Source organism: Vicugna pacos, chromosome 26 (assembly GCF_048564905.1).
Source record: "Vicugna pacos chromosome 26, VicPac4, whole genome shotgun sequence".
Classification (NCBI taxonomy): domain Eukaryota; kingdom Metazoa; phylum Chordata; class Mammalia; order Artiodactyla; family Camelidae; genus Vicugna; species Vicugna pacos.
The window spans coordinates 16731002-16864154 of NC_133012.1; the positions used below are offsets into that span (position 1 = coordinate 16731002).

General features: G+C 54.7%; 5 protein-coding genes across 5 annotated transcripts; 4 read left to right on the forward strand and 1 right to left on the reverse strand.

Moving 5' to 3' along the window:
* Positions 1 to 12433: 12433 nt before the first annotated feature.
* Positions 12434 to 118795, reverse strand: LOC140689400 (uncharacterized). Its single transcript, XM_072950118.1, has 15 exons — positions 118780 to 118795; positions 118331 to 118562; positions 103682 to 103728; positions 84948 to 85074; positions 68559 to 68678; positions 67999 to 68125; positions 47694 to 47890; positions 47344 to 47463; positions 46784 to 46910; positions 35131 to 35327; positions 34781 to 34900; positions 34221 to 34347; positions 13802 to 13998; positions 13452 to 13571; positions 12434 to 13018 (listed from the first exon to the last, which is right to left on the reverse strand). The coding sequence occupies exons 1-15, from the start codon at positions 118793 to 118795 to the stop codon at positions 12658 to 12660; spliced, it is 2235 nt and encodes a 744-aa protein (XP_072806219.1). The 3' UTR covers positions 12434 to 12657.
* On the forward strand, positions 17703 to 21152 carry LOC140689563 (uncharacterized). Its single transcript, XM_072950605.1, has 3 exons — positions 17703 to 18110; positions 18527 to 18812; positions 19118 to 21152. The coding sequence occupies exons 1-3, from the start codon at positions 17976 to 17978 to the stop codon at positions 20908 to 20910; spliced, it is 2214 nt and encodes a 737-aa protein (XP_072806706.1). The 5' UTR covers positions 17703 to 17975; the 3' UTR covers positions 20911 to 21152.
* LOC140689561 (uncharacterized) lies at positions 39032 to 42481 on the forward strand. Its single transcript, XM_072950602.1, has 3 exons — positions 39032 to 39439; positions 39856 to 40141; positions 40447 to 42481. Exons 1-3 carry the CDS (start codon positions 39305 to 39307, stop codon positions 42237 to 42239), a joined length of 2214 nt encoding a protein of 737 aa, XP_072806703.1. The 5' UTR covers positions 39032 to 39304; the 3' UTR covers positions 42240 to 42481.
* On the forward strand, positions 51547 to 54996 carry LOC140689562 (uncharacterized). Its single transcript, XM_072950604.1, has 3 exons — positions 51547 to 51954; positions 52371 to 52656; positions 52962 to 54996. The coding sequence occupies exons 1-3, from the start codon at positions 51820 to 51822 to the stop codon at positions 54752 to 54754; spliced, it is 2214 nt and encodes a 737-aa protein (XP_072806705.1). The 5' UTR covers positions 51547 to 51819; the 3' UTR covers positions 54755 to 54996.
* On the forward strand, positions 72746 to 76177 carry LOC140689564 (uncharacterized). The gene is made up of 3 exons (XM_072950606.1): positions 72746 to 73153; positions 73570 to 73855; positions 74161 to 76177. Exons 1-3 carry the CDS (start codon positions 73019 to 73021, stop codon positions 75933 to 75935), a joined length of 2196 nt encoding a protein of 731 aa, XP_072806707.1. The 5' UTR covers positions 72746 to 73018; the 3' UTR covers positions 75936 to 76177.
* Positions 118796 to 133153: the final 14358 nt, after the last annotated feature.

The window sequence follows — 133153 nt, forward strand, 5'->3', positions numbered from 1 at the left end:
CAATTTGGAAGGCGGGGCTCCTTCTCCCTGCTGAGTGATGTGGCAACTGAGAATTTCACACCCCCCACGCCCTAGCAGAAACTTCTCCTCTCACAGAGCCCACCCTCCCATGGGTCCCACTTTCCCCTGAACCCAGAGGCAGAGCCCCTCTGCCAGACAAGGGATGGGTAGGAGGGGTGGCTGCAACCTTACGGGAGTGGGCGTGCACCGTGCTTGACCCCTGAGCTCCCAGCTGTGCAGCAGAGGCCCAGGGAGGACTTGCCAGGGAGGGCCGCAGGGCAGGGGCAGGGCTGAGTTCTGCATGAATCCTGACTATGCGGGGGCCGAGGGACCTGGTTTTGAGCCACGTCCTGGGTCTGGGCACGATGCCTTGTGATCCCACAAGGGAGACCTCTCTGCTCTCATTGTTCAGATGGGAAGACTTGAGCCTGCCCACCTGAAGCGACGCCCTGCTTCCCCAATTGGGGAGGAGGCTGAGTTGGACTGGGCCCCACAATCTTCAAGGAAGATTGCTCTCCCCAAGGTTGGCTCTCTGGGTATAAACCTGGGCAAGGGAGTCCTGACTACCCCCTGCGCCTGCTCTGTGCTGGTAACCTCAGTACACAGAAGCCTTGAGTCTCAGTCCACCCAGGAACCAAACGTTCACCCGCCTACAGCAGAGACAACTGAGGCTCAAAGAGGAAGGTCTGCCCTGGAGATGGTGTGGAGGCCCAAGTCTCAGAAGACAGGTGAAGCCAGGGTCTCAAGGATACTGCACAAACAGGACTTCACTCTGAACTGGGAATGTTGTGGAAAGACCCTGGGGGCCAGGGTGGAGGAGATGGGAAGCAGACCAGAGCCCGGGGGAAGGCAGGGAGCCCCAGGAATGCCTCCATGCCCTCGGCACAGGGCAGGGGAGCAGCTCTGAAGATATGACAGCCGAGGCTGCCCAGGGGGCCTTCATCACTACCACTTTGCTCGGATGACCTCAACAGCCCCATGACCACACCCATTTGACAGATGCAGACAGACACCAAGTTAGCCACCAGGCTGACAAGGAGAGGAGCTGGGATCAAATCCAGGATCAGATTCCAAGTGCTCCGCTCGCTGGCCCCAGACTAAGCCTGCCTGCCAAAACCGACCCCAGGGCCTCCCGCCTGGCACTCTATATATACCTCAGTGGGCTCCCCTGCTGAGCCATCCCATCCCATCCCATCACACTGAGACAAAAGCACAGAGGCCTGGGGTCCAGGAGACAGGACTGGTAGCAGGGCCAGGGTGGGCACGTTCTGCCCACCCCCCTTTGCTGCCCCAGCCCAGGTGTCAAGTGGAAGCCTGACTGACGTGGAAACTGGCAGTGGGTGGGAGAGACAGGATGCCCCTTAGTTTCCCTGGCAACTGCTGCAGAACTGAGTCTTTCAGGATAAATTCAAGTTAGGCCTCAGCTGCTGAAACACCCATTATTTCAAGGCTGGTTACCTTGGTGACCCAGGTGGTGAGGACGTGGTGGGAGGAGGGGGTGGAGAGGCCAGGCAGGGGGCCACCGGCTCAGAGGACAGGCTGACCCTCAGACCTAGACATGACCCTGGTCACACACTGAGCCTTGAATTTCATCACAGACTGACCTCGGGTCCTGACACAGGGTGCCTGGCCCTTATCACAGACGAGCCCTGTTCCTGGTCCCAGACCGCCACCTGAGCTTGGCCGCGCAACCACCACGGAGGGACACTCAGCGAGTGGTGACTGCTACTTCTGTTATCATTGCTGTGCCGTTAACGTGCGTCCCACTCACAGCTGACACCTAACGAATGTCATTCAGACTAGCGTAACCGCAATGGGGGACTGTTCGCAAGGACTCCTGGGGCCCACAGTGCTCGGCAGAGGCTCGCAGGACCCCCTCTGCTGGGTGGCCACAGGGCTCCTGGGCTGGGTGGGCTGTGAGGGGGCAGCAGAGGAGTGGGCAAGGCTGGGGGGAGGGCTGCCCCTCCAGGCCCAGAAGGAAGCAGCCATTCTCCCCCGGCTCAACGCCCCCTCTGTCTGGAAGCCTCACTTTCATCTCATTACCTGATAAACTGAGCAAATGAACGGCAGCCAGGCAGCCTTGGCCACCCAGGAGACAGGGCACACGGTCAGGGGGCTCCCAGCCTCCTTCCCACCCTGGCGCCCCAGCCTGCAGGCTATGGCCTCTCTGGCCCACGGGGCCTCAGTCGGCCGGGATGAGGGCCCTGGGAGAGGCCCGCATCCTGCTAGGCCTTCCTGCTTCCTGGGCAGAGCTCTCCCCAGCCCAGCAGGTGAGGCAGCAGAGGCAGTGGGTCCGCCCCTGTCCATTCCTGCCCTGTCCTCGCCCACCAGGCCGGTTCCCCAGGCATCCAGGCCGTACTCCACGACCTGTGAAGTTAGGGCGTGTCCTGGGGCATGGAGTTCCTCCTCAGCCCAGTACATGGATGTGCAAATGAGGACCACAGGGGACAGGACAGCTCTCTGAATTCCCCCACCCAGTCCCCAGTCCCCTCCACCCTAGCCCCCATGGGTCCTGACTTGGGCCATCTGTCCAGAGGCAGGCAAACGCAGAGAAGACTACCATGAGAGGGAGAGGGATACAGAGCTAAGAGGCCAGGAGAGCAGGAGAGCAGCTGCAGAGGTGCAGCCAGGCAGGGACAGAGGTGGAGGACAGGGGACAGTTGCTCAGGCCCAACAAACACTTCCCACTTGAGCCTGCACATTCCTGGGCCTGCACACTGCTGGGCCTGCACAAACCTGGGCCTGCACGAACCTGGGACTCTTGACAGCCGTGCCTGCCCTCTCCTAGGCATTCACACTCCTGGAACTGCACACTCATTGGCCTGCACCCACCTGGAGCTGCACAATCATGAGCCTGCACATACTTGGGCCTGCACCCTGCTGGGCCTGCACATTTCTGGGCCTGCCTTCTCCTGGGCCCGCACAATCCCTCATCTGCACACTCCTGGGCCTGGACATTCCTGGGCCTGCAGAGTACTGGGCCTGTATACCCCTGGGCCTGCACACTCCTGTCTCTGCACACTCCGGGTTCTGCACACTCCTCGGTCTGTATACTCCTGGGCCTGTACACACCTGGGCCTGCACACTCCTCTGTCTGCACACTCCTGGGCCAGCACACCCATGGAACTGCACACTCTGGTGTCTTCACACTCCTGGGCCTGCACGCTCCTGGGCCTTTCCTCACCTGGGCCTGCCCCCAGTTCGGCCCGCCCTCTCCTGGACCTGCACACTCTTGGGCCTGCACACTCCTGGGCCTGCACACTCCTGTCTCTGCACACTCCGGGGTCTGCACACTCCTCGGTCTGTATACTCCTGGGCCTGTACACTCATGGGCCTGCCGTGGCCTTGGCCTGCACGCTCCTGGTCCTGCACACACCTCTGTCTGCACACTCCTGGGCCTGCATACCCCTGCATCTTCACACTCCTGGGCCTGCACAACCCAGAGCCTGCACAGATCTGGGCCTCTACACACCTGGGCCAGTACACACGTGTGCTTGCTCCCCCCCGTGTCTGCAAACTCCTGGGACTGCACATTCCTGGGTCTGCACACACCTTGGCCTGCACACTCATGGGCCTGTTCCGTCTTGTGTCTGCATACCTCTGGGCCTGCACACTCCAGGGCCTGCACACACCTGGGCCTGCACGAACCTGGGCCTCTTGACTCCTGGGCCTGCCCTTTCCTAGGCCTGCCCACTCCTGTGCCTACACATTCCTGGGCCTGCACACTCCTGGACCTGTACACTCCTGGGCGTGCCCTGGCATGGGCCTGCACACAAATGGGCCTGCACTCTCCAGGGACTGCACCCTCCTGGGCCTGCACACTCCTCTGTCTGCACACTCCTGGGCCTGCCCCAAATTGCCCTGCCCTCTCCTGTGACGGCCCTCACAAGTCCTGCACACTCCTAGGCCTGCACACTCGTGTACCTCCTCCCTCCTGTGCCTGCACACTCCTGGCCATGTACACTCATGGGCCTGCCCTCTGCATGGCGTGCACGGTCCTAGGACTCCCCATTCCTGCGCCTGGACACCCTTGGGCCTGCCCTCTCCTGGGCCTGCACACTCTGGGGCCTGCCCTCACCTGGTTCTGCACACTACTGGGACTGTACACCCCTGGACCTGTACACTGCTGTGCCTTCCCTGGTCTGGGCCTTCCCTGGCCTGGGCCTGAAAACTACTGGGCCTGAAAACTGCTGGAACTGCACACTCATTGGCCTGCAAACTCCAGGACCTGCACAATCTTGGGCTTGAACACACCTGGGCCTGTATACTCCTGGGCCTGCACACTCCTGTCTCTGCACACTGTGGTGTTTGCACACGCCTGGGCCTGCACGAACGTGGGCCTGTACACTCCTGGGCCTGCACACACCTGAGTCTGCACACTCCGGGGTCTGCACACTCCTCGGTCTGTATACTCCTGGGTTGTACACTCCTGGGCCTGACCTGGCCTGGGCCTGCACGCTCCTGGGCCTGCACACTCCTCTGTCTGCACACTTCTGGGCATGCACAACCCTAGACCCTATACTCCTGGGCCTGCGCATCCCAGAGCCTGAACACACCTGGGCCTCTATACTCCTGGGCCACTACTCTCATGTGCCTGCTCCGCCCCGTGTCTACACACTCCTGGCACTGCACAGTCCTGGACCTGCACACTCCTGGGCCTGCCCTGGCCTGGGCCTGAACACTAATGGGCCTACACACACCTAGGAATGCACCCTCCTGGGCCTGCACACTCCTCTGTCTGCACACTCGTGGGCCTTCCCTGGTCTGGGCCTTCCCTGGCCTGGGCCTGCAAACTACTGGGCCTGCAAACTCCTGGAACTGCACACTCATTGGCCTGCACACTCCAGGACCTGCACAATCTTGGGCTTGAACACACCTAGGCCTGTATACTCCTGGACCTGCACACTCCTGTCTTGCACACTCTGGTGTTTGCACACGCCTGGGCCTGCACGAACTTTGGCCTGTACACACCTGGGCCTGCACACTCCTGTATCTGCTCACTTCTGAGACTGCATACACCTGGGCCTGCAAACTCCTGGGCCTGTACACTCCTGGGCCTGAACACTCCTGGACCTGTACACTCCTGGGCATGCCCTGGCCTGGGCCTGCACACTAATGGTGCTACACCCACCTAGGAATGCACACTCATGGGCCTGCACACTCCTGGGCCTGCCGACTCCTGAGCCTGCATTCTCCTGGTCCTTTCCTCGCCTGGGCCACCACCTATTAGGCCCGCCCTCTCTTTGACGTGCACACGCCTGGGCCTGCTCACTCCTCTGTCTGCACACCCCTGCGCCTTGACACCCCTGGACCTGCACACTCCGGGGCCTGCGCATCCCATGGCCTGCACACACCTGGGCCTCTACACTCCTGGGCCAGTACAGTCATGTGCCTGTTCCGCCCCGTGTCTGCACACTCTTGGGACCGCACAGTCCTGGCTATGCACACTCCTTGGCCTGCAGACTCCTAGGCCTGTTCGACTTCTGTCTGCACACCTCTGGGCCTGCACACTACAGGGCCTGCACATACCTGGGCCTGCACGAACCTGGGCCTCTTCACTGCTGGTCCTGCCCTCTCCTAGGCCTGCACACTCCTGGAACTGTACACTCATGGGCCTGCACACTCCTGGACCTGAACAATCTTGAGCCTGCACAATCCTGGGCCTGTACGCTCCTGGGCCTGCACACTCCTGTGCCTGCCCTCTCTTGGCCCTGCACTCTCCTTGGCCTGCACACTCCTGGCCTGTTCCCTCCTGTGCCGGCACACTCCTGGGACTGCACACTCCTGGGCCTGCCCTGGCCTGGGCCTGCACCCTCCTCTGTCTGCACACTCCTGGGACTGCACAGCCCTGAGCCTGTACACTCCTGGACCTGCACACTTCTGTCTCTGCACACTCTGGTGTCTGCACACTCCTGGACATGCACACTCCTGGGCCTGTACACTCCTAGGCCTGCCTTATCCTGGCCCTGGACACTCTTCTGTCTGCACACTCCTGGGGCTGCACACTCTTGGGCCTGCACACTCCTGGACCTGTACAATCCTGGGCCTTCCCTGGTCTGGGTCTTCCCTGGCCTGGTCCTGCACACTAATGGGCCTGAACACTCCTGGTCCTGTACACACCTCGGCCTGCACCCTACTGGTCCTGCACACTCCTCTGTTTGCACACACATGGAACTGCACACCCCTTGGCCTGCACACTCCCAGACCTGCACAATCTTGAGCCTGCACAATCCTGGGCCTGTACACTCCTGGGCCTACACACCCCCAGGCCTGCACACTGCTGGGCCTGCACACTCCTGAGCCTCCCTTCTCCTGGGCCTGCACAATCCCTCATCTGCACACTCCTAGGCCTGCACACCCTTGGGCCTGCACACTCCTGGGCCTGCACACTCCTGTCTCTGCACACTCCGGGGACTGCACAGTCCTCGGTCTGTATACTCCTGGGCCTGTACACTCCTGGGCCTGCCGTGGCCTGGGCCTGCACACTCCTCAGCCTGCACACTCCTCTGTCTGCACACTCCTGGGCCTGCACACACCTGGGCAGGCACACTCCAGGGCCCTCTGACACCTGTGCCTGCACACTCTTGGGCCTGTCTTCTCCTGGGCCCGCATGAACCTGGGCCTCTTCACTGCTGGTCCTGCCCTCTCCTAAGCCTGCACACTCCTGGAACTGCACACTCATGGGCCTGCAGACTCCTGGACCTGCACAATCTTGAGCCTGCACCATCCTGGGCCTGTACGCTCCTGGGCCTGCACACTCCTGTGCCTGCCCTCTCTTGGCCCTGCACTCTCCTGTGCCTGCACACTCCTGGGCCTGCTCCCACCTATGCCTGCACCCTCCTAGGCCTGTTCCCACGTGTGCCGGCACACTCCTGGGACTGCACACTCCTGGGCCTGCACACTCCTGTGCCTGCCCTCTCTTGGCCCTGCACTCTCCTTGGCCTGCACACTCCTGGCCTGTTCCCTCCTGTGCCTGCACACTCCTGGGCCTGCTCCCACCTATGCCTGCACACTCCTAGGCCTGTTCCCACGTGTGCCGGCACACTCCTGGGACTGCACACTCCTGGGCCTGCCCTGGCCTGGGCCTGCACCCTCCTCTGTCTGCACACTCCTGGGACTGCACAGCCCTGAGCCTGTACACTCCTGGACCTGCACACTTCTGTCTCTGCACACTCTGGTGTCTGCACACTCCTGGGCCTGTACACTCCTAGGCCTGCCCTATCCTGGCCCTGGACACTCTTCTGTCTGCACACTCCTGGGGCTGCACACTCCTGGGCCTGCACACCCCTGGGCATGCCCTCTCCTGGGCCTGCAAACTCCTGGGCCTGCACACTCCTCTGTCTGCACACTCCGGGGCCTTCCCTCTCCTGGGCCTGCCCCCAGTTCGGCCGGCACTCTCCTGGAGCTGCACACTCCTGGGCCTGACCTATCGTACGCCTGCACAGTCCTGGATCTGCACACTTCTGGACCTGCTCCCTCCTGTGCCATCACCCTTCTGGAACTGCACATTGGGCGCCTGCACACTCCTGTGCCTGACACACCTGGGCCTGCACGCTCCTCGGCCTGCACACTCCTCTTGTCTGCACACTCCTCTTGTCTGCACACTCCTGGGCCTGTTCCGTCTTGTGTCTTCACACCTCTCGGCCTGCGCACTCCAGGGCCTGAACACACCTGGGCCTGCACGAACCTGGGCCTGTTCACTCCTGGGCCTGCCCTCTCCTTGGCCGGCACGAACCTGGGCCTAAACACCCCTGGGCCTGCCCTGGCCTGGGCCTGCACACTAATGGGGCTGCACACACCTAGGAATGCACCTACCTGGGCCTACACACTCTTCTGTCTGTACACTCCTGGGCCTGCACACTCCTGGGCATGCACACTCCTCTGTCTGCACACTCCTCGGCCTACACACTCCTAGGCCTGCACACTCCTGGGCCTGCTGACCCCTGTGTCTGCACACTCTTGGGCCTGCACACACCTGGACCTGTACCATCCTGGGCCTTCCCTGGACTGGGTCTTCCCTGGCCTGGGCCTGCACACTACTGGGCCCGCACACTTCTGCAACTGCACACTCATCGGCCTGCAAAGGCACGACCTGCACAATATTGGGCCTGAACACACATAGGCCTTTATCCTCCTGGATCTGCACACTCCTGGGCCTGCACACTGCTGGACCTGCACAGCACTGGGCCTAAACACACCTGGGCCTGCACACTCCTTCTCTGCACACTCCTATCTCTGCACACTCTGGTGTCTACACACTCCAGGGCCTGCACGAACCTAGGCCTGCTCCCTCCTGTGCCTGCATACTCCTGGGCCTGCTCCCACCTGTGCCTGCACACTCCTAGCCCTGTTCCCACCTGTGCTGGCACATTCCTGGGACTGCACACTTCTGTGCCTGCACACTTTTGGGCCTGCACACCCCTGGGCCTGCACACTCCTGGACCTGTACACTCCTGGGCCTTCCCTGGTCTGGGCATTCCCTGGCCTGGGCCTGCAAACTCCTGGGCCTATACACTCCTGGGCCTGCACACTCCTGTACCTGTACACACCTGGGCCTGCCCTGGCCTGGGACTGCACACTAATGGGGCTGCACACACCTAGGAATGCACCCCCCTGGGCCTGCACACTCCTCTGTCTGCACACTCCTGGGCCTGCATAACCCTGGATCTGCACACTCCTGGGCCTGCGCATCCCAGAGCATGCACAGATCTGGGCCTCTACACACCTGGGCCAGTACACACGTGTGCTTGCTCCACCCCGTGTCTGCAAACTCCTGGGACTGCACATTCCTGGGTCTGCAACACCTTGGCTTGCACACTCATGGGCCTGTTCCGTCTTGTGTCTGCATACCTGTGGGCCTGCACACCCCAGGGCCTGCACACACCTGGGCCTGCACGAACGTGGGCCTCTTGAATCCTGGGCCTGCCCTTTCCTAGGCCTGCCCACACCTGTGCCTACACATTCCTGGGCCTGCACACTCCTGGACCTGTACACTCCTGGGCGTACCCTGGCATGCGCCTGCACACTAATGGGCCTGCACTCTCCAGGGACTGCACCCTCCTGGGCCTGCACACTCCTCTGTCTGCACACTCCTGGGCCTGCCCCAAATTGCCCTGCCCTCTCCTGTGACGGCCCTCACAAGTCCTGCACACTCCTAGGCCTGCACACTCGTGTACCTCCTCCCTCCTGTGCCTGCACACTCCTGGCCATGTACACTCATGGGCCTGCCCTCTGCATGGCGTGCACGGTCCTAGGACTCCCCATTCCTGCGCCTAGACACCCTAGGGCCTGCCCTCTCCTGGGCCTGCACACTCTGGGGCCTGCCCTCACCTGGTTCTGCACACTACTGGGACTGTACACCCCTGGACCTGTACACTGCTGTGCCTTCCCTGGTCTGAGTCTTCCCTGGCCTGGGCCTGAAAACTACTGGGCCTGAAAACTGCTGGAACTGCACACTCATTGGCCTGTAAACTCCAGGACCTGCACAACCTTGGGCTTGAACACACCTGGGCCTGTATACTCCTGGGCCTGCACACTCCTGTCTCTGCCCACTGTGGTGTTAGCACACGCCTGGGCCTGCAAGAACGTGGGCCTGTACACTCCTGGGCCTGCACACACCTGACTTTGCACACTCCGGGGTCTGCACACTCCTCGGTCTGTATACTCCTGGGTTGTACACTCCTGGGCCTGACCTGGCCTGGGCCTGCACGCTCCTGGGCCTGCACACTCCTCTGTCTGCACACTTCTGGGCATGCACAACCCTAGACCCTACACTCCTGGGCCTGCGCATCCCAGAGCCTGAACACACCTGGGCCTCTATACTCCTGGGCCACTACTCTCATGTGCCTGCTCCGCCCCGTGTCTACACACTCCTGGCACTGCACAGTCCTGGACCTGCACACTCCTGGGCCTGCCCTGGCCTGGGCCTGAACACTAATGGGCCTACACACACCTAGGAATGCACCCTCCTGGGCCTGCACACTCCTCTGTCTGCACACTCGTGGGCCTTCCCTGGTCTGGGCCTTCCCTGACCTGGGCCTGCAAACTACTGGGCCTGCAAACTCCTGGAACTGCACACTCATTGGCCTGCACACTCCAGGACCTGCACAATCTTGGGCTTGAACACACCTAGGCCTGTATACTCCTGGACCTGCACACTCCTGTCTCTGCACACTCTGGAGTTTGCACACGCCTGGGCCTGCACGAACCTGGGCCTGTACACACCTGGGCCTGCACACTCCTTTATCTGCTCACTCCTGAGACTGCATACACCTGGGCCTGCACATTCCTGTATCTGCTCACTCCTGAGACTGCATACTCCTGGGCCTGCAAACTCCTGGGCATGTACAATCCTGGGCCTGCACACTCCTGGACCTGTACACTCCTGGGCCTGCCCTGGCCTGGGCCTGCACACTAATGGGGCTGCACACACCTAGGGATGCACCCTCCTGGGCCTACACACTCCTCTGTGTGCACACTCCTGAGCCTGCACACCCCTGGGCCTGCACACTCCTCTGTCTGCACATTCCTCGGCCTACACACTCCTAGGCCTGCACACTCCAGGGCCTGCTGACTCCTGTGTCTGCACACTCTTGGGCCTGCACACTCCTGGACCTGTACAATCCTGGGCCTTCCCTGGTCTGGGTCTTCCCTGGCCTGGGCCTGCACACTACTGGGCCCGCACACTTCTGCAACTTCACACTCATCGGCCTGCACAGTCCACGACCTGCACAATATTGGGCCTGAACACAACTAGGCCTGTATCCTCCTGGATCTGCACACTCCTGGGCCTGCACACTCCTCTGTCTGCACACTCCTGGGCCTTCACACACCTGGACCCGCACACTCCTGGGCCTGCGCATCCCAGAGCCTGCACACACCTGGGCCTCTACACTCCTGGGCCAGTACAGTCGTGTGCCTGTTCCGCCCCGTGTCTGCACACTCTTGGGACCGCACAGTCCTGGCTATGCACACTCCTTGGCCTGCAGACTCCTAGGCCTGTTCGACTTCTGTCTGCACACCTCTGGGCCTGCACACTACAGGGCCTGCACATACCTGGGCCTGCACGAACCTGGGCCTCTTCACTGCAGGTCCTGCCCTCTCCTAGGCCTGCACACTCCTGGAACTGCACACTCATGGGCCTGCCGTCTCCTGGGCCTGCACACCCCTGTCTCTGCACACTCCGGGGACTGCACACTCCTCGCTCTGTATACTCCTGGGCCTTTACACTCCTGGGCCTGCCGTGGCCTGGGCCTGCACGCTCCTGGGCCTGCACTCTCCTCTGTCTGCACACTCCTGGGCCTTCACACCCCTGGACCTGCACACTCCTGGGCCTGCGCATCCCAGAGCCTGCACACACTTTAGCCTCTACACTCCTGGGCCAGTACATTCGTGTGACTGCTCCGCCCCGTGTCTGCACACTCCTGGGACTGCACAGTCCTGGCTATGCACACTTCTTGGCCTGCAGACTCCTGGGGTTGTTCGACTTGTGTCTGCACACCTCTGGGCCTGCACACTCCAGGACCTGCAAATCCTGGGCCTGCACACAACTGGGCCTGCACACTACTGGGACTCCACACTCTCTGTCTGCACTCTCCTGGGCCTGCACACACCTGGGCCAGCACACTCCAGGGCCTGCTGACTCCTGTGTCTGCACACTCTTGGGCCTGCCTTCTCCTGGGCCCGCACAATCCCTCGTCTGCACACTCCTGGGCCGCACGCTCCTGGGCTTTTCCTCGCCTGGGCCTGCCCCCAGTTCGGCCCGCCCTCTCCTGGACCTGCACACTCTTGGGCCTGCACACTCCTCGGCCTGCCCTCTCCTGGGCCTGCACTCTCCTTGGCCTGCACACTCCTGGGCTTGCACACTCCTGGACCTGCACACTACTGGGCCTGCTGAATCCTGTGTCTGCCCACTCCTGCGTCTGCACACTCGTGTGCCTCCTCCCTCCTGTGCCTGAACACTCCTAGGCATGCACACACCTGGGCCTGCCCTCTCTTGGCCCTGCACTCTCCTTGGCCTGCACACTCCTGGCCTGTTCCCTCCTGCGCCTGAACACCCTTAGGCCTCCCCTACCTGGTTCTGCACACTCCTGGGTTGCACACTCCTGGGCCTGCTCCCACCTATGCCTGCACACTCCTAGGCCTGTTGCCACGTGTGCCGGCACACTCCTGGGACTGCACACTCCTGGGCCTGCCATGGCCTGGGCCTGCACCCTCCACTCTCTGCACACTCCTGGGACTGCTCAGGCCTGAGCCTGTACACTCCTGGGCCTGCACACTTCTGTCTCTGCACACTCTGGTGTCTGCACACTCCTGGACATGCACACTCCTGGGCCTGTACACTCCTAGGCCTGCCCTGGCCTGGGCCTGCACCCTACTGAGCCTGCACACTCCTCTGTATGCACACTCCTGGGCCTGCACACTACTGGGCCTGCACACTCCTGGGCCTCCTCCCACCTATGCCTGCACACTCCTAGGCCTGTTCCCACCTGTGCCAGCAATCTCCTGGGCCTACACACTCCTGCACCTGCACAGTCCTGTGTCTGCACAACCCTGGGCAAGCACACTCTGGGCCTGCACACCCCTGGCCATGCCCTATCCCGGGCCAGCCCCCACTTCGCCCGACCCTCTCATGGACCTGCACACTCCAGGGTCTGCTCACATCTGTCCCTGCACACTCCTGGGCCGGCCCTCTCCAGTGTCTCCACACTCCTGGGCCCGCACACTCCTGGGCCTGCATACTCCTGGACCTGCCCTGTCCCTGGCACCAGCCTCCTTCACCCCAACGGTGCCACTCACACGGCTGTGGCGTCTAGCCAGGAGCCCCCAACCGAAACCCCTCCCGAGGGACCCCCTTGCCGGTCCCCAGGGAAGCAGCGGGGCTCCTCTTACCTGCGAGGCGGAGACGTAGTCCAGCTGCAGCCTGACGTCCAGCTGCCGGGCGTGCAGGGCCAGCGTGCATGAGGACAGCAGGATGGCCGTGATCGGCTGGAAGCTGCCCCCGGAGCCACTACCGCCCCTTGGGGAAGAGGAGGAGGAAAATCCACGTCAGTGCCAAGAACACAGGACCCGTCCACAGAGGGCCCCTCAGGTGTGACAACCCCAGAGGCGCCCGCAGCCGACCTGGGCTGAGAGCCACTTCTCTCGCGGAAGCTCAAGGACCTATGCTGAGCCTCCCTCTCCCTCCCTAAAGAGGGAAAACCCAGAGGTTTTCTAACTTTGCACTCACTGTCCATGTATCAGCCATGTCTAGTTTACCTCCCCAGCACGGCAGACCCCCTCCCTGCCTTCCCCACCCCCTGCAGGCGGCTCTCGGGGGCTGGGGGGGGCGCCCTTCCTCCCTGAGGCCAGCCCTGCTGGGGCAGCAGGTGTAATAGAAAAGACCAGATCTGACTGCCTATTAGATCTGTTCTTTTTCCTTTAACCCTCTGCTGTTTTCCAGGCTGTCTTACCAGCTCTGCACCTTTTGGAAATCAATGTTGCCTTCAGCCTGAAATTGACAGAAGAGCCTGTTCTCAAGGCTCTCAGCCTTCAGGATAAAACCTCTTTTGCTCTCCCATACACACAAGCAGCTGCAGAACAGAAAGTAACATTTGTTTTGTTAGAGGTTTTACAGGGGCCCCATGAGCTGACCCACAACTGCAAAAACAAAGAATTCCTGCACCAAGGACTTTGCACCAACCACCCACAACCCCTCTCCTTTTTAGCGTAAAAGGAGCCTGAATTCTCACTCGGAGAAGGTGGCTCTCCAGGACATTAGCCTGCCATCTTCTCGGTCAGCTGGCTTTCCAAATCAACTCACTATTCTTTACCCCGACACCGCGTCTCCCGATTTCTTGGCCTGTCGTGCGACTTGCGGAATGAGTGTGGACTTGGAAACACAGGGAAGGAAAGCCAAGTCAGGACTCTCACCCTCTGCCTCTGCTCAGAATACCACCAACGGGTTGCTGGGACAGTGGACGGAAAACTGAGGCTGCAACACGACCATGAGCACTGGGCCTGGGTGGGAGAGATGGCGGGTGCTGTCCGAAGCGCACCCGGCCTCCTTCCGAGTCACATCACACCCACGTCCCCAGACCCAGGGAGGCCTGGAGCCCCACACAGCAGAGCGCCTCCAAACCTGCAGATGCCCAGTGACCGGTCCACTGTGCACCCTCTGGCGCCCTCCTCCCCGCTCCTCCTCCTTCTGCCCCGCTGGCTCAGCCCTGGTCCCACCACATCCTCACCCAGGGCCAGCACTGCTGCAGGAACACCCTCGGCAGGCCGCCCAGCCTCACGCCCTCAGGTCCGCACACCTGGTTGGTGCAGCTCTGCCCCTTTCCAGCCCTCACCACCGACTCTCCAACCGCCTGCTCTCCCGCCCTCCGCCCCCAGTCCTACAGAGCGCCTCCTCTGGTCACGGCATCCTGCCCTCCAGGGTCGACAGGGCCTGCACAATCCTGGGCCTGCACACAACTGGGCCTGCACACTCCTGGACCTGCGCACTCCTGGACCTACGCACACCTGGGCCTGCAGGAACCTGGGCCTGTACACTCCCGGGCCCGTTCCGTATTGTATCTGCACACTTCTGGGCCTGCACGCTCCTGGACCTGCGCACACCTGGGCCTGCACGAACTTTGGCCTGTACACTCCTGTATCTGCTCACTCTTGTGACTGCATACTCCTGGGCCTGTACAACCCTGGGCCTTCTCTCTCCTGGGCCTGCCCCAGTTCGGCCGGCACTCTCCTGGAGCTGCACACTCCTGGGCCTGACCTATCGTACGCCTGCACAGTCCTGGATCTGCACACTTCTGGACCTGCTCCCTCCTGTGCCATCACCCTTCTGGGACTGCACACTTGTGCGCCTGCACACCCCTGTGCCTGACACACCTGGGCCTGCACGCTCCTCGGCCTGCACACTCCTCTTGTCTGCACACTCCTGGGCCTCACCTATCCTACGCCTGCACAGTCCTGGATCTGCACACTTCTGGGCCTGCTCCCTCCTGTGCCATCACACTTCTGGGACTGCACACTTGTGCGCCTGCACACTCCTGTGCCTGACACACCTGGGCCTGTACGCTCCTGGGCCTGTACACTCCTGGGCCAGCCCTGGCCTGGGCCTGAATACTAATGGGCCTGCACACTCCTGGGACTGTACCCTCCTGGGCCAGCACACTCCTCTGTCTGCACACTCCTGGGCCTGCACAACCCAGAGCCTGCACACACCTGGGCTGAACACTCCTGTGCCAGTACACTCGTGTGCCTGCTCCCTCCCGTGTCTGCACATTCCTGGGCCTGTACAGTCCTGGGTCTGCACACTCTTTGGCCTGCACACTCCTTGGCCTGTTCCGTATTGTGTCTGCACACTACTGGGTCGGCACACCCTAGAGCCTGCACACTCCTGGGCATGCCCTCTCCTGGGCCTGCACTCTCTTCGGCCTGAACACTCCTAAGCTTGCACACTCCTGGACTTGTACACTCCTGGGCCTGCCCTGGCCTGGGCCTGCACACTAATAGGCCTGACACTCCTGGGAATGCACACTCCTGGGCCTGCACACTCCTCTGTCTGCACACTCCTGGGCCTGCCCCATTTGGCCCTGCCCTCTCCTGTGACGGCCCTCACCTGTCCTGCACACACCTGGGCCTGAACACTACAGGCCCTGCACACATCTGGCCCTCTACCCTCCAGGGCCTGCCTTCTACTGGGACCGAACAATCCCTCGTCTGCACACTCCTGGGGCCTGCACGCTCCTGGGCCTTTCCGTGCCTGGGCCTGCCCCCAATTCGGCTGGCCCTCTCCTGGACCTGCACACTCTTGGGCCTGCACACTCCTGGGACTGCACACTCCTGGGACTGCACTCTCCTTGGCCTGCACACTCTTGGGCCTTCTTCCTCCCGTGCCTGCACACTCATAGGCCTGTTCCAACCTGTGCCGGCACACCTCTGGGTCTGCACACTACTGTGATGCATACTCCTGGGCCTGCACACTCCTGGACTTGTACACTCCTGGGCCTGCCCACTAATGGGCCTGCACACTCCTGGAAATGTACCATCCTGGGCCTGCACACTCCTCTGTCTGCACACTCCTAGGCCTGCACACTCCTGGGCCTGCACATCCCAGAGCCTGCACACACCTGGGCCTCTACACTCCTGGGCCAGTACACTCGAGTACCTGCTCTACCCCGTGTTTGCACACCCCTGAGACTGCACAGTCCCAGGTCTGCACACTCTTTGGCCTGCACACTCCTAGGCCTGTTCCGTCTTGTGTCTGCAGACCTCTGGGGCTGCACACTCCAGGGCCTACACACACCTGGGCCTGCACGAATCTGGGCCTGTTCACCCCTGGGCCTGCACACTCCTGTCTCTGCACACTCCTGGCCTTGGATACTCCTGGGACAGTACACTCCTGGGACTGACCTGCCCTGGGCCTGCACTCTCCTGGCCCTGGACAAGCTTCTGTCTGCACACACCTGGGGCTGCACACTCCTGGGCCTGCACACTCCTGGGCCTGCCCTCTCCTGGGCCTACACTCTCCTTGGCCTGCACACTCCTGGGCCTGCTCCCTCCTGTGCCGGCACACTCCTGGGCCTACTCCCACTTGTGCCTGCACACTCCTAGGCCTGTTCCCACCTGTGCCGGCACACTCCTGGGACTACACACTCCTATGTCTGCACACCCCTGGGCCTGCACACTCCTGGACCTGTACACTCTTGGGCCTGCACAATAATGGGCCTGCACACTCCTGGAAATGCACCCTCCTGGGCCTGCACACTCCTCTGTCTGCACACTACTAGGCCTGCACACTCCAGGGCCTGCTGACTTCTGTGTCTGCACACTCTTGGGCCTGCCTTCTCCTGGGCCCGCACAATCCCTCGTCTGCACACTCCTGGGCCTGTACGTTCCTGGGCCTTTCCTCGCCTGGGCCGCCCCCAATTAGACCCGCCCTCTCCTTGACCTGCACACTCCTGGGCCTGCACACTCCTGGGCATGCCCTCTCTTCGGCCTGTACACTCCTGGACCTGCACACTCCTGGACTTGTACACACCTGGGCCTGCCCTGGCCTGGGCCTGCACACTAATGGGCCTGAACACTCCTGTGCCTGCACACTCCTGGGCCTTTCCTTGCCTGCACCTGCCCCCAATTTGGCAGAACCCGGTCCCAGTATCCATCCAACCTGCAGGGGACTGTGTGGGAATCACACAAGGATGTGTGACCAGAAGGCAAAAAAAAAGCAGGGAGCCACTGTGGGGCAGCGCACCCTAGAGGCCTAGATGGGGCACTGGGCCTGAATCTGACATGACAGAACGACCTAGGAGGTCGCATGCCAGAATGGACGATATCAGAGTTGTGTTTAATTTCAACCCGCCGACAGGGAGCTGGGAAGCAGGCGGCAAGGAGGGTGACTTTCCCCAGATCCCAGGGCAGACCCCGGCCTGTGTGGGGTGTGCCCTGCTCCCCACAAGCCCTCTGTGGGGCCCTTCCTTTGCTGAGTCTGTGCATGAGCTCCCTGTGATGCCAGCCCGCAGAGGTGACAGGTGCAGTAGGTGTTTGTGGTTCTAGAGACATGATGGCTTTCCTAGGAAGCAGGGTCCTGAATGATCCCCACTGGGCCAATGGGGGATTGGGGAGACCCTGAGAAGCAGGTGGCTTGTCCAGGGTGACAGCACTGCTGGCGGGGGAGCCGGGTCTGAACCCAGCTGTGTCGTCAGAGCTGTGACCCTGGCTGCATCCAGGCCTCCCCAGGGCAATAGGAGGGGCCGAGTTGGTGTCACTGGGTGGACATGGCATGGGGTGGGAAGTGAGCCATCAGCAGCCCAGAGAGGCCCTTGGGGAGCTTTGTGTAAGGAGGAAGCTTGGGGAAGGGGACCCCAGGAAGTGACCTCACTTCCCTGGCAACAGAGCCCAACAGAACTTGGGACCCAGGTCACCAGGCACCCGCTGTGTAGAGAAGGACACTTCTCAACTGACTTGGCTGGTGAACTCAGCTCAGCTCAGACATGTTTTGTTGCATCCCAAGATCCCGAGGTCGCGGCCCCCGGAAAGCCCGCAGCAACGGCCTTTGCCAACAGTGCCGACAGTGGGTCGGGTCTCACCCCAGGCGCCTCTGGCCTTTTGGCCAGAGGGACCGAAAGGTAACACAGGGAGGCCCAGGGCAGGCCCGCCCAGGCCGGGTCACCACTCAGACCCCACCCGGGTGGCCCCACGGCCCCTTCCTGACTGGTGGCGGTGGGGCAGTCATGTTGGGGGGGGGTCCTGCCTCAAGCAAGAGCAGGCTGAGGAAGGGTCAGAGGCCTGGGGGGCCGATCACGTCCCCAGCCTGGGTCCAAGTGGGCTGGCTGGGATGTGGAGAACCGGGGCAGGGCCCTGCTGCCCGAGGTGGCGCCCATGCCCTAGGGTGTGTCTCTTGCCTCCCGGGTGACTGAGATGACCAAGGTCCCAGTCGGATCTGGCAGCAGAGGGTCGAGTGGGGCAGAAGCAGGAGTGGTCCTGGCCGGGCAGGGCTCTGAGACCTCCGGACCGGGCCGGCTGCCGGTCACTGTCATTGCAGAGCCAGACACCGCAGGATCCGGGGAACCAGGACACTCATGCCACCTCTCCAAGTGAGGGGCTGGTGTGCCACACTGTGGAAGGCCAGCACAGGCTCCAGAAGAGTCTGGGTATGAAGGGCTCCCCACCACCACGGCCTCCTGCCCAGACATCGCCCAGGTCTCTCCCCAGGATCTTGCCCAGGGCTGAGGGGCAGCTCAGCACCCCCGGCTCTGACCTGGAGCACCGTGCCCACCTCCTGGGGATTCAGGTAGAGGACCAGGAGCCCCCCGAAGCAGAGCCCAAAGGTGAGAAGGGCGGGGCCGGTGTGGGTGTGTAGGTGAGGGAGGGCGGAGGGCTGGGCCACACAGGGAGGCATCCCCAAAGTCTGTAGTTGGGACCAGAGCAAAGACTGGCCTCAGACCACCTGTCTGGAAGAATTCAGTCACAGAACAAGTGCCTGTGGGCACTTGCTCAGTGGGAGCTGCCTGCAAAGCTCTGGGAAGATTTCTGTCCTTGAAAAGGCACGTGGAAAGGGAGGCATGTGGGTACCTTTTTCCAGGTTGTGCCTGAGCAGAACCACTAGACTTAAAGCTCTCTCCACGTCCAACAGTTACAGGTCCAGAGCAGGCAGAGGCAGGGGAAGACGCCAGAAAACAAAAACAGGACCACCAGGGTCCAGCACGAGACCGCGAACACCCTCCAGCTGCTCCTGCTGAACATGAAGATCCTGCTGCTCCAGCTGCATATGAAGAGCCTGCCGCTCCTGCTGATCTTGCCACTCCCGAAGAGCCTGCAGCTCCTACTGATCTTGCCGCTCCTGAACAGCCTGCAGCTCCTGAAGAGCCCGCCGCTCCTGAAGCGCCTGCCATTCCTGCTGATCTAGCTGCTCCTGAAGAGCCTGCTGCTCCTGCTCATCTAGCCGCTCCTGAACAGCCTGCAGCTCCTGAAAAGCCTGCAGCTCCTGAAGAGCCTGCCGCTCCTGCTGATCTTGCCACTCCTGAAGAGCCTGCTGCTCCTGCTGCTCTAGCCGCTCCTGAAGAGCCCGCCACTCCTGAAGAACCTGCCGCTCCTGCTGATCTAGCCGCTCCTGAAGAGCCCGCCATTCCTGCTGATCAAGCCGCTCCTGAAGAGCCTGCCGCTTCTGCTGATCTAGCCGCTCCTGAAGAGCCTGCCGCTCCTGAAGAGCCCGCCGATCCTGAAGAGCCTGCTGTTCCTGCTGATCTAGCCGCTCCTGAAGCGCCTGCCATTCCTGCTGATCTAGCCACTCCTGAAGAGCCCGCTGCTCCTGCTAATCTAGCCGCTCCTGAACAGCCTGCAGCTCCTGAAGAGCCTGCCGCTCCTGCTGATCTTGCCACTCCTGAAGAGCCTGCCGCTCCTGCTGCTCTAGCCGCTCCTGAAGAGCCCGCCACTCCTGAAGAACCTGCCGCTCCTGCTGATCTAGCCGCTCCTGAAGAGCCTGCCGCTCCTGCTGATCTTGCCACTCCTGAAGACCCTGCAGCTCCTGCTGATCTTGCCACTCCTGAAGAGCCTGCAGCTCCTGCTGATCTTGCCGCTCCTGAAGAGCCCGCTACTCCTGAAGAGCCCGCCGCTCCTGCTGATCTTGCCACTCCTGAAGAGCCTGCAGCTCCTACTGATCTTGCCGCTCCTGAACAGCCTGCAGCTACTGAAGAGCCCGACGCTCCTGAAGAACCTGCCGCTCCTGCAGATCTAGCCGCTCCTGAAGAGCCCGCCATTCCTGCTGATCTAGCCGCTCCTGAAGCGCCTGCCGCTCCTGCTGATCTAGCCACTCCAGAAGAGCCCGCTGCTCCTGATCATCTAGCCGCTCCAGAACAGCCTGCAGCTCTTGAAAAGCCTGCCGCTCCTGAAGAGCCTGCCGCTCCTGCTGCTCTAGCCGCTCCTGAAGAGCCCGCTGCTCCTGCTGATCTAGCCGCTCCTGAAGAGCCCGCCGCTCCTGAAGAGCCCGCCGGTCCTGCTGATCTAGCCGCTCCTGAAGAGCCTGAAGCTCCTGAAGAGCCTGCCGCTCCTGCTGATCTTGCCACCCCTGAAGAGCCTGCAGCTCCTGCTGATCTTGCCGCTCCTGAAGAGCCCGCCGCTCCTGAAGAACCTGCCGTTCCTGCTGATCTAGCCGCTCCTGAAGAGCCTGCCGCTCCTGCTGATCTTGCTGCTCCTGAAAAGCCTGCAGATCCTGCACCTGCACCTGCGCCGCTGGGCAGTGGAGAACCATTTCGGGCATCATCACCCCTTAGGGCTGAGCCCCCTCTGCCCCCTCCTACACCTTCTCCAAAATCCCAACATGTATCCCCTCCCCTACCCGAAGTTGACTTCCCTACCCCTGAATTTGCTTTTGTTTTCTTCTTCTTTAGTTTAGTTTATTTGTTTTACATCATTTATGGCATTCTATAATTTTCCATTTCCCACTTCCTTTAATAAAATACAGATTTTTTCCCTTTTAAACTGCATTTCAGGAACATTAAGTGCATTCCCATGCTGTCCGACCATCACTACCATGTAGTTTTATGCTATTTATGCCCGTGAAGTACATCCCACCACGGCCTCAAACCCCTCATCTGAGGACGGACTGATGCCTGAAATGGTGGGAGATGACAGGTGTGGGCACGTTGCTGGGATCAGAGTTGATCCCAGGGAACCCACTGTATTGATGGGCAGCAGGTTCAGTGTCCAGGTGCTCTGTTCCGGGGAGGGCGGCTAGAGATGTGCAGAGTCCCCTCCCAGCGGTCCCCGTGCCTGTGTTGGGAACTGACCATCAAGGGGGGCCTGGTGAATGAACCGGACGCTAGAAAGGGACACCCCTAACTCCCCCAATTTGGAAGGCGGGGCTCCTTCTCCCTGCTGAGTGATGTGGCAACTGAGAATATCACACCCCCCACGCCCTAGCAGAAACTTCTCCTCTCACAGAGCCCACCCTCCCATGGGTCCCACTTTCCCCTGAACCCAGAGGCAGAGCCCCTCTGCCAGACAAGGGATGGGTAGGAGGGGTGGCTGCAACCTTACGGGAGTGGGCGTGCACCGTGCTTGACCCCTGAGCTCCCAGCTGTGCAGCAGAGGCCCAGGGAGGACTTGCCAGGGAGGGCCGCAGGGCAGGGGCAGGGCTGAGTTCTGCATGAATCCTGACTATGCGGGGGCCGAGGGACCTGGTTTTGAGCCACGTCCTGGGTCTGGGCACGATGCCTTGTGATCCCACAAGGGAGACCTCTCTGCTCTCATTGTTCAGATGGGAAGACTTGAGCCTGCCCACCTGAAGCGACGCCCTGCTTCCCCAATTGGGGAGGAGGCTGAGTTGGACTGGGCCCCACAATCTTCAAGGAAGATTGCTCTCCCCAAGGTTGGCTCTCTGGGTATAAACCTGGGCAAGGGAGTCCTGACTACCCCCTGCGCCTGCTCTGTGCTGGTAACCTCAGTACACAGAAGCCTTGAGTCTCAGTCCACCCAGGAACCAAACGTTCACCCGCCTACAGCAGAGACAACTGAGGCTCAAAGAGGAAGGTCTGCCCTGGAGATGGTGTGGAGGCCCAAGTCTCAGAAGACAGGTGAAGCCAGGGTCTCAAGGATACTGCACAAACAGGACTTCACTCTGAACTGGGAATGTTGTGGAAAGACCCTGGGGGCCAGGGTGGAGGAGATGGGAAGCAGACCAGAGCCCGGGGGAAGGCAGGGAGCCCCAGGAATGCCTCCATGCCCTCGGCACAGGGCAGGGGAGCAGCTCTGAAGATATGACAGCCGAGGCTGCCCAGGGGGCCTTCATCACTACCACTTTGCTCGGATGACCTCAACAGCCCCATGACCACACCCATTTGACAGATGCAGACAGAGACACCAAGTTAGCCACCAGGCTGACAAGGAGAGGAGCTGGGATCAAATCCAGGATCAGATTCCAAGTGCTCCGCTCGCTGGCCCCAGACTAAGCCTGCCTGCCAAAACCGACCCCAGGGCCTCCCGCCTGGCACTCTATATATACCTCAGTGGGCTCCCCTGCTGAGCCATCCCATCCCATCCCATCACACTGAGACAAAAGCACAGAGGCCTGGGGTCCAGGAGACAGGACTGGTAGCAGGGCCAGGGTGGGCACGTTCTGCCCACCCCCCTTTGCTGCCCCAGCCCAGGTGTCAAGTGGAAGCCTGACTGACGTGGAAACTGGCAGTGGGTGGGAGAGACAGGATGCCCCTTAGTTTCCCTGGCAACTGCTGCAGAACTGAGTCTTTCAGGATAAATTCAAGTTAGGCCTCAGCTGCTGAAACACCCATTATTTCAAGGCTGGTTACCTTGGTGACCCAGGTGGTGAGGACGTGGTGGGAGGAGGGGGTGGAGAGGCCAGGCAGGGGGCCACCGGCTCAGAGGACAGGCTGACCCTCAGACCTAGACATGACCCTGGTCACACACTGAGCCTTGAATTTCATCACAGACTGACCTCGGGTCCTGACACAGGGTGCCTGGCCCTTATCACAGACGAGCCCTGTTCCTGGTCCCAGACCGCCACCTGAGCTTGGCCGCGCAACCACCACGGAGGGACACTCAGCGAGTGGTGACTGCTACTTCTGTTATCATTGCTGTGCCGTTAACGTGCGTCCCACTCACAGCTGACACCTAACGAATGTCATTCAGACTAGCGTAACCGCAATGGGGGACTGTTCGCAAGGACTCCTGGGGCCCACAGTGCTCGGCAGAGGCTCGCAGGACCCCCTCTGCTGGGTGGCCACAGGGCTCCTGGGCTGGGTGGGCTGTGAGGGGGCAGCAGAGGAGTGGGCAAGGCTGGGGGGTGGGCTGCCCCTCCAGGCCCAGAAGGAAGCAGCCATTCTCCCCCGGCTCAACGCCCCCTCTGTCTGGAAGCCTCACTTTCATCTCATTACCTGATAAACTGAGCAAATGAACGGCAGCCAGGCAGCCTTGGCCACCCAGGAGACAGGGCACACGGTCAGGGGGCTCCCAGCCTCCTTCCCACCCTGGCGCCCCAGCCTGCAGGCTATGGCCTCTCTGGCCCACGGGGCCTCAGTCGGCCGGGATGAGGGCCCTGGGAGAGGCCCGCATCCTGCTAGGCCTTCCTGCTTCCTGGGCAGAGCTCTCCCCAGCCCAGCAGGTGAGGCAGCAGAGGCAGTGGGTCCGCCCCTGTCCATTCCTGCCCTGTCCTCGCCCACCAGGCCGGTTCCCCAGGCATCCAGGCCGTACTCCACGACCTGTGAAGTTAGGGCGTGTCCTGGGGCATGGAGTTCCTCCTCAGCCCAGTACATGGATGTGCAAATGAGGACCACAGGGGACAGGACAGCTCTCTGAATTCCCCCACCCAGTCCCCAGTCCCCTCCACCCTAGCCCCCATGGGTCCTGACTTGGGCCATCTGTCCAGAGGCAGGCAAACGCAGAGAAGACTACCATGAGAGGGAGAGGGATACAGAGCTAAGAGGCCAGGAGAGCAGGAGAGCAGCTGCAGAGGTGCAGCCAGGCAGGGACAGAGGTGGAGGACAGGGGACAGTTGCTCAGGCCCAACAAACACTTCCCACTTGAGCCTGCACATTCCTGGGCCTGCACACTGCTGGGCCTGCACAAACCTGGGCCTGCACGAACCTGGGACTCTTGACAGCCGTGCCTGCCCTCTCCTAGGCATTCACACTCCTGGAACTGCACACTCATTGGCCTGCACCCACCTGGAGCTGCACAATCATGAGCCTGCACATACTTGGGCCTGCACCCTGCTGGGCCTGCACATTTCTGGGCCTGCCTTCTCCTGGGCCCGCACAATCCCTCATCTGCACACTCCTGGGCCTGGACATTCCTGGGCCTGCAGAGTACTGGGCCTGTATACCCCTGGGCCTGCACACTCCTGTCTCTGCACACTCCGGGTTCTGCACACTCCTCGGTCTGTATACTCCTGGGCCTGTACACACCTGGGCCTGCACACTCCTCTGTCTGCACACTCCTGGGCCAGCACACCCATGGAACTGCACACTCTGGTGTCTTCACACTCCTGGGCCTGCACGCTCCTGGGCCTTTCCTCACCTGGGCCTGCCCCCAGTTCGGCCCGCCCTCTCCTGGACCTGCACACTCTTGGGCCTGCACACTCCTGGGCCTGCACACTCCTGTCTCTGCACACTCCGGGGTCTGCACACTCCTCGGTCTGTATACTCCTGGGCCTGTACACTCATGGGCCTGCCGTGGCCTTGGCCTGCACGCTCCTGGTCCTGCACACACCTCTGTCTGCACACTCCTGGGCCTGCATACCCCTGCATCTTCACACTCCTGGGCCTGCACAACCCAGAGCCTGCACAGATCTGGGCCTCTACACACCTGGGCCAGTACACACGTGTGCTTGCTCCCCCCCGTGTCTGCAAACTCCTGGGACTGCACATTCCTGGGTCTGCACACACCTTGGCCTGCACACTCATGGGCCTGTTCCGTCTTGTGTCTGCATACCTCTGGGCCTGCACACTCCAGGGCCTGCACACACCTGGGCCTGCACGAACCTGGGCCTCTTGACTCCTGGGCCTGCCCTTTCCTAGGCCTGCCCACTCCTGTGCCTACACATTCCTGGGCCTGCACACTCCTGGACCTGTACACTCCTGGGCGTGCCCTGGCATGGGCCTGCACACAAATGGGCCTGCACTCTCCAGGGACTGCACCCTCCTGGGCCTGCACACTCCTCTGTCTGCACACTCCTGGGCCTGCCCCAAATTGCCCTGCCCTCTCCTGTGACGGCCCTCACAAGTCCTGCACACTCCTAGGCCTGCACACTCGTGTACCTCCTCCCTCCTGTGCCTGCACACTCCTGGCCATGTACACTCATGGGCCTGCCCTCTGCATGGCGTGCACGGTCCTAGGACTCCCCATTCCTGCGCCTGGACACCCTTGGGCCTGCCCTCTCCTGGGCCTGCACACTCTGGGGCCTGCCCTCACCTGGTTCTGCACACTACTGGGACTGTACACCCCTGGACCTGTACACTGCTGTGCCTTCCCTGGTCTGGGCCTTCCCTGGCCTGGGCCTGAAAACTACTGGGCCTGAAAACTGCTGGAACTGCACACTCATTGGCCTGCAAACTCCAGGACCTGCACAACCTTGGGCTTGAACACACCTGGGCCTGTATACTCCTGGGCCTGCACACTCCTGTCTCTGCACACTGTGGTGTTTGCACACGCCTGGGCCTGCACGAACGTGGGCCTGTACACTCCTGGGCCTGCACACACCTGAGTCTGCACACTCCGGGGTCTGCACACTCCTCGGTCTGTATACTCCTGGGTTGTACACTCCTGGGCCTGACCTGGCCTGGGCCTGCACGCTCCTGGGCCTGCACACTCCTCTGTCTGCACACTTCTGGGCATGCACAACCCTAGACCCTATACTCCTGGGCCTGCGCATCCCAGAGCCTGAACACACCTGGGCCTCTATACTCCTGGGCCACTACTCTCATGTGCCTGCTCCGCCCCGTGTCTACACACTCCTGGCACTGCACAGTCCTGGACCTGCACACTCCTGGGCCTGCCCTGGCCTGGGCCTGCACACTAATGGGCCTACACACACCTAGGAATGCACCCTCCTGGGCCTGCACACTCCTCTGTCTGCACACTCGTGGGCCTTCCCTGGTCTGGGCCTTCCCTGGCCTGGGCCTGCAAACTACTGGGCCTGCAAACTCCTGGAACTGCACACTCATTGGCCTGCACACTCCAGGACCTGCACAATCTTGGGCTTGAACACACCTAGGCCTGTATACTCCTGGACCTGCACACTCCTGTCTTGCACACTCTGGTGTTTGCACACGCCTGGGCCTGCACGAACTTTGGCCTGTACACACCTGGGCCTGCACACTCCTGTATCTGCTCACTTCTGAGACTGCATACACCTGGGCCTGCAAACTCCTGGGCCTGTACACTCCTGGGCCTGAACACTCCTGGACCTGTACACTCCTGGGCATGCCCTGGCCTGGGCCTGCACACTAATGGTGCTACACCCACCTAGGAATGCACACTCATGGGCCTGCACACTCCTGGGCCTGCCGACTCCTGAGCCTGCATTCTCCTGGTCCTTTCCTCGCCTGGGCCACCACCTATTAGGCCCGCCCTCTCTTTGACGTGCACACGCTTGGGCCTGCTCACTCCTCTGTCTGCACACCCCTGCGCCTTGACACCCCTGGACCTGCACACTCCGGGGCCTGCGCATCCCATGGCCTGCACACACCTGGGCCTCTACACTCCTGGGCCAGTACAGTCATGTGCCTGTTCCGCCCCGTGTCTGCACACTCTTGGGACCGCACAGTCCTGGCTATGCACACTCCTTGGCCTGCAGACTCCTAGGCCTGTTCGACTTCTGTCTGCACACCTCTGGGCCTGCACACTACAGGGCCTGCACATACCTGGGCCTGCACGAACCTGGGCCTCTTCACTGCTGGTCCTGCCCTCTCCTAGGCCTGCACACTCCTGGAACTGTACACTCATGGGCCTGCACACTCCTGGACCTGAACAATCTTGAGCCTGCACAATCCTGGGCCTGTACGCTCCTGGGCCTGCACACTCCTGTGCCTGCCCTCTCTTGGCCCTGCACTCTCCTTGGCCTGCACACTCCTGGCCTGTTCCCTCCTGTGCCGGCACACTCCTGGGACTGCACACTCCTGGGCCTGCCCTGGCCTGGGCCTGCACCCTCCTCTGTCTGCACACTCCTGGGACTGCACAGCCCTGAGCCTGTACACTCCTGGACCTGCACACTTCTGTCTCTGCACACTCTGGTGTCTGCACACTCCTGGACATGCACACTCCTGGGCCTGTACACTCCTAGGCCTGCCTTATCCTGGCCCTGGACACTCTTCTGTCTGCACACTCCTGGGGCTGCACACTCTTGGGCCTGCACACTCCTGGACCTGTACAATCCTGGGCCTTCCCTGGTCTGGGTCTTCCCTGGCCTGGTCCTGCACACTAATGGGCCTGAACACTCCTGGTCCTGTACACACCTCGGCCTGCACCCTACTGGTCCTGCACACTCCTCTGTTTGCACACACATGGAACTGCACACCCCTTGGCCTGCACACTCCCAGACCTGCACAATCTTGAGCCTGCACAATCCTGGGCCTGTACACTCCTGGGCCTACACACCCCCAGGCCTGCACACTGCTGGGCCTGCACACTCCTGAGCCTCCCTTCTCCTGGGCCTGCACAATCCCTCATCTGCACACTCCTAGGCCTGCACACCCTTGGGCCTGCACACTCCTGGGCCTGCACACTCCTGTCTCTGCACACTCCGGGGACTGCACAGTCCTCGGTCTGTATACTCCTGGGCCTGTACACTCCTGGGCCTGCCGTGGCCTGGGCCTGCACACTCCTCAGCCTGCACACTCCTCTGTCTGCACACTCCTGGGCCTGCACACACCTGGGCAGGCACACTCCAGGGCCCTCTGACACCTGTGCCTGCACACTCTTGGGCCTGTCTTCTCCTGGGCCCGCATGAACCTGGGCCTCTTCACTGCTGGTCCTGCCCTCTCCTAAGCCTGCACACTCCTGGAACTGCACACTCATGGGCCTGCAGACTCCTGGACCTGCACAATCTTGAGCCTGCACCATCCTGGGCCTGTACGCTCCTGGGCCTGCACACTCCTGTGCCTGCCCTCTCTTGGCCCTGCACTCTCCTGTGCCTGCACACTCCTGGGCCTGCTCCCACCTATGCCTGCACCCTCCTAGGCCTGTTCCCACGTGTGCCGGCACACTCCTGGGACTGCACACTCCTGGGCCTGCACACTCCTGTGCCTGCCCTCTCTTGGCCCTGCACTCTCCTTGGCCTGCACACTCCTGGCCTGTTCCCTCCTGTGCCTGCACACTCCTGGGCCTGCTCCCACCTATGCCTGCACACTCCTAGGCCTGTTCCCACGTGTGCCGGCACACTCCTGGGACTGCACACTCCTGGGCCTGCCCTGGCCTGGGCCTGCACCCTCCTCTGTCTGCACACTCCTGGGACTGCACAGCCCTGAGCCTGTACACTCCTGGACCTGCACACTTCTGTCTCTGCACACTCTGGTGTCTGCACACTCCTGGGCCTGTACACTCCTAGGCCTGCCCTATCCTGGCCCTGGACACTCTTCTGTCTGCACACTCCTGGGGCTGCACACTCCTGGGCCTGCACACCCCTGGGCATGCCCTCTCCTGGGCCTGCAAACTCCTGGGCCTGCACACTCCTCTGTCTGCACACTCCGGGGCCTTCCCTCTCCTGGGCCTGCCCCCAGTTCGGCCGGCACTCTCCTGGAGCTGCACACTCCTGGGCCTGACCTATCGTACGCCTGCACAGTCCTGGATCTGCACACTTCTGGACCTGCTCCCTCCTGTGCCATCACCCTTCTGGAACTGCACATTGGGCGCCTGCACACTCCTGTGCCTGACACACCTGGGCCTGCACGCTCCTCGGCCTGCACACTCCTCTTGTCTGCACACTCCTCTTGTCTGCACACTCCTGGGCCTGTTCCGTCTTGTGTCTTCACACCTCTCGGCCTGCGCACTCCAGGGCCTGAACACACCTGGGCCTGCACGAACCTGGGCCTGTTCACTCCTGGGCCTGCCCTCTCCTTGGCCGGCACGAACCTGGGCCTAAACACCCCTGGGCCTGCCCTGGCCTGGGCCTGCACACTAATGGGGCTGCACACACCTAGGAATGCACCCACCTGGGCCTACACACTCTTCTGTCTGTACACTCCTGGGCCTGCACACTCCTGGGCATGCACACTCCTCTGTCTGCACACTCCTCGGCCTACACACTCCTAGGCCTGCACACTCCTGGGCCTGCTGACCCCTGTGTCTGCACACTCTTGGGCCTGCACACACCTGGACCTGTACCATCCTGGGCCTTCCCTGGACTGGGTCTTCCCTGGACTGGGCCTGCACACTACTGGGCCCGCACACTTCTGCAACTGCACACTCATCGGCCTGCAAAGGCACGACCTGCACAATATTGGGCCTGAACACACATAGGCCTTTATCCTCCTGGATCTGCACACTCCTGGGCCTGCACACTGCTGGACCTGCACAGCACTGGGCCTAAACACACCTGGGCCTGCACACTCCTTCTCTGCACACTCCTATCTCTGCACACTCTGGTGTCTACACACTCCAGGGCCTGCACGAACCTAGGCCTGCTCCCTCCTGTGCCTGCATACTCCTGGGCCTGCTCCCACCTGTGCCTGCACACTCCTAGCCCTGTTCCCACCTGTGCTGGCACATTCCTGGGACTGCACACTTCTGTGCCTGCACACTTTTGGGCCTGCACACCCCTGGGCCTGCACACTCCTGGACCTGTACACTCCTGGGCCTTCCCTGGTCTGGGCATTCCCTGCCCTGGGCCTGCAAACTCCTGGGCCTATACACTCCTGGGCCTGCACACTCCTGTACCTGTACACAATTGGGCCTGCCCTGGCCTGGGACTGCACACTAATGGGGCTGCACACACCTAGGAATGCACCCCCCTGGGCCTGCACACTCCTCTGTCTGCACACTCCTGGGCCTGCATAACCCTGGATCTGCACACTCCTGGGCCTGCGCATCCCAGAGCATGCACAGATCTGGGCCTCTACACACCTGGGCCAGTACACACGTGTGCTTGCTCCCCCCCGTGTCTGCAAACTCCTGGGACTGCACATTCCTGGGTCTGCAACACCTTGGCTTGCACACTCATGGGCCTGTTCCGTCTTGTGTCTGCATACCTGTGGGCCTGCACACCCCAGGGCCTGCACACACCTGGGCCTGCACGAACGTGGGCCTCTTGAATCCTGGGCCTGCCCTTTCCTAGGCCTGCCCACACCTGTGCCTACACATTCCTGGGCCTGCACACTCCTGGACCTGTACACTCCTGGGCGTACCCTGGCATGCGCCTGCACACTAATGGGCCTGCACTCTCCAGGGACTGCACCCTCCTGGGCCTGCACACTCCTCTGTCTGCACACTCCTGGGCCTGCCCCAAATTGCCCTGCCCTCTCCTGTGACGGCCCTCACAAGTCCTGCACACTCCTAGGCCTGCACACTCGTGTACCTCCTCCCTCCTGTGCCTGCACACTCCTGGCCATGTACACTCATGGGCCTGCCCTCTGCATGGCGTGCACGGTCCTAGGACTCCCCATTCCTGCGCCTAGACACCCTAGGGCCTGCCCTCTCCTGGGCCTGCACACTCTGGGGCCTGCCCTCACCTGGTTCTGCACACTACTGGGACTGTACACCCCTGGACCTGTACACTGCTGTGCCTTCCCTGGTCTGAGTCTTCCCTGGCCTGGGCCTGAAAACTACTGGGCCTGAAAACTGCTGGAACTGCACACTCATTGGCCTGTAAACTCCAGGACCTGCACAACCTTGGGCTTGAACACACCTGGGCCTGTATACTCCTGGGCCTGCACACTCCTGTCTCTGCCCACTGTGGTGTTAGCACACGCCTGGGCCTGCAAGAACGTGGGCCTGTACACTCCTGGGCCTGCACACACCTGAGTCTGCACACTCCGGGGTCTGCACACTCCTCGGTCTGTATACTCCTGGGTTGTACACTCCTGGGCCTGACCTGGCCTGGGCCTGCACGCTCCTGGGCCTGCACACTCCTCTGTCTGCACACTTCTGGGCATGCACAACCCTAGACCCTACACTCCTGGGCCTGCGCATCCCAGAGCCTGAACACACCTGGGCCTCTATACTCCTGGGCCACTACTCTCATGTGCCTGCTCCGCCCCGTGTCTACACACTCCTGGCACTGCACAGTCCTGGACCTGCACACTCCTGGGCCTGCCCTGGCCTGGGCCTGAACACTAATGGGCCTACACACACCTAGGAATGCACCCTCCTGGGCCTGCACACTCCTCTGTCTGCACACTCGTGGGCCTTCCCTGGTCTGGGCCTTCCCTGGCCTGGGCCTGCAAACTATTGGGCCTGCAAACTCCTGGAACTGCACACTCATTGGCCTGCACACTCCAGGACCTGCACAATCTTGGGCTTGAACACACCTAGGCCTGTATACTCCTGGACCTGCACACTCCTGTCTCTGCACACTCTGGAGTTTGCACACGCCTGGGCCTGCACGAACCTGGGCCTGTACACACCTGGGCCTGCACACTCCTTTATCTGCTCACTCCTGAGACTGCATACACCTGGGCCTGCACATTCCTGTATCTGCTCACTCCTGAGACTGCATACTCCTGGGCCTGCAAACTCCTGGGCATGTACAATCCTGGGCCTGCACACTCCTGGACCTGTACACTCCTGGGCCTGCCCTGGCCTGGGCCTGCACACTAATGGGGCTGCACACACCTAGGGATGCACCCTCCTGGGCCTACACACTCCTCTGTGTGCACACTCCTGAGCCTGCACACCCCTGGGCCTGCACACTCCTCTGTCTGCACATTCCTTGGCCTACACACTACTAGGCCTGCACACTCCAGGGCCTGCTGACTCCTGTGTCTGCACACTCTTGGGCCTGCACACTCCTGGACCTGTACAATCCTGGGCCTTCCCTGGTCTGGGTCTTCCCTGGCCTGGGCCTGCACACTACTGGGCCCGCACACTTCTGCAACTTCACACTCATCGGCCTGCACAGTCCACGACCTGCACAATATTGGGCCTGAACACAACTAGGCCTGTATCCTCCTGGATCTGCACACTCCTGGGCCTGCACACTCCTCTGTCTGCACACTCCTGGGCCTTCACACACCTGGGCCCGCACACTCCTGGGCCTGCGCATCCCAGAGCCTGCACACACCTGGGCCTCTACACTCCTGGGCCAGTACAGTCGTGTGCCTGTTCCGCCCCGTGTCTGCACACTCTTGGGACCGCACAGTCCTGGCTATGCACACTCCTTGGCCTGCAGACTCCTAGGCCTGTTCGACTTCTGTCTGCACACCTCTGGGCCTGCACACTACAGGGCCTGCACATACCTGGGCCTGCACGAACCTGGGCCTCTTCACTGCAGGTCCTGCCCTCTCCTAGGCCTGCACACTCCTGGAACTGCACACTCATGGGCCTGCCGTCTCCTGGGCCTGCACACCCCTGTCTCTGCACACTCCGGGGACTGCACACTCCTCGCTCTGTATACTCCTGGGCCTTTACACTCCTGGGCCTGCCGTGGCCTGGGCCTGCACGCTCCTGGGCCTGCACTCTCCTCTGTCTGCACACTCCTGGGCCTTCACACCCCTGGACCTGCACACTCCTGGGCCTGCGCATCCCAGAGCCTGCACACACTTTAGCCTCTACACTCCTGGGCCAGTACATTCGTGTGACTGCTCCGCCCCGTGTCTGCACACTCCTGGGACTGCACAGTCCTGGCTATGCACACTTCTTGGCCTGCAGACTCCTGGGGTTGTTCGACTTGTGTCTGCACACCTCTGGGCCTGCACACTCCAGGACCTGCAAATCCTGGGCCTGCACACAACTGGGCCTGCACACTACTGGGACTCCACACTCTCTGTCTGCACTCTCCTGGGCCTGCACACACCTGGGCCAGCACACTCCAGGGCCTGCTGACTCCTGTGTCTGCACACTCTTGGGCCTGCCTTCTCCTGGGCCCGCACAATCCCTCGTCTGCACACTCCTGGGCCGCACGCTCCTGGGCTTTTCCTCGCCTGGGCCTGCCCCCAGTTCGGCCCGCCCTCTCCTGGACCTGCACACTCTTGGGCCTGCACACTCCTCGGCCTGCCCTCTCCTGGGCCTGCACTCTCCTTGGCCTGCACACTCCTGGGCTTGCACACTCCTGGACCTGCACACTACTGGGCCTGCTGAATCCTGTGTCTGCCCACTCCTGCGTCTGCACACTCGTGTGCCTCCTCCCTCCTGTGCCTGAACACTCCTAGGCATGCACACACCTGGGCCTGCCCTCTCTTGGCCCTGCACTCTCCTTGGCCTGCACACTCCTGGCCTGTTCCCTCCTGCGCCTGAACACCCTTAGGCCTCCCCTACCTGGTTCTGCACACTCCTGGGTTGCACACTCCTGGGCCTGCTCCCACCTATGCCTGCACACTCCTAGGCCTGTTGCCACGTGTGCCGGCACACTCCTGGGACTGCACACTCCTGGGCCTGCCATGGCCTGGGCCTGCACCCTCCACTCTCTGCACACTCCTGGGACTGCTCAGGCCTGAGCCTGTACACTCCTGGGCCTGCACACTTCTGTCTCTGCACACTCTGGTGTCTGCACACTCCTGGACATGCACACTCCTGGGCCTGTACTCTCCTAGGCCTGCCCTGGCCTGGGCCTGCACCCTACTGAGCCTGCACACTCCTCTGTATGCACACTCCTGGGCCTGCACACTACTGGGCCTGCACACTCCTGGGCCTCCTCCCACCTATGCCTGCACACTCCTAGGCCTGTTCCCACCTGTGCCAGCAATCTCCTGGGCCTACACACTCCTGCACCTGCACAGTCCTGTGTCTGCACAACCCTGGGCAAGCACACTCTGGGCCTGCACACCCCTGGCCATGCCCTATCCCGGGCCAGCCCCCACTTCGCCCGACCCTCTCATGGACCTGCACACTCCAGGGTCTGCTCACATCTGTCCCTGCACACTCCTGGGCCGGCCCTCTCCAGTGTCTCCACACTCCTGGGCCCGCACACTCCTGGGCCTGCATACTCCTGGACCTGCCCTGTCCCTGGCACCAGCCTCCTTCACCCCAACGGTGCCACTCACACGGCTGTGGCGTCTAGCCAGGAGCCCCCAACCGAAACCCCTCCCGAGGGACCCCCTTGCCGGTCCCCAGGGAAGCAGCGGGGCTCCTCTTACCTGCGAGGCGGAGACGTAGTCCAGCTGCAGCCTGACGTCCAGCTGCCGGGCGTGCAGGGCCAGCGTGCATGAGGACAGCAGGATGGCCGTGATCGGCTGGAAGCTGCCCCCGGAGCCACTACCGCCCCTTGGGGAAGAGGAGGAGGAAAATCCACGTCAGTGCCAAGAACACAGGACCCGTCCACAGAGGGCCCCTCAGGTGTGACAACCCCAGAGGCGCCCGCAGCCGACCTGGGCTGAGAGCCACTTCTCTCGCGGAAGCTCAAGGACCTATGCTGAGCCTCCCTCTCCCTCCCTAAAGAGGGAAAACCCAGAGGTTTTCTAACTTTGCACTCACTGTCCATGTATCAGCCATGTCTAGTTTACCTCCCCAGCACGGCAGACCCCCTCCCTGCCTTCCCCACCCCCTGCAGGCGGCTCTCGGGGGCTGGGGGGGGCGCCCTTCCTCCCTGAGGCCAGCCCTGCTGGGGCAGCAGGTGTAATAGAAAAGACCAGATCTGACTGCCTATTAGATCTGTTCTTTTTCCTTTAACCCTCTGCTGTTTTCCAGGCTGTCTTACCAGCTCTGCACCTTTTGGAAATCAATGTTGCCTTCAGCCTGAAATTGACAGAAGAGCCTGTTCTCAAGGCTCTCAGCCTTCAGGATAAAACCTCTTTTGCTCTCCCATACACACAAGCAGCTGCAGAACAGAAAGTAACATTTGTTTTGTTAGAGGTTTTACAGGGGCCCCATGAGCTGACCCACAACTGCAAAAACAAAGAATTCCTGCACCAAGGACTTTGCACCAACCACCCACAACCCCTCTCCTTTTTAGCGTAAAAGGAGCCTGAATTCTCACTCGGAGAAGGTGGCTCTCCAGGACATTAGCCTGCCATCTTCTCGGTCAGCTGGCTTTCCAAATCAACTCACTATTCTTTACCCCGACACCGCGTCTCCCGATTTCTTGGCCTGTCGTGCGACTTGCGGAATGAGTGTGGACTTGGAAACACAGGGAAGGAAAGCCAAGTCAGGACTCTCACCCTCTGCCTCTGCTCAGAATACCACCAACGGGTTGCTGGGACAGTGGACGGAAAACTGAGGCTGCAACACGACCATGAGCACTGGGCCTGGGTGGGAGAGATGGCGGGTGCTGTCCGAAGCGCACCCGGCCTCCTTCCGAGTCACATCACACCCACGTCCCCAGACCCAGGGAGGCCTGGAGCCCCACACAGCAGAGCGCCTCCAAACCTGCAGATGCCCAGTGACCGGTCCACTGTGCACCCTCTGGCGCCCTCCTCCCCGCTCCTCCTCCTTCTGCCCCGCTGGCTCAGCCCTGGTCCCACCACATCCTCACCCAGGGCCAGCACTGCTGCAGGAACACCCTCGGCAGGCCGCCCAGCCTCACGCCCTCAGGTCCGCACACCTGGTTGGTGCAGCTCTGCCCCTTTCCAGCCCTCACCACCGACTCTCCAACCGCCTGCTCTCCCGCCCTCCGCCCCCAGTCCTACAGAGCGCCTCCTCTGGTCACGGCATCCTGCCCTCCAGGGTCGACAGGGCCTGCACAATCCTGGGCCTGCACACAACTGGGCCTGCACACTCCTGGACCTGCGCACTCCTGGACCTACGCACACCTGGGCCTGCAGGAACCTGGGCCTGTACACTCCCGGGCCCGTTCCGTATTGTATCTGCACACTTCTGGGCCTGCACGCTCCTGGACCTGCGCACACCTGGGCCTGCACGAACTTTGGCCTGTACACTCCTGTATCTGCTCACTCTTGTGACTGCATACTCCTGGGCCTGTACAACCCTGGGCCTTCTCTCTCCTGGGCCTGCCCCAGTTCGGCCGGCACTCTCCTGGAGCTGCACACTCCTGGGCCTGACCTATCGTACGCCTGCACAGTCCTGGATCTGCACACTTCTGGACCTGCTCCCTCCTGTGCCATCACCCTTCTGGGACTGCACACTTGTGCGCCTGCACACCCCTGTGCCTGACACACCTGGGCCTGCACGCTCCTCGGCCTGCACACTCCTCTTGTCTGCACACTCCTGGGCCTCACCTATCCTACGCCTGCACAGTCCTGGATCTGCACACTTCTGGGCCTGCTCCCTCCTGTGCCATCACACTTCTGGGACTGCACACTTGTGCGCCTGCACACTCCTGTGCCTGACACACCTGGGCCTGTACGCTCCTGGGCCTGTACACTCCTGGGCCAGCCCTGGCCTAGGCCTGAATACTAATGGGCCTGCACACTCCTGGGACTGTACCCTCCTGGGCCAGCACACTCCTCTGTCTGCACACTCCTGGGCCTGCACAACCCAGAGCCTGCACACACCTGGGCTGAACACTCCTGTGCCAGTACACTCGTGTGCCTGCTCCCTCCCGTGTCTGCACATTCCTGGGCCTGTACAGTCCTGGGTCTGCACACTCTTTGGCCTGCACACTCCTTGGCCTGTTCCGTATTGTGTCTGCACACTACTGGGTCGGCACACCCTAGAGCCTGCACACTCCTGGGCATGCCCTCTCCTGGGCCTGCACTCTCTTCGGCCTGAACACTCCTAAGCTTGCACACTCCTGGACTTGTACACTCCTGGGCCTGCCCTGGCCTGGGCCTGCACACTAATAGGCCTGACACTCCTGGGAATGCACACTCCTGGGCCTGCACACTCCTCTGTCTGCACACTCCTGGGCCTGCCCCATTTGGCCCTGCCCTCTCCTGTGACGGCCCTCACCTGTCCTGCACACACCTGGGCCTGAACACTACAGGCCCTGCACACATCTGGCCCTCTACCCTCCAGGGCCTGCCTTCTACTGGGACCGAACAATCCCTCGTCTGCACACTCCTGGGGCCTGCACGCTCCTGGGCCTTTCCGTGCCTGGGCCTGCCCCCAATTCGGCTGGCCCTCTCCTGGACCTGCACACTCTTGGGCCTGCACACTCCTGGGACTGCACACTCCTGGGACTGCACTCTCCTTGGACTGCACACTCTTGGGCCTTCTTCCTCCCGTGCCTGCACACTCATAGGCCTGTTCCAACCTGTGCCGGCACACCTCTGGGTCTGCACACTACTGTGATGCATACTCCTGGGCCTGCACACTCCTGGACTTGTACACTCCTGGGCCTGCCCACTAATGGGCCTGCACACTCCTGGAAATGTACCATCCTGGGCCTGCACACTCCTCTGTCTGCACACTCCTAGGCCTGCACACTCCTGGGCCTGCACATCCCAGAGCCTGCACACACCTGGGCCTCTACACTCCTGGGCCAGTACACTCGAGTACCTGCTCTACCCCGTGTTTGCACACCCCTGAGACTGCACAGTCCCAGGTCTGCACACTCTTTGGCCTGCACACTCCTAGGCCTGTTCCGTCTTGTGTCTGCAGACCTCTGGGGCTGCACACTCCAGGGCCTACACACACCTGGGCCTGCACGAATCTGGGCCTGTTCACTCCTGGGCCTGCACACTCCTGTCTCTGCACACTCCTGGCCTTGGATACTCCTGGGACAGTACACTCCTGGGACTGACCTGCCCTGGGCCTGCACTCTCCTGGCCCTGGACAAGCTTCTGTCTGCACACACCTGGGGCTGCACACTCCTGGGCCTGCACACTCCTGGGCCTGCCCACTCCTGGGCATACACTCTCCTTGGCCTGCACACTCCTGGGCCTGCTCCCTCCTGTGCCGGCACACTCCTGGGCCTACTCCCACTTGTGCCTGCACACTCCTAGGCCTGTTCCCACCTGTGCCGGCACACTCCTGGGACTACACACTCCTATGTCTGCACACCCCTGGGCCTGCACACTCCTGGACCTGTACACTCTTGGGCCTGCACAATAATGGGCCTGCACACTCCTGGAAATGCACCCTCCTGGGCCTGCACACTCCTCTGTCTGCACACTACTAGGCCTGCACACTCCAGGGCCTGCTGACTTCTGTGTCTGCACACTCTTGGGCCTGCCTTCTCCTGGGCCCGCACAATCCCTCGTCTGCACACTCCTGGGCCTGTACGTTCCTGGGCCTTTCCTCGCCTGGGCCGCCCCCAATTAGACCCGCCCTCTCCTTGACCTGCACACTCTTGGGCCTGCACACTCCTGGGCATGCCCTCTCTTCGGCCTGTACACTCCTGGACCTGCACACTCCTGGACTTGTACACACCTGGGCCTGCCCTGGCCTGGGCCTGCACACTAATGGGCCTGAACACTCCTGTGCCTGCACACTCCTGGGCCTTTCCTTGCCTGCACCTGCCCCCAATTTGGCAGAACCCGGTCCCAGTATCCATCCAACCTGCAGGGGACTGTGTGGGAATCACACAAGGATGTGTGACCAGAAGGCAAAAAAAAAGCAGGGAGCCACTGTGGGGCAGCGCACCCTAGAGGCCTAGATGGGGCACTGGGCCTGAATCTGACATGACAGAACGACCTAGGAGGTCGCATGCCAGAATGGACGATATCAGAGTTGTGTTTAATTTCAACCCGCCGACAGGGAGCTGGGAAGCAGGCGGCAAGGAGGGTGACTTTCCCCAGATCCCAGGGCAGACCCCGGCCTGTGTGGGGTGTGCCCTGCTCCCCACAAGCCCTCTGTGGGGCCCTTCCTTTGCTGAGTCTGTGCATGAGCTCCCTGTGATGCCAGCCCGCAGAGGTGACAGGTGCAGTAGGTGTTTGTGGTTCTAGAGACATGATGGCTTTCCTAGGAAGCAGGGTCCTGAATGATCCCCACTGGGCCAATGGGGGATTGGGGAGACCCTGAGAAGCAGGTGGCTTGTCCAGGGTGACAGCACTGCTGGCGGGGGAGCCGGGTCTGAACCCAGCTGTGTCGTCAGAGCTGTGACCCTGGCTGCATCCAGGCCTCCCCAGGGCAATAGGAGGGGCCGAGTTGGTGTCACTGGGTGGACATGGCATGGGGTGGGAAGTGAGCCATCAGCAGCCCAGAGAGGCCCTTGGGGAGCTTTGTGTAAGGAGGAAGCTTGGGGAAGGGGACCCCAGGAAGTGACCTCACTTCCCTGGCAACAGAGCCCAACAGAACTTGGGACCCAGGTCACCAGGCACCCGCTGTGTAGAGAAGGACACTTCTCAACTGACTTGGCTGGTGAACTCAGCTCAGCTCAGACATGTTTTGTTGCATCCCAAGATCCCGAGGTCGCGGCCCCCGGAAAGCCCGCAGCAACGGCCTTTGCCAACAGTGCCGACAGTGGGTCGGGTCTCACCCCAGGCGCCTCTGGCCTTTTGGCCAGAGGGACCGAAAGGTAACACAGGGAGGCCCAGGGCAGGCCCGCCCAGGCCGGGTCACCACTCAGACCCCACCCGGGTGGCCCCACGGCCCCTTCCTGACTGGTGGCGGTGGGGCAGTCATGTTGGGGGGGGGTCCTGCCTCAAGCAAGAGCAGGCTGAGGAAGGGTCAGAGGCCTGGGGGGCCGATCACGTCCCCAGCCTGGGTCCAAGTGGGCTGGCTGGGATGTGGAGAACCGGGGCAGGGCCCTGCTGCCCGAGGTGGCGCCCATGCCCTAGGGTGTGTCTCTTGCCTCCCGGGTGACTGAGATGACCAAGGTCCCAGTCGGATCTGGCAGCAGAGGGTCGAGTGGGGCAGAAGCAGGAGTGGTCCTGGCCGGGCAGGGCTCTGAGACCTCCGGACCGGGCCGGCTGCCGGTCACTGTCATTGCAGAGCCAGACACCGCAGGATCCGGGGAACCAGGACACTCATGCCACCTCTCCAAGTGAGGGGCTGGTGTGCCACACTGTGGAAGGCCAGCACAGGCTCCAGAAGAGTCTGGGTATGAAGGGCTCCCCACCACCACGGCCTCCTGCCCAGACATCGCCCAGGTCTCTCCCCAGGATCTTGCCCAGGGCTGAGGGGCAGCTCAGCACCCCCGGCTCTGACCTGGAGCACCGTGCCCACCTCCTGGGGATTCAGGTAGAGGACCAGGAGCCCCCCGAAGCAGAGCCCAAAGGTGAGAAGGGCGGGGCCGGTGTGGGTGTGTAGGTGAGGGAGGGCGGAGGGCTGGGCCACACAGGGAGGCATCCCCAAAGTCTGTAGTTGGGACCAGAGCAAAGACTGGCCTCAGACCACCTGTCTGGAAGAATTCAGTCACAGAACAAGTGCCTGTGGGCACTTGCTCAGTGGGAGCTGCCTGCAAAGCTCTGGGAAGATTTCTGTCCTTGAAAAGGCACGTGGAAAGGGAGGCATGTGGGTACCTTTTTCCAGGTTGTGCCTGAGCAGAACCACTAGACTTAAAGCTCTCTCCACGTCCAACAGTTACAGGTCCAGAGCAGGCAGAGGCAGGGGAAGACGCCAGAAAACAAAAACAGGACCACCAGGGTCCAGCACGAGACCGCGAACACCCTCCAGCTGCTCCTGCTGAACATGAAGATCCTGCTGCTCCAGCTGCATATGAAGAGCCTGCCGCTCCTGCTGATCTTGCCACTCCCGAAGAGCCTGCAGCTCCTACTGATCTTGCCGCTCCTGAACAGCCTGCAGCTCCTGAAGAGCCCGCCGCTCCTGAAGCGCCTGCCATTCCTGCTGATCTAGCTGCTCCTGAAGAGCCTGCTGCTCCTGCTCATCTAGCCGCTCCTGAACAGCCTGCAGCTCCTGAAAAGCCTGCAGCTCCTGAAGAGCCTGCCGCTCCTGCTGATCTTGCCACTCCTGAAGAGCCTGCTGCTCCTGCTGCTCTAGCCGCTCCTGAAGAGCCCGCCACTCCTGAAGAACCTGCCGCTCCTGCTGATCTAGCCGCTCCTGAAGAGCCCGCCATTCCTGCTGATCAAGCCGCTCCTGAAGAGCCTGCCGCTTCTGCTGATCTAGCCGCTCCTGAAGAGCCTGCCGCTCCTGAAGAGCCCGCCGATCCTGAAGAGCCTGCTGTTCCTGCTGATCTAGCCGCTCCTGAAGCGCCTGCCATTCCTGCTGATCTAGCCACTCCTGAAGAGCCCGCTGCTCCTGCTAATCTAGCCGCTCCTGAACAGCCTGCAGCTCCTGAAGAGCCTGCCGCTCCTGCTGATCTTGCCACTCCTGAAGAGCCTGCCGCTCCTGCTGCTCTAGCCGCTCCTGAAGAGCCCGCCACTCCTGAAGAACCTGCCGCTCCTGCTGATCTAGCCGCTCCTGAAGAGCCTGCCGCTCCTGCTGATCTTGCCACTCCTGAAGACCCTGCAGCTCCTGCTGATCTTGCCACTCCTGAAGAGCCTGCAGCTCCTGCTGATCTTGCCGCTCCTGAAGAGCCCGCTACTCCTGAAGAGCCCGCCGCTCCTGCTGATCTTGCCACTCCTGAAGAGCCTGCAGCTCCTACTGATCTTGCCGCTCCTGAACAGCCTGCAGCTACTGAAGAGCCCGACGCTCCTGAAGAACCTGCCGCTCCTGCAGATCTAGCCGCTCCTGAAGAGCCCGCCATTCCTGCTGATCTAGCCGCTCCTGAAGCGCCTGCCGCTCCTGCTGATCTAGCCACTCCAGAAGAGCCCGCTGCTCCTGATCATCTAGCCGCTCCAGAACAGCCTGCAGCTCTTGAAAAGCCTGCCGCTCCTGAAGAGCCTGCCGCTCCTGCTGCTCTAGCCGCTCCTGAAGAGCCCGCTGCTCCTGCTGATCTAGCCGCTCCTGAAGAGCCCGCCGCTCCTGAAGAGCCCGCCGGTCCTGCTGATCTAGCCGCTCCTGAAGAGCCTGAAGCTCCTGAAGAGCCTGCCGCTCCTGCTGATCTTGCCACCCCTGAAGAGCCTGCAGCTCCTGCTGATCTTGCCGCTCCTGAAGAGCCCGCCGCTCCTGAAGAACCTGCCGTTCCTGCTGATCTAGCCGCTCCTGAAGAGCCTGCCGCTCCTGCTGATCTTGCTGCTCCTGAAAAGCCTGCAGATCCTGCACCTGCACCTGCGCCGCTGGGCAGTGGAGAACCATTTCGGGCATCATCACCCCTTAGGGCTGAGCCCCCTCTGCCCCCTCCTACACCTTCTCCAAAATCCCAACATGTATCCCCTCCCCTACCCGAAGTTGACTTCCCTACCCCTGAATTTGCTTTTGTTTTCTTCTTCTTTAGTTTAGTTTATTTGTTTTACATCATTTATGGCATTCTATAATTTTCCATTTCCCACTTCCTTTAATAAAATACAGATTTTTTCCCTTTTAAACTGCATTTCAGGAACATTAAGTGCATTCCCATGCTGTCCGACCATCACTACCATGTAGTTTTATGCTATTTATGCCCGTGAAGTACATCCCACCACGGCCTCAAACCCCTCATCTGAGGACGGACTGATGCCTGAAATGGTGGGAGATGACAGGTGTGGGCACGTTGCTGGGATCAGAGTTGATCCCAGGGAACCCACTGTATTGATGGGCAGCAGGTTCAGTGTCCAGGTGCTCTGTTCCGGGGAGGGCGGCTAGAGATGTGCAGAGTCCCCTCCCAGCGGTCCCCGTGCCTGTGTTGGGAACTGACCATCAAGGGGGGCCTGGTGAATGAACCGGACGCTAGAAAGGGACACCCCTAACTCCCCCAATTTGGAAGGCGGGGCTCCTTCTCCCTGCTGAGTGATGTGGCAACTGAGAATATCACACCCCCCACGCCCTAGCAGAAACTTCTCCTCTCACAGAGCCCACCCTCCCATGGGTCCCACTTTCCCCTGAACCCAGAGGCAGAGCCCCTCTGCCAGACAAGGGATGGGTAGGAGGGGTGGCTGCAACCTTACGGGAGTGGGCGTGCACCGTGCTTGACCCCTGAGCTCCCAGCTGTGCAGCAGAGGCCCAGGGAGGACTTGCCAGGGAGGGCCGCAGGGCAGGGGCAGGGCTGAGTTCTGCATGAATCCTGACTATGCGGGGGCCGAGGGACCTGGTTTTGAGCCACGTCCTGGGTCTGGGCACGATGCCTTGTGATCCCACAAGGGAGACCTCTCTGCTCTCATTGTTCAGATGGGAAGACTTGAGCCTGCCCACCTGAAGCGACGCCCTGCTTCCCCAATTGGGGAGGAGGCTGAGTTGGACTGGGCCCCACAATCTTCAAGGAAGATTGCTCTCCCCAAGGTTGGCTCTCTGGGTATAAACCTGGGCAAGGGAGTCCTGACTACCCCCTGCGCCTGCTCTGTGCTGGTAACCTCAGTACACAGAAGCCTTGAGTCTCAGTCCACCCAGGAACCAAACGTTCACCCGCCTACAGCAGAGACAACTGAGGCTCAAAGAGGAAGGTCTGCCCTGGAGATGGTGTGGAGGCCCAAGTCTCAGAAGACAGGTGAAGCCAGGGTCTCAAGGATACTGCACAAACAGGACTTCACTCTGAACTGGGAATGTTGTGGAAAGACCCTGGGGGCCAGGGTGGAGGAGATGGGAAGCAGACCAGAGCCCGGGGGAAGGCAGGGAGCCCCAGGAATGCCTCCATGCCCTCGGCACAGGGCAGGGGAGCAGCTCTGAAGATATGACAGCCGAGGCTGCCCAGGGGGCCTTCATCACTACCACTTTGCTCGGATGACCTCAACAGCCCCATGACCACACCCATTTGACAGATGCAGACAGACACCAAGTTAGCCACCAGGCTGACAAGGAGAGGAGCTGGGATCAAATCCAGGATCAGATTCCAAGTGCTCCGCTCGCTGGCCCCAGACTAAGCCTGCCTGCCAAAACCGACCCCAGGGCCTCCCGCCTGGCACTCTATATATACCTCAGTGGGCTCCCCTGCTGAGCCATCCCATCCCATCCCATCACACTGAGACAAAAGCACAGAGGCCTGGGGTCCAGGAGACAGGACTGGTAGCAGGGCCAGGGTGGGCACGTTCTGCCCACCCCCCTTTGCTGCCCCAGCCCAGGTGTCAAGTGGAAGCCTGACTGACGTGGAAACTGGCAGTGGGTGGGAGAGACAGGATGCCCCTTAGTTTCCCTGGCAACTGCTGCAGAACTGAGTCTTTCAGGATAAATTCAAGTTAGGCCTCAGCTGCTGAAACACCCATTATTTCAAGGCTGGTTACCTTGGTGACCCAGGTGGTGAGGACGTGGTGGGAGGAGGGGGTGGAGAGGCCAGGCAGGGGGCCACCGGCTCAGAGGACAGGCTGACCCTCAGACCTAGACATGACCCTGGTCACACACTGAGCCTTGAATTTCATCACAGACTGACCTCGGGTCCTGACACAGGGTGCCTGGCCCTTATCACAGACGAGCCCTGTTCCTGGTCCCAGACCGCCACCTGAGCTTGGCCGCGCAACCACCACGGAGGGACACTCAGCGAGTGGTGACTGCTACTTCTGTTATCATTGCTGTGCCGTTAACGTGCGTCCCACTCACAGCTGACACCTAACGAATGTCATTCAGACTAGCGTAACCGCAATGGGGGACTGTTCGCAAGGACTCCTGGGGCCCACAGTGCTCGGCAGAGGCTCGCAGGACCCCCTCTGCTGGGTGGCCACAGGGCTCCTGGGCTGGGTGGGCTGTGAGGGGGCAGCAGAGGAGTGGGCAAGGCTGGGGGGTGGGCTGCCCCTCCAGGCCCAGAAGGAAGCAGCCATTCTCCCCCGGCTCAACGCCCCCTCTGTCTGGAAGCCTCACTTTCATCTCATTACCTGATAAACTGAGCAAATGAACGGCAGCCAGGCAGCCTTGGCCACCCAGGAGACAGGGCACACGGTCAGGGGGCTCCCAGCCTCCTTCCCACCCTGGCGCCCCAGCCTGCAGGCTATGGCCTCTCTGGCCCACGGGGCCTCAGTCGGCCGGGATGAGGGCCCTGGGAGAGGCCCGCATCCTGCTAGGCCTTCCTGCTTCCTGGGCAGAGCTCTCCCCAGCCCAGCAGGTGAGGCAGCAGAGGCAGTGGGTCCGCCCCTGTCCATTCCTGCCCTGTCCTCGCCCACCAGGCCGGTTCCCCAGGCATCCAGGCCGTACTCCACGACCTGTGAAGTTAGGGCGTGTCCTGGGGCATGGAGTTCCTCCTCAGCCCAGTACATGGATGTGCAAATGAGGACCACAGGGGACAGGACAGCTCTCTGAATTCCCCCACCCAGTCCCCAGTCCCCTCCACCCTAGCCCCCATGGGTCCTGACTTGGGCCATCTGTCCAGAGGCAGGCAAACGCAGAGAAGACTACCATGAGAGGGAGAGGGATACAGAGCTAAGAGGCCAGGAGAGCAGGAGAGCAGCTGCAGAGGTGCAGCCAGGCAGGGACAGAGGTGGAGGACAGGGGACAGTTGCTCAGGCCCAACAAACACTTCCCACTTGAGCCTGCACATTCCTGGGCCTGCACACTGCTGGGCCTGCACAAACCTGGGCCTGCACGAACCTGGGACTCTTGACAGCCGTGCCTGCCCTCTCCTAGGCATTCACACTCCTGGAACTGCACACTCATTGGCCTGCACCCACCTGGAGCTGCACAATCATGAGCCTGCACATACTTGGGCCTGCACCCTGCTGGGCCTGCACATTTCTGGGCCTGCCTTCTCCTGGGCCCGCACAATCCCTCATCTGCACACTCCTGGGCCGCACGCTCCTGGGCTTTTCCTCGCCTGGGCCTGCCCCCAGTTCGGCCCGCCCTCTCCTGGACCTGCACACTCTTGGGCCTGCACACTCCTCGGCCTGCCCTCTCCTGGGCCTGCACTCTCCTTGGCCTGCACACTCCTGGGCTTGCACACTCCTGGACCTGCACACTACTGGGCCTGCTGAATCCTGTGTCTGCCCACTCCTGCGTCTGCACACTCGTGTGCCTCCTCCCTCCTGTGCCTGAACACTCCTAGGCATGCACACACCTGGGCCTGCCCTCTCTTGGCCCTGCACTCTCCTTGGCCTGCACACTCCTGGCCTGTTCCCTCCTGCGCCTGAACACCCTTAGGCCTCCCCTACCTGGTTCTGCACACTCCTGGGTTGCACACTCCTGGGCCTGCTCCCACCTATGCCTGCACACTCCTAGGCCTGTTGCCACGTGTGCCGGCACACTCCTGGGACTGCACACTCCTGGGCCTGCCATGGCCTGGGCCTGCACCCTCCACTCTCTGCACACTCCTGGGACTGCTCAGGCCTGAGCCTGTACACTCCTGGGCCTGCACACTTCTGTCTCTGCACACTCTGGTGTCTGCACACTCCTGGACATGCACACTCCTGGGCCTGTACACTCCTAGGCCTGCCCTGGCCTGGGCCTGCACCCTACTGAGCCTGCACACTCCTCTGTATGCACACTCCTGGGCCTGCACACTACTGGGCCTGCACACTCCTGGGCCTCCTCCCACCTATGCCTGCACACTCCTAGGCCTGTTCCCACCTGTGCCAGCAATCTCCTGGGCCTACACACTCCTGCACCTGCACAGTCCTGTGTCTGCACAACCCTGGGCAAGCACACTCTGGGCCTGCACACCCCTGGCCATGCCCTATCCCGGGCCAGCCCCCACTTCGCCCGACCCTCTCATGGACCTGCACACTCCAGGGTCTGCTCACATCTGTCCCTGCACACTCCTGGGCCGGCCCTCTCCAGTGTCTCCACACTCCTGGGCCCGCACACTCCTGGGCCTGCATACTCCTGGACCTGCCCTGTCCCTGGCACCAGCCTCCTTCACCCCAACGGTGCCACTCACACGGCTGTGGCGTCTAGCCAGGAGCCCCCAACCGAAACCCCTCCCGAGGGACCCCCTTGCCGGTCCCCAGGGAAGCAGCGGGGCTCCTCTTACCTGCGAGGCGGAGACGTAGTCCAGCTGCAGCCTGACGTCCAGCTGCCGGGCGTGCAGGGCCAGCGTGCATGAGGACAGCAGGATGGCCGTGATCGGCTGGAAGCTGCCCCCGGAGCCACTACCGCCCCTTGGGGAAGAGGAGGAGGAAAATCCACGTCAGTGCCAAGAACACAGGACCCGTCCACAGAGGGCCCCTCAGGTGTGACAACCCCAGAGGCGCCCGCAGCCGACCTGGGCTGAGAGCCACTTCTCTCGCGGAAGCTCAAGGACCTATGCTGAGCCTCCCTCTCCCTCCCTAAAGAGGGAAAACCCAGAGGTTTTCTAACTTTGCACTCACTGTCCATGTATCAGCCATGTCTAGTTTACCTCCCCAGCACGGCAGACCCCCTCCCTGCCTTCCCCACCCCCTGCAGGCGGCTCTCGGGGGCTGGGGGGGGCGCCCTTCCTCCCTGAGGCCAGCCCTGCTGGGGCAGCAGGTGTAATAGAAAAGACCAGATCTGACTGCCTATTAGATCTGTTCTTTTTCCTTTAACCCTCTGCTGTTTTCCAGGCTGTCTTACCAGCTCTGCACCTTTTGGAAATCAATGTTGCCTTCAGCCTGAAATTGACAGAAGAGCCTGTTCTCAAGGCTCTCAGCCTTCAGGATAAAACCTCTTTTGCTCTCCCATACACACAAGCAGCTGCAGAACAGAAAGTAACATTTGTTTTGTTAGAGGTTTTACAGGGGCCCCATGAGCTGACCCACAACTGCAAAAACAAAGAATTCCTGCACCAAGGACTTTGCACCAACCACCCACAACCCCTCTCCTTTTTAGCGTAAAAGGAGCCTGAATTCTCACTCGGAGAAGGTGGCTCTCCAGGACATTAGCCTGCCATCTTCTCGGTCAGCTGGCTTTCCAAATCAACTCACTATTCTTTACCCCGACACCGCGTCTCCCGATTTCTTGGCCTGTCGTGCGACTTGCGGAATGAGTGTGGACTTGGAAACACAGGGAAGGAAAGCCAAGTCAGGACTCTCACCCTCCGCCTCTGCTCAGAATACCACCAACGGGTTGCTGGGACAGTGGACGGAAAACTGAGGCTGCAACACGACCATGAGCACTGGGCCTGGGTGGGAGAGATGGCGGGTGCTGTCCGAAGCGCACCCGGCCTCCTTCCGAGTCACATCACACCCACGTCCCCAGACCCAGGGAGGCCTGGAGCCCCACACAGCAGAGCGCCTCCAAACCTGCAGATGCCCAGTGACCGGTCCACTGTGCACCCTCTGGCGCCCTCCTCCCCGCTCCTCCTCCTTCTGCCCCGCTGGCTCAGCCCTGGTCCCACCACATCCTCACCCAGGGCCAGCACTGCTGCAGGAACACCCTCGGCAGGCCGCCCAGCCTCACGCCCTCAGGTCCGCACACCTGGTTGGTGCAGCTCTGCCCCTTTCCAGCCCTCACCACCGACTCTCCAACCGCCTGCTCTCCCGCCCTCCGCCCCCAGTCCTACAGAGCGCCTCCTCTGGTCACGGCATCCTGCCCTCCAGGGTCGACAGGGCCTGCACAATCCTGGGCCTGCACACAACTGGGCCTGCACACTCCTGGACCTGCGCACTCCTGGACCTACGCACACCTGGGCCTGCAGGAACCTGGGCCTGTACACTCCCGGGCCCGTTCCGTATTGTATCTGCACACTTCTGGGCCTGCACGCTCCTGGACCTGCGCACACCTGGGCCTGCACGAACTTTGGCCTGTACACTCCTGTATCTGCTCACTCTTGTGACTGCATACTCCTGGGCCTGTACAACCCTGGGCCTTCTCTCTCCTGGGCCTGCCCCAGTTCGGCCGGCACTCTCCTGGAGCTGCACACTCCTGGGCCTGACCTATCGTACGCCTGCACAGTCCTGGATCTGCACACTTCTGGACCTGCTCCCTCCTGTGCCATCACCCTTCTGGGACTGCACACTTGTGCGCCTGCACACCCCTGTGCCTGACACACCTGGGCCTGCACGCTTCTCGGCCTGCACACTCCTCTTGTCTGCACACTCCTGGGCCTCACCTATCCTACGCCTGCACAGTCCTGGATCTGCACACTTCTGGGCCTGCTCCCTCCTGTGCCATCACACTTCTGGGACTGCACACTTGTGCGCCTGCACACTCCTGTGCCTGACACACCTGGGCCTGTACGCTCCTGGGCCTGTACACTCCTGGGCCAGCCCTGGCCTGGGCCTGAATACTAATGGGCCTGCACACTCCTGGGACTGTACCCTCCTGGGCCAGCACACTCCTCTGTCTGCACACTCCTGGGCCTGCACAACCCAGAGCCTGCGCACACCTGGGCTGAACACTCCTGTGCCAGTACACTCGTGTGCCTGCTCCCTCCCGTGTCTGCACATTCCTGGGCCTGTACAGTCCTGGGTCTGCACACTCTTTGGCCTGCACACTCCTTGGCCTGTTCCGTATTGTGTCTGCACACTACTGGGTCGGCACACCCTAGAGCCTGCACACTCCTGGACTTGTACACTCCTGGGCCTGCCCTGGCCTGGGCCTGCACACTAATAGGCCTGACACTCCTGGGAATGCACACTCCTGGGCCTGCACACTCCTCTGTCTGCACACTCCTGGGCCTGCCCCATTTGGCCCTGCCCTCTCCTGTGACGGCCCTCACCTGTCCTGCACACACCTGGGCCTGAACACTACAGGCCCTGCACACATCTGGCCCTCTACCCTCCAGGGCCTGCCTTCTACTGGGACCGAACAATCCCTCGTCTGCACACTCCTGGGGCCTGCACGCTCCTGGGCCTTTCCGTGCCTGGGCCTGCCCCCAATTCGGCTGGCCCTCTCCTGGACCTGCACACTCTTGGGCCTGCACACTCCTGGGACTGCACACTCCTGGGACTGCACTCTCCTTGGCCTGCACACTCTTGGGCCTTCTTCCTCCCGTGCCTGCACACTCATAGGCCTGTTCCAACCTGTGCCGGCACACCTCTGGGTCTGCACACTACTGTGATGCATACTCCTGGGCCTGCACACTCCTGGACTTGTACACTCCTGGGCCTGCCCACTAATGGGCCTGCACACTCCTGGAAATGTACCATCCTGGGCCTGCACACTCCTCTGTCTGCACACTCCTAGGCCTGCACACTCCTGGGCCTGCACATCCCAGAGCCTGCACACACCTGGGCCTCTACACTCCTGGGCCAGTACACTCGAGTACCTGCTCTACCCCGTGTTTGCACACCCCTGAGACTGCACAGTCCCAGGTCTGCACACTCTTTGGCCTGCACACTCCTAGGCCTGTTCCGTCTTGTGTCTGCAGACCTCTGGGGCTGCACACTCCAGGGCCTACACACACCTGGGCCTGCACGAATCTGGGCCTGTTCACTCCTGGGCCTGCACACTCCTGTCTCTGCACACTCCTGGCCTTGGATACTCCTGGGACAGTACACTCCTGGGACTGACCTGCCCTGGGCCTGCACTCTCCTGGCCCTGGACAAGCTTCTGTCTGCACACACCTGGGGCTGCACACTCCTGGGCCTGCACACTCCTGGGCCTGCCCTCTCCTGGGCCTACACTCTCCTTGGCCTGCACACTCCTGGGCCTGCTCCCTCCTGTGCCGGCACACTCCTGGGCCTACTCCCACTTGTGCCTGCACACTCCTAGGCCTGTTCCCACCTGTGCCGGCACACTCCTGGGACTACACACTCCTATGTCTGCACACCCCTGGGCCTGCACACTCCTGGACCTGTACACTCTTGGGCCTGCACAATAATGGGCCTGCACACTCCTGGAAATGCACCCTCCTGGGCCTGCACACTCCTCTGTCTGCACACTACTAGGCCTGCACACTCCAGGGCCTGCTGACTTCTGTGTCTGCACACTCTTGGGCCTGCCTTCTCCTGGGCCCGCACAATCCCTCGTCTGCACACTCCTGGGCCTGTACGTTCCTGGGCCTTTCCTCGCCTGGGCCGCCCCCAATTAGACCCGCCCTCTCCTTGACCTGCACACTCCTGGGCCTGCACACTCCTGGGCCTGCACACTCCTGGGCATGCCCTCTCTTCGGCCTGTACACTCCTGGACCTGCACACTCCTGGACTTGTACACACCTGGGCCTGCCCTGGCCTGGGCCTGCACACTAATGGGCCTGAACACTCCTGTGCCTGCACACTCCTGGGCCTTTCCTTGCCTGCACCTGCCCCCAATTTGGCAGAACCCGGTCCCAGTATCCATCCAACCTGCAGGGGACTGTGTGGGAATCACACAAGGATGTGTGACCAGAAGGCAAAAAAAAAGCAGGGAGCCACTGTGGGGCAGCGCACCCTAGAGGCCTAGATGGGGCACTGGGCCTGAATCTGACATGACAGAACGACCTAGGAGGTCGCATGCCAGAATGGACGATATCAGAGTTGTGTTTAATTTCAACCCGCCGACAGGGAGCTGGGAAGCAGGCGGCAAGGAGGGTGACTTTCCCCAGATCCCAGGGCAGACCCCGGCCTGTGTGGGGTGTGCCCTGCTCCCCACAAGCCCTCTGTGGGGCCCTTCCTTTGCTGAGTCTGTGCATGAGCTCCCTGTGATGCCAGCCCGCAGAGGTGACAGGTGCAGTAGGTGTTTGTGGTTCTAGAGACATGATGGCTTTCCTAGGAAGCAGGGTCCTGAATGATCCCCACTGGGCCAATGGGGGATTGGGGAGACCCTGAGAAGCAGGTGGCTTGTCCAGGGTGACAGCACTGCTGGCGGGGGAGCCGGGTCTGAACCCAGCTGTGTCGTCAGAGCTGTGACCCTGGCTGCATCCAGGCCTCCCCAGGGCAATAGGAGGGGCCGAGTTGGTGTCACTGGGTGGACATGGCATGGGGTGGGAAGTGAGCCATCAGCAGCCCAGAGAGGCCCTTGGGGAGCTTTGTGTAAGGAGGAAGCTTGGGGAAGGGGACCCCAGGAAGTGACCTCACTTCCCTGGCAACAGAGCCCAACAGAACTTGGGACCCAGGTCACCAGGCACCCGCTGTGTAGAGAAGGACACTTCTCAACTGACTTGGCTGGTGAACTCAGCTCAGCTCAGACATGTTTTGTTGCATCCCAAGATCCCGAGGTCGCGGCCCCCGGAAAGCCCGCAGCAACGGCCTTTGCCAACAGTGCCGACAGTGGGTCGGGTCTCACCCCAGGCGCCTCTGGCCTTTTGGCCAGAGGGACCGAAAGGTAACACAGGGAGGCCCAGGGCAGGCCCGCCCAGGCCGGGTCACCATTCAGACCCCACCCGGGTGGCCCCACGGCCCCTTCCTGACTGGTGGCGGTGGGGCAGTCATGTTGGGGGGGGGTCCTGCCTCAAGCAAGAGCAGGCTGAGGAAGGGTCAGAGGCCTGGGGGGCCGATCACGTCCCCAGCCTGGGTCCAAGTGGGCTGGCTGGGATGTGGAGAACCGGGGCAGGGCCCTGCTGCCCGAGGTGGCGCCCATGCCCTAGGGTGTGTCTCTTGCCTCCCGGGTGACTGAGATGACCAAGGTCCCAGTCGGATCTGGCAGCAGAGGGTCGAGTGGGGCAGAAGCAGGAGTGGTCCTGGCCGGGCAGGGCTCTGAGACCTCCGGACCGGGCCGGCTGCCGGTCACTGTCATTGCAGAGCCAGACACCGCAGGATCCGGGGAACCAGGACACTCATGCCACCTCTCCAAGTGAGGGGCTGGTGTGCCACACTGTGGAAGGCCAGCACAGGCTCCAGAAGAGTCTGGGTATGAAGGGCTCCCCACCACCACGGCCTCCTGCCCAGACATCGCCCAGGTCTCTCCCCAGGATCTTGCCCAGGGCTGAGGGGCAGCTCAGCACCCCCGGCTCTGACCTGGAGCACCGTGCCCACCTCCTGGGGATTCAGGTAGAGGACCAGGAGCCCCCCGAAGCAGAGCCCAAAGGTGAGAAGGGCGGGGCCGGTGTGGGTGTGTAGGTGAGGGAGGGCGGAGGGCTGGGCCACACAGGGAGGCATCCCCAAAGTCTGTAGTTGGGACCAGAGCAAAGACTGGCCTCAGACCACCTGTCTGGAAGAATTCAGTCACAGAACAAGTGCCTGTGGGCACTTGCTCAGTGGGAGCTGCCTGCAAAGCTCTGGGAAGATTTCTGTCCTTGAAAAGGCACGTGGAAAGGGAGGCATGTGGGTACCTTTTTCCAGGTTGTGCCTGAGCAGAACCACTAGACTTAAAGCTCTCTCCACGTCCAACAGTTACAGGTCCAGAGCAGGCAGAGGCAGGGGAAGACGCCAGAAAACAAAAACAGGACCACCAGGGTCCAGCACGAGACCGCGAACACCCTCCAGCTGCTCCTGCTGAACATGAAGATCCTGCTGCTCCAGCTGCATATGAAGAGCCTGCCGCTCCTGCTGATCTTGCCACTCCCGAAGAGCCTGCAGCTCCTACTGATCTTGCCGCTCCTGAACAGCCTGCAGCTCCTGAAGAGCCCGCCGCTCCTGAAGCGCCTGCCATTCCTGCTGATCTAGCTGCTCCTGAAGAGCCTGCTGCTCCTGCTCATCTAGCCGCTCCTGAACAGCCTGCAGCTCCTGAAAAGCCTGCAGCTCCTGAAGAGCCTGCCGCTCCTGCTGATCTTGCCACTCCTGAAGAGCCTGCTGCTCCTGCTGCTCTAGCCGCTCCTGAAGAGCCCGCCACTCCTGAAGAACCTGCCGCTCCTGCTGATCTAGCCGCTCCTGAAGAGCCCGCCATTCCTGCTGATCAAGCCGCTCCTGAAGAGCCTGCCGCTTCTGCTGATCTAGCCGCTCCTGAAGAGCCTGCCGCTCCTGAAGAGCCCGCCGATCCTGAAGAGCCTGCTGTTCCTGCTGATCTAGCCGCTCCTGAAGCGCCTGCCATTCCTGCTGATCTAGCCACTCCTGAAGAGCCCGCTGCTCCTGCTAATCTAGCCGCTCCTGAACAGCCTGCAGCTCCTGAAGAGCCTGCCGCTCCTGCTGATCTTGCCACTCCTGAAGAGCCTGCCGCTCCTGCTGCTCTAGCCGCTCCTGAAGAGCCCGCCACTCCTGAAGAACCTGCCGCTCCTGCTGATCTAGCCGCTCCTGAAGAGCCTGCCGCTCCTGCTGATCTTGCCACTCCTGAAGACCCTGCAGCTCCTGCTGATCTTGCCACTCCTGAAGAGCCTGCAGCTCCTGCTGATCTTGCCGCTCCTGAAGAGCCCGCTACTCCTGAAGAGCCCGCCGCTCCTGCTGATCTTGCCACTCCTGAAGAGCCTGCAGCTCCTGCTGATCTTGCCGCTCCTGAACAGCCTGCAGCTACTGAAGAGCCCGACGCTCCTGAAGAACCTGCCGCTCCTGCAGATCTAGCCGCTCCTGAAGAGCCCGCCATTCCTGCTGATCTAGCCGCTCCTGAAGCGCCTGCCGCTCCTGCTGATCTAGCCACTCCAGAAGAGCCCGCTGCTCCTGATCATCTAGCCGCTCCAGAACAGCCTGCAGCTCTTGAAAAGCCTGCAGCTCCTGAAGAGCCTGCCGCTCCTGCTGCTCTAGCCGCTCCTGAAGAGCCCGCTGCTCCTGCTGATCTAGCCGCTCCTGAAGAGCCCGCCGCTCCTGAAGAGCCCGCCGGTCCTGCTGATCTAGCCGCTCCTGAAGAGCCTGAAGCTCCTGAAGAGCCTGCCGCTCCTGCTGATCTTGCCACCCCTGAAGAGCCTGCAGCTCCTGCTGATCTTGCCGCTCCTGAAGAGCCCGCCGCTCCTGAAGAACCTGCCGTTCCTGCTGATCTAGCCGCTCCTGAAGAGCCTGCCGCTCCTGCTGATCTTGCTGCTCCTGAAAAGCCTGCAGATCCTGCACCTGCACCTGCGCCGCTGGGCAGTGGAGAACCATTTCGGGCATCATCACCCCTTAGGGCTGAGCCCCCTCTGCCCCCTCCTACACCTTCTCCAAAATCCCAACATGTATCCCCTCCCCTACCCGAAGTTGACTTCCCTACCCCTGAATTTGCTTTTGTTTTCTTCTTCTTTAGTTTAGTTTATTTGTTTTACATCATTTATGGCATTCTATAATTTTCCATTTCCCACTTCCTTTAATAAAATACAGATTTTTTCCCTTTTAAACTGCATTTCAGGAACATTAAGTGCATTCCCATGCTGTCCGACCATCACTACCATGTAGTTTTATGCTATTTATGCCCGTGAAGTACATCCCACCACGGCCTCAAACCCCTCATCTGAGGACGGACTGATGCCTGAAATGGTGGGAGATGACAGGTGTGGGCACGTTGCTGGGATCAGAGTTGATCCCAGGGAACCCACTGTATTGATGGGCAGCAGGTTCAGTGTCCAGGTGCTCTGTTCCGGGGAGGGCGGCTAGAGATGTGCAGAGTCCCCTCCCAGCGGTCCCCGTGCCTGTGTTGGGAACTGACCATCAAGGGGGGCCTGGTGAATGAACCGGACGCTAGAAAGGGACACCCCTAACTCCCCCAATTTGGAAGGCGGGGCTCCTTCTCCCTGCTGAGTGATGTGGCAACTGAGAATATCACACCCCCCACGCCCTAGCAGAAACTTCTCCTCTCACAGAGCCCACCCTCCCATGGGTCCCACTTTCCCCTGAACCCAGAGGCAGAGCCCCTCTGCCAGACAAGGGATGGGTAGGAGGGGTGGCTGCAACCTTACGGGAGTGGGCGTGCACCGTGCTTGACCCCTGAGCTCCCAGCTGTGCAGCAGAGGCCCAGGGAGGACTTGCCAGGGAGGGCCGCAGGGCAGGGGCAGGGCTGAGTTCTGCATGAATCCTGACTATGCGGGGGCCGAGGGACCTGGTTTTGAGCCACGTCCTGGGTCTGGGCACGATGCCTTGTGATCCCACAAGGGAGACCTCTCTGCTCTCATTGTTCAGATGGGAAGACTTGAGCCTGCCCACCTGAAGCGACGCCCTGCTTCCCCAATTGGGGAGGAGGCTGAGTTGGACTGGGCCCCACAATCTTCAAGGAAGATTGCTCTCCCCAAGGTTGGCTCTCTGGGTATAAACCTGGGCAAGGGAGTCCTGACTACCCCCTGCGCCTGCTCTGTGCTGGTAACCTCAGTACACAGAAGCCTTGAGTCTCAGTCCACCCAGGAACCAAACGTTCACCCGCCTACAGCAGAGACAACTGAGGCTCAAAGAGGAAGGTCTGCCCTGGAGATGGTGTGGAGGCCCAAGTCTCAGAAGACAGGTGAAGCCAGGGTCTCAAGGATACTGCACAAACAGGACTTCACTCTGAACTGGGAATGTTGTGGAAAGACCCTGGGGGCCAGGGTGGAGGAGATGGGAAGCAGACCAGAGCCCGGGGGAAGGCAGGGAGCCCCAGGAATGCCTCCATGCCCTCGGCACAGGGCAGGGGAGCAGCTCTGAAGATATGACAGCCGAGGCTGCCCAGGGGGCCTTCATCACTACCACTTTGCTCGGATGACCTCAACAGCCCCATGACCACACCCATTTGACAGATGCAGACAGACACCAAGTTAGCCACCAGGCTGACAAGGAGAGGAGCTGGGATCAAATCCAGGATCAGATTCCAAGTGCTCCGCTCGCTGGCCCCAGACTAAGCCTGCCTGCCAAAACCGACCCCAGGGCCTCCCGCCTGGCACTCTATATATACCTCAGTGGGCTCCCCTGCTGAGCCATCCCATCCCATCCCATCACACTGAGACAAAAGCACAGAGGCCTGGGGTCCAGGAGACAGGACTGGTAGCAGGGCCAGGGTGGGCACGTTCTGCCCACCCCCCTTTGCTGCCCCAGCCCAGGTGTCAAGTGGAAGCCTGACTGACGTGGAAACTGGCAGTGGGTGGGAGAGACAGGATGCCCCTTAGTTTCCCTGGCAACTGCTGCAGAACTGAGTCTTTCAGGATAAATTCAAGTTAGGCCTCAGCTGCTGAAACACCCATTATTTCAAGGCTGGTTACCTTGGTGACCCAGGTGGTGAGGACGTGGTGGGAGGAGGGGGTGGAGAGGCCAGGCAGGGGGCCACCGGCTCAGAGGACAGGCTGACCCTCAGACCTAGACATGACCCTGGTCACACACTGAGCCTTGAATTTCATCACAGACTGACCTCGGGTCCTGACACAGGGTGCCTGGCCCTTATCACAGACGAGCCCTGTTCCTGGTCCCAGACCGCCACCTGAGCTTGGCCGCGCAACCACCACGGAGGGACACTCAGCGAGTGGTGACTGCTACTTCTGTTATCATTGCTGTGCCGTTAACGTGCGTCCCACTCACAGCTGACACCTAACGAATGTCATTCAGACTAGCGTAACCGCAATGGGGGACTGTTCGCAAGGACTCCTGGGGCCCACAGTGCTCGGCAGAGGCTCGCAGGACCCCCTCTGCTGGGTGGCCACAGGGCTCCTGGGCTGGGTGGGCTGTGAGGGGGCAGCAGAGGAGTGGGCAAGGCTGGGGGGTGGGCTGCCCCTCCAGGCCCAGAAGGAAGCAGCCATTCTCCCCCGGCTCAACGCCCCCTCTGTCTGGAAGCCTCACTTTCATCTCATTACCTGATAAACTGAGCAAATGAACGGCAGCCAGGCAGCCTTGGCCACCCAGGAGACAGGGCACACGGTCAGGGGGCTCCCAGCCTCCTTCCCACCCTGGCGCCCCAGCCTGCAGGCTATGGCCTCTCTGGCCCACGGGGCCTCAGTCGGCCGGGATGAGGGCCCTGGGAGAGGCCCGCATCCTGCTAGGCCTTCCTGCTTCCTGGGCAGAGCTCTCCCCAGCCCAGCAGGTGAGGCAGCAGAGGCAGTGGGTCCGCCCCTGTCCATTCCTGCCCTGTCCTCGCCCACCAGGCCGGTTCCCCAGGCATCCAGGCCGTACTCCACGACCTGTGAAGTTAGGGCGTGTCCTGGGGCATGGAGTTCCTCCTCAGCCCAGTACATGGATGTGCAAATGAGGACCACAGGGGACAGGACAGCTCTCTGAATTCCCCCACCCAGTCCCCAGTCCCCTCCACCCTAGCCCCCATGGGTCCTGACTTGGGCCATCTGTCCAGAGGCAGGCAAACGCAGAGAAGACTACCATGAGAGGGAGAGGGATACAGAGCTAAGAGGCCAGGAGAGCAGGAGAGCAGCTGCAGAGGTGCAGCCAGGCAGGGACAGAGGTGGAGGACAGGGGACAGTTGCTCAGGCCCAACAAACACTTCCCACTTGAGCCTGCACATTCCTGGGCCTGCACACTGCTGGGCCTGCACAAACCTGGGCCTGCACGAACCTGGGACTCTTGACAGCCGTGCCTGCCCTCTCCTAGGCATTCACACTCCTGGAACTGCACACTCATTGGCCTGCACCCACCTGGAGCTGCACAATCATGAGCCTGCACATACTTGGGCCTGCACCCTGCTGGGCCTGCACATTTCTGGGCCTGCCTTCTCCTGGGCCCGCACAATCCCTCATCTGCACACTCCTGGGCCTGGACATTCCTGGGCCTGCAGAGTACTGGGCCTGTATACCCCTGGGCCTGCACACTCCTGTCTCTGCACACTCCGGGTTCTGCACACTCCTCGGTCTGTATACTCCTGGGCCTGTACACACCTGGGCCTGCACACTCCTCTGTCTGCACACTCCTGGGCCAGCACACCCATGGAACTGCACACTCTGGTGTCTTCACACTCCTGGGCCTGCACGCTCCTGGGCCTTTCCTCACCTGGGCCTGCCCCCAGTTCGGCCCGCCCTCTCCTGGACCTGCACACTCTTGGGCCTGCACACTCCTGGGCCTGCACACTCCTGTCTCTGCACACTCCGGGGTCTGCACACTCCTCGGTCTGTATACTCCTGGGCCTGTACACTCATGGGCCTGCCGTGGCCTTGGCCTGCACGCTCCTGGTCCTGCACACACCTCTGTCTGCACACTCCTGGGCCTGCATACCCCTGCATCTTCACACTCCTGGGCCTGCACAACCCAGAGCCTGCACAGATCGGGGCCTCTACACACCTGGGCCAGTACACACGTGTGCTTGCTCCCCCCCGTGTCTGCAAACTCCTGGGACTGCACATTCCTGGGTCTGCACACACCTTGGCCTGCACACTCATGGGCCTGTTCCGTCTTGTGTCTGCATACCTCTGGGCCTGCACACTCCAGGGCCTGCACACACCTGGGCCTGCACGAACCTGGGCCTCTTGACTCCTGGGCCTGCCCTTTCCTAGGCCTGCCCACTCCTGTGCCTACACATTCCTGGGCCTGCACACTCCTGGACCTGTACACTCCTGGGCGTGCCCTGGCATGGGCCTGCACACTAATGGGCCTGCACTCTCCAGGGACTGCACCCTCCTGGGCCTGCACACTCCTCTGTCTGCACACTCCTGGGCCTGCCCCAAATTGCCCTGCCCTCTCCTGTGACGGCCCTCACAAGTCCTGCACACTCCTAGGCCTGCACACTCGTGTACCTCCTCCCTCCTGTGCCTGCACACTCCTGGCCATGTACACTCATGGGCCTGCCCTCTGCATGGCGTGCACGGTCCTAGGACTCCCCATTCCTGCGCCTGGACACCCTTGGGCCTGCCCTCTCCTGGGCCTGCACACTCTGGGGCCTGCCCTCACCTGGTTCTGCACACTACTGGGACTGTACACCCCTGGACCTGTACACTGCTGTGCCTTCCCTGGTCTGGGCCTTCCCTGGCCTGGGCCTGAAAACTACTGGGCCTGAAAACTGCTGGAACTGCACACTCATTGGCCTGCAAACTCCAGGACCTGCACAACCTTGGGCTTGAACACACCTGGGCCTGTATACTCCTGGGCCTGCACACTCCTGTCTCTGCACACTGTGGTGTTTGCACACGCCTGGGCCTGCACGAACGTGGGCCTGTACACTCCTGGGCCTGCACACACCTGAGTCTGCACACTCCGGGGTCTGCACACTCCTCGGTCTGTATACTCCTGGGTTGTACACTCCTGGGCCTGACCTGGCCTGGGCCTGCACGCTCCTGGGCCTGCACACTCCTCTGTCTGCACACTTCTGGGCATGCACAACCCTAGACCCTATACTCCTGGGCCTGCGCATCCCAGAGCCTGAACACACCTGGGCCTCTATACTCCTGGGCCACTACTCTCATGTGCCTGCTCCGCCCCGTGTCTACACACTCCTGGCACTGCACAGTCCTGGACCTGCACACTCCTGGGCCTGCCCTGGCCTGGGCCTGCACACTAATGGGCCTACACACACCTAGGAATGCACCCTCCTGGGCCTGCACACTCCTCTGTCTGCACACTCGTGGGCCTTCCCTGGTCTGGGCCTTCCCTGGCCTGGGCCTGCAAACTACTGGGCCTGCAAACTCCTGGAACTGCACACTCATTGGCCTGCACACTCCAGGACCTGCACAATCTTGGGCTTGAACACACCTAGGCCTGTATACTCCTGGACCTGCACACTCCTGTCTTGCACACTCTGGTGTTTGCACACGCCTGGGCCTGCACGAACTTTGGCCTGTACACACCTGGGCCTGCACACTCCTGTATCTGCTCACTTCTGAGACTGCATACACCTGGGCATGCCCTGGCCTGGGCCTGCACACTAATGGTGCTACACCCACCTAGGAATGCACACTCATGGGCCTGCACACTCCTGGGCCTGCCGACTCCTGAGCCTGCATTCTCCTGGTCCTTTCCTCGCCTGGGCCACCACCTATTAGGCCCGCCCTCTCTTTGACGTGCACACGCCTGGGCCTGCTCACTCCTCTGTCTGCACACCCCTGCGCCTTGACACCCCTGGACCTGCACACTCCGGGGCCTGCGCATCCCATGGCCTGCACACACCTGGGCCTCTACACTCCTGGGCCAGTACAGTCATGTGCCTGTTCCGCCCCGTGTCTGCACACTCTTGGGACCGCACAGTCCTGGCTATGCACACTCCTTGGCCTGCAGACTCCTAGGCCTGTTCGACTTCTGTCTGCACACCTCTGGGCCTGCACACTACAGGGCCTGCACATACCTGGGCCTGCACGAACCTGGGCCTCTTCACTGCTGGTCCTGCCCTCTCCTAGGCCTGCACACTCCTGGAACTGTACACTCATGGGCCTGCACACTCCTGGACCTGAACAATCTTGAGCCTGCACAATCCTGGGCCTGTACGCTCCTGGGCCTGCACACTCCTGTGCCTGCCCTCTCTTGGCCCTGCACTCTCCTTGGCCTGCACACTCCTGGCCTGTTCCCTCCTGTGCCGGCACACTCCTGGGACTGCACACTCCTGGGCCTGCCCTGGCCTGGGCCTGCACCCTCCTCTGTCTGCACACTCCTGGGACTGCACAGCCCTGAGCCTGTACACTCCTGGACCTGCACACTTCTGTCTCTGCACACTCTGGTGTCTGCACACTCCTGGACATGCACACTCCTGGGCCTGTACACTCCTAGGCCTGCCTTATCCTGGCCCTGGACACTCTTCTGTCTGCACACTCCTGGGGCTGCACACTCTTGGGCCTGCACACTCCTGGACCTGTACAATCCTGGGCCTTCCCTGGTCTGGGTCTTCCCTGGCCTGGTCCTGCACACTAATGGGCCTGAACACTCCTGGTCCTGTACACACCTCGGCCTGCACCCTACTGGTCCTGCACACTCCTCTGTTTGCACACACATGGAACTGCACACCCCTTGGCCTGCACACTCCCAGACCTGCACAATCTTGAGCCTGCACAATCCTGGGCCTGTACACTCCTGGGCCTACACACCCCCAGGCCTGCACACTGCTGGGCCTGCACACTCCTGAGCCTCCCTTCTCCTGGGCCTGCACAATCCCTCATCTGCACACTCCTAGGCCTGCACACCCTTGGGCCTGCACACTCCTGGGCCTGCACACTCCTGTCTCTGCACACTCCGGGGACTGCACAGTCCTCGGTCTGTATACTCCTGGGCCTGTACACTCCTGGGCCTGCCGTGGCCTGGGCCTGCACACTCCTCAGCCTGCACACTCCTCTGTCTGCACACTCCTGGGCCTGCACACACCTGGGCAGGCACACTCCAGGGCCCTCTGACACCTGTGCCTGCACACTCTTGGGCCTGTCTTCTCCTGGGCCCGCATGAACCTGGGCCTCTTCACTGCTGGTCCTGCCCTCTCCTAAGCCTGCACACTCCTGGAACTGCACACTCATGGGCCTGCAGACTCCTGGACCTGCACAATCTTGAGCCTGCACCATCCTGGGCCTGTACGCTCCTGGGCCTGCACACTCCTGTGCCTGCCCTCTCTTGGCCCTGCACTCTCCTGTGCCTGCACACTCCTGGGCCTGCTCCCACCTATGCCTGCACCCTCCTAGGCCTGTTCCCACGTGTGCCGGCACACTCCTGGGACTGCACACTCCTGGGCCTGCACACTCCTGTGCCTGCCCTCTCTTGGCCCTGCACTCTCCTTGGCCTGCACACTCCTGGCCTGTTCCCTCCTGTGCCTGCACACTCCTGGGCCTGCTCCCACCTATGCCTGCACACTCCTAGGCCTGTTCCCACGTGTGCCGGCACACTCCTGGGACTGCACACTCCTGGGCCTGCCCTGGCCTGGGCCTGCACCCTCCTCTGTCTGCACACTCCTGGGACTGCACAGCCCTGAGCCTGTACACTCCTGGACCTGCACACTTCTGTCTCTGCACACTCTGGTGTCTGCACACTCCTGGGCCTGTACACTCCTAGGCCTGCCCTATCCTGGCCCTGGACACTCTTCTGTCTGCACACTCCTGGGGCTGCACACTCCTGGGCCTGCACACCCCTGGGCATGCCCTCTCCTGGGCCTGCAAACTCCTGGGCCTGCACACTCCTCTGTCTGCACACTCCGGGGCCTTCCCTCTCCTGGGCCTGCCCCCAGTTCGGCCGGCACTCTCCTGGAGCTGCACACTCCTGGGCCTGACCTATCGTACGCCTGCACAGTCCTGGATCTGCACACTTCTGGACCTGCTCCCTCCTGTGCCATCACCCTTCTGGAACTGCACATTGGGCGCCTGCACACTCCTGTGCCTGACACACCTGGGCCTGCACGCTCCTCGGCCTGCACACTCCTCTTGTCTGCACACTCCTCTTGTCTGCACACTCCTGGGCCTGTTCCGTCTTGTGTCTTCACACCTCTCGGCCTGCGCACTCCAGGGCCTGAACACACCTGGGCCTGCACGAACCTGGGCCTGTTCACTCCTGGGCCTGCCCTCTCCTTGGCCGGCACGAACCTGGGCCTAAACACCCCTGGGCCTGCCCTGGCCTGGGCCTGCACACTAATGGGGCTGCACACACCTAGGAATGCACCCACCTGGGCCTACACACTCTTCTGTCTGTACACTCCTGGGCCTGCACACTCCTGGGCATGCACACTCCTCTGTCTGCACACTCCTCGGCCTACACACTCCTAGGCCTGCACACTCCTGGGCCTGCTGACCCCTGTGTCTGCACACTCTTGGGCCTGCACACACCTGGACCTGTACCATCCTGGGCCTTCCCTGGACTGGGTCTTCCCTGGCCTGGGCCTGCACACTACTGGGCCCGCACACTTCTGCAACTGCACACTCATCGGCCTGCAAAGGCACGACCTGCACAATATTGGGCCTGAACACACATAGGCCTTTATCCTCCTGGATCTGCACACTCCTGGGCCTGCACACTGCTGGACCTGCACAGCACTGGGCCTAAACACACCTGGGCCTGCACACTCCTTCTCTGCACACTCCTATCTCTGCACACTCTGGTGTCTACACACTCCAGGGCCTGCACGAACCTAGGCCTGCTCCCTCCTGTGCCTGCATACTCCTGGGCCTGCTCCCACCTGTGCCTGCACACTCCTAGCCCTGTTCCCACCTGTGCTGGCACATTCCTGGGACTGCACACTTCTGTGCCTGCACACTTTTGGGCCTGCACACCCCTGGGCCTGCACACTCCTGGACCTGTACACTCCTGGGCCTTCCCTGGTCTGGGCATTCCCTGGCCTGGGCCTGCAAACTCCTGGGCCTATACACTCCTGGGCCTGCACACTCCTGTACCTGTACACACCTGGGCCTGCCCTGGCCTGGGACTGCACACTAATGGGGCTGCACACACCTAGGAATGCACCCCCCTGGGCCTGCACACTCCTCTGTCTGCACACTCCTGGGCCTGCATAACCCTGGATCTGCACACTCCTGGGCCTGCGCATCCCAGAGCATGCACAGATCTGGGCCTCTACACACCTGGGCCAGTACACACGTGTGCTTGCTCCCCCCCGTGTCTGCAAACTCCTGGGACTGCACATTCCTGGGTCTGCAACACCTTGGCTTGCACACTCATGGGCCTGTTCCGTCTTGTGTCTGCATACCTGTGGGCCTGCACACCCCAGGGCCTGCACACACCTGGGCCTGCACGAACGTGGGCCTCTTGAATCCTGGGCCTGCCCTTTCCTAGGCCTGCCCACACCTGTGCCTACACATTCCTGGGCCTGCACACTCCTGGACCTGTACACTCCTGGGCGTACCCTGGCATGCGCCTGCACACTAATGGGCCTGCACTCTCCAGGGACTGCACCCTCCTGGGCCTGCACACTCCTCTGTCTGCACACTCCTGGGCCTGCCCCAAATTGCCCTGCCCTCTCCTGTGACGGCCCTCACAAGTCCTGCACACTCCTAGGCCTGCACACTCGTGTACCTCCTCCCTCCTGTGCCTGCACACTCCTGGCCATGTACACTCATGGGCCTGCCCTCTGCATGGCGTGCACGGTCCTAGGACTCCCCATTCCTGCGCCTAGACACCCTAGGGCCTGCCCTCTCCTGGGCCTGCACACTCTGGGGCCTGCCCTCACCTGGTTCTGCACACTACTGGGACTGTACACCCCTGGACCTGTACACTGCTGTGCCTTCCCTGGTCTGAGTCTTCCCTGGCCTGGGCCTGAAAACTACTGGGCCTGAAAACTGCTGGAACTGCACACTCATTGGCCTGTAAACTCCAGGACCTGCACAACCTTGGGCTTGAACACACCTGGGCCTGTATACTCCTGGGCCTGCACACTCCTGTCTCTGCCCACTGTGGTGTTAGCACACGCCTGGGCCTGCAAGAACGTGGGCCTGTACACTCCTGGGCCTGCACACACCTGAGTCTGCACACTCCGGGGTCTGCACACTCCTCGGTCTGTATACTCCTGGGTTGTACACTCCTGGGCCTGACCTGGCCTGGGCCTGCACGCTCCTGGGCCTGCACACTCCTCTGTCTGCACACTTCTGGGCATGCACAACCCTAGACCCTACACTCCTGGGCCTGCGCATCCCAGAGCCTGAACACACCTGGGCCTCTATACTCCTGGGCCACTACTCTCATGTGCCTGCTCCGCCCCGTGTCTACACACTCCTGGCACTGCACAGTCCTGGACCTGCACACTCCTGGGCCTGCCCTGGCCTGGGCCTGCACACTAATGGGCCTACACACACCTAGGAATGCACCCTCCTGGGCCTGCACATTCCTCTGTCTGCACACTCGTGGGCCTTCCCTGGTCTGGGCCTTCCCTGGCCTGGGCCTGCAAACTATTGGGCCTGCAAACTCCTGGAACTGCACACTCATTGGCCTGCACACTCCAGGACCTGCACAATCTTGGGCTTGAACACACCTAGGCCTGTATACTCCTGGACCTGCACACTCCTGTCTCTGCACACTCTGGAGTTTGCACACGCCTGGGCCTGCACGAACCTGGGCCTGTACACACCTGAGCCTGCACACTCCTTTATCTGCTCACTCCTGAGACTGCATACACCTGGGCCTGCACATTCCTGTATCTGCTCACTCCTGAGACTGCATACTCCTGGGCCTGCAAACTCCTGGGCATGTACAATCCTGGGCCTGCACACTCCTGGACCTGTACACTCCTGGGCCTGCCCTGGCCTGGGCCTGCACACTAATGGGGCTGCACACACCTAGGAATGCACCCTCCTGGGCCTACACACTCCTCTGTGTGCACACTCCTGAGCCTGCACACCCCTGGGCCTGCACACTCCTCTGTCTGCACATTCCTCGGCCTACACACTCCTAGGCCTGCACACTCCAGGGCCTGCTGACTCCTGTGTCTGCACACTCTTGGGCCTGCACACTCCTGGACCTGTACAATCCTGGGCCTTCCCTGGTCTGGGTCTTCCCTGGCCTGGGCCTGCACACTACTGGGCCCGCACACTTCTGCAACTTCACACTCATCGGCCTGCACAGTACACGACCTGCACAATATTGGGCCTGAACACAACTAGGCCTGTATCCTCCTGGATCTGCACACTCCTGGGCCTGCACACTCCTCTGTCTGCACACTCCTGGGCCTTCACACACCTGGACCCGCACACTCCTGGGCCTGCGCATCCCAGAGCCTGCACACACCTGGGCCTCTACACTCCTGGGCCAGTACAGTCGTGTGCCTGTTCCGCCCCGTGTCTGCACACTCTTGGGACCGCACAGTCCTGGCTATGCACACTCCTTGGCCTGCAGACTCCTAGGCCTGTTCGACTTCTGTCTGCACACCTCTGGGCCTGCACACTACAGTGCCTGCACATACCTGGGCCTGCACGAACCTGGGCCTCTTCACTGCAGGTCCTGCCCTCTCCTAGGCCTGCACACTCCTGGAACTGCACACTCATGGGCCTGCCGTCTCCTGGGCCTGCACACCCCTGTCTCTGCACACTCCGGGGACTGCACACTCCTCGCTCTGTATACTCCTGGGCCTTTACACTCCTGGGCCTGCCGTGGCCTGGGCCTGCACGCTCCTGGGCCTGCACTCTCCTCTGTCTGCACACTCCTGGGCCTTCACACCCCTGGACCTGCACACTCCTGGGCCTGCGCATCCCAGAGCCTGCACACACTTTAGCCTCTACACTCCTGGGCCAGTACATTCGTGTGACTCCTCCGCCCCGTGTCTGCACACTCCTGGGACTGCACAGTCCTGGCTATGCACACTTCTTGGCCTGCAGACTCCTGGGGTTGTTCGACTTGTGTCTGCACACCTCTGGGCCTGCACACTCCAGGACCTGCAAATCCTGGGCCTGCACACAACTGGGCCTGCACACTACTGGGACTCCACACTCTCTGTCTGCACTCTCCTGGGCCTGCACACACCTGGGCCAGCACACTCCAGGGCCTGCTGACTCCTGTGTCTGCACACTCTTGGGCCTGCCTTCTCCTGGGCCCGCACAATCCCTCGTCTGCACACTCCTGGGCCGCACGCTCCTGGGCTTTTCCTCGCCTGGGCCTGCCCCCAGTTCGGCCCGCCCTCTCCTGGACCTGCACACTCTTGGGCCTGCACACTCCTCGGCCTGCCCTCTCCTGGGCCTGCACTCTCCTTGGCCTGCACACTCCTGGGCTTGCACACTCCTGGACCTGCACACTACTGGGCCTGCTGAATCCTGTGTCTGCCCACTCCTGCGTCTGCACACTCGTGTGCCTCCTCCCTCCTGTGCCTGAACACTCCTAGGCATGCACACACCTGGGCCTGCCCTCTCTTGGCCCTGCACTCTCCTTGGCCTGCACACTCCTGGCCTGTTCCCTCCTGCGCCTGAACACCCTTAGGCCTCCCCTACCTGGTTCTGCACACTCCTGGGTTGCACACTCCTGGGCCTGCTCCCACCTATGCCTGCACACTCCTAGGCCTGTTGCCACGTGTGCCGGCACACTCCTGGGACTGCACACTCCTGGGCCTGCCATGGCCTGGGCCTGCACCCTCCACTCTCTGCACACTCCTGGGACTGCTCAGGCCTGAGCCTGTACACTCCTGGGCCTGCACACTTCTGTCTCTGCACACTCTGGTGTCTGCACACTCCTGGACATGCACACTCCTGGGCCTGTACACTCCTAGGCCTGCCCTGGCCTGGGCCTGCACCCTACTGAGCCTGCACACTCCTCTGTATGCACACTCCTGGGCCTGCACACTACTGGGCCTGCACACTCCTGGGCCTCCTCCCACCTATGCCTGCACACTCCTAGGCCTGTTCCCACCTGTGCCAGCAATCTCCTGGGCCTACACACTCCTGCACCTGCACAGTCCTGTGTCTGCACAACCCTGGGCAAGCACACTCTGGGCCTGCACACCCCTGGCCATGCCCTATCCCGGGCCAGCCCCCACTTCGCCCGACCCTCTCATGGACCTGCACACTCCAGGGTCTGCTCACATCTGTCCCTGCACACTCCTGGGCCGGCCCTCTCCAGTGTCTCCACACTCCTGGGCCCGCACACTCCTGGGCCTGCATACTCCTGGACCTGCCCTGTCCCTGGCACCAGCCTCCTTCACCCCAACGGTGCCACTCACACGGCTGTGGCGTCTAGCCAGGAGCCCCCAACCGAAACCCCTCCCGAGGGACCCCCTTGCCGGTCCCCAGGGAAGCAGCGGGGCTCCTCTTACCTGCGAGGCGGAGACGTAGTCCAGCTGCAGCCTGACGTCCAGCTGCCGGGCGTGCAGGGCCAGCGTGCATGAGGACAGCAGGATGGCCGTGATCGGCTGGAAGCTGCCCCCGGAGCCACTACCGCCCCTTGGGGAAGAGGAGGAGGAAAATCCACGTCAGTGCCAAGAACACAGGACCCGTCCACAGAGGGCCCCTCAGGTGTGACAACCCCAGAGGCGCCCGCAGCCGACCTGGGCTGAGAGCCACTTCTCTCGCGGAAGCTCAAGGACCTATGCTGAGCCTCCCTCTCCCTCCCTAAAGAGGGAAAACCCAGAGGTTTTCTAACTTTGCACTCACTGTCCATGTATCAGCCATGTCTAGTTTACCTCCCCAGCACGGCAGACCCCCTCCCTGCCTTCCCCACCCCCTGCAGGCGGCTCTCGGGGGCTGGGGGGGGCGCCCTTCCTCCCTGAGGCCAGCCCTGCTGGGGCAGCAGGTGTAATAGAAAAGACCAGATCTGACTGCCTATTAGATCTGTTCTTTTTCCTTTAACCCTCTGCTGTTTTCCAGGCTGTCTTACCAGCTCTGCACCTTTTGGAAATCAATGTTGCCTTCAGCCTGAAATTGACAGAAGAGCCTGTTCTCAAGGCTCTCAGCCTTCAGGATAAAACCTCTTTTGCTCTCCCATACACACAAGCAGCTGCAGAACAGAAAGTAACATTTGTTTTGTTAGAGGTTTTACAGGGGCCCCATGAGCTGACCCACAACTGCAAAAACAAAGAATTCCTGCACCAAGGACTTTGCACCAACCACCCACAACCCCTCTCCTTTTTAGCGTAAAAGGAGCCTGAATTCTCACTCGGAGAAGGTGGCTCTCCAGGACATTAGCCTGCCATCTTCTCGGTCAGCTGGCTTTCCAAATCAACTCACTATTCTTTACCCCGACACCGCGTCTCCCGATTTCTTGGCCTGTCGTGCGACTTGCGGAATGAGTGTGGACTTGGAAACACAGGGAAGGAAAGCCAAGTCAGGACTCTCACCCTCCGCCTCTGCTCAGAATACCACCAACGGGTTGCTGGGACAGTGGACGGAAAACTGAGGCTGCAACACGACCATGAGCACTGGGCCTGGGTGGGAGAGATGGCGGGTGCTGTCCGAAGCGCACCCGGCCTCCTTCCGAGTCACATCACACCCACGTCCCCAGACCCAGGGAGGCCTGGAGCCCCACACAGCAGAGCGCCTCCAAACCTGCAGATGCCCAGTGACCGGTCCACTGTGCACCCTCTGGCGCCCTCCTCCCCGCTCCTCCTCCTTCTGCCCCGCTGGCTCAGCCCTGGTCCCACCACATCCTCACCCAGGGCCAGCACTGCTGCAGGAACACCCTCGGCAGGCCGCCCAGCCTCACGCCCTCAGGTCCGCACACCTGGTTGGTGCAGCTCTGCCCCTTTCCAGCCCTCACCACCGACTCTCCAACCGCCTGCTCTCCCGCCCTCCGCCCCCAGTCCTACAGAGCGCCTCCTCTGGTCACGGCATCCTGCCCTCCAGGGTCGACAGGGCCTGCACAATCCTGGGCCTGCACACAACTGGGCCTGCACACTCCTGGACCTGCGCACTCCTGGACCTACGCACACCTGGGCCTGCAGGAACCTGGGCCTGTACACTCCCGGGCCCGTTCCGTATTGTATCTGCACACTTCTGGGCCTGCACGCTCCTGGACCTGCGCACACCTGGGCCTGCACGAACTTTGGCCTGTACACTCCTGTATCTGCTCACTCTTGTGACTGCATACTCCTGGGCCTGTACAACCCTGGGCCTTCTCTCTCCTGGGCCTGCCCCAGTTCGGCCGGCACTCTCCTGGAGCTGCACACTCCTGGGCCTGACCTATCGTACGCCTGCACAGTCCTGGATCTGCACACTTCTGGACCTGCTCCCTCCTGTGCCATCACCCTTCTGGGACTGCACACTTGTGCGCCTGCACACCCCTGTGCCTGACACACCTGGGCCTGCACGCTTCTCGGCCTGCACACTCCTCTTGTCTGCACACTCCTGGGCCTCACCTATCCTACGCCTGCACAGTCCTGGATCTGCACACTTCTGGGCCTGCTCCCTCCTGTGCCATCACACTTCTGGGACTGCACACTTGTGCGCCTGCACACTCCTGTGCCTGACACACCTGGGCCTGTACGCTCCTGGGCCTGTACACTCCTGGGCCAGCCCTGGCCTGGGCCTGAATACTAATGGGCCTGCACACTCCTGGGACTGTACCCTCCTGGGCCAGCACACTCCTCTGTCTGCACACTCCTGGGCCTGCACAACCCAGAGCCTGCGCACACCTGGGCTGAACACTCCTGTGCCAGTACACTCGTGTGCCTGCTCCCTCCCGTGTCTGCACATTCCTGGGCCTGTACAGTCCTGGGTCTGCACACTCTTTGGCCTGCACACTCCTTGGCCTGTTCCGTATTGTGTCTGCACACTACTGGGTCGGCACACCCTAGAGCCTGCACACTCCTGGACTTGTACACTCCTGGGCCTGCCCTGGCCTGGGCCTGCACACTAATAGGCCTGACACTCCTGGGAATGCACACTCCTGGGCCTGCACACTCCTCTGTCTGCACACTCCTGGGCCTGCCCCATTTGGCCCTGCCCTCTCCTGTGACGGCCCTCACCTGTCCTGCACACACCTGGGCCTGAACACTACAGGCCCTGCACACATCTGGCCCTCTACCCTCCAGGGCCTGCCTTCTACTGGGACCGAACAATCCCTCGTCTGCACACTCCTGGGGCCTGCACGCTCCTGGGCCTTTCCGTGCCTGGGCCTGCCCCCAATTCGGCTGGCCCTCTCCTGGACCTGCACACTCTTGGGCCTGCACACTCCTGGGACTGCACACTCCTGGGACTGCACTCTCCTTGGCCTGCACACTCTTGGGCCTTCTTCCTCCCGTGCCTGCACACTCATAGGCCTGTTCCAACCTGTGCCGGCACACCTCTGGGTCTGCACACTACTGTGATGCATACTCCTGGGCCTGCACACTCCTGGACTTGTACACTCCTGGGCCTGCCCACTAATGGGCCTGCACACTCCTGGAAATGTACCATCCTGGGCCTGCACACTCCTCTGTCTGCACACTCCTAGGCCTGCACACTCCTGGGCCTGCACATCCCAGAGCCTGCACACACCTGGGCCTCTACACTCCTGGGCCAGTACACTCGAGTACCTGCTCTACCCCGTGTTTGCACACCCCTGAGACTGCACAGTCCCAGGTCTGCACACTCTTTGGCCTGCACACTCCTAGGCCTGTTCCGTCTTGTGTCTGCAGACCTCTGGGGCTGCACACTCCAGGGCCTACACACACCTGGGCCTGCACGAATCTGGGCCTGTTCACTCCTGGGCCTGCACACTCCTGTCTCTGCACACTCCTGGCCTTGGATACTCCTGGGACAGTACACTCCTGGGACTGACCTGCCCTGGGCCTGCACTCTCCTGGCCCTGGACAAGCTTCTGTCTGCACACACCTGGGGCTGCACACTCCTGGGCCTGCACACTCCTGGGCCTGCCCTCTCCTGGGCCTACACTCTCCTTGGCCTGCACACTCCTGGGCCTGCTCCCTCCTGTGCCGGCACACTCCTGGGCCTACTCCCACTTGTGCCTGCACACTCCTAGGCCTGTTCCCACCTGTGCCGGCACACTCCTGGGACTACACACTCCTATGTCTGCACACCCCTGGGCCTGCACACTCCTGGACCTGTACACTCTTGGGCCTGCACAATAATGGGCCTGCACACTCCTGGAAATGCACCCTCCTGGGCCTGCACACTCCTCTGTCTGCACACTACTAGGCCTGCACACTCCAGGGCCTGCTGACTTCTGTGTCTGCACACTCTTGGGCCTGCCTTCTCCTGGGCCCGCACAATCCCTCGTCTGCACACTCCTGGGCCTGTACGTTCCTGGGCCTTTCCTCGCCTGGGCCGCCCCCAATTAGACCCGCCCTCTCCTTGACCTGCACACTCCTGGGCCTGCACACTCCTGGGCATGCCCTCTCTTCGGCCTGTACACTCCTGGACCTGCACACTCCTGGACTTGTACACACCTGGGCCTGCCCTGGCCTGGGCCTGCACACTAATGGGCCTGAACACTCCTGTGCCTGCACACTCCTGGGCCTTTCCTTGCCTGCACCTGCCCCCAATTTGGCAGAACCCGGTCCCAGTATCCATCCAACCTGCAGGGGACTGTGTGGGAATCACACAAGGATGTGTGACCAGAAGGCAAAAAAAAAGCAGGGAGCCACTGTGGGGCAGCGCACCCTAGAGGCCTAGATGGGGCACTGGGCCTGAATCTGACATGACAGAACGACCTAGGAGGTCGCATGCCAGAATGGACGATATCAGAGTTGTGTTTAATTTCAACCCGCCGACAGGGAGCTGGGAAGCAGGCGGCAAGGAGGGTGACTTTCCCCAGATCCCAGGGCAGACCCCGGCCTGTGTGGGGTGTGCCCTGCTCCCCACAAGCCCTCTGTGGGGCCCTTCCTTTGCTGAGTCTGTGCATGAGCTCCCTGTGATGCCAGCCCGCAGAGGTGACAGGTGCAGTAGGTGTTTGTGGTTCTAGAGACATGATGGCTTTCCTAGGAAGCAGGGTCCTGAATGATCCCCACTGGGCCAATGGGGGATTGGGGAGACCCTGAGAAGCAGGTGGCTTGTCCAGGGTGACAGCACTGCTGGCGGGGGAGCCGGGTCTGAACCCAGCTGTGTCGTCAGAGCTGTGACCCTGGCTGCATCCAGGCCTCCCCAGGGCAATAGGAGGGGCCGAGTTGGTGTCACTGGGTGGACATGGCATGGGGTGGGAAGTGAGCCATCAGCAGCCCAGAGAGGCCCTTGGGGAGCTTTGTGTAAGGAGGAAGCTTGGGGAAGGGGACCCCAGGAAGTGACCTCACTTCCCTGGCAACAGAGCCCAACAGAACTTGGGACCCAGGTCACCAGGCACCCGCTGTGTAGAGAAGGACACTTCTCAACTGACTTGGCTGGTGAACTCAGCTCAGCTCAGACATGTTTTGTTGCATCCCAAGATCCCGAGGTCGCGGCCCCCGGAAAGCCCGCAGCAACGGCCTTTGCCAACAGTGCCGACAGTGGGTCGGGTCTCACCCCAGGCGCCTCTGGCCTTTTGGCCAGAGGGACCGAAAGGTAACACAGGGAGGCCCAGGGCAGGCCCGCCCAGGCCGGGTCACCACTCAGACCCCACCCGGGTGGCCCCACGGCCCCTTCCTGACTGGTGGCGGTGGGGCAGTCATGTTGGGGGGGGGTCCTGCCTCAAGCAAGAGCAGGCTGAGGAAGGGTCAGAGGCCTGGGGGGCCGATCACGTCCCCAGCCTGGGTCCAAGTGGGCTGGCTGGGATGTGGAGAACCGGGGCAGGGCCCTGCTGCCCGAGGTGGCGCCCATGCCCTAGGGTGTGTCTCTTGCCTCCCGGGTGACTGAGATGACCAAGGTCCCAGTCGGATCTGGCAGCAGAGGGTCGAGTGGGGCAGAAGCAGGAGTGGTCCTGGCCGGGCAGGGCTCTGAGACCTCCGGACCGGGCCGGCTGCCGGTCACTGTCATTGCAGAGCCAGACACCGCAGGATCCGGGGAACCAGGACACTCATGCCACCTCTCCAAGTGAGGGGCTGGTGTGCCACACTGTGGAAGGCCAGCACAGGCTCCAGAAGAGTCTGGGTATGAAGGGCTCCCCACCACCACGGCCTCCTGCCCAGACATCGCCCAGGTCTCTCCCCAGGATCTTGCCCAGGGCTGAGGGGCAGCTCAGCACCCCCGGCTCTGACCTGGAGCACCGTGCCCACCTCCTGGGGATTCAGGTAGAGGACCAGGAGCCCCCCGAAGCAGAGCCCAAAGGTGAGAAGGGCGGGGCCGGTGTGGGTGTGTAGGTGAGGGAGGGCGGAGGGCTGGGCCACACAGGGAGGCATCCCCAAAGTCTGTAGTTGGGACCAGAGCAAAGACTGGCCTCAGACCACCTGTCTGGAAGAATTCAGTCACAGAACAAGTGCCTGTGGGCACTTGCTCAGTGGGAGCTGCCTGCAAAGCTCTGGGAAGATTTCTGTCCTTGAAAAGGCACGTGGAAAGGGAGGCATGTGGGTACCTTTTTCCAGGTTGTGCCTGAGCAGAACCACTAGACTTAAAGCTCTCTCCACGTCCAACAGTTACAGGTCCAGAGCAGGCAGAGGCAGGGGAAGACGCCAGAAAACAAAAACAGGACCACCAGGGTCCAGCACGAGACCGCGAACACCCTCCAGCTGCTCCTGCTGAACATGAAGATCCTGCTGCTCCAGCTGCATATGAAGAGCCTGCCGCTCCTGCTGATCTTGCCACTCCCGAAGAGCCTGCAGCTCCTACTGATCTTGCCGCTCCTGAACAGCCTGCAGCTCCTGAAGAGCCCGCCGCTCCTGAAGCGCCTGCCATTCCTGCTGATCTAGCTGCTCCTGAAGAGCCTGCTGCTCCTGCTCATCTAGCCGCTCCTGAACAGCCTGCAGCTCCTGAAAAGCCTGCAGCTCCTGAAGAGCCTGCCGCTCCTGCTGATCTTGCCACTCCTGAAGAGCCTGCTGCTCCTGCTGCTCTAGCCGCTCCTGAAGAGCCCGCCACTCCTGAAGAACCTGCCGCTCCTGCTGATCTAGCCGCTCCTGAAGAGCCCGCCATTCCTGCTGATCAAGCCGCTCCTGAAGAGCCTGCCGCTTCTGCTGATCTAGCCGCTCCTGAAGAGCCTGCCGCTCCTGAAGAGCCCGCCGATCCTGAAGAGCCTGCTGTTCCTGCTGATCTAGCCGCTCCTGAAGCGCCTGCCATTCCTGCTGATCTAGCCACTCCTGAAGAGCCCGCTGCTCCTGCTAATCTAGCCGCTCCTGAACAGCCTGCAGCTCCTGAAGAGCCTGCCGCTCCTGCTGATCTTGCCACTCCTGAAGAGCCTGCCGCTCCTGCTGCTCTAGCCGCTCCTGAAGAGCCCGCCACTCCTGAAGAACCTGCCGCTCCTGCTGATCTAGCCGCTCCTGAAGAGCCTGCCGCTCCTGCTGATCTTGCCACTCCTGAAGACCCTGCAGCTCCTGCTGATCTTGCCACTCCTGAAGAGCCTGCAGCTCCTGCTGATCTTGCCGCTCCTGAAGAGCCCGCCGCTCCTGCTGATCTTGCCACTCCTGAAGAGCCTGCAGCTCCTGCTGATCTTGCCGCTCCTGAACAGCCTGCAGCTACTGAAGAGCCCGACGCTCCTGAAGAACCTGCCGCTCCTGCAGATCTAGCCGCTCCTGAAGAGCCCGCCATTCCTGCTGATCTAGCCGCTCCTGAAGCGCCTGCCGCTCCTGCTGATCTAGCCACTCCAGAAGAGCCCGCTGCTCCTGATCATCTAGCCGCTCCAGAACAGCCTGCAGCTCTTGAAAAGCCTGCAGCTCCTGAAGAGCCTGCCGCTCCTGCTGCTCTAGCCGCTCCTGAAGAGCCCGCTGCTCCTGCTGATCTAGCCGCTCCTGAAGAGCCCGCCGCTCCTGAAGAGCCCGCCGGTCCTGCTGATCTAGCCGCTCCTGAAGAGCCTGAAGCTCCTGAAGAGCCTGCCGCTCCTGCTGATCTTGCCACCCCTGAAGAGCCTGCAGCTCCTGCTGATCTTGCCGCTCCTGAAGAGCCCGCCGCTCCTGAAGAACCTGCCGTTCCTGCTGATCTAGCCGCTCCTGAAGAGCCTGCCGCTCCTGCTGATCTTGCTGCTCCTGAAAAGCCTGCAGATCCTGCACCTGCACCTGCGCCGCTGGGCAGTGGAGAACCATTTCGGGCATCATCACCCCTTAGGGCTGAGCCCCCTCTGCCCCCTCCTACACCTTCTCCAAAATCCCAACATGTATCCCCTCCCCTACCCGAAGTTGACTTCCCTACCCCTGAATTTGCTTTTGTTTTCTTCTTCTTTAGTTTAGTTTATTTGTTTTACATCATTTATGGCATTCTATAATTTTCCATTTCCCACTTCCTTTAATAAAATACAGATTTTTTCCCTTTTAAACTGCATTTCAGGAACATTAAGTGCATTCCCATGCTGTCCGACCATCACTACCATGTAGTTTTATGCTATTTATGCCCGTGAAGTACATCCCACCACGGCCTCAAACCCCTCATCTGAGGACGGACTGATGCCTGAAATGGTGGGAGATGACAGGTGTGGGCACGTTGCTGGGATCAGAGTTGATCCCAGGGAACCCACTGTATTGATGGGCAGCAGGTTCAGTGTCCAGGTGCTCTGTTCCGGGGAGGGCGGCTAGAGATGTGCAGAGTCCCCTCCCAGCGGTCCCCGTGCCTGTGTTGGGAACTGACCATCAAGGGGGGCCTGGTGAATGAACCGGACGCTAGAAAGGGACACCCCTAACTCCCCCAATTTGGAAGGCGGGGCTCCTTCTCCCTGCTGAGTGATGTGGCAACTGAGAATATCACACCCCCCACGCCCTAGCAGAAACTTCTCCTCTCACAGAGCCCACCCTCCCATGGGTCCCACTTTCCCCTGAACCCAGAGGCAGAGCCCCTCTGCCAGACAAGGGATGGGTAGGAGGGGTGGCTGCAACCTTACGGGAGTGGGCGTGCACCGTGCTTGACCCCTGAGCTCCCAGCTGTGCAGCAGAGGCCCAGGGAGGACTTGCCAGGGAGGGCCGCAGGGCAGGGGCAGGGCTGAGTTCTGCATGAATCCTGACTATGCGGGGGCCGAGGGACCTGGTTTTGAGCCACGTCCTGGGTCTGGGCACGATGCCTTGTGATCCCACAAGGGAGACCTCTCTGCTCTCATTGTTCAGATGGGAAGACTTGAGCCTGCCCACCTGAAGCGACGCCCTGCTTCCCCAATTGGGGAGGAGGCTGAGTTGGACTGGGCCCCACAATCTTCAAGGAAGATTGCTCTCCCCAAGGTTGGCTCTCTGGGTATAAACCTGGGCAAGGGAGTCCTGACTACCCCCTGCGCCTGCTCTGTGCTGGTAACCTCAGTACACAGAAGCCTTGAGTCTCAGTCCACCCAGGAACCAAACGTTCACCCGCCTACAGCAGAGACAACTGAGGCTCAAAGAGGAAGGTCTGCCCTGGAGATGGTGTGGAGGCCCAAGTCTCAGAAGACAGGTGAAGCCAGGGTCTCAAGGATACTGCACAAACAGGACTTCACTCTGAACTGGGAATGTTGTGGAAAGACCCTGGGGGCCAGGGTGGAGGAGATGGGAAGCAGACCAGAGCCCGGGGGAAGGCAGGGAGCCCCAGGAATGCCTCCATGCCCTCGGCACAGGGCAGGGGAGCAGCTCTGAAGATATGACAGCCGAGGCTGCCCAGGGGGCCTTCATCACTACCACTTTGCTCGGATGACCTCAACAGCCCCATGACCACACCCATTTGACAGATGCAGACAGACACCAAGTTAGCCACCAGGCTGACAAGGAGAGGAGCTGGGATCAAATCCAGGATCAGATTCCAAGTGCTCCGCTCGCTGGCCCCAGACTAAGCCTGCCTGCCAAAACCGACCCCAGGGCCTCCCGCCTGGCACTCTATATATACCTCAGTGGGCTCCCCTGCTGAGCCATCCCATCCCATCCCATCACACTGAGACAAAAGCACAGAGGCCTGGGGTCCAGGAGACAGGACTGGTAGCAGGGCCAGGGTGGGCACGTTCTGCCCACCCCCCTTTGCTGCCCCAGCCCAGGTGTCAAGTGGAAGCCTGACTGACGTGGAAACTGGCAGTGGGTGGGAGAGACAGGATGCCCCTTAGTTTCCCTGGCAACTGCTGCAGAACTGAGTCTTTCAGGATAAATTCAAGTTAGGCCTCAGCTGCTGAAACACCCATTATTTCAAGGCTGGTTACCTTGGTGACCCAGGTGGTGAGGACGTGGTGGGAGGAGGGGGTGGAGAGGCCAGGCAGGGGGCCACCGGCTCAGAGGACAGGCTGACCCTCAGACCTAGACATGACCCTGGTCACACACTGAGCCTTGAATTTCATCACAGACTGACCTCGGGTCCTGACACAGGGTGCCTGGCCCTTATCACAGACGAGCCCTGTTCCTGGTCCCAGACCGCCACCTGAGCTTGGCCGCGCAACCACCACGGAGGGACACTCAGCGAGTGGTGACTGCTACTTCTGTTATCATTGCTGTGCCGTTAACGTGCGTCCCACTCACAGCTGACACCTAACGAATGTCATTCAGACTAGCGTAACCGCAATGGGGGACTGTTCGCAAGGACTCCTGGGGCCCACAGTGCTCGGCAGAGGCTCGCAGGACCCCCTCTGCTGGGTGGCCACAGGGCTCCTGGGCTGGGTGGGCTGTGAGGGGGCAGCAGAGGAGTGGGCAAGGCTGGGGGGTGGGCTGCCCCTCCAGGCCCAGAAGGAAGCAGCCATTCTCCCCCGGCTCAACGCCCCCTCTGTCTGGAAGCCTCACTTTCATCTCATTACCTGATAAACTGAGCAAATGAACGGCAGCCAGGCAGCCTTGGCCACCCAGGAGACAGGGCACACGGTCAGGGGGCTCCCAGCCTCCTTCCCACCCTGGCGCCCCAGCCTGCAGGCTATGGCCTCTCTGGCCCACGGGGCCTCAGTCGGCCGGGATGAGGGCCCTGGGAGAGGCCCGCATCCTGCTAGGCCTTCCTGCTTCCTGGGCAGAGCTCTCCCCAGCCCAGCAGGTGAGGCAGCAGAGGCAGTGGGTCCGCCCCTGTCCATTCCTGCCCTGTCCTCGCCCACCAGGCCGGTTCCCCAGGCATCCAGGCCGTACTCCACGACCTGTGAAGTTAGGGCGTGTCCTGGGGCATGGAGTTCCTCCTCAGCCCAGTACATGGATGTGCAAATGAGGACCACAGGGGACAGGACAGCTCTCTGAATTCCCCCACCCAGTCCCCAGTCCCCTCCACCCTAGCCCCCATGGGTCCTGACTTGGGCCATCTGTCCAGAGGCAGGCAAACGCAGAGAAGACTACCATGAGAGGGAGAGGGATACAGAGCTAAGAGGCCAGGAGAGCAGGAGAGCAGCTGCAGAGGTGCAGCCAGGCAGGGACAGAGGTGGAGGACAGGGGACAGTTGCTCAGGCCCAACAAACACTTCCCACTTGAGCCTGCACATTCCTGGGCCTGCACACTGCTGGGCCTGCACAAACCTGGGCCTGCACGAACCTGGGACTCTTGACAGCCGTGCCTGCCCTCTCCTAGGCATTCACACTCCTGGAACTGCACACTCATTGGCCTGCACCCACCTGGAGCTGCACAATCATGAGCCTGCACATACTTGGGCCTGCACCCTGCTGGGCCTGCACATTTCTGGGCCTGCCTTCTCCTGGGCCCGCACAATCCCTCATCTGCACACTCCTGGGCCTGGACATTCCTGGGCCTGCAGAGTACTGGGCCTGTATACCCCTGGGCCTGCACACTCCTGTCTCTGCACACTCCGGGTTCTGCACACTCCTCGGTCTGTATACTCCTGGGCCTGTACACACCTGGGCCTGCACACTCCTCTGTCTGCACACTCCTGGGCCAGCACACCCATGGAACTGCACACTCTGGTGTCTTCACACTCCTGGGCCTGCACGCTCCTGGGCCTTTCCTCACCTGGGCCTGCCCCCAGTTCGGCCCGCCCTCTCCTGGACCTGCACACTCTTGGGCCTGCACACTCCTGGGCCTGCACACTCCTGTCTCTGCACACTCCGGGGTCTGCACACTCCTCGGTCTGTATACTCCTGGGCCTGTACACTCATGGGCCTGCCGTGGCCTTGGCCTGCACGCTCCTGGTCCTGCACACACCTCTGTCTGCACACTCCTGGGCCTGCATACCCCTGCATCTTCACACTCCTGGGCCTGCACAACCCAGAGCCTGCACAGATCTGGGCCTCTACACACCTGGGCCAGTACACACGTGTGCTTGCTCCCCCCCGTGTCTGCAAACTCCTGGGACTGCACATTCCTGGGTCTGCACACACCTTGGCCTGCACACTCATGGGCCTGTTCCGTCTTGTGTCTGCATACCTCTGGGCCTGCACACTCCAGGGCCTGCACACACCTGGGCCTGCACGAACCTGGGCCTCTTGACTCCTGGGCCTGCCCTTTCCTAGGCCTGCCCACTCCTGTGCCTACACATTCCTGGGCCTGCACACTCCTGGACCTGTACACTCCTGGGCGTGCCCTGGCATGGGCCTGCACACAAATGGGCCTGCACTCTCCAGGGACTGCACCCTCCTGGGCCTGCACACTCCTCTGTCTGCACACTCCTGGGCCTGCCCCAAATTGCCCTGCCCTCTCCTGTGACGGCCCTCACAAGTCCTGCACACTCCTAGGCCTGCACACTCGTGTACCTCCTCCCTCCTGTGCCTGCACACTCCTGGCCATGTACACTCATGGGCCTGCCCTCTGCATGGCGTGCACGGTCCTAGGACTCCCCATTCCTGCGCCTGGACACCCTTGGGCCTGCCCTCTCCTGGGCCTGCACACTCTGGGGCCTGCCCTCACCTGGTTCTGCACACTACTGGGACTGTACACCCCTGGACCTGTACACTGCTGTGCCTTCCCTGGTCTGGGCCTTCCCTGGCCTGGGCCTGAAAACTACTGGGCCTGAAAACTGCTGGAACTGCACACTCATTGGCCTGCAAACTCCAGGACCTGCACAACCTTGGGCTTGAACACACCTGGGCCTGTATACTCCTGGGCCTGCACACTCCTGTCTCTGCACACTGTGGTGTTTGCACACGCCTGGGCCTGCACGAACGTGGGCCTGTACACTCCTGGGCCTGCACACACCTGAGTCTGCACACTCCGGGGTCTGCACACTCCTCGGTCTGTATACTCCTGGGTTGTACACTCCTGGGCCTGACCTGGCCTGGGCCTGCACGCTCCTGGGCCTGCACACTCCTCTGTCTGCACACTTCTGGGCATGCACAACCCTAGACCCTATACTCCTGGGCCTGCGCATCCCAGAGCCTGAACACACCTGGGCCTCTATACTCCTGGGCCACTACTCTCATGTGCCTGCTCCGCCCCGTGTCTACACACTCCTGGCACTGCACAGTCCTGGACCTGCACACTCCTGGGCCTGCCCTGGCCTGGGCCTGCACACTAATGGGCCTACACACACCTAGGAATGCACCCTCCTGGGCCTGCACACTCCTCTGTCTGCACACTCGTGGGCCTTCCCTGGTCTGGGCCTTCCCTGGCCTGGGCCTGCAAACTACTGGGCCTGCAAACTCCTGGAACTGCACACTCATTGGCCTGCACACTCCAGGACCTGCACAATCTTGGGCTTGAACACACCTAGGCCTGTATACTCCTGGACCTGCACACTCCTGTCTTGCACACTCTGGTGTTTGCACACGCCTGGGCCTGCACGAACTTTGGCCTGTACACACCTGGGCCTGCACACTCCTGTATCTGCTCACTTCTGAGACTGCATACACCTGGGCCTGCAAACTCCTGGGCCTGTACACTCCTGGGCCTGAACACTCCTGGACCTGTACACTCCTGGGCATGCCCTGGCCTGGGCCTGCACACTAATGGTGCTACACCCACCTAGGAATGCACACTCATGGGCCTGCACACTCCTGGGCCTGCCGACTCCTGAGCCTGCATTCTCCTGGTCCTTTCCTCGCCTGGGCCACCACCTATTAGGCCCGCCCTCTCTTTGACGTGCACACGCCTGGGCCTGCTCACTCCTCTGTCTGCACACCCCTGCGCCTTGACACCCCTGGACCTGCACACTCCGGGGCCTGCGCATCCCATGGCCTGCACACACCTGGGCCTCTACACTCCTGGGCCAGTACAGTCATGTGCCTGTTCCGCCCCGTGTCTGCACACTCTTGGGACCGCACAGTCCTGGCTATGCACACTCCTTGGCCTGCAGACTCCTAGGCCTGTTCGACTTCTGTCTGCACACCTCTGGGCCTGCACACTACAGGGCCTGCACATACCTGGGCCTGCACGAACCTGGGCCTCTTCACTGCTGGTCCTGCCCTCTCCTAGGCCTGCACACTCCTGGAACTGTACACTCATGGGCCTGCACACTCCTGGACCTGAACAATCTTGAGCCTGCACAATCCTGGGCCTGTACGCTCCTGGGCCTGCACACTCCTGTGCCTGCCCTCTCTTGGCCCTGCACTCTCCTTGGCCTGCACACTCCTGGCCTGTTCCCTCCTGTGCCGGCACACTCCTGGGACTGCACACTCCTGGGCCTGCCCTGGCCTGGGCCTGCACCCTCCTCTGTCTGCACACTCCTGGGACTGCACAGCCCTGAGCCTGTACACTCCTGGACCTGCACACTTCTGTCTCTGCACACTCTGGTGTCTGCACACTCCTGGACATGCACACTCCTGGGCCTGTACACTCCTAGGCCTGCCTTATCCTGGCCCTGGACACTCTTCTGTCTGCACACTCCTGGGGCTGCACACTCTTGGGCCTGCACACTCCTGGACCTGTACAATCCTGGGCCTTCCCTGGTCTGGGTCTTCCCTGGCCTGGTCCTGCACACTAATGGGCCTGAACACTCCTGGTCCTGTACACACCTCGGCCTGCACCCTACTGGTCCTGCACACTCCTCTGTTTGCACACACATGGAACTGCACACCCCTTGGCCTGCACACTCCCAGACCTGCACAATCTTGAGCCTGCACAATCCTGGGCCTGTACACTCCTGGGCCTACACACCCCCAGGCCTGCACACTGCTGGGCCTGCACACTCCTGAGCCTCCCTTCTCCTGGGCCTGCACAATCCCTCATCTGCACACTCCTAGGCCTGCACACCCTTGGGCCTGCACACTCCTGGGCCTGCACACTTCTGCAACTTCACACTCATCGGCCTGCACAGTCCACGACCTGCACAATATTGGGCCTGAACACAACTAGGCCTGTATCCTCCTGGATCTGCACACTCCTGGGCCTGCACACTCCTCTGTCTGCACACTCCTGGGCCTTCACACACCTGGGCCCGCACACTCCTGGGCCTGCGCATCCCAGAGCCTGCACACACCTGGGCCTCTACACTCCTGGGCCAGTACAGTCGTGTGCCTGTTCCGCCCCGTGTCTGCACACTCTTGGGACCGCACAGTCCTGGCTATGCACACTCCTTGGCCTGCAGACTCCTAGGCCTGTTCGACTTCTGTCTGCACACCTCTGGGCCTGCACACTACAGGGCCTGCACATACCTGGGCCTGCACGAACCTGGGCCTCTTCACTGCAGGTCCTGCCCTCTCCTAGGCCTGCACACTCCTGGAACTGCACACTCATGGGCCTGCCGTCTCCTGGGCCTGCACACCCCTGTCTCTGCACACTCCGGGGACTGCACACTCCTCGCTCTGTATACTCCTGGGCCTTTACACTCCTGGGCCTGCCGTGGCCTGGGCCTGCACGCTCCTGGGCCTGCACTCTCCTCTGTCTGCACACTCCTGGGCCTTCACACCCCTGGACCTGCACACTCCTGGGCCTGCGCATCCCAGAGCCTGCACACACTTTAGCCTCTACACTCCTGGGCCAGTACATTCGTGTGACTGCTCCGCCCCGTGTCTGCACACTCCTGGGACTGCACAGTCCTGGCTATGCACACTTCTTGGCCTGCAGACTCCTGGGGTTGTTCGACTTGTGTCTGCACACCTCTGGGCCTGCACACTCCAGGACCTGCAAATCCTGGGCCTGCACACAACTGGGCCTGCACACTACTGGGACTCCACACTCTCTGTCTGCACTCTCCTGGGCCTGCACACACCTGGGCCAGCACACTCCAGGGCCTGCTGACTCCTGTGTCTGCACACTCTTGGGCCTGCCTTCTCCTGGGCCCGCACAATCCCTCGTCTGCACACTCCTGGGCCGCACGCTCCTGGGCTTTTCCTCGCCTGGGCCTGCCCCCAGTTCGGCCCGCCCTCTCCTGGACCTGCACACTCTTGGGCCTGCACACTCCTCGGCCTGCCCTCTCCTGGGCCTGCACTCTCCTTGGCCTGCACACTCCTGGGCTTGCACACTCCTGGACCTGCACACTACTGGGCCTGCTGAATCCTGTGTCTGCCCACTCCTGCGTCTGCACACTCGTGTGCCTCCTCCCTCCTGTGCCTGAACACTCCTAGGCATGCACACACCTGGGCCTGCCCTCTCTTGGCCCTGCACTCTCCTTGGCCTGCACACTCCTGGCCTGTTCCCTCCTGCGCCTGAACACCCTTAGGCCTCCCCTACCTGGTTCTGCACACTCCTGGGTTGCACACTCCTGGGCCTGCTCCCACCTATGCCTGCACACTCCTAGGCCTGTTGCCACGTGTGCCGGCACACTCCTGGGACTGCACACTCCTGGGCCTGCCATGGCCTGGGCCTGCACCCTCCACTCTCTGCACACTCCTGGGACTGCTCAGGCCTGAGCCTGTACACTCCTGGGCCTGCACACTTCTGTCTCTGCACACTCTGGTGTCTGCACACTCCTGGACATGCACACTCCTGGGCCTGTACACTCCTAGGCCTGCCCTGGCCTGGGCCTGCACCCTACTGAGCCTGCACACTCCTCTGTATGCACACTCCTGGGCCTGCACACTACTGGGCCTGCACACTCCTGGGCCTCCTCCCACCTATGCCTGCACACTCCTAGGCCTGTTCCCACCTGTGCCAGCAATCTCCTGGGCCTACACACTCCTGCACCTGCACAGTCCTGTGTCTGCACAACCCTGGGCAAGCACACTCTGGGCCTGCACACCCCTGGCCATGCCCTATCCCGGGCCAGCCCCCACTTCGCCCGACCCTCTCATGGACCTGCACACTCCAGGGTCTGCTCACATCTGTCCCTGCACACTCCTGGGCCGGCCCTCTCCAGTGTCTCCACACTCCTGGGCCCGCACACTCCTGGGCCTGCATACTCCTGGACCTGCCCTGTCCCTGGCACCAGCCTCCTTCACCCCAACGGTGCCACTCACACGGCTGTGGCGTCTAGCCAGGAGCCCCCAACCGAAACCCCTCCCGAGGGACCCCCTTGCCGGTCCCCAGGGAAGCAGCGGGGCTCCTCTTACCTGCGAGGCGGAGACGTAGTCCAGCTGCAGCCTGACGTCCAGCTGCCGGGCGTGCAGGGCCAGCGTGCATGAGGACAGCAGGATGGCCGTGATCGGCTGGAAGCTGCCCCCGGAGCCACTACCGCCCCTTGGGGAAGAGGAGGAGGAAAATCCACGTCAGTGCCAAGAACACAGGACCCGTCCACAGAGGGCCCCTCAGGTGTGACAACCCCAGAGGCGCCCGCAGCCGACCTGGGCTGAGAGCCACTTCTCTCGCGGAAGCTCAAGGACCTATGCTGAGCCTCCCTCTCCCTCCCTAAAGAGGGAAAACCCAGAGGTTTTCTAACTTTGCACTCACTGTCCATGTATCAGCCATGTCTAGTTTACCTCCCCAGCACGGCAGACCCCCTCCCTGCCTTCCCCACCCCCTGCAGGCGGCTCTCGGGGGCTGGGGGGGGCGCCCTTCCTCCCTGAGGCCAGCCCTGCTGGGGCAGCAGGTGTAATAGAAAAGACCAGATCTGACTGCCTATTAGATCTGTTCTTTTTCCTTTAACCCTCTGCTGTTTTCCAGGCTGTCTTACCAGCTCTGCACCTTTTGGAAATCAATGTTGCCTTCAGCCTGAAATTGACAGAAGAGCCTGTTCTCAAGGCTCTCAGCCTTCAGGATAAAACCTCTTTTGCTCTCCCATACACACAAGCAGCTGCAGAACAGAAAGTAACATTTGTTTTGTTAGAGGTTTTACAGGGGCCCCATGAGCTGACCCACAACTGCAAAAACAAAGAATTCCTGCACCAAGGACTTTGCACCAACCACCCACAACCCCTCTCCTTTTTAGCGTAAAAGGAGCCTGAATTCTCACTCGGAGAAGGTGGCTCTCCAGGACATTAGCCTGCCATCTTCTCGGTCAGCTGGCTTTCCAAATCAACTCACTATTCTTTACCCCGACACCGCGTCTCCCGATTTCTTGGCCTGTCGTGCGACTTGCGGAATGAGTGTGGACTTGGAAACACAGGGAAGGAAAGCCAAGTCAGGACTCTCACCCTCCGCCTCTGCTCAGAATACCACCAACGGGTTGCTGGGACAGTGGACGGAAAACTGAGGCTGCAACACGACCATGAGCACTGGGCCTGGGTGGGAGAGATGGCGGGTGCTGTCCGAAGCGCACCCGGCCTCCTTCCGAGTCACATCACACCCACGTCCCCAGACCCAGGGAGGCCTGGAGCCCCACACAGCAGAGCGCCTCCAAACCTGCAGATGCCCAGTGACCGGTCCACTGTGCACCCTCTGGCGCCCTCCTCCCCGCTCCTCCTCCTTCTGCCCCGCTGGCTCAGCCCTGGTCCCACCACATCCTCACCCAGGGCCAGCACTGCTGCAGGAACACCCTCGGCAGGCCGCCCAGCCTCACGCCCTCAGGTCCGCACACCTGGTTGGTGCAGCTCTGCCCCTTTCCAGCCCTCACCACCGACTCTCCAACCGCCTGCTCTCCCGCCCTCCGCCCCCAGTCCTACAGAGCGCCTCCTCTGGTCACGGCATCCTGCCCTCCAGGGTCGACAGGGCCTGCACAATCCTGGGCCTGCACACAACTGGGCCTGCACACTCCTGGACCTGCGCACTCCTGGACCTACGCACACCTGGGCCTGCAGGAACCTGGGCCTGTACACTCCCGGGCCCGTTCCGTATTGTATCTGCACACTTCTGGGCCTGCACGCTCCTGGACCTGCGCACACCTGGGCCTGCACGAACTTTGGCCTGTACACTCCTGTATCTGCTCACTCTTGTGACTGCATACTCCTGGGCCTGTACAACCCTGGGCCTGCACCCTCCTGGGCCTGCACACTCCTCTGTCTGCACACTCCGGGGCCTTCCCTCTCCTGGGCCTGCCCCCAGTTCGGCCGGCACTCTCCTGGACTTGCACACTCTTGGGCCTGAACACTACTGGGCCTGCTCCCACGTGTGCCTGCACACTCCTGGGCCTGCACACTCCTGGACCTGTACAATCCTGGGCCTTCCCTGGCCTGGGCCTTCACAGGCCTAGGCTTGCACACTACTGGGCCCACATACTGCTCGAACTGCACACTCATGGGCCTGTACACAACAGGACCTGCACAATCTTGGGCTTGAACACACCTGGGCCTGTATACTCCTGATTCTGTACACTCCAGGGCCTCAACACTGCTGGACCTCACAGCGCTGGGCCTGTACTCTTCTGGGCCTGCACACTCCTGTCTCTGCACACTCCAGTGTCTGCACACTCCTGGGCCTGTACACTCCTGGGCCTGCACAATCCTGTCTGTGCACACTCCAGTGTCTGCAAGCCGCTCAAGGCGCCAAAGCCGCTCAAGCCGCCGAAGCTTCTCAAGCCGCCGAAGCCTCTCAAGCCGCTCAAGCCGCCCAAGCCTCTCAAAGCGCTAAAGCCGCCCAAGCCGCTCAAGCCGCCGAAGCCACTCGAGCCGCCGCACAAGCCGCTCAGACCGCCCAAGCCGCCCAAGCAGCTGAAGCCGCCAAAGCCGCTCAAGCCGCACAAGCCGCCCAAGCCTCTCAAACCGCTCAAGCAGCCGAAGCCTATCAAGCCGCCGCACAAGCCGCTCAAGGCGCCCAAGCCGCTCAAGCCGCCCAAGCCTTTCAAGCCGCTCAGACCGCCGAAGCCTCTCAAGCCGCCCAAGCCTCTCAAACCGCCAAAGCCGCTCAAGCCGCCGAAGCCACTCGAGCCGCCGCACAAGCCGCTCAGACCGCGCAAGCCGCTCAAGCCGCTCAAGGCGCCGAAGCCTCTCAAGCCGCTCAAGGCGCCGAAGCCGCTCAAGCCGCTCAAGGCGCCGAAGCCGCTCAAGCCGCTCAAGGCGCCGAAGCCTCTCAAGCCGCTCAAGCCGCCGAAGCCTCTCAAGCCGCTCAAGCCGCCCAAGCCTCTCAAAGCGCTAAAGCCGCCCAAGCCGCTCAAGCCGCCGAAGCCACTCGAGCCGCCGCACAAGCCGCTCAGACCGCCCAAGCCGCCCAAGCAGCTGAAGCCGCCAAAGCCGCTCAAGCCGCACAATCCGCCCAAGCCTCTCAAACCGCTCAAGCAGCCGAAGCCTATCAAGCCGCCGCACAAGCCGCTCAGACCGCCCAAGCCGCCGAAGCCTCTCAAGCCGCTCAAGGCGCCCAAGCCGCTCAAGCCGCCCAAGCCGCTCAGACCGCCCAAGCCCTCAAGCCGCTCAAGCCGCCGAAGCCTCTCAAGCCGCTCAAGCCGCCCAAGCCTCTCAAACCGCTCAAGCCGCCAAAGCCGCTCAAGCCGCCGCAGCCGCTCGAGCCGCCGCACAAGCCGCTCAGACCGCGCAAGCCGCTCAAGCCGCCGAAGCCTCTCAAGCCGCTCAAACCGCCCAAGCCTCTGAAGCCGCTCAAACCGCCCAAGCCTCTCAAACCGCTCAAACCGCCAAAGCGCCCAAGCCGCCCAAGCCTCTCAAGCCGCCCAAGCCTCTCAAGCCGCTCAAACCGCCCAAGCCTCTCAAACCGCTCAAACCGCCAAAGCCGCCCAAGCCGCTCAAGCCGCCGAAGCCTCTCAAGCCGCCCAAGCCGCTCAAGCCGCCCAAGCCGCCCAAACCTCTCAAGCCGCCCAAGCCTCTCAAACCGCCAAAGCCGCTCAAGCCGCCCAAGCCTCTCAAGCCGCCCAAGCCTCTCAAGCCGCCGCACAAGCCGCTCAGACCGCCCAAGCCTCTCAAGCCGCCGCACAAGCCGCTCAGACCGCCCAAGGCGCCCAGACCGCCCAAGCCGCTCAAGCCGCCCAAGCCCCTCAAGCCCCTCAAGCCTCTCAAGCCCCTCAAGCCGCCGCCCAAGCCTCTCAGAAAGGAACCAGAATTGGGTCCTGATCTCTATTTACCAAAAATCTACTCCAATGCTGGGGGGGGGACTAATCTTGTATTTTAATACGGCTCTGAAAACAAGAGTTAAATTCTCAAAGCATGCAACTGAATTCTAAGGAATAGATTCTAAACTAAGCGAATCTAATTCATAAAAAATAATAGATTTCATCTGCTGTTCTATTACAATGACAGTACGGTGCTATAGAGAGTAGAAACAAAATCAAGTATAGAAGGCAGTTCTGGGAACAAAAGAGTTCCATCTACAGAAAATCTTTTCATCTGCACTACATTAGGGATTCTTAAAGTTTTTCAAAAGGATAAGTTATACTTACTACTTTCAAGTTAATGGTTTATAATTACGGCTTTAACATAATGACTCATCAACTTTCTTTCCATATAAATATATCACCTCACAATTCATAAAGTGACAAATGTTCAAATAGGCACTAGGCAAATTTTAAACTCCTTAAATTACATACATATATTAGAAAAATGTCTCAAGATTGGATTACTGGGCCACAAATATAACTGATGAAATAAATGAAATAAATGTTGGTTTTGATACAAATATTTCATTCCATGGTATTTTTCAGATGAGAGCCACGAAAATGCATTGTAATGTCAAAATTACAGCTAGTTATCTTTTTCTTTGTATACATATACATTTTTATCACTTTATATTAAACTTTAAAAGAAGAAAATATCCTAAAGTTTAATTAAGAGTTTTAAATCACAGGAATTTACTAATTTATATCTATGAACAGTGATAAACATTTGGTAGAAAAAACATAATTCTTTTAGTTCAATGCAAGGGACATAACTTTACTAACGAAAATGATTTTAATGTAATTCTTATGCTATGTGTTTACATAAGTATAAATTGGTTCATCTTATTTACATTTCTTGGCCTGAAACTACTTTTAATATGTTTACAAGACAATTAAAACGAATTTGTCAAACCACGTAGTTTCTGCATGATTGGCATTAAAGCTTTTCCTGCTGGTTTTAATGAGAACTTTGGACCAAATGTGTTAGAAGCACCTTCTAATTAAACAACAAAAATTAAGAGTTTGTAGCAGAATGAACTTTGTTAAGACTTAAGATTTTATTTTCTAAAGACTTATCTGAAAACGTATACAATTTAGTGACAGTAGTTCTAGTACAAAGTAGAAAGGAGCCAGAACAGAAAAGCAGCTTCTTACCTTCGCAGGCTCTCGCGTCCTCCCCGACGGGCCGTCTTGAGTTTCCGCTCCTTTGGAACGTCCGCGCCTTCTCTTCCGCGCTCCTCCTGCGCCGTGTTTCTTCACGGAAGGAAAGTACATTCTCTCCCCGACTCCTTCAGGACATTTCATTAAAGCCATAATGGACTCAGTTCTCTGCTGAGACATTTTCAAGAGGGAAGAGGGCCCTGTCCGTTCCGGCCCTCCACACTGTCGGGGCGGGTTCTCCTCAATTCCGCCCGGAGTCGCTCCCTCGGCAGCTGAGAGGGAACTTGCCAGAAGCTGTGGCTGACTGCACAGGCGGGACGGAGGGGTGGAGGGGGGGTCTGCGCGCATGCGCACAGGCCGCCCAAGCCGCCGCCCAAGCCGCCGCCCAAGCCGCCGCCCAAGCCGCCGCCCAAGCCGCCGCCCAAGCCGCCGCCCAAGCCGCCGCCCAAGCCGCCGCCCAAGCCGCTCAGACCGCCCAAGCCTGTCAAGCCGCCAAAGCCGCTCAGACCGCCCAAGCCGCTCAAGCCTCCCGAGCCTCTCAAGACTCTCAAGCCGCCCAAGCCGACCAAACCGCCCAAGCCTCTCAAGCCGCCGCCCAAGCCTCTCAAGCCTCTCAAGCCGCCACTGCCCCGATATTGCGGTGCCAAATTCAGCGGAAAAACGGAGCCCAAACGTAGCACAGACAAGGTAGCTGTTGGTTTACATACATAACCTGATTTAATTACTCAACTGAGGAACAAAGGATTTTCTTGTGGATCTGTGTATTCTCAAATTCTTAGGGCAATTAAAAAAAATGACAGATTACTTCTCTAGTCTTTATCTAGTTCCGATAGTAGACTTCGATGGCCTTCTATTTACTTATTCATTCACTTAACAAAGCCCGCATCATCTCCCTAAGACCAATAATCTCCCCAAGCACACATCATCTCCCCAAGCCCAATCATCTCCCCAAGCACACATCATCTACCCAATCAACTTAATCACCCCAACCCGCATCATCTCCCCAAGTCTGCATCTACTGCCCAAGCCCACATCATCTCCCCAAGAACAATCATCTCCCCAAGCCCACATAATCTCCCCAAGCCTAATCACCTCCCAAGCCCAATCACCACCCTAAGCCCACATCATCTCCCCCAATCATCTCCCCAAGCCCACATCATCTCCCCAAGCCTAAATATCCCAAAAGGCACATATTCTCCCCAAACCAGCATCATTTCCCAAGTGAGCATCATTTATCCGATCCTGTGTTATGTCGCAAAGCCAGCGTAGTATCTGCAACCCACATTATTTACACAGTGCTGCATCAACTTCCCAAGCCAACATGATCTCCCCAGCTCACATCATCTCTCAGAAATCACATAGTCTCCCAAAGCCCGCATCGTCTCCCCGAGCCCGCATCGAATGCCCAAGTCCACATCATCTATGCAGGCCCATATGTCCCCAAGCCGACCTCAACGCCCTAAGCCCGCATGATGCCCCTAAGCCCGCAAGATGCCCCCAAGCCCGCATCATCTCCCCAAGCCCACATCATCTTCTCAAGCCCGCATCATCTCCCCAAGCCGCATCACCTCCCCAAGTTGCATCATCTCTCCAAGCCGCATCACCTCCCCAAGACCAATCATCTTCCCAAGCCCAATCACCTCCCCAAGGCCAATATTCTTCCCAATCCAGAATCATCTCCCTAAACCCTAATCTCCCAAAAAGCACATATTCTCCCCAATCCCGCATCATTTCCCACATCAGCATCATCTAGCCGAGCCCTTGTTATGTCCTCAAGCCGGAGAAATATCTGCAAGCCTACATTATTTACACAGGCCTGCATCAAGTTCCCAAGCCAACATGATCTCCCCAGCTCACATCATCACTGAGAACCCACATAGTTTCCCCAGGCCCGCATCATCTCCCCAAGCCCGCATCGACTCTCCGAATCCACATCATGTATCAGGCCGACATGACACAAGCCGACCACGCCACCCTTAGCCCGCATCATGTCCCCAAGAAAAAATCATCTCCCCAAGCCCGCATGATCTCCCAAGCCTACTTCATCTCCCAAAGCCTGCATCATCTCCCTGAGCTCACAGCATATCTGCAAGACCGCTTCAACACCCCAAACCCGATTCATCAACCACAGTCCAATCATCTCCCCAAACCAACATCATGTCTACAATCCACATCTCCCCAGTCCACATCATCTCCCTAAGGCCAATCATCTCCCCAAGCCCACATCATCTCCACAAGCCCGCATCATCTCCCTAAGCCCAATCATCTCCTCAAGCCCAAATCTCACAAAAGGCACATTGTCTCCCCAAGCCTGCTACATTTCCCAAGCCCGCGTCATATAGCCGAGCCTGTGTCATGTCCCCAAGCCAGAGTAATGTCTGCAGGCCCGCATCATTTACCCAAGCCTGCATCATCTCCCCAAACCCATTCATCTCCCTAAGCCCGCATCATAACCACAAGCCAACATGATCTCCCCAAGCTCACATCATCTCCCTGATCCCACATAGTCTCCCCAATTAGTATCATCTCCCCAGCCCGCATCGACTCCCCGAGCCCACATCATGTTTCCCTGCCCACATGTCCCCAAGCTGATCTCACCACTCTAAGCCCGCATCATGTCCCAAAGTACAAGTCATCTCCCCAAGTCCACATGCCCTCCCAAGCCGACGTCATCTCCCAACGTCTGCATCATCTCCCTGAGCCCGCCGCGTATCTGTAAGACCGCTTCGTTACCACAAGCCCGAGTCATCTCCCACAGACCAATCATCTCCCCAAGACATCATGTCTCAAACCTTCATCTCCCCAAGCCCAATCATCTCCCCAAGCCCACATCTCCCAAAATGCACATCATTTCACCAAGCCTGCATTATTGCCCAAGGCCGCATCATCTAGCCGAGCCCGGATCATGCTCCCAAGTCGGGGTAGTACCTGCGAGACTGCATCAATTACAAACGCCTGTGTCATCTCCCGGAGTCGCATCATTTCCCCAAGCCCGCATTATCTCCCCAAGCAAACATCTCCCCAAGCCCACATCATCTCCAAAGCCCGCATCATATACTCAAGCCCACATCATCACCCCAAGCCTGAGTCATCTCCCACAGTCCAATCACCTCCCCAAACCCAATTATCTCCGCAAGCCAACATCATCTCCCCAAGCCTAATTGTCTCCCAAAGCCCACATCATCTCCCCAAGCCCAATCATCTCCCCAATCCAGAATCATCTCCCTAAGCCCAAATCTCCCAAAAGGCACATATTCTCCCCAAGCCCGCATCATTTCCCACATCCGAATCATGTAGCCGAGCCTGTGTTATGTCCCCAAGCCGGCGTAATATCTGCAAGCCCACATTATTTACACAGTCCTGCATCATCTCCCCAAGCCAACATGATCTACCCAGCTCACATCATCTCTCACAAACCACATAGTCTCCCCAAGCCCGCATCATCTCCCCAAGCCCACAACATGTTCCCCAAGCCCAATCATCTCCCCAAGCCCGCATCATCTCCCTACCCCGATCATATCCACAACCCCGCATCATCTCCCCAAGTCCCCATCATCTCCCCAGGACAAATTGTCTCCCCCATCACACAACATCTCCCCAAGCCCGCATCATCTCCCTAAGCCCAGTCGTCTCCCCAAGCCCACATCATCTCCCAAAGCCCACATCATCAACCCAAGACCACATATCTCCCCAAGCCCACATTATCTCCCCAAGCCGGCATAGACTCCCCGAGCCCACATTATATTTCGAGGCCCACATGTTCCCTAGCCGACCTCACCACCCTAACCCCGCTTCATTTCCGCAAGCCCACATGATAGCCCCAAGTCCAATCATCTCCCCAAGCCCACATCACCTCCTGAAGCCCACATCATCTCCCCAAGTCCAATCATCTCCCCAAGCTCACATCATCTCCCCGAGCCCACATAATCTCCGCATACCCACATCATATCCCTAAGCCCAATCATCTCCCAAAGTCCAAGTTCCCAAAGCTCCCATTATCTACCCATCCGCATCATTTACCCAGGCCTGCATCATCTCCACAAGCCAACATGATTTCCCCAAGCACAAATCATCTCCCCAAGGCTGCATCATCTCCGTGAGCTGACAGCATATCTGCAAGACCGCTTCATCACCCCAAACCCGATTCATCTCCCACAGTCCAATCACCTCCCTAAGCCCACATCATGTCTCCAACTCACATTTCCCCAAACCCGAATCATCTCTCCAAGACAAGTCATCTCCCCAAACCCACATCATCTTCCCAAGCACGCATCATCTCCCTAAGCCTAAATATCTTCCCAAACCCACATCATCTCACAAAGCCCACAGCATCTTCCGAAGTCCAATCATCTCCTAAACCCACATCATCTCCCCAACCCGCATCATCTCCCCAAGTCCGCATCTACTGCCCAAGCCCACATCATCTCCCCAAGACCAATCATCTCCAAAAGCCCGCATCATCTCCCTAAGAACAGTAATTTCCGCAAGCACACATCATCTCCCCAAGCCCAATCATCTCCGCAAGCACACATCATCTACCCAATCAACTTAATCACCCCAACCCGCATCATCTCCCCAAGTCTGCATCTACTGCCCAAGCCCACATCATCTCCCCAAGAACAATCATCTCCCCAAGCCCACATAATCTCCCCAAGCCTAATCACCTCCCAAGCCCAATCACCACCCTAAGCCCACATCATCTCCCCAAGCCCAATCATCTCCCCAAGCCTAAATATCCCAAAAGGCACATATTCTCCCCAAACCAGCATCATTTCCCAAGTGAGCATCATCTACCCGATCCTGTGTTATGTCGCAAAGCCGGCGTAATATCTGCAACCCACATTATTTACACAGTGCTGCATCAACTCCCCAAGCCAACATGATCTCCCCAGCTCACATCATCTCTCAGAAATCACATAGTCTCCCAAAGCCCACATCGTCTCCCCGAGCCCGCATCGAATGCCCAAGTCCACATCATCTATCCAGGCCCATATGTCCCCAAGCCGACCTCAATGCCCTAAGCCCGCATGATGCCCCTAAGCCCGCATGATGCCCCCAAGCCCGCAACATCTCCCCAAGCCCACATCATCTCCTCAAGCCCGCATCATCTCCCCATCCGCATCACCTCCCCAAGCCGCATCTCCTCCCCAAGTTGCATCATCTCCCCAAGCCGCATCACCTCCCCAAGACCAATCATCTCCCCCAGCCCAATCACCTCCCCAAATCCAATCATCTCCCCAATCCAGAATAATCTCCCTAAGCCCTAATCTCCCCAAAAGCACATATTCTCCCCACGCCTGCATCATTTCCCACATCAGCATCATCTAGCCGAGCCTCTGTTATGTCCCCAAGACGGCGTGATATCTGCAAGCCCACATTATTTACACAGTCCTGCATCATGTCCCCAGGACAACATGATCTCCCCAGCTCACATCATGTCTCAGAAACCACATAGTCTCCCTAGGCCCGCATCATCTCCCCAAGCCCGCATCGACTCTCCGAGTCCACATCATGTATCCAGGCCGACATGTCCCCAAGTCGACCTCACCACACTAAGCCTACATGATGTCCCCAAGCACAAATCATCTCCCCAATCCTGCATCATCTCCCGAAGCCTGCATCATCTCCCTAAGACCAATCATCTCCCCAATCCCAAATCTCCCAACAGGCACATAGTCTCCCCAAGCCCGCATTATCTCTCCAAACCAGCATAGACTCCCCCTGTCCACATTATGTTTCGAGGCCCACATGTCCCCTAGCCGACCTCACCACCCTAAGCCCGCTTCATTTCCGCAAGCCCACATGATCACTCCAAGTCCAATCATCTCCCCAAGCCCACATCACCTCCTGAAGCCCACATCATCTCCCCAAGTCCAATCATCACCCCAAGCTCACATCACTTCCCCGAGCCCACATAGTCTCCGCATGCCCACATAATATCCCTAAGCCCAATTATCTCCTGAAGTCCAAGTTCCCATAGCTCACATTATCTCCCCAAGCCCGCATCATCTACACCAGGCCCTGATCATCTCCCCATGCCTGCATCATCTCCCCAAGCCTGCATCATGTCCTTAAGCCCAATCATCTCCCCAAGCACACAGCATCTCCACAAGCCCGCATCATCTCCCTAAGCCCAAGCATCTCCTCAAGTCCATATCTCCCAAAAGGCACATTGTCTCCCCAAGCCCACTTCATTTCCTAAGCCCGCGTCATCTAGCCGAGCCTGTGTCATGTCCCCAAGCCGGCGTAATATCTACAAGCACGCGTCATCTCCCCAACACCAAACATCTCCAAAACCCCACACCATCTCCCCAAGCCTGCTTCATCTCCCCAAGCACAAATTATCTCCACAACCCTGCATGATCTGTCAAGCCCACGTCATCTACCAAAGCCTGCATCATCTCCCTCAGCCCACAGGAAATCTGCAAGACGGCTTCATCACCCCAAGCCTGAGTCATCTCCCACAGTCAAATCATATCCCCAAGCCCGCATCATCTCCCTAAGCCCAATCATCTCCCCAAGCACACATCATCTCCCCAACCAACGTAATCTCCCCAACCCGCATCATCTCCCCAAGTTTGCATCTACTGCCCAAGCCCACATCATCTCCCCAACACCAATCATCTCCCCAAGCCCAAATCTCCCAAAAGGCACATAGTCTCCCCAAGCCCGCATTATCTCTCCAAACCTGCATAGACTCCCCGTGTCCACATTATGTTTCGAGGCCCACATGTCCCCTAGCTGAACTCACCACCATAACCCGCATCATTTCCTGAAGCAAAAATCATCTCCCGAAGCCCAAATCATCACCCCAAGCCCAATCACCTCCACAGGCCCACATCATCTCCCCAAGGCCAATCATCTCCCCAATCCAGAATCATCTCCCTAATCCCAAATCTCCCAAAAGACACATATTCTCCCCAAGCCCGCATCGTTTCCCACATCAGCATCATCTAGCCGAGAGTGTGTTATGTCCCCAAGCCGGCGTAATATCTGCAAGCCCACATTATTTACACAGTCCTGCATCATCTCCCCAAGCCAACATGATCTACCCAGCTCACATCATCTGTCACAAACCACATAGGCTCCCCAAGCCCGCATCATCTCCCCAAGCCCGCAACATGTTCCCCAAGCCCAATCGTCTCCCCAAGTCCGCATCATCTTCCTACCCCGATCATATCCCCAACCCCGCACCATCTCCCCAAGTCCCCATCATCTCCCCAAGACAAATTGTCTCCCCAATCACACATCATCTCCCCAAGCCTGCATCATCTACCTAAGCCCAGGCATCTCCCCAAACCCACATCATCTCCCGAAGCCCACATCACCTCCCTAAACCCACATCATCTCCCCAAGCCCCATCAACTCCCCAAACCCACATCATCTGCCCAAGCCCAATCTTCTCCCCAAGCCTGCATCATCTCCCCAAGCCCAAATCTCCCAAAAGGCACATAATCCCCCCAGGCTGCATCATTTCCCATGTCAGCATCATCTAGCCGACCCTGTGTCATGTCTCAAAGCTGGCCTATTATCTGCAAGCCCGCTTCATTTACACAGGCCCACATCATCTCCTCAAGCTTGCATCATCTCCCTAAGCCCAATCATCTCCCCAAGCCCAATCATCTCCCAAAGCCCGCATCATCTCCACAAGCCGGCATCATCTCCCCAAGCCCGCATCATCTCCCCAAGCCTGCATCATGTCCCAAAGCCTGCATTATCTCTCGAAGTCAATCATCTCCCCAAGCTGACATCATCTCCCCAAGCCCAATCGTCTCTCAAAACACGCATCATCTCCCTAACCGAATCATCTCTCCAACCCCGCATCATCTCCCCAAGCCCGCATCATCTCCCAAAGCCAGCATTATCTCCCTAAGTCTAATCAACTGCCCAAGCCCAAATCTCCCAAAAGGCACATTTTCTCCCCCTGCCCGCATCATCTAGCCGGCCTGTGTCATGTCTTGAAGCTGGACTATTATCTGCAAGCCAGATACACATGACTCTATATAAAATAAACAACAAGGTCCTAATGTAGAGCACAAAGAATGATATTCAGTTTCTGATAATGACATATAATGGAGAAAAATCTGAAGACAATTGCTTTGCTGTATGTGCGAAACTGTTACCGAGTCCAAGCTCTGCTCCCTGCACGACAGGCCAATAAATCAAAAGATGAGGTGTTGGGGCAAAGAAAGGCACCTTATTTTGGAAAGCCAGCCGACTGAGAGGATGGCCGACTAATGCCTTGGAGAACCATCCTCCCCCAGTCAGAATACGGGCTCATTCTATACCAAAAAAAAAAAGGTGGGGTGTGTGTCAGTTGCTGTAAACTTCTTGCTGCAGGAGTTCTCTGGTCCCGCAGCTGTCCCCATGCACCAGGTCAGGATGCTCCTGCAAAACCTCCAACAAAACAAGTGTTACTTTCTAGCCTGCAGCTTGTTGTTCCCGGAGTGCAGAAGCCTCGGAGGCCAGCGCCCGAGAACAGGCTCTCCTGTCTATCTCAGGCTAAAGGCAACATTGTTTCCCAAAAGCTGCAGAGCCAGCAAGGCTAAGCCTGGAAAACAGGGCCCAGGGTTTAAGGAAAAGGAACAGACCTAACGTGGAGTCAGATTTGTTCTTTTCTATTACATCACCAGTATTTATTATTGTCATTATTTTTTAAACTGCGCATGAAAAGATGCTCAACTTCGCTAATAGTTAGAGAAATGCAAATCCAGCCAACAATGTATTGAAAAATCCAAAGTAATCAAAAGCAGAGCACAGGACAGTGAACCCTCTGTGCCCATCTGCTGCAAGGATCATGAACTCCTGCCACTCTTGTTGGACAGATACTCAACATCCCTGCTCCTATGCGATTCTGGGGTTTTGGTGGGGGGGATGAGGCTTATTTATTTTAATGGAGATACTGGGGACTGAAGCCAGGACCTTGTGTAGGCGAGGCACGCGCTCTGCCACTGAGCTGTACCGTCTCCCCCTCCCCAAGCTTTTCTGACACACATCCAGGACATCATTTCAGACCTAAATACTTCAGTGATTCAATACTCAGTTAACTATATTAAATTACCCATTATCCCAAAGAACAGGCACTAAACTCAAAACAAAACACCTTGAGCCCTCTGGCCACACAGATGTGCCCCCCCCACCCTGGTCAGAGGGCACTGGTTCGCCTTTCATGTGGACTCTTAGCAAGATGTTCTGGAAAGGGGCTGCGTGCATCAGGTCACATACTTCTAAAGACCAGAACAAAGAGAGAAGGTCACGTGAGGTAGTTTATCTCACAGCAAAGATGGACAAAGAAATCAGTGCTGAAAACAAGGCACATCTTTGTCACTTAGTGAAAAATAAATGGAGTCTTGTGGCTGGTGGAAATGTTCTCTGCTGTCCACCGAGGTAGCTGCCGGCCACCTGTGGTGATCAAGTCCTTGGAACGTGGCTAAGGAACTGAATTTTCAGTTTACTTTCTTTTGACTAATTTCAACGTGGACACGCACAAACCCAGCCTTGAACGTGGCCTTTGCTTTCCAGCACTGATGGCCTGACAGCCGTCCCTGCACAGACAGAAAGAAGGCACTTCCTGTGCAAACAGGGCAGGAGGCAGGAGGAAGGGATGGCACCAGTGTCCCCAGAGCCCCACACAAAGTTCTGAGCAGTGGCCCTGAACGTGCTGCTGGGTCACCAGCTGCTTTAGAGAGGTGATGACACCCTACACCACGCACAGCCCATCCACTCTCCAGGAGAACCCAGTGTGGAGAAAAATTTACTTCCAGCATCACAGGGGTGACAGAACTCCCAAAGCCCCACCGTGCATCCACAGATGGTCAAGCACAGGGCACCCTTCCCGAGTCTGGGGCCCACAAACAGGAAGGCTCCCCCGACTGGTGCCTTCACCTCAGGGCAGAAGATGAGCATGAGTTTCTGCACCTCCTACTCTACACCTAACCTGAAATCATAAAGCAGGTTATTAAACAGAAATCACAGTCAAAGCATATGACTGCCAAGAGTTTCCCTTGAGGAGCTCCCCCAGGGTGACAAAGCTAAGACCAAGAGGAAGGAGAGAAGGCTTTCTGTCCCCAACAGATGAGGGTCCTGTTGTCACCTAACAGACACCTCATGCAGCGGTCAGCAGGCATCCCCAGCTCCACCAGAACCCCCCAGAGGGAGGCAGCTCACCCAAGCTCCTGGTCACCTGTGCCTGAATCCTGTGCACAGAATACATGTGACAGATGCACTCAGAGCACCCACACGAGCTGTTCCCGGGCCTCCTCGAGAAGTGTGTATGTGTGGCGGCGTTGGGGGGGACATTCTCAAGGAAGGAGAGCACCGGATGGTGAGGCACAGCTTGCAAACAGGAACGAGGGTGGTGTCTGTGGGAGCCTATGCTTCTACAGAAAGGTAGAGGAATGTCACCAGTCATGTGCTGTGGTCTCCAGGAGATATTTACTGGCAAGCAAAACAAGCAAAGTGGAGATAGGTGATAGGCCAGCCTGCACCAGCAGGGCAGCAGGGCATTTGGAAGGTGACTGAGTACAAGAAAGTGGCCCAGCCAATGGGGGGCATGCACTGTTCAGTCGTACCCATTCCCAGACGTCCTACTCTTCCATTTACCTACAGCAGTTTCTACTAAGAGGATATAGCAACGCCCCCTCCTTTATCATGAACTGGGCAATATTTCTGGCAGATGAACTCTGTAACTCTTCTCTGTCACTACAGAAATATTATTCTCTGGCACTTGTTTCTGAACTGAAATAGCTTCTAAGGGTGTGCCATTCAGTGACTTATCAGCTTAAAATTGTCTAAAAGTAGGCAGCATTTGCTCCCTTACTGCACTGCTCCAGAGTGTGTGCTACAGTGTTGCCAGACTCTTTAGTAACTGTTATCCAAACTGTTCATAGTGGGGATGGGTTAAGCCAGGGTGGGTTAGTTCCTGTAAGTGAAGAATTAGGATCCTATTTATACTTCTATTGCCATAAATAAATATTTGCTTCTCTATATAGTGCCTCTGAGCTTGGGGTCTGGGTATATGTATAAGGTTTCATGAAACTATTTATCAGCAGGAAAGGAAAAGGAAAAGCACACACAATTTTGGGAACATACTTTAAACCAAATCACAATGAATGAATTTTTTTTCAAAGCACTTTGAAACCCCCATTTCCTTAGTAGCTGATATCTGTATTAAATACTGTAATACTTAAATCCCAGAAAAAAGTGTTTACATAAAAACAAGTGAATTCAGCTTCCAACTAATCATAATTTCACATGCAAAATTCTGTCCCACAATTCAAGAAAATAATTATTGTTCCTCCTGCAATGGGAAGGTGCTCCTAACCTCTTCCCCTCCCTACCAGCGTGCATTTGGATCTCAGTGTCTAGGAGCAATAGTAAATTAGTGGCCCACTGGAGCCATGCACATTGGTGGCGTTGTCATAAGATACAGATGTTCTACCTGTGAAATCCGATCAGCTGCTTCTCTCCTCATAATATCCAACAAAACCCAAACCAGTCCCTCAGATCTGCCTTAAACTCCTGATTCTTTTCCAGTCAAGGATTCCAAAGAAGAAAAGAAGAGGAGACGAATGCATTACAGCAGAGGTTTATAATTAAGTGGGGATGGGAAGACCCCAGAAATCTCTCTACAGTAAAACCTCCACTCATCAGAATTCTCTGACAGAACTGTTACTAATCTCACTAACAAAATTATTATAATAGCTAAAGCTTACTATGATTATGGCTAACCATAATCCCACATTTCACTTCTCATTCAACATTTTTCTAAAATATTTCAGTATTCAACAGCTGCACCTCAATTTCCTAGAGAAATAAAGAATATGTACTTTATGAGGGCAGTAAGGATTGTGTGAAATATGCAAAAAATACTTAGCAGCACTGGCATTCAATCAATAGTGACTAACACAGGATATTTTCCTTCTTGACTACAAATAACAAACTTCATGAAATTATTTTTGAGATTTAGCAGTTCCTGTGCCCAAGTCACCATAATCAGTATTAGTCACTGACTGAACCCACTTGGCTCCCCAGGTAGCTTGGAAACCAGTCCAAGTAACACAACACTCACATACACAAATAAGACAGTGGATGATAAGCACCAGTGAGCAGCAGAAAAGAAATGCTAATGGGACTCAGATGAACACAGGGGTGCTCCGGCTGTCAGTCCCTCCATCTCCAGGGTTGATCTGACTGGTCAAGCTGGATAAACAGGTGTTTCCCTCCTCTCTCACAGCTGCCCATGCATATCTCCAGAATCTATGCACTTGACTGAAAAGGATGGCCTTATATGTACAGGAGGAAGCGTTGTCACTGAAAGGTATATGAACACCACACTTCTCTCCCAGATTCCAAGATCCATTTGTAGTTTAGAGAGGATAAGTGGGGCTGAGGACTTTTGTGCAGGGAACAAGCTGGCAAGGTAGGAAGAAATTCACCAGAAACACCAGGGCAAAAATATTTACATTATATAGACGTATAAATATAGGAAAAATGTTTTTATTTGTGTGTGTGTGTGTGTGTGTACACACATGCTCACAGACACACAGCAACTTGGAATCAGTTAAATGCTCAAGCAGGGACAGTTTAAAGAGCAATCAATTCATAGATACGTAAGGTACACATAAAAAGGAGTAGGAAAAAAAAGCCTTAAACGTGGAAGGTACTCAGTAAATGTTCAATGAATTGGGGCAGAAAGACCAGCCATGAGATGCTTGCAATCTATAAGGCAATGAAGACCAACATGGTGCCAGGAAAGCAAGCCACTGGAGAGGGCTGCAGTGTGCACTGGCTTTAGAATAACACAGAAACTGATAGCTTCTAAATTACTTCCTGTCAAATATTTGCTTCTTTCTACATAAAGATGAGTACATCAAAAGAATTTAGTTTATTACAGTCTCACTGAAATACAGAGCCTATTTAGAAACAGAATTCAGACAACTGCATATAATACCACAGGCTTGGAGTGTTACAAAAACTGCAATGTTACCTTCATATTACTGGTTAGAGTCTTACGTACTTTGGCTTCCCTTACCTGCTCCAGGCTACTTTCAGTGAGAGGGCAGAACAGGACAAAGAAGATTACCCTTCCTGACTTCTCCTCCTTCTTTTCCACATCTGTACCCTCTGGGCTACTCTTATGTCTACCCCACAGGCCTATTTAGCAACATAGGATCTGAAAAGGCCAAAACCCTAGACTAAAAATATTAATGTGAAACACACTAAAACACGATATTGGCCCTTCCCTTATGTTTTCCAATCCTGTTTTGTCCCCACTAGTTTTGATTACCATGCCAGGGTTTTTTTTTTTTAATGTTTCACATGAAATTCTGCACTTTTTTTGTTCCAGTATGATGGGGAACATATACACTCAGGCACCACAGAAAATCACAGAACAGCTGTGGGATGACGCATTTGTCAGGGAGAATAAAATGCTTAGCGGCAGACAGAAGAACTGAGTGGAGAATGGAAAACCTTTTTTTTTTCCCTATGATTTTGATAGGCCAGAAAATGATAGGACATTTTCATCACAGGGTATTTTCATATTTGTCCAGGGTCTTGGTCAAGTGCATAATACACAAACCTGAGGAAACAAATTTGTCTCAGAAGACGGGACTTCAGTTTTTATTCACTGTTGTCACTTTTATGAGATCATTGCATGGGGGGAAACCTCCACAAGCTCAGAGGGAGTTCTACCATCAGGTATTTACTCACGTCGGTCCAGAAGGAGGATAGGTTGATTTTCTGCAGTCTTCTGTCCACTAAATAACAAAGACAATGAAAAGTTTCAGAAAACAACAAATCAAACAGGCAATCTGCAGAAACAGCTAAAGTTTGTGGAGACAAAAATTAAGTACAATTCGCCCTTTTAGCCCATTTCAATGTCTCTTAAAAGTCTTTTCCTCCCATGAAGACTTGTAACATCTCAAACTTCAGTGCATTTTCAGTCTCAGTTCAATTTGCACTATTTGCCAGGTACTGTAATTTGGCTTTACTAATGCAAATACACCGAGTAAAGAGGAAATGTAAAAAAGTAGATGGAAAACGTTTATGACAGCTAGGTTGATTTACCACTGAAAGGAAATAACTTGATAGGATGTGGTATTACTTGAACTTAGGAGCCAATTCTTTTGTAAGAGATTTGCATCCTAAACCAGATTTTCAGGGCACGCTGTGCAGGGCCCTCCATAATCTGGCTCCAAATCACCACCACCGCCTCCTCTCCTGCCACTCCCCTATTATGTGCAGCCACACACAACTACATCTGATGATCTCTCATTCTTTCATGTCTGTGCATGTGTCTCCTGTTCCCTCTGCCTAGAATGCCTTTCTCCACCTCGTGAACCTTTGGCTGCAACTTCTAGGATCCAGTTTAAATACTGCCTTTTTTGTGAAGTCTTTACTTCCCACAGGAAACTAGCCACCCTCTCCTCTATACTCCCACAGTATCTATATATATGTCCACTGCTATACTTAGGACGCTGCCTGGTAATTATCTGCTTGTCTCTCTTCACAACCAGACTCTGTGTTCCTTGAGGCAAGGACAGCCCACAGAACTGAGGCTCAATCAATGAGACTGTTTAAGGGAGTGTTGTTCAAGTTTAGCAGCAAAACAGAATTAGCTCTTAACACAAAATAATCAAAAAAGTCCACACTGATTTATCATTCTTTTATTACTAGTTCAAGATGCCTGGCACATTTATCTCCTTTCTGCTATATATAGTAAATATAATAATATATAGTAAAAGTTAAAAAAAAACTTTTTCAAGAAGTAAAAATCCACAATAACAGGAAGATTAAGTAGGGAAGAAAACTACTAGACCTGCAGTTTTAATTCAGAAAATACACCTGCAGCAAATTTTTGTGGGAATGGAAATCTCACATGCTGTTTTAACTTTAGTTCATATGGAAAGTGTACAAGGTAGTGTGACACTATCTGAGATTCAAACATTAATTCTCAAAATACTACAGTATGTTTCTCATGTAAGTATTTTTTTGCCTTGTAATTTTACATTGAATTCATTAGAAAACAGCTTTATCAAGTGTAAACCTAAATTATCAAAAGCTAATTTAATCATTAGAATTTAAATTCTATTTCTAAATTATTAGAATATAAAATATTAGATATTAATTAATATCAATTTGATAATCCAGTATCAAATTACCAAGAGCTAATTTCCGAAGTCATTCAGTGTTCTATAATAGTAACTGAGGGTGGATCTCTTTGTTGAGAAAAATTTTAGTCTCAGCCCTGAGTTCAAAAGTTGCAGTAAAACTTTACCACTGCTACTTGGAGACCTGTTTTGGATGCAGGCATTTTACTTTTTAAAATTTGTGAACAAATTCTGTTGTGATGAGATACTCTGCTTTATATTTTGTTTTTCTGATCACTTTTCCCCTATGATTTGGGAATATTGTGATAACTGCTTAATCTTGTAACATCAACATACACTGTATTCTTTTAGCATAACTCTAGGTAATCATCGCATAACACAATGCTTTGCCATGTGATTCAGTAACAAGATAATCCCTACTCTGCTTGGCCTCAAGAGCACAACATCTGAACGCAAGAGCACATTTTCTTGTCTTTTCTTGTTTTGATGTGACACGTTTAGACTAGGAATTTCCTTAAAGATTAAAATAACAGGCTGCATTGATACATGTGGTACTTAAAATGTTACTGAGTTGTAATGCATAAGCATCATTTGAAGTGCACAGAGCAGCAGTGAAAGCCATGAGTGCACTGCATACCGGCTCTTCTAGAATAACCCAACTGCTGTGCTGAAACAGCCACAGAAAAAAACACAAACAAACAAGTGTGGCTGTGCTGGAATACAACTCTATGGACATTGATGGGTCAATTTCATATAATTCTGGCATGTCATGAAATATTAATCTTCTTTTGATCCCCCCCCACAACATTTAAAAGATGTACAAAACTTCTAGCTCACAGGCCTTACAAAAACAGGTGGCAGCCTGGATTAGGCCTGCTGGCTATAGCCTGCCAACCACCACCATTAATCAATTTTGAGTTTACTTAAAATCTTCACTTAATATTAAGTGACTGCAAGGACTCAAAGTTCACCTCCCACACATTCTTTAAGAAGTGACTTCAAGATATACTCTTGCAAAGCAAGGGCATAAACTAGGACAAAGATAGGACAGGATCCAGAAAAGAATGGCTCCAACTTATACAGAGTGATAGAGGGAATTCTTAGGATGACAGCTAGTCAATAGACCTAGAAAGCACTGGTGCAACATTATATCAAAGAGACAGGTGTCCTAAAAAGGAGGATTCCATAGAATAAACTGCGCAGCTGAGGGGCTGGAAGAACTTGAGAATATGACAGAGGCAGAGAGTGTAAGAAAAAAAAAACAGAAATTATAGGGGAAAACTGTAATATTGGAAAAGAATGGTCCAAATAAAAAGAAAATGATCTGAACTAGAACAGGAACTTAGTATGTCTAAAGAATAGAAGAAAATGCAGAGGATATGACAGAAGTTGAAAAATATACAAGATACAGTGATGATAGCATAGGTTTGGTTTCTTTTTCTAATGAGAAAAAAAGAAAGAAAGAAAAGAAAGAAATTAGAAACCACAAGGAAAAATTCTGTACAAGAAAGCATGATATAAATATGAAATAAACTGAAATGAATATGAGCATTTGGCATGAATATGGGTATTTGGTAGAGAATATATATATGAATATTCTTTCAGTGACTTTGGAGTTTTGGCTTCAGAATTATAGAAAAGGAAATGTAATGACAGCACATTGAGCAATGGCCAATGTTTTTAAGCCACACTTCTTTAAACATTGTTTATTGTTTTCATTCTTTGAAAGGAGACATACAAAGCATGGACGACTCAATTATAGTTACAAGTACAGTATCAAAGCAGGAGCAAAAGCATTCAGAACTGAAGAAAAAAGGGAGTAAAAGGTAGGGGGTCAAGGAGTCTACTCACACCACTTCATACTGTGTTTGAGGATCTAGCCATGACAATTAGACAAGAAAATGAAATAAAAGGCATCCAGACTGGAAAATAAGTAAAACTGTCTCATTTTCAGATGCCACAATCTTCTATAGAAACCCCATAAGAATCCACTAAATTTTTTAAAGAATAATAAAACAAGTTCAACGAAGTTGCAGGTTACAAGATTAATACACAAAAACCAACTGCATTTCTATACAGTAGTAATGAGCAAACTGAAAATGAAATTAAGAAACAACTTCACTTACAACCGCATCAATAAGAATACAATACTTAAGAATAAAATTTAACCAACGATGTGTAAGACTTGTATACTGAAAACTACAAAACATTTTAGAAAGAAATTAAAGACCAAAATAAATAGAAAGATGTACACATTCATAGACTGAAAGACTTAGTATTGTTAAGATGGCCATACTTAAATTGACCTACAGATTCAATGCAATACCTATCAAAATCCCAGCTGGCTTCTCTGCAGTAGACAAGTGATCCTAAAATTTGTATGGATATTCAAGGGACCCAGAACATCCAAAACAAGCTTGAAAAATAGCAAAGTTAGAGAACTGATACTTCCTGATTTTAAAACTTACTATTAAAGCTAAAGTAATTAAGACAGTGCAGTACCAGCATAGACAGATACAAATCAATGGAATAGAACTGAGAGCCCAGAAATAAATACTTACATTTATGCCAATTATAAATCATAAATCTGATCAAAGACTTCTATCTAGAATATGTAAAAACCTTACAACTCAATAGCAAAAAGACAATTCAATTAAGAAACAGGCAAAGGATCTGAACAGACATTTCTCCAAAGAAGATATAACTCAGTAAGCACATGAAAAGTTGCTTAACAACATTTGCCAAAAGAGAAATACAAATCAAAACCACAGTGAGATACCACTTCACATCCACTAGGATGGCAACAATAAAAATAAAACAGTGTTCAGCATGTAAAACAATGAAGCTAGAACACTCATACACAACATACACAAAAATCAACTCAAAATGGATCAAAGACTGAAACATAAGACAAGATATAGTAAACATCCTAGAGGAAAACATAGGCAAAACATTATCTGACATACATTTCAAAAATTTTCTCCTAGTAGAAATAAAAGCAAGAATAAACAAATGGGACCTAATGAAACTTACAAGCTTCTGCACAGCAAAGGAAACCAGAAGTAAAACAAGAAGACAACCTACGGAATGGGAGAAAATTTTTGCAAATGAAACCGACAAAGGCTTGATCTCCAGAATATATAAGCAGCTCATACGACTCAATAAGGAAAAAATAAACAACCCAATCCAAAAATGGGCAGAAGACCTAAACAAGCAGTTCTCCAAGGAAGACATACAAATGATCAAAAGGCACATGAAAAAAATGCTCAATATCACTAATTATCAGAGAAATGCAAATCAAAACTACAATGAGGTATCACCTCACACCAGTCGGAATGGCCGTCATTCAAAAATCCACAAATGACAAATGCTGGAGAGGCTGTGGAGAAAGGGGAACCCTCCTACACTGCTGGTGGGAATGCAGTTTGGTGCAGCCACTATGGAAAACAGTGTGGAGATTCCTCAAAAGACTAGGAATACACTTACCGTATGACCCAGGAATCCCACTCCTGGGCTTGTATCCAGAAGGAACCCTACTTCAGGGTGACACCTGCACCCCAGTGTTCATAGAAGCACTATTTACAATAGCCAAAACATGGAAACAGCCTAAATGTCCATCAACAGGTGACTGGATAAAGAAGAGGTGGTATATTTATACAGTGGAGTACTATTCAGCCATAAAAACCGACAACATAACGCCATTTGCAGCAACATGGATGCTCCTGGATAATGTCATTCTAAGCGAAGAAAGCCAGAAAGAGAAAGAAAAATACCATATGAGATCGCTCATATGTGGAATCTAAAAAACAAACAAACAAAAGCAAAGCGTAAATACAGGACAGAAATAGACTCACAGACAGAGAATACAGACTTTTGGTTGCGAGGAGGGTGGAGGGTGGGAAGGGATAGACTGGGATTTCAAAATTGTAGAATAGATAAACAAGATTATACTGTATAGCACAGGGAAATATACAAAAAACGTTATGGTAGCTCACAGAGAAAAAAATGTGACAATGAGTGTGTATGTCCATGTATGGCTGAAAAATTGTGCTGAACACTGCAATTTGACACAACATTGTAAAATGATTATAAATCAATAAAAAATGTTTAAAAAATAAAATAAAATAGTTGACATGGAGAAATTGGAACTCTCATACATTGCCAGTGGGAATATAAAATCTGCACTATTTTATATTCTCTGGAAACAGTCTGACAGTTCCTCAAACTCTTACAAAGAGTTTTCATGTAACCCAGCAATTCCTCTCCTAGGTATATACCTAAGAGTTATGAAAACATGTGTCCACAAAAAAAAAAACTGTACACAAAAGTTCATAGCAGCATTACTCACAATAACTAAGAGTGGAAACAGCCCGAATGTCCACTGACTGATGAATGAACAAAATGTGGTAGATCCATAAGCGGAATATTATTCAGTCATAAAAAGGAATGAAGTATTGATACATGCTACAATGTGGATTAACCTTGAAAACATGCTATGTGAAAGAAGGAAGCCACAAAGGACCCTGGATTATATGATGCCCTTTAGATAAAATGTCCAGAATAGGCAAAACTATGGAGACAGAAAATAAATTACTGGTTGCCTAAGAATGAAGGGTAGGTTTCAGGGTAATGGCTAAGGGACAAGGGGCTTCTTGGTGGGGGGGCTGAAAACGTTCTAAAATTGACTGTAGTGTTAGTTGTGCAACTCTCTGTAATACACTGAAGCCATTAAGTTGTGTACTTTCAGTGGGTGAATTGTATGGTATGAATTGTATCTCAATAAAGCTGTTAAAAAAGTAAAAAGGAGGGTGTAAGGAAGATTGTTGAAGTAAGCTAAATTTTTATCCATCATCGAGATGGATATGTCTGAGAGCAGACAATGCCTACAGAGGATTCAGACAAATTCAGCATAAACGTATTACCAACAGTAGTACTCATAAAGATAACCAGAGGTAATATTCAAAACTTTAGCACCCAACTTGGCATCAACACCAATTAATCAAAATAGACTGAGCTGCAAGCAACCAGGAGGACAGTAGAGGTGGGTTCTGGCCCGAGTATAAAGGGTTAAAAGTGTCTGCTTCCTGAGAAAGGGGATGCAGTAGAAGAGATGAGCTCTTCATCATAAGTCTGTCTATATTATTTGATTTTCTTTTAGTATGTCCACTCAGACACACATTTTTAAATATCAAATTTAAAAACTACATGATTTCATTGACATTATGTGACGGATTTTCAGAAAGTGATCCTCAGACATAATGTTAAATGTTTTAAACTTTCATTGCTAAAGTTATTTTAACATAACAACATATGACTGCAGCACAGGACAGGGTACTCTAAATTCACTAGTCCTTGCTCAGTGAAGTTGGAAATGGACACCAAAAAGTAGCACTCTACTTAAGAAAGTCTTAATTTACAACTATGAATTTTCCAAACATATCATTTAATAGGAAAGGCAATTATTAACTTTAGAAATGGAACTCTTAATTCATTCTAACTTATTCACTGTAAGATTTTTCTAAATATCAGAACTTTTTGTGAGTTTAAAATGTGATCTGATTCACAAAAATCCTATTTATGTACTTTTACTGAATTTCCAATTTTCAGGAACTTTAGGGTCATGTTCTAGATGCAAGGTCCAACTCCACTAGTGACCAGAAGGTTACACAGCTGATTAGAGCCCCAGTCCAGAAAAGGAAAGTCAAACAAACAAAAAAACCTCAGTATCTTTTAAAATCACATCAAAAATAAAATAAAATACTTAGGAATAAACCTGACAAAGGAGATGAAAGACACATATGCTGAGAACTATGAAACACTGATGAAGGAAATTAAAGATGATTTAAAGATAACAGAAAGATATCACACACTCTTGGTTTGGAAGAATTAATATTGTTAAAATGGCCATATAACCCAAAGTAATCTAAAGATTTAATGTGATCCCGATCCAATTATCCAGGACATTTTTCACAAAAATAGAACAAATAATCCTAAAATTTATATGGAATCACAAAAGATCCAGAATTGCCAAAGCAATACTGAAGAAAAAGAATGAAGCTAGAGACATAACCCTCCCAGACTTCAGACCATACTACAGAGCTACAGTAATTAAAATAGCATGGTGTTGGCACAAAAACAGACATATGGATCAATGGACCAGAATAGAGAGCTCAGAAATAAACCTACACACCTATGGTCAATTAATCTTTAACAAAGAAGGCAAAAATATACAATGGAGAAAAGATAGTCTCTTCGGCAAATGGTGTTGGGAAAGTGGGACAGTGCATGTATATCAATAAAGTTAGACCATTACCTCATACCACACATAGAAATAAATTCAAAATGGGTTAAAGATATAAACATAAGACAAGACACTATAAATCTCCTAGAAGAGAACATAGGCAAAACATTCTCTGACATAAACTGTAGCAATGTTTTCCTAGGTCAGTCTACCAAGGCAAATATAAAAGCAAAAATAAACAAATGGGACCGAATTAAACTTAAAGGTTTTGCACAGCGAAGGAAACCATAACAAAATGAAAAGATAACCTACAGACTGGGAGAAAATATTTGCAAATGATGTGACTGACAAGGGCTTAATTTTCAGAATATAAAACCACTCATATAACTTAGTAACAAAAAAAAATAACCCCAAACAACCCAATCAAAAAATGGGCAGAAGACCTAACCAGACATTTCTCCAAGATGACATACAGATGGCCAACAGACACATGAAAAAATGCTCAAAATTGTTGTCAGAGAAATGCAAATCAAAATTATAATGAGGTATTACCTCACACAGGTCACAATGGCCATCATTAAAAAGTACACAAACAATAAATGCTGGAGAGGGTGTGAAGAAAGGGGAATCCTACATTGTTGGTGGGAATGTAATTTGGTGTAGTCACTACAGGGAATGGCATGGAAATTCCTTAAAAAAACTAAAAACAGATTTACCATATGATTTAGCAATTCCACTCCTGGGTATATATCCAAAGAAAACTCCAATTCAAAAAGATACATGCACCCCAATGTTCATAGCAGCACTATACACAATAGTCAAGACATGGAAGCAACCGAAATGACCATTGAGAGATGCCTGGATAAAGAAGTTGTGGTATATTTATACAATGGACTACCACTCAGCCATAAAAAGAATGAAATAATCCCATTTGCAGCAACATGGATGAACCTAGAATTTCTCATACTAAGTGAAGTCAGAGAAAGACAAGTATCATATGATATCACTTATATGTGGAATCCAAGAAGAACACAAATGAGTTTACTTACAAAACAGAAACAGACTCACAGACATAGAAAACAAATTATGGTTACCAAAGGGGAAAGGGGGAGAAAGGAAAAATCAGGAGTTTAGGATTAGCAGATACAAACTACTACACACAGACTATATAAACAACAAAGCCCTACTGTATAGCGCAAAGAAACTCTATTCAATAGCTTGTAATAACTATAATGAAAAAGAATATACATGAGTATAACTGAATCACTGTGCTGCACACCAGAAACTAACACAAGGGTATTTCAGGTGTCCGTAAGATACTGACACTAAAGCCATTTTACTTTTACATGTTTTAAAATTATTTTTCATTGATTTTCTTAATGAGGTAGAGTTGATTTACAGTATTACTTTCAGGTGTACAGCAGAGTGACTCAAATTTTTATAAATTATACTCCATTTAAAGTTACTATAAAATATTGGCTATATTCCCTGGGCTTCACAATATATCCTTCCAGCTTATTTATTTTATACATAGTAGTCTGCATCCCTTTTATCTTCTACCCCTAACTTGCCCCATCCCCCTTCCCTCTCCCCACTGGTAACCACTAGTTTGTTCTCTGTGAGTCTGTTTCTGTTTTGCTATATTCATTCATTTCATTTTTCAGGTTCCGCATCTAAGTGATAACATACAGTATTTATCTCTGACTTATTTCACTAAGCATAATACCCTCTAACAACAGTTATTTTAAACAAAAAGTTTAGATCTGGGGTAGAGTGGAGAGTCACTTTCGAGGAAGACTCTACAAGGAAAGATAGCTTCAAAAATCTATGTATAGACTTGAAATGCAATTACAGTGAGCTCATTTGTTATTTAAAGATTCTTACTATCTTCAAATTTAACTATACATGGTTTTAACATTAGACAACCATATCAAGACATGTAAAAACTTAAATAGATGATAGGTAAGGATTGTAAATAGACGGGGACGATATCATGTTCTCTGCTTGGTGTACTGTTTTACTTTGTCCAAGGGTGAAAAAGTACAACCAACTTAACATCTCAATCCCTCTCTCATATGTGCTTCCTAAGGCCAGAGAAAGTGGTGAAAATCTCTGTAAAATATTTTGGAAGTATTCCCTGTGTCGGTGAATTCTCTAATTATTCTGATTATTTGATAGGAACTTGAACTTCTTTGAAAGTAATCAGTCTTTATGTCCTCCCCACTCACAAAGAAAAATTAACCACAGAGATACTGGACACAATTACATTTAGGAAAGTAACATATAAAGTGAAAATTCTATTAGTGACCCAAATGCTCCATGTTTAAGAGAAATGACATAATTCGTCCAGCTCCTTAAAATACTTGAGTCCTGCAGAATTAATGAGAACCTAATGAAACGTATGCTTCTAAGACTGTACAAGAGTTCAGAAAGCCCTCGTGTTTGTCTTATTCACACAATCAGAAAAAGTCAGTGAAAGGTAATTTAAAGAAACATGTAGCTCACACCAGTGTTCACATCATCAGAAAAGCTGAACAATTCCAGCAAGACAATTCTAATTCAATTCACCAACAGCTATTTTCTAAACAAAATTTGTTTCTTAAACTGTTCTCTATGTACAATAGAGCAGGCACACATCTATTGATTGAGAAAAGGCATATACAACAAATCCAAAAGAGCATGCAAAGTTTTTCACGTATTTTCTAATCTTTGATGCAATGGCATCCTATTAAACGAGGGATATTTAGGTAAAAAGATCGTGAATAAACTCTCCATCAGGGCAGAGAACTTTGTCTTGTTCACTGACCCATTCCTGGCATCTGGAACAGAGTCAGGCACAGAGTCAGCATGCAGTATTTGTGGGCTAAGTGAGCAGATGGTCCCTGTGTGTTCTTTCCTTTGGAGTACCGAGGAAAGCAAAGGCAGTACAATAAAGCTGGGCAGGCCAGATGGTGTTGATGAGATTTTTGAAAACTTTGTGGAAATCACTGCTAAAAGCTGATTCAGCAGCTCATGTCAACAATGTTATTACTCACTTGAGAAGCTGATGCATAAAAGTCAGTTTGATTCAGCAATTCATGACTGAGCCACTATGCTTAATTTTCACACATTTTAGGAATCTGCTCAGATTTATTGCTCTCTCCCCCTCTGATTCCTTTTCTTCTGATCACTTCACAGACTACTACAATCTATTTTCTGCTCCCAACAGTGCTCCGGCTAAGGCAACCAATGACCTCCATATGCCAAGCACAATGGACACCTGACATCTCAATGGCATTCAACAGAGTTGACTTGTCTTACTCTCTCTTTTAAACTTCCTTAAAACTCACTCCCCTATTCTGACTGATTTAACTTTGCCGGTTCTTCTCTATCTGACACATACATGTGTGGGTCCCTGAGCCTTTGTCTGTACCTCTTCTTTTCTTCTCTTTCTGTATTCTTTATCCACTCAATCTTCACCTGCTCTGGTGGGCTGTAAATAATATGCCTATGACTCCCAATATCCTCTACTGAGCTCCAGTCCCAAAGGCCTGCTGGATATCTCAGTGCCACCTGAGATTCGACATAACCAGAATGAAAATCACCTTCATTCTTCCCTCCCCATGTTCCCTGATAAGTGATGCCACCATTCACCCAGCCGAGCACTTTAGAAAGGATGTCCCTTATCCAATCTTTCCTTCTGCTTATTCTAACCCTGAATTTTCTCTGAAACCATCCACTTCCTTCCTTCTCCATGGGCACCACCCCTCTAGAAGTCACCCTCTTTTCTCCTCTAGAGTCCTCGTATCCACCTTTGTTCCCTTCCAATCCAAACTGATCTTTTGAAAGTGAAAAATTTATATCTTGTTTAAAAGTATTCAATGGCCTCCCGTTGTGTTTAGGATAATTTCCAAAATCCTTAACAAAGTCCACAGAGTCCAGAATGATGCCGTCTCTGTCTCCCTCCCCAGACTTTGCCTACACCATTCCTGTCACCAGCATCTTTTTCTTTTTGAATATTTTTCAAGTTTATTTTTTATTGAGATAATACAGGTTTATAACATTATGTAAGTTTCAAGTGTAAACCATTATACGTCTACTTCTGTATACATTACAGTATGCTCAGCATAAAAATTTAGTTTCCATCTGTCACCATACTGTTAATTCCCTTTACCCATTTCACCCTTCCCCCTGCCCCTTCCCCTCTGGTAACCACTACTCTGTTCTCTGTATCTATGTACTTGTTTTTGTTTGGTTTGTCCATTCATTTTGTTTGTTTTTTATATTCCACGTTTGAGTAAACCACATGGTATTTGTCTTTCTCTGATTTATTTCACTTAACATAATACCTTCAAGATCCATACATGTCACATATGGCAAGATTTCATCTTTTTTATGGCTGAGTAGTATTCATATATATATCATATACATATAAAAACCTGTATGTGTGTGTGTGTATGTCCCATCTTCTTTAACCATTCATCCATTCATAGGTACTGAGGTTGTTTCCATATCTTGGCTATTGTAAATAATGCGGCAGTGAACATGGGGGTGCAGATATCTTTTGAATTAATGTTTTTGTTTTCTTTGGATAAATACCTAGATGTGGCATAGCTTGTTACCACCATCCCTTAACAGAACCAATAAGAATCAATAATAAAGAATGACTCAAGATCTTAAAATATGCCATATTCTGAAAAGCCTCAAAAACAAAACAGAACAAAACAAAATCCAGACATTCCAAATCCAATGATTTCTGTTTGTAATTTAAAGCCAGTCTTCATTATTTATATATATCAACAATAGTTTTGAAATATCTTTTGTAAGTATGTGGCTACAAACTGTTTTTCATAGAATGATTCAAAATGAAAAACTGCTTATTCTCATCAAAGGATGAGTTCACAGAACTTCTGTGAAGTTCTAAAAATTCTTTTAGTCAGTGGCTTCCAGAATTTTCCAGATCAGTTAAAAAATTCGCAGGGGCCCAGCACAGGGGAGTCTCAATTTTCATTCTCCCAAATAGAGATGTTAAAACAAAACAAAACCCCATATACATAAAAGAAAGGACATTTTAACAAAAAAATGGAAGACCATGAAAATCTGAATAAAAGCTAACATTTTGAATTAATAATTTTAGTTTTATGCCCTCATTTTTCTCATTTCATAAAAGACTTGTGAAAGCAGCTTCCCAAACTAATACGAGGCCAGACTAGATTTTGACAACCACTGTTATAGATAAGAACTATTAAATTCATAGATGGGCTGTTGATTCTTCTTGTTCTAAAAATACCTTTTAAAATACCCTTCCTTGAAAAAATAAAGCGTTGAGAAAGGTGGAAAAAAAGCAAATATTAAGGTTAATCTGAGACATGATCAAATGAGGCAAAGCAAGGCCACTTCATGTTTCTAAGCCAGATTAAAAACAAGGGTACTGTGCAACCCACAAAATACCAAACTCCCCTTTCTTTTGCCAAATGACTGTTTCTTCTTTATCTAATCACACTGTGGTCTAACTTTCTACAAGTATCCAATCTAGGGTAAACCCCGATTCCAAAAAACTCACCCCCTGAATCACACAACCAAAGTCCAAATTATAGAACAGGTTTTTCCTAATGCCCTTTTACTAAGAGATCCCACATGTGCCTATAATACGCATTCTCCTTCACCACAAAGAGTAATAAACTCAGTTTCTTCAACTACAGGTGTGTTTCCTGGGGTCTCTGGCTGAAGAGCACTGACAGTATTAAAGTATAAAATTCTTTAAAAAGTCCCATAATCCCAGCCATTTTAAAGCAAATTAATTCCCTACCCACACTAAAGCAAACAAATTTTATTTTTCCTTATATCCTTCCAATCCTTGTCCACATGTATATACTGTGTATTTTTCTGTTACTGAAATCACTGTGAATATTATTTTGTATTCTGCTTTTATTTGCTTTACGTTATATCAATTTTGAATGGGCCAGGGGAGGGGACAGCTCAGTGGTAGAAGTGTGTGCCTAGCATGCACAAGGTCCTGGGTTTAATCCCCAGTACCTCCACTTAAAAAATAAGTAAATAAATAAACCTAATTACCTCCTCCCCATCATGATTTTATTCTTAAAGCATTTCTCCTTAGAGAAATAAAAGAATAAAAGGGGAGAAGGCACATCTTGCTCCTACTGTCAATATCCTACCTAAACGATTCAAGATTAACTTCATTTAGTCTCAGGTCACATGTAGCCAAGTTCCTATTTATCTGATCTACTTGCAAAGAAAAAATACAGTCTCATTGCCTTTAAAAAAGAGAATTATGCAAGAGCACTAGCCTGGGCGTCCAGAGACTTGAGTCTTTTAGACACGTTCAGGAAATAGTGTGACCTCTGGCTAGGCACTTTCTCAGTCGAAGTCTACTTCCTGCCCTCTAAAATGGGAGTCAAACTGGTCCCTCTCTGTCTTTTGCAGTTATCAAGTCTGTGTCCCTGCTACTTCCCTGAGGGGTAAAGAGCCCTGAGAGCAGGAGTTCACATGTCTCTAGGGTAAAGGCCAACGCAGCTACATCGGGGCCGGCTTGGGCTACTCCCACTGCCCGGACTGGGGACGCCTCGCCCTTTCCCAAGATCTCAGGATCTTTAGCTGCTACTTCTCCTTCTGCACCTCGTCACGGGGTAGAGGATGCCAAAGTCATCGGGCAGTTAGTCGCTTAAGTGAGTTATGCACACAAGTCAACTGGAACTTCTCTTGTAGTTCAGGATGCGCGAGCCTGGCACTGGTAGAACAGGTGCAATTACTCAAATTTGAGGGTGTGCAAATCACAACCACTACTCGGCAGAGATTAGGATTTCCCTCAAAGGTTTCCTCGTTCCAGCTTGTACGGAACCCGGGGAGGGGCTCGCCAGACCGCTCCGCACCCCCACCCCTGCCAGAAAGACAGACCCCAGTAAAGATTCTGCCTGGACCAGGCGTCCCTCACGCCCCGCCAGCCCCACACCTGCTCCCCAACCCCCGTGCTCCCGCGCGCCCCTCTCCGCGCCCGCGGCTCCAGCTCACCCACCGGCGGCGCGTGCTGCGCCACAGCGCAGGTGACGGCCACGCTCAGAAAGACGAAGGTGAGACGACCGCAGCCCAGCATCCTCCCAGCTGCTAACGCCGCCGCGAGAGACGCGAGTGAAGCAGCGAGAGAAGCGCCACCTGGGCTCGGAGCAGGCCGCGCCCCCGCCGTCGCGTGACCCACGAGCTGGACCGCACCACTCAAGGCGGGGGGCGTTGTGTGGAACGGCCGCTCAGGAGGTGGGGCAGGAAGGAAAGGACGAGGCTTTTTGGCGGCCCGGCAGGAAGACAGAGGCTTCCTGAGGGAGGACGGACCCGCAGGATGGAGGTCAGCTCTCGCGTTAGGACCGTGGCTGGGTCGCGCCTCCCCTCCCCCCCCGCGCCTCCGCCTGCAGTGGTTGCGCCCGAGCCCCAGCCCCGCCCCGGCGGTGCGGCTGAGGAACTTTTACCCCGGGCCGCGCCCATCTCCGAAGCCCGGCGTATGGGCTTCGTCCCGCTACTCCCCGGGCCCGGTGCCACCGCAAAGCATTCCCAAACGGCCCAGGTCGAGGTCTGTGCTCGGGCCGCTCGGTGCCAAATGCCCACGAAACGGACCCGACTCACGAGAGTTTCAAAACGCGGCGTAACACGCTGCCGCGACCCACTTTTGCGCTCTGAGGAGAGCAGGGCCCAAGTGAGTGAGGTGATTCGTCCTGACTGTGGGGTCAGCGACAGGTGTCTGGCGCCGGGAGGGCGATAATTAAACCCTCATGGGTTCACCCGGGTGTGAGCTAACGCAGCCGAGCTGACAGGTCACAGAATTCAGGCTTCATTTACCTGCAGTTAGACAGCAGGTGGAACGTCCAGGTAGAACCTAGAACCTTCCTTCAGGAGCTGTGCGCTTTCACCCAGCCGAGCAAAGGCTTTGGGTTGGCAGAGCCCAGGAGAACCTGGGAGGATAGGTAGTCAGTGTCTGCTTAGTCTGCACCTGAAAAATAGCATAAAAAATGTATTTGCTTGCCATTTGCACTTTCTGTAGACGCCGCCGTCCTGGTAAAATGAGTTACTTAAAAGTCGAACGGAATCCTACCCTCTGCGTTCCACTTTCTGATTGCGCCTCTTGACGTCCAACTAGCTTTTTTTTTTTTTTGAATGCTTCAGTAAAACTCAGAATACTGTAACTAAAATCTACATGTATTTTCTTTTTTCTTGTGGGTATAGAATTGCAGTTTTACCCATGTGTATTACTTTTTTAGAAAAAGGGAACAATCTTTTTGTTGGAGATTGAGAAATGAAATTTGATCTTTGGGTTTTTCCCACATAGTTTCTGTTTGTCCTTTTGGTAGCTGACAGCGTTCCTCTGAAGAGGAAGGCTGACTTATGAAACACATCACATGCTTAAAGTGGCTCCTGATTCAGCAGTAAGCAAGTAGATAATAGAAATGGTCGTTAATTCAAAAATTATTTACTGTCCACCTACAATGTGCCAAGCATTTCTCCAGACACTGGGGATAAGCTGGGAACAAGACAGAATGTTCTTCCCTCATGAGGCTTCTTTATTCCAGATGATAAGTAGACGTGAACGTCATATATAACAAAATTTATGTAAGAATGTTAGAAGGTGATAAATATTATAGAGAAAAAGCAGAGTAAGGGGGATCAAGGGTAGGGAGAGTTACAATGTTAAAAATAAGAAGAACAGCTCAAGCATTATTGAGAAAATGATGTTTGAGCAAAGATTTGAAGGAGCTGAGGAAGTTAGTTTTGTAAATGCCTAGGAAAGAGTACTCCAGGTAGAGGGAGCAGCTGGGGCATTAACTGAATATCTGGCATGTTTGGCGACAGCAAGGAAGTCAGGAAGGAAGAAAGGAAGGAGCAGAAGGAAGAGGGGTAAAGAAGTAGATGAAGTCTGAGAGGTAAGAGGGGTAGGACGGATTACGTAGGGCATAAGGAGTCATAGTAAAGACCTGGGCTTCACTCTACAAATGTGGAATGTCTAAATAGATTGAATTATTTTGGACCTTAAAATAAGTGAAAAAAAGAGGATTCCCTGCCTCCTTTTTTAAAAATATAAATATCTATTTCGTTTGAAGGTCATTCATCTTAAATACTACTGAGACCACTTTAAACATGTCAGCAAACACATTCTTTACCTACAAGAGGATATTAATTACTGTTTAGGTGGTCTGGCAAAATCAGAATCTTTAAGCAGAAAACTTAACGTCAATTGGCATACTATTCTTAGACATAAATTTCATATAATTTTGCGTTTAACTTTCAAAGCCCTATTATATACTGTTGATTCTACTTTCAGACAAATTAAAATTTAAATATACTTCCCCAAAATTATGCATTTTTTTCTTACACATACATCTTTTTTCTTAACCTACTTGATTCTTCAATACTAGAAATGTACAGAAGGCCACGGGGAAGCATGTGGCCATGGGAAACTTTAATGTGATTTGTGGCACACTGACATATTCATAGAAATGGTATTTAAATGCACAAATGAATGATTATGTCAGGCGGAAGGGTGATTCAAATACTATCTTCACAGCAGCCACCAAGTATAAGACCTGGATAACCTGTTTAGTTTGCAAGAGTCAGCATCTATAATCAAATTGTTTATCAGAATAGCTGAAATTCTTGGACCTTTTCTAATCTATTACCTCACATTCCTGAGTTCCTGAGGTGGTGCCTTGATTTAAAATCATTGCAGCCTAAGCACTCCACCCGGAATGAAATTATCACACATAACACAGTACCCAGAACAGGTATGGCTTGATTTAATAAAACTGAATATTCAAAGATTTGCACTAAAAAAGCAAGAAGTATGGAAATAACGTTTCAGTTCAAAAAATAAACATTTTACCAGAAATATTTACCAATGAGTTGTTTAATTTTAAAAGAGGCTTAGTATATCTAAAATGTAACCTGAGTTTCAAAGCTTTGAATTTTGTCCGTCTTTTCAGGAAGGACTATAGAGAGTGAAGGATGAAAAAAAATGGAAAATCAGAAGTCATGCAAAATTGTTACGCAATTCTTGTCCTCCAGGAGCTTTATCACACCAGGAAAGATTATTTCCTTTATGTTTTACTTTTGTATAGAAAAATAAGTTAAATCATTATCTTTGGCTCAAAGTATGTGATACTTTATTCTGTTACAAAACTGCCAATTTAGTGCTCACATTTAATCTAATTGCCCCCCATATGTCAAATAAAATAGTTATTTTAATTATCCTTTACTTCACACTCACCTGTTTGTGAAACATTTTGATGTCTTCTTGAACTCCTGACACCCTAGACATGTAAGAGTTTGAAGAGCCATTTTTTAATATAAAATTCTTTTGTCCTGTTTCCACTTTCTTTAATAAGACACATTGCTCTGACTTGAAAATTATTTGTCAGTTCAGTTCAAATCCAATAATCTCAAAATCTTTTCTTTCTGTTGTTCTGACTTCGTGTTCCTGCATAGTTCCACTTTTCATAAGCCATTATAATGACTTATTTAATGCTCCGACCAGCTGTTTCTGATTAAGTTTGTGGTGAATTCATTTATTCTCTCAGTAAACACTGAGCACTTACTCTAGGTGCTGGGTAACTAGTGAACAAATGATCCCTGCCTTGGGGCTTTCAGTCTCCTGAGAGGGAAAAATGAAGATGGGGGGAAATGTAAATCAAACAAATATCTTGTAAAATATCAATAGATTTAGTGCATTATTCCACGCTCTAGCTTCTGGTTTAATATTGCGATGTTTCACCAACCTCAGTAGTTCCACTCCTCCATTACACAGCAGCAATGAGATCTGGATGCGCCATATCCTTATCATTGGCCTCTTCTCTGGAGGTGGGCCCTGTTTGGTCTCATATTCGTTACCCTAGTCCTCTTGCCTCCGTGCTTGGCCTTGGCCTTAGTCACTCAGACTTGAATCCAGTAGGCCATGGTTTGAATCTCAGAGCTTTTGCTGTATGATTGAAGCAATTGTCCTTTCTCTTCTAACAGGAAACAGTAAACTATTAGTCCCCATTGTTGCTGGCATTCACGCTGTAAACTTGAAGGGAGCTGCCTAAAGATGGGTAGGTACTGTGGACAGCACGGCAGAGAGATGGAAAGAAACTGGATCATTATGACATAGTTAAGCTGCTAGATCAATCAACCATGGAGCCTGTCCAACAACTGGACTCCTTGTTACGGTGAGCCAGTATTCTTTATTATTTAAGCCAGCTCAGGCTGATTTGCTTGCAAGTGGAATTACTGTATCCGATAGCATCATAACTGATGTACACATAAAAATAGGTATGTCTTCCTTGGCTGGAGCAGAGGAGGATTTATAAAGCTATGTATTTATTAAGCTAAGATGCTTAAGTTTTCAGGCCCTTCACCTTCCAAACCTTCTATCTAATTTTACACTTGTCATTTTATATTCTTTCCCTTAAAGAAGAACATCCAAATCATATAAGCTTTAGACCTAACAAACTGTCAGGTGTTTTGGGGAGAACACTGTTACCTTTCTCCCCAGCTCTTTAACTCATGTTTCGCTAGGGGAAGAGTAACTTACCTAATTGGTAAATAGCTGAACGGGTCACTGCACATGTGTGGCCTGACTTTTTTAGCCCTCTCATTCAAATCTGTCTGCCCACAATAGTAAGCCTTAGATGACAGGAGTGGAAAGGAAAGTAGTTGCTGCCTTTGACCACATCTCCCAAAATTGGCACCCATCCAACAGATTTTTAGACTACTATGTTAACACAATGGCTATGAAGACTTAAGGAAAAGCATCATGAAAGAGTGGCTCTGGGAGACATGGAGAAAAGGTTGTAAAAAATGGAGTCTTTTGTAACTATTTTCATCTGCTGCCCCCATCCTAGCCTCACCTTGCCCTCAGGTTACTCCCTGCCGTGTTAGAAACTAGCTGTGCCGCTGGGAAGCAGTTTGCATTTATCAAATGACTGAGTGCATAAATTCATTCCAGAGGAGAAGGAGTTGGTATCCCATCTTGGCCTAAGGTCCAATCTGTTTTCCCTATTCCAGTTTAATCAGCAGTTAAAGTTGATATTGATTCCCGTCTGATGCCTGTGAATATTTTTCGGTTGTTTCTCAACTAGGAAAGGTGAGGAGAATGATTATCACCCTGAAATGACAACAGAAGCCAGCAATGGCAACTATAGTAATATGTGTACAAGTACTAAATGACCATCTGAAAGTTCCGAGCAAATCGCTAGTTGCTATGAAAGATATACATGCAGTGACATAGGAATTCCTGATCAAAGGGAATTTACAACGGAAAAAGAAAATACCGCTAACATGCATATATATCAACTTAGGAAGCCAACCACAATTCAAACATACTTTATGTATGTTCAGTTCTGTTGGGTGGAACCATATGAAGTTGTCATTTTAGGTTTTGTTTATCCTGTAAAATTTTTTTTATTTCTTATTTCAGTATTTTCTACCATTTATTTTTTTCTCCTTTCTACTTCCTTTGAATTTGTTTTGATTTTACCTCTACTTTGTAAGTTGGATGTTTAGCTCATTAATTTAGAATATTTTTCTTTGCTACTATAAGCATAAAGAGCTATACATTTAATTTAATTAACTTTATTAAATTAGTATTTACTGTTTTTGCTACCTTCCTAATGTCTTGATAAGTAGCATTTTCATTACAATAATTAGGGTTATTTCATCATTTTAATTTGATTTCTTCTTTGAGCTGAGTTTTTAAAAGTGGATGTTTAAAATTTGTTTCCAAATGTATAGAACTTTATATATTTCAAGCACACGTGGACTTTCTATCTCCCTTAGCTCTGTGATAATTTCTGTAATATAAATTCAAGGTAGAGTAATTTTTGCATTTTGATGATTTTCTCTGTATAGCATGTATCTCTTTTGTGGTAAATATATTGGAGAATGGTAGAGAAATTAATTCTCTTTTATAAATGCCAAAGGAGGCAATTCTATGTGGATAAGAGGCATCACTCACAGAGTATCAGTTAACTTTGTAAATTATCTTTTGTTCTGGTTTCTAAATAATTCATTGCATTTTGCAGAATATATGGTCTTTGTTTTTTACTTTTGGAGGCTAACTTTATGGCCAAGCATGGAGTCAATATTTGTATATGTTCCATGCCTGAAAGAATATGAGTCCTTTTATGTGAAATGTTCTTTACGTATCCTTTAGGTCACACTTCATGATTATGCTATTCAATTTTCTGAGTTTGTCTGCTTAATTTATTAATTATTAAGGGAGGTATGCTATGGTAGATGTGCCAGTTTCTCCTTGTAGATTTAAGTTTTTGTTTATAATTTTGCAGTTGTTATTAGATGCATACAAGTTTAGAATTGTTTTATCTTTGTAGTGAAATGACTCTTAAATTTTTAAAAAATATAAGTATAGTTGATTTATAATGTGGTAGTTTCTGGTGTATAGCAAAATGTTTCAGTTATGTATATATGTGTGTATGTATATATTCTTTTTCATATTCTTTTCCATTATAGTTTATTACAGGATATTGAATATAGTTCCCTGTGCTATACAGTAGGACCTTGTTATTTTAGATATATATAGTAGTTTGTATTTGCTAATCCCAAACTCCTATTTTATCCCTCCCCAGCCCATTTCCCCTTTGGTAATCATGGTTTGTTTTTTGTGTCTGTGAGTCTATCTATTTTGTAAATAAATTCATTTGTATCATATTTCAGATTCCACATATAAGTGATATTATATGATATTTGTCTTTCTGAGTCTGACTTACTTCACTTAGCAAGATAGTCTCTAGGTCCATCCATGTTTCTGTAAATGGCATTATTTTATTCTTTTTATGGCTGAGTAGCATTCCACTGTATGTATGTATACTACATCTTTAGTCATTCATCTGTGGATGGACATTTGGGAATGTCTTGGCTTTTGTGAATAGTGCTGCTATAATACCATGCTATGAACATTGGGATGTGTGTATCTTTCCAAATTAGAGTTGAAATGACTCTTTTATCATTATATAGTAACCTGTTTTACCTCTAATAATTCCTTTTGTTTTAAATTTCTAACATAGCTATAATGCTTTTTTGTTAGAATTTTTTTCCCCATTCATTGACTTTCTGAATTCCGTGTCTCTTTAAACAACTTTTGCTTGATATTTTAAAATCCAATTGAAAAAATTTGGAGCATTTGGCTCATTTACATTCACTGTGATGAATAATATCTTTACATTTATTTCTGCCATTATATTATGCTCTTCCCTCCTATTTTCCTTTCCTTTTTTCCTTTGTGTCTTCTTTTAGTGGTTACCCTAAGTATTTTAATTTGCTTGCTTAACAGAGTCTAAAGTTAATCTACATTTTTCCCCTCTCCTTTTGAACAAATTTAGGACCTTGTAATAGTTTAAGTCCAATCTCCCTCTCTCTGCCAAGTATATGCTATTTTTGTGTAATATTTTAGTTTTAACACCCCTTCCACAAATTAAGCATTATTGTTCTTTTTAAAAATACAGTCAGCTTTGCTTAGCTTTACCCATTATTATCTTCAGTATCTTTGCTTAACATTTTTTGTTACATCTCTGACCTTCTCTCTGGGATCATTTTCATTCAGCCTAGAATTTTTCTCTTAATGGTGATCAACTGTTGATAAATTATCTCAATTTTTATCTGCCAGTGATGTCTTTATTTTGCATTAGTGCTCTTTTCTTATTCTTGAAAGATAGTTTCATAGAGTTTAGAGTTCTAGGTTGACAATTACTTTCTCTCAGCTCACAGAAGGTACTCTTCTGTTTTTTGGCTTCATATTTGCTAGTGAAAAGCCAGCAATCAGCTAAACTGTTGAACTTTTTGGGTGATCACTCTTTTCTTTCTAGCTGCTTTTAAGATGAAACTTCTATGTAGTTCTGCCATTTTACCATAATGTGCTTAAGTATGCATCTTTAATTACCATGTTTGGGATTCACTAGGATTTTAAGATCTGTTATCTGAAAAATTCTCAGTTGTTACCTCTATTACCTCTTTCCCATTCTTTCTCTTCTCTGCTTTTGTACCTGAAGTAGGCATACATTACACATTCTCAACCTGTTCTCTGTCTCTTGACGTTTATTTCACTGTATAGTGCATCTCCTTGTCTCTGTACGCTGTATTTGGGATCAGTTATTCAGTTACGTTCTAGTTCATTAAGTCTCTTTGCCTTTGTTTAATCTGATATTTAATACATCCACTGAATTTCTAAATATGTTTATTTTTTAAAGTTCTTATTTTTTCTTTCAAATCTGCTTAGTATTTTGTAATTTATTTCCTGCTTATGTTCCAGCTTAAGTTTTATTTCTTTAAACATGTCAAGTATAGTTGTTTAATATTCTACATTTGATGATTAAACTTTGTTTCTCCTGATTTTCACTGAAGGTGCTTGCTTTCTCTGTATTTTTGACTTTGAGCTGTTTTTTTTTCTTTTTTCTTTATTTTTTTTAGTTTTTAGTTGCTTATTTTCTTTGAAAATTTTTTTTGGTAGGATTTAAGATCATAAAGGCAGAGCCAAATGAGACAATTTTTAATGGAATTCTCTCCTTGAGATTTTTTTCTTTTAAAATCAGAAGTAGTGTGATTTTGAGTCACAAACCTGCCTGAAGCCAGCTTACGCTTACATCTCAGGGAATATATTTTTTCTTTCCCTTCTACTCAATGCCAAGCAGAAGAAAAAATGTGTTACTCACCACTGTGCAATAAAATTTATTTCTCATTCACTGTTATCCTTGAAGGAATAGTCCTTTGTAGTCATAGATTCCCTCCTGTGTGAGTCCAGGCTCTTATCTCCTGTATCTTGGGCACTTGTCAAAACAAAAGCTCAGAGTCTCCAGGATTTGGCAGAAACTTTCAGGTGAGAGTGAGCTTTGGTACTTACTCACCTCTGAGGGTTCCTGTTTTTGTTTGTTTGATATCTATAGATTCCTTTCTTTTGTGTGGACGAGTGGTGTTTAAAAAGGTATTTTAAAATATTTTATTCAGTGTGTTAGTTGTTTTAATAAGGAGTACCATTCATGGTATCGAGTCTACTATACCACTTACAGTGGAAGCCCTGGTTTTATAAAGGTGAAGCTCCCCCACTTTTCCTGGGTTTGATATGAGTGAAATGAGAAATCCCAGGAAAGAAGGAAATCAGTGCATAGTACTTATTAGTTTGTGATTCTGTGTATTTAAATGGTAGGTCTATCAGTACCATAGCTGCCAACTCTGTTATAACAGTAAGGGTGAGGGTGAGAACAGAAGGAAGAATAGTAAATGTATTCTTGGACATGTAAAATGACTTTTCTTCCTTCACTTCTTATTTACACCATATGGTCAATTGATCAATAATTTTCTAATTTTAAAGAGAAAACTGAGGGTTCTGACTATAGTTGGAATTGAGCAAAATGTGGAATTTCTTAGAGGTAATGTATTTGTTATATAAGAAGATATTAGTATTGGTTTGAAAAATGATACTTTATATTCTATAAATTCACAACTATAAAACAATGTATTAAAAAGCAAATCATTTATTAGATTTAGAAATAAACACTAACTGCAAGAAAATTAAATCTAATAATAACAGAGCGGGCTTGGAACTAAGAAAATGTATTTCAAAACTTTTATAAATGAAAAGTACATTGGTAAAGAAATGAACAGCCATGATCCTGAAGGGTCAGAGTTAGAGATAAGGATTTCCAGTCTAGGAAGAAGCAAAATACGTATGTAACCAAGTTGGTCTATAGTTAATTTAAGGTAGAGAAGAAGATCAGCTGAGCATAGATGACAAGATTTTTAAGGCAGTTGAATGAAAGGCCACAACAGTGTCAGCGCTGAAGTCAATGAAACCAAGGATGGGAGGCTCAGTGAAGAGAAAGACTGTGAACCAGGGCCAGGTTCGAGGACGCTGATGAAGAGCCATGCAGAATTGCTGTGGTAATGAGTTTGATGATGTGTGCTTCTAGGCCTAAGGTGATGGGTGGGGATAATGAGAAGTTTCAAAACTGGTACATGGGGCCATGGTATATGATTCTCCAACCCTGGGTGCACTGGAATGAAAGCTGAATTCAGCTTAGAAAAAGTCAGAAGGGGCATTTTCTTGGGAAAGTCAAGAGGAAATTTGTGTATTAGAATTTTTGTTTTCCCTTCTTCAGAATTCTTAAGTCTTTGTCCATTTTTCTGTTTTATGGAAAGATCATACTGGTGTGGAATGAGGCTATGGTAGCAAAAGGAACATGGAAAAAGAAAAGTTGGTAATCATAGGTGGAGAGGTGGTGATGGATATATACAAGGCCTTCTAGAGAGGATTTTTGGGCTGAAAATGAAGAACAAGGATGCATATGAGAAGGTTCTGTTTCTGTAGGCAATTGGGGAAGAAATTATTTTCCTAAACAACAACAGGAAGGGATACATTTAAACAATTTCTGTGCTGCTGTACTTTAAAATTGATCTAAACTAGGACTTAGGGCTCAGGAGCTATACAACAGCCTAGGATGGCCTGAGGTCTACTGGCCATTTCCAAACAAGTCACCACACTTTAGAAGGCCATTTTACATACACAGGTAACATCATACTGAATGAATGTTGATGGTCTGCTAAACTATTATCCTAAGTTCTCCCTGGGTTTTTTCTGGTATTAGTTGGAGGAAAAAAAAAAACTTTGGGGGGAATATATGTAGCAGCAGGATAAAAAAACAGGGAGTAATACTTACACATGCATGAAAAATAATACAGAAAAAGAATGACATTAGAAGCTTGAAGCGTTGCCTGTTCCCCCCTGCCCCCACAAGTGATTGACTGCAGCTGTCCAACTTAATTTTGTCAGGTGGCAGTTCCAGAACTCAAATTAGAACTCATGACTCGCTTCCTTACCTTGGAGTCTACTTATATTTGTTTCCACCTTTCTAAAGGAGTAAAGAGACATGCTTTGTTTTCTTTGTTCTCTTCCTCATGATTCCACTTTGTATCTAAGGACCAGAATTAGGAAATAGCATGATGAAAAAATAAACACCAGTAAGTAGTGCTACACCCTGTTTTCTCTACTAGCAGCACTCAGAACAGCATTGCAAAACCTCATTAGGTTTGTGGAACAGTGTAAGGAAAGTGAACACCTGCAGATTTTCATTTGCAAGTCCTTGCTATGCACTCTGAAAAGAAAATATTTTTTATGAAATACAAAGGCGGGGTTGAAACACAAGGCCAAATAGAAAGAAGGCTTTTTGTTTCTCTGTCATGGAAAATAAATTTTAGTAATGTTTTAAGAGAAGTAGTCCAGTGGCAAAAAAATTAAACAGAAATACACCAAATAGGGCCAGAGATTTTCCTGGGGTAAAGTATACAGGAAATGTCATAACCTGTCTTATGAAATATGCACTTAAAAAAATCAAGTTTCCTTAATGAAATATGCACTTTAAAAAAAAACACCAGTAGTAGGTGGTTGAGGAAATGGGAAATAAAGGTATGAAATTATTTTCTTATTTTGTTTCTAATCTTTTTATTAAATGAAATGACTTTCAAGATGAGTGAGCCGCAAAAAATTATCATGGAGATTACCTGAATTAAGCCCCTTACGCTAATACTGATTATGACAACACCATAAAAGAACAGTATCTTGAAGATTCATTTTTGATGTTTTTATCCCTGTTATGAAAGGTATCATGTCATAATAATTTAGTGAATAAAATGATATTGAGCTAGCATATTTTAATATATTCTTCTGTGTCGTAAGAGTTTAGAATAACCGAGTAAATGTTAAGTCCTGCAATAGGGAATTGAGGCTGTGGACTCATTAGTGTCTACACTAGAGATGACCCAGGAACTCCATAGCATTCGGGTGGGTAGTGGTTCACCTGGTATTCTGAGTCCATTTTAGGAACTCAGGCCTATTTTAAGATGTATGAATGTATTCCTTTATTTTAATGATTTCTTTATTAACTTCTTTCTATAGGATGTTAAGAGTTTTCTACCTGTATCTAGGCAAGTCCAGGCAGGTCCTTAATTTGGGGAAGAGAAGACAAGGAACTAGTAAGAGTTTGAGCAGGTCATGGTGGAGTAGCTTGTACTAGACTGACCCTCTCACACACATTCAACTTAAACTTTGGACAAAATATTAAAAATTATCTAAAGGTAATGGATAGTGACCAAAAATATGGAGCAACTTGAACGGAGTTAATTCTAGTAAGAAAGGAACCATATTTTTAACATCTTTTTGACTTAGGGCAGGCCCCAGGCAGTGCCACTAAGAGTAATTAAAACTCCTATAGAAACCTTAAGTCCTATTAGTTTAGGAATCTGAGACAGGATTCAGAGTGACCTAAGAATCTGGAAAGTAAGGAGGAAATGCTGAAAAAGGAAAAAGCCACAGAAGGTAGAGCCACACTACCCAAATCTCTCACTGATCTTGAAGCTCCACATTCTTGGGGCAGAATTCAAGCAGCCCAGCTAAAACTAAAACCGAATGTGAGATTTCAGCTGTTGCCTGCTGTGGGGAGAGAATTTGGAGCTAGTGATCAACCAATTAACTGCATACTAAATGAAAAAATAGTAATTCTTCAATTTTCTAAATTTCAGTTAGTCAAAACAGCATCCACAGTTTCTCCAATGCATTATTCACAATGTCCAGATACAATCTAATTATATCAGACATATCAAGAAACATACTAAAAAAAAAAAAAGGCAATCAGTGGAGACTGATTCCAAGATGACCCGGATGTTGGAATTAGTAGACAAGGATTTTTAAGGTAGCTATTTATAACTGCCTAAAAATAAACTGCTCCCCAGTACACTTGTAATGAATGGATAGGATATTTCAGCAGAGAAAAAGAAATTATAACAATAGCAATTACAACAGGATCAAATTGATTCTAGAAGTGAAAAATACTGTCTGAGATTAAAAAACAACCAGATGTGTTTAACAGTTTGGAGATGATAAAACAGTTAGTGAACTAGGAGACAGAAAAATTTTAAATATCTAATCTGAAAAATATGAGCACACAAAACTGGGTGTGGGGAGCTTTTTTGGTGTGCTTTTATTGTATAAAACCTTCCTTTTGATAAGGTTATTAGACTAGTAAATCAGGGAAATGCTCAGCCGGAATGTATCTTGATTTTGATAGTGCTTTAAACACAAATTCTCAATATGCTTATGTACAAGATGGAAAAACGTGGAACACAAGACTGTATTTAGATGCATTCATTCTTGACCTCTGCCACTCTCAGATTAACTTCAGAGCTTTCATGGGGGTTGTAATAAAATGCAATGCTAGAAATAGGGAAGGAAGATTTACATATTACCTGAATTTTTTAATCTTTAAAAGGTTACTTTCCATTTAGTTATTACAAAATGTTGGCTATCTTCCTGTGCTGTACAATACATCCTTGAGTCAATCGTACACTCTAACAGTTGGTACCTCCCACTCCCCCATCCCTATATTGCCCTTCCCTGCCCTTCCCATTGGTAACTAGTTTGGTCTCTAAATCTGTGAATCTGCTTCTTTTTTTGTTGTATTTCTTAGATTCCACATATCATACAGCATTTATCTTTCTGACTTATTTCATTGAGCAGCATAATGCCCTCCAAGTCCATCTATATTGCTGCAAATGGCAAAATTTCATTTTTTATGGCTGAGTAGTACTCCATTGCCTATATAATCACATCTTCTTTATCCATTCATCTATTGATGGATCCTTAGGTTGTTTCCATGTCTTGGCAATTGTAAATAATGCTATTATAAACATTGGGGTGCATGTATCCTTTCAAATTAGTGTTTTTGGTTTTTTTTGGATACATACCCAGGAGTGGAATTGCAGGGTCATATCATAGTCTTTAAAGTTTTTTGAGAAATCTCCATACTGTTTTCCACAGTGATTGCACCAATTTACATTTCCACCAACAGTACATAAAGGTTTCCTTTTCTCATCATCATTTTTATTTGTCTTATGATAAGCGCCATTCTGACAGGTGTGAAGTGGTATCTCATTGTGGTTTTGATTGCATTTCCCTGCTGATTATTGAGCATCTTTTCATGTGTCTGTTGGCCATCTTACCTGTATCTTATTCATTTGTTGTCCTCCTTCACTAGTGTATCAACTTCATGAGGGCAGGCAATGCCTATTTTTAATCTGTATCTTCTTGGTTGCCAGGACCTGTAAGTAGTCCTGCTCCCTGGAATAGGGACAGGAATTGGGTAAACAAGAGGGTGGGTATAGTGACAAGAAATCTGGAACATACTATGTTCAGAAATTCAGGCAGATAGAATGTGTGTTCCGGGGAAATCAGTCTTTTGGCAGATGATCTCCAGTACTAAGCTATTGTTGGAAGCTTCAATCTCGTGAAGGTAGTGTTTCCCAAAGTGTGGTTCTGATCACTTACTCTCGATTTACCTGGAGTACTTGTTAAAATGTCAGTTTTGGGGACCAATCCTAAATTTGCTAAGCTTGCATCTCTAAGGGTGGGTCTTAGAAATGTATAGGTACCCTAGGCAATTCTTATGTATGTAAATTTGAACTATTTATGTTTAGGGGTTGGGGAGCTGATGAAAGCAAGGAATAGTCTAAGACCTGGGGCAGGTTTCACAACCTTGGCATTGTTGGCATTTTGGCTGGATAATTCTTTGTTGTTGGAGGCTGCTGTCCTGTGCATTGTCGGATGTTTAGCAGCATCCCTAGTCCCTAACGCTCTAGAGACCAGAGCACCCCCTCCTCCTAGCTGTCACAACCAAAAATGTCTCCAGACATTCCAAAATGTCCCCTGGGAGAGAAAATAGCCTTTGGTTGAGAACCACTACTTTGGGGGATCAGGGTAGTAAGTACCCAAGGATCAGAAGAAAGAGAACACAATATGGGAGAACATCCAGCTATTGGAAA

What these genes read in the sequence shown, in the direction of transcription:
- LOC140689563 (XM_072950605.1), top strand. Translation starts at nt 17,976, where the DNA reads ATGTTTTGTTGCATCCCAAGATCCCGAGGTCGCGGCCCCCGGAAAGCC. An exon ending in TTGGCCAGAGGGACCGAAAG is followed by an intron (nt 18,111 to 18,526) that starts GTAACACAGGGA and finishes CTGTCATTGCAG; the next exon opens with AGCCAGACACCGCAGGATCC. An exon ending in CCCCGAAGCAGAGCCCAAAG is followed by an intron (nt 18,813 to 19,117) that starts GTGAGAAGGGCG and finishes CACGTCCAACAG; the next exon opens with TTACAGGTCCAGAGCAGGCA.
- LOC140689561 (XM_072950602.1), top strand. Translation starts at nt 39,305, where the DNA reads ATGTTTTGTTGCATCCCAAGATCCCGAGGTCGCGGCCCCCGGAAAGCC. An exon ending in TTGGCCAGAGGGACCGAAAG is followed by an intron (nt 39,440 to 39,855) that starts GTAACACAGGGA and finishes CTGTCATTGCAG; the next exon opens with AGCCAGACACCGCAGGATCC. An exon ending in CCCCGAAGCAGAGCCCAAAG is followed by an intron (nt 40,142 to 40,446) that starts GTGAGAAGGGCG and finishes CACGTCCAACAG; the next exon opens with TTACAGGTCCAGAGCAGGCA.
- LOC140689562 (XM_072950604.1), top strand. Translation starts at nt 51,820, where the DNA reads ATGTTTTGTTGCATCCCAAGATCCCGAGGTCGCGGCCCCCGGAAAGCC. An exon ending in TTGGCCAGAGGGACCGAAAG is followed by an intron (nt 51,955 to 52,370) that starts GTAACACAGGGA and finishes CTGTCATTGCAG; the next exon opens with AGCCAGACACCGCAGGATCC. An exon ending in CCCCGAAGCAGAGCCCAAAG is followed by an intron (nt 52,657 to 52,961) that starts GTGAGAAGGGCG and finishes CACGTCCAACAG; the next exon opens with TTACAGGTCCAGAGCAGGCA.
- LOC140689564 (XM_072950606.1), top strand. Translation starts at nt 73,019, where the DNA reads ATGTTTTGTTGCATCCCAAGATCCCGAGGTCGCGGCCCCCGGAAAGCC. An exon ending in TTGGCCAGAGGGACCGAAAG is followed by an intron (nt 73,154 to 73,569) that starts GTAACACAGGGA and finishes CTGTCATTGCAG; the next exon opens with AGCCAGACACCGCAGGATCC. An exon ending in CCCCGAAGCAGAGCCCAAAG is followed by an intron (nt 73,856 to 74,160) that starts GTGAGAAGGGCG and finishes CACGTCCAACAG; the next exon opens with TTACAGGTCCAGAGCAGGCA.
- LOC140689400 (XM_072950118.1), bottom strand. An exon ending in TATCCTCCTTCTGGACCGAC is followed by an intron (nt 85,075 to 103,681) that starts GTGAGTAAATAC and finishes CTCTTCCCCAAG; the next exon opens with GGGCGGTAGTGGCTCCGGGG. An exon ending in ACTACGTCTCCGCCTCGCAG is followed by an intron (nt 13,999 to 34,220) that starts GTAAGAGGAGCC and finishes TCTCCCACCCAG; the next exon opens with GCCCAGTGCTCATGGTCGTG.